This window comes from Macrobrachium rosenbergii, chromosome 43, assembly GCF_040412425.1.
Source record: "Macrobrachium rosenbergii isolate ZJJX-2024 chromosome 43, ASM4041242v1, whole genome shotgun sequence".
Lineage (NCBI taxonomy): Eukaryota > Metazoa > Arthropoda > Malacostraca > Decapoda > Palaemonidae > Macrobrachium > Macrobrachium rosenbergii.
Window position 1 is genome coordinate 1,442,921 of NC_089783.1, and position 124,917 is coordinate 1,567,837.

The 124,917-nt window shown below is 35.5% G+C and overlaps 1 protein-coding gene across 1 annotated transcript; it reads right to left on the reverse strand.

Annotated features, from left to right (window-relative positions):
- Positions 1–34,833: 34,833 nt before the first annotated feature.
- LOC136828471 (uncharacterized) lies at positions 34,834–111,913 on the reverse strand. The gene is made up of 7 exons (XM_067086531.1): positions 111,385–111,913; positions 57,676–57,941; positions 53,312–53,517; positions 49,681–49,813; positions 44,478–44,614; positions 37,739–37,969; positions 34,834–35,447 (listed from the first exon to the last, which is right to left on the reverse strand). The coding sequence occupies exons 2-7, from the start codon at positions 57,929–57,931 to the stop codon at positions 35,406–35,408; spliced, it is 1,005 nt and encodes a 334-aa protein (XP_066942632.1). The 5' UTR covers positions 57,932–57,941; positions 111,385–111,913; the 3' UTR covers positions 34,834–35,405.
- Between the last annotated feature and the right edge of the window lie 13,004 nt (positions 111,914–124,917).

Sequence of the window (124,917 nt, forward strand, 5' to 3'; positions counted from 1 at the left end):
ACACACACACACACACACACACACACACACACATATATATATATATATATATATATATATATATATATATATATATATATATATATATATATATATATGTATATGGTTGGCTTTTCCATATAAGAGGCATGGCACAATAATGTATAAAATTTGTATCACATTTGCATTGCATTATGCATACAATAAGAATTAACGCCGATCTGATACAACAAAGGAGCTTAGGAAAAATATTGATAAACTTAAATTTTAAAAAAAAAGGTGCTGAGACAATAACCGAATAAGACTATTCAGATTACACACAGCTTAGATGTTTCACTTGATTTGGATTTTCTGCATAACTTTATTCGATGGGGATATATAGATTTTTTTTTTTGGTGTACTTGCGTACCAAAAAAAAAAAAAAAAAGTAATGGCCCATTAGCGTACTCCTACGTAATTTTGTTAGTTTTAAAGGGAAATCCATTTGACGGGAATCACTAGCTTTTTTTAAGAATTGTAAGTAAAGATTTTATTTTTATCTTAATTTCGGGCATGTGTCCATGATTGAAATATAAAGGTACTTACTAAGAATATACCTTTTTCTCTGTTCATTGTTCCAAAATGAATATAATTTTCTCTCTCTCTCTCTCTCTCTCTCTCTCTCTCTCTCTCTCTCTCTCTCTCTCTCTCTCTCTCTTATTTGATATTGTAGTGTCCGATGTATTTTCTCATTATTCTTGATTTTTTCTGTTAACACCTTTTTACTCTGCTCATATCGCCCCGTATCTTCTCGGCAAACCTCAGCAAAAAACTTGGAGAGAAAACTACAAATATATACGTTCCGTCATCTCTAAAAGTCTGAGAAATTTCATTTTCTATTCTCTAAATAAAACATCTCGGAAACGCTTTTGGGAGATCCCTAGTGGAGAATCCCGACGACAACAAAGACCTTATGTTTTCTATGACATCAAATGCTTTTACCTTTTATCGAGTCAGAGTATGTTTCAGACTTTGAAAAGGATTCTTTCTACAGATTTGTACCTTTCTGTTGGATCTATTTTGGGTCAGCGTCAGTGATTAGTTAAGGCCACGAAAAAGAAAAAAATATTTAGAAGAAGAGGAAGACAATGAGGAGAAGGAAAAGGAGGAAAGACCAGGAAAGGGCTTAGACAAAGGACACGTATGAGCAGGAGAAAAAACATCATTGGAAAGTTTAAAATTTTTCTTATTCGGTGCATTCAAATGTTTAATTGAGCTTCCAGGCAATTGAGGAAATGGAGGGAATGTGCTGTAAGGCTTTACAAATCGGACCACAGTATAATTCTGTTTTGACAACTAAATCGTTACAACTAGACCTATGTGCATTATAAATAAAAATCCTCGCAGATATTTTTATTTTGGTTCCGCGATCTTTTGGGTTAATGCATGCCATTTTCACTTTTCCTTTTTTCGTATTTAATTTTTAACAATAAGAGGAGACAAATTATTTTAACCCCTTTCCAACGTCTCTTGTTTGATAATAATCACCCTCCATTTTCACTTATTTTTTCCTTCCATCTTCATCCTTTTCTGTCACCTCTTTGGCCCGCCATCCCCAAGGGATTCTTTAAAATTATTAAACTAGACGCAGGCCTTAAACATATTTTATAGACTCATGTTTTGTCTATTTTCAACCTTCGAGGATCTAGCAATTCGAAAGCTACCATCTATATGCATTGTATCATCACCAAAACTAACTGATTCATTAGGATAAAACTTTTAGAGTTTTGTGTTATATTTCTATTTTTTTTTATTCTCTCCCTTTCTTCTTCCTCTGTTTACTTCTTGTTTTGCTACGCCAGGTATCTTTTCCTTTACCCAACACACACCCCGCCTTCTCTTTCTCTTCTATTTTAATTTTCCAGCCTCTGTTTCACTTCTGATTTCATCTTTTTCTCTTCTACTTCCGATAACTCCTCATTAGCACCCTTCTCTTTGTTACCTGTTCTCTTCTCTTCCACTTCTACATTTCCTTTAACTGACCACATGAAGATAAGACCGCACATTAGAGCTCTCCCCTTGTGGGTTCCTCTCCTCGATGCTGTTGTTGCCTCAAGGGGGAGATAGATTCGTGATCTGTGTGCCTGGGTCCACAATGGCATCATTACGACATTGTAATAAGATTATAACGGCAAAAGCTTTCTGGATATAATAATCATTTTAACACCACAGCTTAAGAAAGAAAACCTTTACCGGGCAGGGCTCAAATTTTTATAGTAACTGTTTTTATCCTTTTAAAGTAAACTCCATGTCTACCCTCTTTCATAAGACTTTTAACATAACGTCTCATTGGAATCTTTTTCATATTCTAATAACCTACCTCCATCAATATTTCACTGACAATTGCTTTCGTCGAAACTTTTTATAAACACCTACAAATTCTTAAACAATACCTTCCATCCTAGAATTATAATACCAACAGTACTAAAATTACGATTATATGCAAGTATCCCATTTATTCATGAACAAAATTTCTACAGTGAATGGAAGCTGTTATTAGAGAAATTTTTACCTGCAATTGAATTAAAGCCAATACCCTGCAACCCAGTGAGTATTAGATCTCTATTTAACATAAGGAGACACTCGATCCAGGAGTCGTATATCTATTTAATTGCCCTAGATGTATATAATCATGGGAAGTACGTCGGCTCCACACGGAGGTTACTCCAAGTGAGACTGGACTCTCATCGAGGCGTTCGCTATAGAACAGGTGTCAAATTAACTAATACTGAATTTTCATGTATACGTGAACATACAAAGAAATGTAAATCTAACATAGATTACAAAAATTTTAAAATTATCAGGCCAAACTTACTCGGTCTGTGCCCTCAGCACCTTATGGCAATCACTCCTTCCTATCCTTTGTACTTGTCATTCATAATAACTGTACAGTTTTTTTAACTGTTAATGTTTATTCCGAGTTTGTTATTTTAACGTTTTTCTTCACTTTTTATAGCTTCAAAATGGGACTTTTACTTCTTGAAATGTTGCAGCAATAATAAAGTACTTAGAAAAGGAATTAAGGACTGATCCTTCACCTTACACCTACGGATATATATATATATGAATATAAGAAGGCCATAAAACACTATTTAAACGTTGAAAACCACGTTTAAATAGTGTTTTATGGGCCTTCTTATATTCATATTACACTGTAGTATTACAGGAAAAGACATTCATATATATATATATATATATATATATATATATATATATATATATATATATATATATATATATATATATATATATATATATATATATATGTGTGTGTGTGTGTGTGTGTGTGTGTGTGTGTGTGTGTGTGTGTTTGGGAAAATTTAGTAGCAAATGAAATCGGAAAACTTATGGGTTTATATTTAAAGGAATAAAATTGCATTTTATGGATGAATGAAATTAGATAATCATCTACAAACAACCGTGAAATTCCTACTTGGTAATTCCGGTGTTCATACAAACCTGGGAAACCAAGTTAATAGACGACCTGACAACAGATAGATGGAAACCAGATAAAACTCATCATCTTTCTTGAGGGTAATAAATGGAAAAACTTGAAAGGTCATTAACATCCTATGACATGTAGTCTGCTCTCTTTCCTCCTGAAAATCAGTCATAATCCTTGACAATAAGTTGCTTTTTGACACAAGAAGTCTAGTTAAAACTTAGATGCTTTGGACTGTTAAGATTATGATTGTATTCTATTTTATGAAATGATTATTCATAAATTTATGCTCATTCATATATATATATATATATATATATATATATATATATATATATATATATATAAACACTTCATATAAATTCTAAAGGTCAACAAGTTAATTTATATTTTTATTTGATAAACTGTACATTTCTTTTGCTTTTATAAAAAAAAAAATGATGCCCTTACAAATGTCTAAATATTTTGTATGGTACTCAATCACAACACATTTTATTTCATCAAAAACATAGAAAGGGGAAGAGGGAAGGGGATGGGGAGGTGGAGGAAGGGGATGGGAAGGAGGAGGGAGGGGAGGGAGGGGAGGGGGGAGGGGGGAGGGAGGTAAAGGAGGGGAGGGGGAGAAGGGTGAAGGGGATGGGGAAGGCGAATGGGAAGGGGAGGGAAAGGGAAAGGGGGAAGGGAATGGGAAAGGGAAAGAGGGGAGGGGAGGGACACACACACACAACACACAGAGAAAGGCAGCCCGGGGGATTAATATTAGCGATACTTAATCACAGAAGAGTAATCCTCGAATTTGCAGTTCTCTCAGCGTTGGAAAAGAATTCGCATGTGACGAGCACTGGATGGGAGAATATATTATGCTAAGGATATAGTAAAGTATTGATGACAGGAACCAAAGACAGTAACAGAAAAGAGATAAAGATGGGTATAAAGCTACTTGAAATCAGGGAAAAGGAATTTCGGGCATGATGAATATTAATATGAAAGTTACGAAGGTCGATATATTATACGGGATAAGAAAGTTGCTCAAAAATAGACTGTCAGGAGGAACCTTAGCTAAAATTATATGAAGGCTGTACAAAAAAAAAAAAAAAATTCCGCTGCAGTAAGTAAAGTTATATAAAACAATGAACACAAAAATAAAGCAAAAGAACATTTCGTATCTAAATACCTTTAGCATGGAAATGCTGAGGGACTGTAAATCGTAAAACAATTAACCAGTGCACCTGAAATTAGCATATGTTTTTTTCAGATAGCAGAAATAGGAAATTGTATTGTTTCTCTTTAACTGACCGTAATGGAAAAATAAATTGTCCGTGTCCTGTACCTGTGGGATTCTTTCGAAAAGATCAAAGCGCGCTGAAGCCATTGGTGATGAGAGGAGAGAGAGAGAGAGAGGGAGAGAGAGAGAGGCAACTGTGAGTAGCAAGAGGATTAAAGGTTGGAAGGATGTTCGGAACACACACACACACACACACACACCCACACTGTCACTGATGGTAAATCCTTATTCCTCTCTGCCTTTGTTTCTTTCTTTTTCTTCTTGACATCGTCTTCTTCATCTTCTTTCATTTTTTTTTTTTTGCTTTCTCTCCTGATAAATAATTTCGAAAGTCATCATCAAGATCGACAAGTCAGCTTCCCGGAAATCGTCGTTTTTTCTTTTTCTTTTGTGACTTCTTTGACTTCATTTTCTTCGTCCTCCTTTTTCATTCACTCCCGCTCGCACTCCTCTTGCCTCTGGATTAAAATCTCGGCTGGAAAGTGACCGAGATTCTTTGTGTCAGAGTCTTAAATAATTCACGTTGCCCGGACAGTTGGTTGCTTGTTTGCAATTTATATAGACGGTCCAGTCTCTTGTTTTCTCGGATATTTTTTGTTTTTCATTATTATTGGTACTCTCACAAAAATGCGGAACGCGAACAGGTAACAGAACCGAAAGAAAAAAAGTTCAACAAAAAAAGCATCACCGAAAATATAAAAAAATATTGAGAAAATGTAGAAAAAACGAGATGGCATTTCAATCACGAAGTAAAAATAAAATTGAAAATGGTATTGATAACTAGAACAGCATTTTATAGCTTAAAAATTTCATTTGAAAGGAGAGATTAAAGATAAGAATGTGAATGAAAGAAATAGGGGAAAATGACAAAACATTTCGACAGCCTGTACAAAATAAAAGTTAAGGCATAAGAAGGGGTAAACAAAGATTGCCTTACAAGCTGTTCGTTAAAGAAAACTGAAATTCACTAAAGCCTTTTTTTATTATCCATCTTTCCCCTGTGGGAGGACATGGGAAAGCCTTTTCACTCCCCAGAAGTAAAACAAAAAAGAAAGAAAAGGAAATAAATACACGTTTACCCTGGAAATTCTTTCAGACGGTTCAAAGTGACCTGGATCCCTTAGTGAAGGGAGGCATAGAAGCAATTGTTTGTCGTGTAAAACGACACTTTGACACCGATGTTTCCACAGATTACACAAAGTATAGAACGCTCTTTGGGATATATATATATATATATATATATATATATATATATATATATATATATATATATATGTATGTATATATATATATATATATATATATATATATATATATATATATATATATATATATATATATATATGTGTATATATATATATATATATATATATATATATATATATATATATATATGTATATATATATATATATATATATATATATATATATATATATATATATATATATATATATATATATATATATATATATATATATGTATATATATATATATATATATATATATATATATATATATATATATGTAATGTATATATATACACACACACACATATATATATATATATATATATATATATATATATATATATATATATATATATATATATAAAGATCTCGCATCTCGAGATCGACAGGTTCTTAAAAAAATAAGCAATTAGGCTGTAATGACTGACGAGAGGTGACAAACAAAGGAGGAAGGAGCAGAACAAATACAAAAAAGGTGACCTTAAACTTAATTTATTTACAGTTAGTTATATACATAATATACAGTGAGTCAGGTCCAAACTATAAAATCCATATTTATACAAAAATGAGACTGCAGCAAAATAAAATCCAAGTAATTAAACCTCAAATCAATAAACGCTTGAGCGGCAAAATTAATGAATACACAGGCAGCATAATAAATCAAAAACAACAATAAATACACAAGTATCATAATATGAAATACAAAAGCAGTATAATAAATAATACGTAAGCAGCATGCTACTAGTTACATTACAGCCAGAGTGACATAAACATCCACAGACGAGGCTGCAACACAGGAACACTGCAGTACAACAAAGACAGAGCCGAAACGACAACCATCTCGTCCTCGCACAGTGCTGACGTCCTCCTCCAGTACCGACGACCATGACAGAGCCGACACGGCAACCATCTCGTCCTCCAAAAAACGTACTGACGTCCTCCTCCAGTACCGACGACCATGACAGAGCCGACACGGCAACCATCTCGTCCTCAAGAAACTCTCCGCTGCTCAGCTGCCAGGAACCTGACTCGCAGGTACGGATACCTGCTGCTGCTGCTACCCCAGCTGGATCGCTGCTGCCCTCAACCTGACTCGTTGCTGCTACGAGCCTGACTGATGCTGTCAAGCACTCCATGACAGATGTCAACTCACCAGCACGGAAAAAAAACACAAATAAAGGTGGCAACAACCCACTAAGGGAACAATCGGCAAACGATTGTTCTTAGCACACACACGCACACACACACACGCATGTACGTGTGTGTGTGTGTGTGTATCTGTAGGAAATCGACCATTTATTAAAAATCTGTCTCCTTGCATAGCGCCCTGCCTGTACATCTGTCTACCTGCCTTGCAAAATGGTAAAATCCATTTAAAAATGTCTATGGTAGCCATTTAGAACAGAAAAGGTTGGTGAATATATTTATTTGTGTGTTACAGGAGTGACAAAATGGAAAAGTTAATTACGCCGTGCTAAAGAAAGTAAATATATTTAAGAGAAAAGTTATACTTCTTCTTTTAACGTGCTTTTTTCCAATTTGTATGGGGTAAGCACAATGCCTTCTTTTGAAGGACTTTGGTTTGGCTTTGGGGTAGACCGTAGTCTCGATCGGCTGCCCTGCCTGTCATCGCTTAGAACCCGGTAGCATATGTACATGTATTGTACCAGTCACCAGCTCCTTTTCTCCCAGCAGCGAGAAGGTGTTGCATGGTTAGGCCGACAGTCGAGACGTGTTATGTTTTTAGGAGATGTTGGAGTGGCTTTGTTTGTGTGTATTAGTCTGTAAAACAAAAGCAAACCTATCCGTTGATTACATACGTAATCCCAGGGTGTCCACACGGATAGCAAAGTGTCCGCCTCTCTGACCAGTCGGCTGCGGATCTGAACCCACGCCACAGACCTCTATGAAGTCCTAAGCTGCTGCTCTAACCGACTTGGCCATCGAGGCTCTTAAGAGAAAAGTTATAGAAAATGCAAAATACTTCAAAGGTCCGTGTATGGAGGTTAGAATATAATACGTTTTATGTAATATGTTTTAGGCGTCTAGCTGCGAAGTAAAAAGCTTACTGTTGCAAATATAAACATGGTCTTTCTTGATTTTACATTTTTCACTATATCATTTACACGATCCTTCATATGCTGCTGGTGAGGAAAAGAATAACTTCCCCAGCTAAGGTGACGTCACTGAAAGAGTGGACTAAAATAGAGACTTAAATAGAACGAAATATTGTTTTAGACTAGCGATTTATTTCGTAAAGGAGAATTGATATCCTGAATTACAAATTTGTTTGGACTATGAAGGGCTGACTAACATTTTTCCAAATGAGGATAAATCCTTGATTCCTTCAGAGCATGTGTAATAACATGCATGTCCTTGCATGTGCATAACCTGCAGATTATAACCATCAAGAACTGTTCCTTGGCAGCAGGGATAGAATAATGGCGTATTTTTGATGGCCTGGGTTACACTTACATATTTATAGGCATACCACATTTCCCTTTACGATGACTGGATAAGGGAAAAGCTAGAGTAAACTTGTGCAAGGCTCATCGTGTTGCTTATCAATAATCGTCATACACCAGCAATTATATATGCTGCATACATTCAAAAGAAAAGGTGTGATTTGTCCGACTGCAAATATACAAAAATATTACCTGATTCCATGGCCACCTTTAATCGTCGCACCTTCAACTTGCAACAGTCACGACTCCGATGAATGTGTTATGGAGGTGGGTAAGGGTAAATCTCATCATTTTTACCCGAATTCACGCCCATGCATTCCCCATAGTCATCGCCCTTTATTTTTGCAAATGAAATATTACTCCCTGTCTCTCATCAAATGGCCCATTTGGATTTTAAGTATATACCTGTAAAAATATACTGTATGTATATTTTTTTAAGTAAAAGATAGTCATTCATACCCTTATGATAATTATAATACGTTATCAACTTACTTCTTTAATGATAAAATTATGCATAAATCTCTTAGATATGCATAACAAAAATTGGTGTTTCAGTAGCATTTATTTGATAAAGAATGAGCTCTATTTTTTTTTTTATATATTCTTCTCATCAGCATATGTACAGAGGACGAAGAAATATTTACAGCTGGTATTGTTGTTATTGTATTACCTATTCCTTTCCGATGCTCGCACAGACGACCATCTACATACAATATGAATCACAAAGACAAAAACCACATTGACATTATACAAAGAGCGAGTTTTTTTTTTTACTCATTGTTCTACAGTTTGCCTTGTACGACACACATACACATACACACACACACACACACACACACACACACACTACATTTTACTTACATGTCTAATTGCTCCCAAACATGTGTGTTTGTGCGTTTGTACGCGTACGAATGTATGTTTTGAGCCGATTTTTTTCATTATGACCGTTTTCCTTAGAAGGAATTTCTAATTACGTCCATATATAGTTTCCTAAAATAGTGCACACAAATAAAATGGCATTTGCTTAAACTTTAGGTAGATGTTTCTCAAAAGTTAGATGTGAGTCAAAAGTTACGCCTAGAATTGGTAAAGCTTCAGACTCATTCAACAATGTCCCAACCACCTGAAGGGGAGGATGAGGTGGAAAATCTGTACGTGATCTACTAATCAAGAGTGTTTTCGTTTTACTGGACTTCATCCTATACCCCACCGACTACATCATTCACTAACCCAATCCATGTCCTGATTGAGACTAAGGGCAGTTTTGTTTCTCATAAATGGAGACTTCACTATACTCACTATTTTTGTTGTGGGGGTTGTGGGGGGGGCAAAGACGGTATGTGAGCGAAGGAGCCTAAGCAGCTGTTTTTTTTTTTTTTTTTTTGTGAGCTATTTTATGTGCTTTATGAAACCACACGAGCAAGGTATTTCAGCAAAAATTATAGACTCCCACTACTGTTTTAATCTCGTAATCACTGGTAGCTAGTAGACAGACAAGGATCAAGAAACGTAATATTTCCTGAGAAATTTCATATATTTATGATTGAACATTTAAAAAGAAAACATGACTTTTTTTACGTTTTAATGAAAATATACTTCATAAATCAAATTATTGTGCCATCGGCTGGCAATGCCGGCCATTCTTGAAAATTATGAAACAACTGCACCATTAGTGGAATGGAATTTATATTATGATTATGAAATAAAAAGAAACAATGTTGATAATTTGAGTACCATAATGAAAATAAAATAATATAAAAGTAATAATGTTGATAATTTGAGTACCAAAATCAAAATAGAATAATATAAGATTTTTGAATTACATCTCCATATAGAATTACACCAGTGGGAGCAAAACCATTCACTAGCTCTTCCAAATCAAATGACTTAACCATATGTTTTCCTGTGGTCATCAGCAACAAGTAAGATAGCCGGTCATCCCCAGTTGTTGTTCGCAGGTAGTTCTTTACATGTTTTAACACAGAAAATGCCACTCATTACTAGCAGTAGTGACTGGAATGGTAAACAAAATTTTAAGGATAGTTAACAATTCAGAGAAGGCAACTGATAAGGTTTTTAGAGCAGTGTACACATCGATTAGGTCCTCTTGTTTCTTTTGTTCTAAGAACGCCTTTGCAAGAGGACCGTATCAATGTGTGCACTGTAATGCTTAGCGAACAGAGAGAGTTTTTCCTCATCAAGGAACTGCTTTGATTGACACCTAAATGCAGAGAGAGACTGAAATAAACCTATGTTACTGCTGAACCTGCGGTCAAATTCGGCAGTGCACTTATCCATTACTGGCAAATACAAGTCTGTCTTCAAATGTTGTTTTAGACTGATGTTCTGAGAAGATACCAGTGGCCCTTGTTGCTTCCCAAGTGTACTGGTTCCGAGATACTCTTTCAGTCTGTTTGATGTTTGTTGTATTCTCTTGCTGCAAGCTAATCCCACAGTGGCACTTACCTCTGGTCCATCAGTTCCAAGTTTTCTAGCAAACTCTTATGCCTCATCATACAACTTCTCATATTCCCTGTCAGTTCTCATATTTTACCAGATTAGTTTTTGTTGTTGTGATTAGATCTACAGTCCTAACAATGGATATACCTTTCTCTTGAAGCTGCTCTGACAGACAATTTGTTTGCATGAAAAATTTTTCTGCAACAAACAGACAAACTATAAATCTCCAAGATTCCATTCTTGACTTTAGGCCAGATGCAAGCGTTGAAGCTTCATTGTTTGACTCAGATAGAGAATTTAGTACTGTCAGAGTAGCTGTATATCGAACACGAATTTTGTAAATACTCCTGTACCAATAGAACCATCTAGTTGCAACTGTTCTTGGGGCTTTTTTGGGGTAAGGGGGAAAGTTGAGGCTGGGGCACCTTGAGTCTTGAGGGCCAGTTGCCGCCCCACCCCAGCCTCCCTGCTCACAAAAAAAAAGTTAAGTATAGGGCTAACTTAGTTTTACCAGACCACTGAGCTGATTAACAGCTCTCCTAGGTCTGGCCCGAAGGATTAGACTTATTTTACGTGGCTAAGAACCAATTGGTTACTTAGCAACGGGAACTACAGCTTATTGTGGAATCCGAACCACATTATAGCGAGAAATTAATTTCTATCACCAGAAATAAATTTCTCTAACTCTTCATCAGGCGGCCAGGGGAATTAAACTCCGGCCCAGCGAGGTCCAGTCCGCAGCTCTACCGACTGACCCAACGAAGAGCAAGTGTTGCATCATCAGCATAATGAACAATCTTTTTTTCCAGGTTAACAACCATACCACCTGCATACACTGAAAACTGCAGTGGGCCAAAAACACTACCCTGTGGGACTCCAGACACAATAAGTCTTGGTTCGCTAAAGGCCCCATCAACAGCAACTCACTGCTGCCTACCTATAACGAAGTCTTGAAGTAAACCTAAAACATATCCACCCATTCCAAGATTCTGAAGTTTGTAAATAAGTGCCTTGTGACTTACTAAATCGGAAGCAGCACTAAAATCTATTTGAATTACTCCACACTCAAAACCCTTATCAAAGGTTCTCGTGCAAATGACATGTCAAATCCAAAAAAGCACATTGACTGCTAGGAAACAATCCTTTAGATTCCATATATTTATATAGTAGTTTAAAAATAAGTTTTTCTGCAACTTTGGAATGCACATAAAGAATGGAAATTGGCCTGTAGTTACTGCTGCCTGCAGATATACCATTCTTTGGAACAGGCACTCTTTTGCGCCCATCCGCAAAAGATGCAATGTCGACCTAAAAATTTATAAAATCTACTAATCTTGGGAGACAACACACTAAAAATCTTAAAAAAAAAAAAAAGGGAAGAGACCATCAGGATCTTCTCCACCACAGCTATCAAGATTATCCAGAATTTTCTTAACATCCCTAGAGCAAAAGACAAATTTTGTAATAGGCTCAGGATGACAAGTATCAGGGAGAGGACATCCTCAGCTGATTGCTTAGCTTCAAAATCTCGATGAAGCAGTTCAGCCTTTTCCTTAGGGCCAGTAACCAATCTACCATCATCTGTTAGTAGTGGTGGAATGGAAGATGGGCCTGATCCCAAGATAGATGATGAAAATTTGTCCACCGGAGATGAGGCCAAGTAATTCCTTTAAGTTTCCGCTTCAAGGAATTATTGTAATGTCTCTCAGCTATGTGATCAACAAAAATGGTGTCATTTTCATGTGAACGATTTCGTCTCCATGTGCTGAATTTGGTCTGTTTGTCATTGTAGGCTCGTCTACATGTAGCATCAAATCATGGCTGGTCATTTGTCCTGAACTTGACCTTTCTAGGGATATACCTTACTAAAATAGCCATCAGCATTTCATTTAGCTTCTTGAGATGTGGATCTGACATAGCATTTGAAATATTAAGTGTTCTTGACATGCTTCAATAATGCTATCCCAATTGGCTCTAGATTTCAGCCAGACCTTTTTTTCAGTGGTGGAATTACGAATATACTGGTTGACAGATATGTCCATGTTAATGGCTATATACACCAGAACTTGGACTTCACAATAGCTGGGACATCTGTGAATATGCGGTCTAATCTGTTAACAGAAATATGAGTGGGTTCCTCAATTAGCTGGACAAAATCGGAGGATACACAGAACTTAAGAGCAGACCAGATATGTTAATCTGTCGAATTTGAATTAAGCCACTCACTGTGTTTTGTATTGCAGTCTCCACAAGTAACGAACGAAGCTTTTGAATCCTGTGACTGGGCCATGTTAATCCGTTCCAAGAGACAGTCATAATTTAAATCGTCGATATTTAGATTGCAGTAAACAGCAAATACGTATACATTGTAGATCTAACTGAAATTTTCAAAGAAAAGAATTTCATGTCAACTACACTAAGTTTTTCTAACGATATATAGGTCGTCCGGCCTTAGTGTATACAGCCATACTTGCACATGCGGGATGTTACGGTGCTAAGTTAGTGCCATCAAACCCTGGAATTAAAATCTCAATCTTTGACTTGTTACTAATCACAGGTGTTTCAGATAAAAACATCAAATCGTAGTTACGGCACAACTCTGGAGATTAAAAAAAAATGACCATAAGCCCCAAACATTTGAGTAAAGTACTCTGCAATTTTTCTTACAGTAATGAGAAGCAGGCCCAGTGTTCAGCTTAATGTCTCCCCAAAGAATTAAAATTAATAACATAAAATTAGTAGTAAAACAAATAAATAGACTCATAACAGCATTCGACATAATAAAAATCAACAGAACAATAAACAACAATAATGCAATCAACAACAACAGCATTTACATTATTTACAAAAATTAAAAGTGTAAAGAAACCTATCCATATGTCATTGGAAAAACACTGGAAACAATTGGTCGATAAGGTGGAGCCAGCACACCTTATAAGGCATATAAGAAACCCATCAGATTTACCACAACAGCTGGGGGAGGACAGTCAAGACAGTCAAAACTCATATGAATGCTGCATACATTCTTTCTTTTTATACAGGTAATGAGTAAATAGTCATTAGATACATATTATTTATTTAGAAATATATTCATTAGTAATATTTCCTTTTCATAGGCTGATGATGGGGATGGAAAAATTCCAGGAGTCTTTGCTGATGATAAAAATGTTTCGGGTTTTAACACTTGTATTCTTATTCCTATATAGGATTAAATGTTCCAAATACAATTATTAGAATGAAAGCCAGGTATGTCATTTGACTGACTTGATTAACTGCAGAGCACCTTTTGTATGTGGTTATTACCACATATGCTTAATCGCTCCAAAGAACCAGTTCAACAATTTGTACACTTTACTTAAAACTAAGTTCTTATTATGATATTGTGTTTTAATATCCATTAAGACTAATACCTGTGAATCTTTTCCTATGAAAAGCAATAAACAAGCGCAAAACGGAATGATCATATCGTAAAAATTAAACAGAAACTGATTTCAGCTATCCATCTACCTAGCATTTTTTCGAATCAAAACTGGAAAAGCGCTCGGGAAAATAAAGATAAATAATACATTTCCATATTTTGTGGCCGTATTATCTTCATTCATAACCCTGAGTTAATGTCACTGTGATTTAAGGTTAGTTTTGTGTTGTGCATTATTTCTTCACTTAGGCACTTATTTTGTCTTTCTCTTCTTATCATATCAGACTTCTCATTTGAGAGGGTAAAGCTCCTAAAGTCTTTATGAGGAGGGAGACAGACACAACAAAGCCTCTCCAGTTCTAATGTTCATTCTCTTTCTACACTGGAATGTCATACATGCAAGAATTTGACGTAGTCTTCCCATTGCGCAAAATTCCTTTCAAAGAATATATGAAAGACGATAAGTAAATACATCCCTATGCCCCATGTAAAAAACTTCAATTTTCATAAAAAAAAAAAAAATAGGTCTAAAGAAACCTGGAAGCTTTTGTAGTATTCTATACTAGTGACTCTGCACACAACAGAAGTATCATTTCAATGAAAGCATGAACCTTTCTAGCCACTAACAAGCCAAAAGGAACGTGTGGAAACATCTGCATGTGGCCATGTTAATTATTTCTAAAGTCAAAGAAAAATTTCTATAGAAAATGCATAAATTTATAACATCTGCGCAAAACATATTTACACAATCCTTTCCCAAGCATGGAGATATCTCATAAATGTTCATGTGCCTACTCTATCATTATTTATGATAGTAATGAATACATTAACATGCAAAACATTATATATATCTTTTATAAAAAAAAAATTAAATGTAATCCAAGTAGCAAATGAGCAACTTTCAAAACGATGGCCATGCTGAGGCAAGGCTCGTTGTCTTAAGATAGGAAAAAAGCATCCAAGGGTCGATGAATTGCTTAAATATACCAATGATATTATAACAAAAAATCCCTCCCTGATGCCGGTGTCATGGTTCCGGTTTATTATTTGAAAACAATACATAACATCATTTAGGTCACAGAAGCGTTTGATGTTCCATTAAAATATTCATGGACTAAGTTAAAAGGAAATCGAACATCAGAAAAAATAACAAGTGTAATGCATAAAGTTTATGTAGTAGATGAAATAAATTCAAAAGGCCAAAGTTAAATTCATATTAAAAAAAGATTTGTTATTGGGGTGGACAATAGTTCGTCGTTTTCCTGGTGCACCCCAAATATTTGTCCGCTTAGCGATATATTTATTTATAAATATAAAAATGGATGTACGTGTGTATGTGCATGCTCCAGCATAACTCTGAAAACGCATCGAGAAATTTCAACCAAACTTGTATACATATGACTTACTATCTGGAAAGGAATACTGTGGGGTAAGACATCACTGGCACCAAAGGGGTTAGGGTGTAAAGGGGGTGTCATGTTATTTTAACAGATCTTAGTGTGTAATCCATAGTTTTGAGATCGCTGACATGAATGATAACACTCGATGCCCTTTGAGTCCAAGTTCAGCCCCGTTAGGAATTGGGTGTGAGAATGGGTGACATATAAAATGTCAAAATGCTGGGCAACGTAACTGGGAAGGGAGAGAGTGAGAGTAGAGGGGGTGTTAGGGAGTAGAAAGAGGGAAAGCATGAGAGAGAGAGAGAGAGAGAGAGAGAGAGAGAGAGAGAGAGAGAGAGAGAGAGAGAGAGAGAGAGATAGTTTATCAGTTCTCATCCAAACGTTTTTCCGGGCAGCACCGGGTTGGTTAGCTATATATATGTATATATATATATATATATATATATATATATATATATATATATATATATATATATATATATACATACACACACACACACACACACACACACACATATATATATATATATATATATATATATATATATATATATATATATATATATATATATATATATAGGTGTGTGCGTGTGTGTGTTTATGGGTATAATCCTGGACGCAGCTGTAGAACAATGAGTTAAAAAAACTCGAGTTGTTGTATAACGTCAATGTGCTTCTTGTCTTTTGTGATTCATAGTGTGTGTGGATGGTCGTCAGTGCGCGCATCGGAAAGGAAGAGGTTCTACAATAACAACAGTGCCAGCAGTAAATGTTTCTATGTCCTCTGGAAATATATTACATTATTTATGTCTACTGTATATGTTGATGAGGAGAATACAAAAAAAAAAAAATAGAGGTCATTCTTTATGAAATGAATGCGACTGAAACAGCAATTTTTGTTATGCGCAACTAAGAGATTTATGCATAATTTTATCATTAAAGAAGTACCTTGATAATGTATTATGATTATCAGAAGGGTATGAATGACAATCTTTTACTAAAAATATACATACTGTGTATTCTCAAAAGTACATACATAAAAATCAAATGGGCCGGAGAGTAATATTTCATTTGCAAAAATATTAGGGACACTGACTATGGGGAATGCAAGGAATGACTTCAGGTAACAATGATGAGATTTATCCTTACCAGCCTCCATAATATATTCATCAGAGGTGTGTCACTGTTGCAAGTTGAAGGTGCGACGATTGCTGTTACTTCAACATCATTTTGACTCTTGGTGGTTATGTTACAGCTCTTGAATGGATTTGAAGAATTCAACAACAGCTTGACTAGAATATACGAGTAGCTGGTTATTCACCAATCCTTGTCGATAGAGTTAATCTCAATATTAGGCATAGGCCGAACTGGATTCCTAACCAGGAATGGCGACACTGAATTTTTATGGCTATTCACAAATCCAGCCACCGTTGTTTCCCACACCTTGCACCTGTTGGACATAGAAAAGATTAATACTAGTCTTGAGAATGTAGGTTGATTTCAATATGCTTCCTCGTCCAGTGATTAAAAAAAATATTCTAAGGGTTACAGATAAGGACCTTAAATTTGGTAGTATAACGTTTGGTTATATATATATATATATATATATATATATATATATATATATATATATATATATATATATATATATATATACAGTATATATATATATATATGTTGACCTTCATCTCCGAATATTTGAGTGTAGTAATTTACAATTTTTCTTATTGTAATGATTAGCAGGCCCAGGGTTGAGCCCAATATCTCCCAAAAGAATTAAAATAGCAAGATAATATCAGTAACAAAACTAATAAATATACTCATGAAAACGGTAACATTACATAACTATCAACAGAAATATAAACAATAATAATACCATCAACAAGAACAGCATTTACATTATTTACAAAAATTCTATTGAAAGTATAAATAAACCTGACCATATGTCATTAAAAAAGCGCCGGAAGCAACTGGTCGACAAGGTTGGGCTGGCACACCCTGTAAAACAAATAAGAAACCTGCTAGAATTGCTACAATGACTGGGCAGTCCAGGATGAATTTAGAAATTATAAAAAGTTCAGAAGGAAAAGATTAGGTAAAGACGAAGGCACTTTCCTGATAATCCGCAAAGCGACTTTTGCTTTCACATCACCCTGAACTACAAACTTTTTTGTAAAAAACAGGAAAGTAAACAAAAAATAAGGAAAATGCCTGATTGTACCCTCAGACAAGACAACTCAAACCCTATGCCATGGAAGACAGCGGTACAAAGGCTATGGCACAGTCCAACGTTGGAGAACTAGGTTTGTTTTCAGAGTAAGCTATTCTTAGAAGGGTCTGCTGCCAAGGCTAAAGGGTCTCTTCTACCTGCTGGTTCCAGGGGGTAGAAAGGATCTCGGAGTGCCCTCTTATAAAAGTTGCCTGCCAAAGCTAATTACTTCTATCCTAACTCGTGTAGGTGGGGACTTCACACCTTGAAGAGAATGTGTCTAAGAAGAGCCAAACATTAGCCCACTACCCACGCTTTTAAGCCAAGAATCTGATTCACACAATGCTGACTTAATCTTAAACAAACAACGGCGTATCCTTTTACATAATTTTATATTACAATATTTTTTTTTTTATTTAATATTTCCTTCAGTTTTGATAAAGTTCAGTATAATCAATGGATTAGTGGACTATATAATTTAGGGCATAGCCCAAGCGTTTGGACTTTGAGTCACGAGTACATTCAGCACTACAATGTAGTTATGATTAAATGAAATATATACATAATAAATGATGTAAATGGAATAATCAAAATTACTGAAAACTAGAAAAAATTAGTAACTCGAAATCCATAAAAAAATCAATAAATAGATAAAACCCGGAAAACATAGACTCACCGATAACCACTCAACAACCCTACAACAAACATGAGTGTCAGTTTCAAGTAAGTGAATCAAGCGTATAGAAACACTAAAACTTACACAGAATCAAACAAATAAAATAATGAAGGGGGCGTAGCATGCTATACCAAGCACTATGGATTTATTATAGGACTGATCATGCATTATGGAAGTTAAGGTTAGAACACTTGCGTTATGTTACGTTCATTTAGCAGGACTAAGCAGGTGCCTACACGTGAACCGGAACTTTTGAGCAGACAATAAGAAGCATCAGAAACTCCAGAGCAACAATGGTTTTCACAGAGAGTGTTGCTGTAAGAATTGGTGCAGATTTCAAGTTAAAGGAAACGTGAATTGCGTCATGGACCTGTATTACACAATTAATGTTCTCATTTGATGCCCATTCCCTGATTGTACTCTACTTAGAGACATGAATCATTGAAAATTTGAGAGAGAGAGAGAGAGAGAGAGAGAGAGAGAGAGAGAGAGAGAGAGAGAGGAGAGAGAGAGAATGTAGGGTAGGTGCTTGAGTGTGTGAAAAAGTGTAAGAATTCCATATACCTCTACTGTTACTACTACTGCTGCTACCAACATCTGAGTCTTCATTCATAAAGTATATGGGCGGGGGGTCTAGTAAAGTGCATCCTGCTATAGTATCAATGAGTGTTAGGGCCCTCAATAATGACATTTTACTAGCCTCTATCTAAGGAACTGCTAGATTTAGCTGAGTTTCCCTTTAGATTTCTTTGATTTGCTCTGATATGTGCCTTGATTATCCACATTAGACATCACTGCATGTTTTTTGCCAATTAAGGTATGGCTCCAATAGCTACGAGTATTTCCAAAATACAATCCATGTCCGATGCTTTGGTAAGATTTTATCGACGAAAATCAATCAGACACAGCCTTGAAATGCACAGTAGTTGAATTAAACATGCCAAGACCTTCATGCCAACGAACATTAACAGAAGGGTTGTCGGGACTGCCAATCTATTATATAGCTTTTAAAGCAGGTGAATTAAATGTGGTTTGTTATTTCACGTAGTCTGTAGTAAGTTCAGAAATCTGAATTTATTAAATAACTTCTTATTCAATCATCCCTTGTGTCGAATTATTGGTAATTTTTTCTTTACATGAAGTACTTATTTCCAATTGAAGTTGAATTGAAATATCCCATAGACTCATCATTTTAGATTATGAGGAAAAGATGGGAAAAATATTAATCTAACTAGTTTCCTCACCCATCTTTGAAAATGCAGTTGTCCACTCGCTCTGATTTTCTTAGGTGGCCAATAGATGGCGTCAACGACTTGCTTATAGTCAAAAAGCCTCTAAATTGTTCTTTATTTGGAAAAAGGGCCGCATGGTGACCACGTGGCCGCCTTAGAGTATACGGAGAATTGAAGACATAATTAAAGAACGATTTCATTAATTGATCTTTATGTTAAAAAATCACGATACAATAAATGAAAAATTCCCATTGATAGTTTTTTTTAATATAGAAGAATGAAAATGAACTCAAAATAAAAGGAAATATTTAGCCTTTGAACACACGAGTTATCGTGTGTTCAAAGGCTAAATATTTCCTTTTATTTTGAGTTCATTTTCATTCTATTCTTCTATATTAAAAAAAAAAAACTATCAATGGGGATTTTCCATTGATAGTATCGTGATTTTGTAACATAATGATCAATTAATGAAATCGTTCTTTAATTATGTCTTCAATTCTCCGCATACTCTAAGGCGGCCTCTTGGTCACCATGCGATCCTTTCTCCAAAGAAAGAACTCCCTATAATCGCACTATCATTACGGTTTAATTTCATACATATCAAACTGAATGAAGACAATAAACAATGACTATATTTGTACCCATTTCATTAACCTAAAAAATAAGTATATGGACATGACATGCAATAATTTTATTTCATACGTTCTCAGAGGGTTACCATAATGAATAATATATGAACGTCAAAATAACAAGGTCAAAAGGTACTATAATAATGGGATATTCGTAACTTAATATTCGTGAGTATAAAAAAAAATCACATATTTCAAACTTACCAATCAGTTATTATGTTGGAGACAGGCTGGTTTACATTCTAAGGACAGAATCTGCGTTCGACAGCAATATATACAGCCAGAATTCTCCCATCTATCAATAAATTAATATTACATACATACATACATACATGCATACATACATACATACATACATACATACATACATACATACATACATACATACATACATACATACATACACACAACTCGTAGAGCCAATAAAACTTTTAAATACCTCCATACTGTAAAATTTGCAAGAGAGTCACTAAAACAAAAATCCGAACCAACCCTCAAATACTGACGTAACCCAAATCCCAAAGACACTTATTTGGGGAATATCAAAACACTGATTATTAAACATAATCCGTAACCCTGCCAGTTAGTTATTCATCAGTTATTCATCCTTCAACAGTTTTCATTGCACCAATCAGTGGAAACGAGAGGAAGACAAACCTCCTCAAGTTTGGGACCGAGAATTTCGTCGGAATTTGTGAATGGACGTTGGGTGTCAACGAGAGATTTTGTAAAGAGATCTGGCGCAGATGACATTGATAGAAGGAAAGGCTGATAGTTAAAATATATGTATTAATAATAATAATAATGCTAAGAGATTCACAATTTCGTGAAAACAATCTGTGTAATAAAAATCCACAATTATATAGTAAAATATATTACTATGTAAAATAAACAAAGACTTTCGAACAATTGAACGGCATTCCTCATCAGTGCTAACGTTAAAAAGTAAAATTTGAGGCCATTTTCTTACAAATAGTTAAAAAAAAAAAAATGGGGCGGGGCGAGAAGATAACAGTGCTGGTTCGGGTGTTGTCATGCTATTGCAGCGCAGGCAGGCTCAACACACACACACACACACACACATATACACACACACACACACACACACACACACACATATATATATATATATATATATATATATATATATATATATATATATATATATATATATATATATATATATATATACAGTATATATATATATATATAAAGATAAAATCCATGAAGGAAACGGAAACACTGGAGTGCTGCGAGGCCTTTCGACACTATGTCCTTTACTTAGCAGACTGAAGAAATATAAAAGTATGTTTACAAAGAAAGCTCATATAATTGACAGATGGGGATTATAAAGGAAACATACATACCTGGAATCCAGCACAATTGAAGAATTAGTAGAACTGCCAAAACAGGATTAAATACTTAAGAGGTTTTTACAAAGGATTAGGATCAACTGTTCAGGAGCAGGGACAGGACAATTAAAAGATTATAGAGGTTCGTGACTGACCACCTAAAAATTTTTAGTACAACACAATAATTCTCTTTTTTTTTGTAAACAACAATAACTTTTTGCAAGATGAGCATTTTTACAAATAGAAAATTATATTAAACATACGCATGTATAGAAAATATATATCAAGTAGCTAACTAGCAATTAAGTCAGTGATTTTATGTTTTTAGGTCATACTTGAACATTTTTCTAATACAGGGATACAAATAATACATGCCAGGGCTAAGATTAAAATTACAACTGGAAGTAAGCTGGATAATAACGGACTCCAATAGATTTCTTGAAGAGAAATCTTTCGATCTAACAATCACTGAACTTTCAGTCCAATTTATCCTGTGAGAGTTTTCACTTAAATGAATGAATATAGCATTGGATGCTTTTCCAGTTTGACTGAATACTTATGTTGCTTAATACGTACATCTAAATCTTTGCTAGATTGGCCAATATAAAATGAGGGCAATCCAAACATGGAATTTTATATACTACGTTGTTGTTTTCTCTAGGGCTATTTTTTTATTAACATTCTTTTTAGTGTGTTATTAAGAAAAACGACGTTTACATTAAAAAGGTTTAACAATGATTTTATGTTTTCAAAACCACTAAAATAAGGCAAGCTAAGAATGTTCTTAGGGGTTTCTTTCTTCATGTTACTTTCAATATAAAACTTTTTGTGGGCTTTGTTATAACAAATATCTAGTATATGTGAAGGATAACATAAATCTTTCCTATTTTTCTTATGTATTCAATTTCTTTATCCAAATACTGAGGACTGACAATGCGCAAGGCTCGTAAAAACATAGAAGAAAAACATTAATATTTTGATGTTGAGGTGATGGCCTGAATAAAAATGGACATAAGTTAAGTTGTTGGTTGGTTTCCTATAAATAATGAATTTACATTGAAATGGTTCTCTATGTATTAAAACATCTAAGAAAGGGAGGCAATTGTCTTTTTATAAGTCTATCGTAAACTTAATGGACGGTAGCTGGTTATTCAAATTACAGAGTAAATCATTTACATCAATACCAGCAGGCAAAACATACCTAAACTACTTTAAAGGAGTATAAATGATATTATGTATATATCGTTTTTCAAAGAATTCCATGTACAAGTTTGAGAGGAGTGCGGATAAAGGGTTGCCCATTGCCATACCAAATATTTGTTGGTAAAATGCACCATTGAATATAAACTTACAATCACAAATGCACAACCTAGTGAGAGAAATGATATGACTTACAGGTAGAGGTAATTCGTGATGGATTAATTTATTACTAAGATACTCTAAAATAGAATCTATAGGGACTTTAGTAAAAAGAGAACAAACATCAAAACTAACGAGATCTATCAATTGGGACAAAAGTGATTTTGTTTAATTTATCAACTCAATCTAGACTATTATATACGTGAGAATCTGAGATAGTTCCAAGTAACGGAGACAAGAGTTTGGTAATATATTTCGAAAGTTTATATGATATTGAGCCAACAGTACTGATAATAGGCCGCATAGGATTGCTTTCTGTGTGTGTTTTTACTAATCCGTACGGATTAGTAAAAACACACAAAGAAAACAATCCTATGCGGCCTATTATCAGTACTGTTGGCTCAATATCATATAAACTTTCGAAATATATTACCAAACTCTTGTCTCCGTTACTTGGAACTATCTCAGATTCTCACTTATATAATAGTCTAGATTTAGTTGATAAATTAAACAAAATCACTTTTTGCCCCACTGATAGATTCGTTAGTTTTGATGTTTGTTCTCTTTTTACTAAAGTCCCTGTAGATTCTATTTTAGAGAATCTTATTAATGAATTAATCCATCACGAATTACCTCTACCTGTAAGTCATATCATTTCTCTCACTAGGTTGTGCATTTGTGATTGTAAGTTTATATTCAATGGTGCATTTTACCAACAAATATTTGGTATGGCAATGGGCAACCCTTTATCCGCACTCCTCTCAAACTTGTACATGGAATTCATTGAAAAACGATATATGCCTAATATCATTTATACTCCTTTAATGTGGTATAGGTATGTTGGCGATATTTTAGCTGTTTTGCCTGCTGTTATTGATGTAAATGATTTACTCTGTAATTTGAATAACCAGGTATCATCCATTAAGTTTACGTTAGAATTAGAAAAATACAATTGCCTCCCTTTATTAGATGTTTTAATATACAGAGAACCATTTCAATGTAAATTCAGTATTTTTAGGAAACCAACCAACAACTTAACTTATGTCCATTTTTATTCAGGCCATCACCTCAACATCAAAATATCAAATTTTTCTTCTATGTTTTTACGAGCCTTGCGCATTGTCAGTCCCCAGTATTTGGATAAAGAAATTGAATACATAAGAAAAATAGGGAAAGATTTATGTTATCCTTCACATATACTAGATATTTGTTATAACAAAGCCCACAAAAAGTTTTATAGTGAAAGTAACATGAAGAAAGAAACCCCTAAGAACATTCTTAGCTTGCCTTATTTTAGTGGTTTTGAAAACATAAAATCATTGTTAAAACCTTTTTAATGTAAACCTCGTTTTTTCTTATAATAACACACTCAAAAAGAATGTTAATAAAAAATAGCCTAAAAGAAAACAACAACATAATATATAAAATTCCATGTTTGATTGCCCCTGTTTTTATATTGGCCAATCTAGCAAAGATTTAGATGTTTTGTATTAAGCAACATAAGTATTCAGTCAAAACTGGACAAGCATCAATGCTATATTCATTCATTTAAGTGAAAACTCTCACAGGATAAATTGGACTGAAAGTTCAGTTTCCAGATCGAAAGATTTCTTCCTGTTTTTTGAAGACAGTGTTTGTAGCTCTTTCTCCTTTTTACTAAGTGCATTTTGTTGTTTAGATATTACGTTTAATTGTGTTGAATTATTGAACTATTTGCTATATGTTTAATGATTCTAGTGAAGTGTTTTGTTGAAGCAATTTTGTTCACGTATAAGTGTTAAATAATTAGTGTTAATTTGTATGATTAGTAATTAATGATTATAATAAGAGATTGCTGAGTTTCGTTCCACCCGACCATGGTTTCGCACAGATTGGATTTTATTTTGGTGGAATATTATTTTTTTATGCTTCCTACTGAGTGTTAGCTAAGGCCATCTATAAGCTAAAGTATTTACCATTGAATACGAGGACATTCAGCTTAGGCATGTCATATATATATATATATATATATATATATATATATATATATATATATATATATATATATATATATATATATATATATATATATGTATTTATGTATATATATATATATATATATATATATATATATATATATATATATATATATATATAATATGTAAAACCATTCTACAAATATGATATGTGTCTCTGTGAAATTTTTTATGTTTTGCTTGCAGATTCGTTGTTTGTTGTGAGATATGATAATATGATCTTAAAATGTCTTTTCTTACAGATAAATTATGTATCATGTGATTCTAAAATATGCTTTGAGGTGACTCTGTGATAATCATTCGTGTTTGTAACACACTGTGTTCGTGGAAGTTAAAGTAAGTGCTGTAGAGAAAAAGAGATATTTTTGAACCATTATCAGATCACTACATCCTGTATTGACACAGGTGTTTGGGGTGATGGAAGAAAGGCAAGGACCACTTGGCTTGTCTTTGACAAGTTGACAGGCCTCGGCCAGAATGTTTTACTATATGTTCATCATGTGTGTCTGTTCCACAGTTATTAGCTTTGTCTATCTCTGTTATGTTTTCATAATCTAAGTAGAAAGAATCAGGAACTGAGAGAGGTGAAGTTGACATGTTGACAGCTGACCCAAGATTTGGCCCAATATACTTCTTTCTGTTTGCTCAGGTGTTTTGAGTGAGCGGAAGATGTCCATCATAGAGATAAGGCGCTTGAAGCTCCAGTCCTGTATGTATACCATACATGTGTACCTGTATGTATAATGTATGCATACTTTATGTATTATGTTTAGCCTTTTTTTATAAAAGTGAAGATAATCTTTTGAAAGATTGATATAATCTTTAAACATATTTTGTCTTAGTGAAAGTGCTGTTGGCATATTTCCATTTTTGCATATTTCATTCTTATATGTCTGTGTTATCATATTACTCTAATTTTATAATTAGTGTTTTCCAAAGTTTTGTGTTGGTGATTAATTAGCATTTTGTCAGTGCATACTTATTATTGAGATTTAGGGGAATACCCGTATTGACTCCCATTTATTAATGTTTTGGTGAACACTTGTGTTGAGTTTAATTAATCAGGTATATATCTAAAATTTGAGTGAGTATTAATGGTTTGAATTTTACTTAACCAAATTGATTTCTTGATAAATTAAAGTTTTGTGAATTAATCTTGATTAAGAAATACTTCAATCTTACACTGTTGTCAAGCAATAGTAAATATTTTTGAGATTGTGAACTCTGCATATAACTTTTGAACTTAGGAGAAAATTCGTCTGTTTAAAGTTTTAAAAGCACAGTGTTTCATTTTGACCACCGGTGATTAAAGAAATTAATGAATGTGTCCAAGGTAAGTGATATATCTGTCTAGTTCTCCTTTATCAAAGTGAAATGGAACCAGGGAAACAATTATAGTGTTAGTTGAAGTGATGCCCATTTTCCACTAGTCTGTTCATAGCTTATTAGTTGTTACCTCATCCATAACTTGATAAAGTTAGATTGATTTTTCCAAGTGATAAGCAAGTTTTACGGGATCACTGTACCTTTAGAGTATTCAGTCTTAATGTTTTTTTTATGAGGTTTCAAGTGTCTGGCTGAAGTGAGGTAACTTTTTGGCCTTATTATTTGTGTAATAACCAGGTACTTGATCACTTCATGACAAAATATAAATTATAAAAGTTTAAGTTAGACATTCATCTCAGTTTTGATTAATAAGATTACTCTCATCTCATTTCAGTGTTTTTCATCTCTGCAGAAAGCTGGCTTCTTGTTCAGTTTTAGGTAGATTCTATTACAGCCATTGACCTGTTGAAATTGAAGGGAAAATCCCGGCTCCTTCTTATAAATGGAAAGTCCAGCTATTTATTAGTGCTTTAGCGGATTTAGCACAAACCATTCAGTCTTTCTATAAAGTGGAAATCTATTATATTAATTTCCTTGGTTGCCTTTCTGTGTATGTGCCCCTCCCCTCCCCTTCCACTCACCCTTCTCCCTCCCTTTCCCCTCCCCTCCCCCCCTCCCCTCATCATGCCCTCCTCCTTCCCCCTTGACTTCCTCCTCCCCTTCCCCTCCACCTTCCCCTTACCCTCCACCGTCCATTACCCCATTACCCGCACCCCCTTCCCTCCCCTCCCCTTCCTTTCCCCTCACCTTTATTCCCCCTTCACTCCCCTCCCCTCTCCTTCCCCACCCCCTCCCATCCCCTCCCCTCCTTTCACCTTACCCTTCACTTCCCCCTCCCATCTCCTCCTTCCCCTTCCACCCACTCCCCTCTCCCTCCCATGCCCCTCCCCTGCCCTCCTTTACTTATCCCCATCCCTTCCCTCTCCTCCCCTTCCCATCTCTCTTCCCCCTCCCCTTCCCCTCCCTCCCTTCTTCCTTTCCCATCCCTGTCCAGAAATTTTCAACATTAAGTGACCAAACAATATATAATAAAGGATTTTTGGCTGAGCTTTGTTATTTTCGGTTCTAAATGGACTTAGTGGGTAATTCTGGAACAACAGCGGGCACTGCTGGTGATGGTCTGGAACCACCAATGGCATCAGCATTGGTTCAAAACCCATCAACAGCTGCTCCTGCACCTACACCTAGATATGGTCAGTTGTTTATATATAACGGTGCTGGTGCTGCCTGTAGACTTTTGCTGACTATTATTAGTAGGGTTAGTTTAGCTGTGGGTATGGGTATAAGATATGGGCATGGGTATAGAATGCATATGGGTATGGGTAAAGTATGCGTATGGTATGGGCATGGGTATGGGAATGGATAGGAGTATGGGTATAGGTATGGGTATGGTAAGGATATGAGGATGGCTATTAGTATGGGTATGTGTATGATACAGTATGGGTATCAGTATGGGTATGGGTGCAGGTATGAGTATGGAACAGATATGGGTATGTGTATGGTACAGATATGGGCATGGGCACGGGTACGGTTATGGGTATTGGTATGATACTGATATGGGTAAGGGCATGGTATGGATATGGGAACTAGCAAATGAGAGCGATAGTTAGCATCTGCTTGTTAATGTTAATAGACCGTGAGTTCTTTTTAATATATATATATATATATATATATATATATATATATATATATATATACATATATATGTATATATATACATATATGTATATATATATATATATATATATATATATATATATATATTACTTCGTCAAATAGGTAAACAAAGAATAAATTGTAAATTATGTAAACCTTGACTCAAGCAACCATTATATATTGCAGAATAATTCCTCATTCTTTTTACGTAATGATTTATACGACAGGAATGATGAAATGAATACGTAAAGGTTTCCATTCCTTTTCTTTTGAATGCTTCCGTTAGAGTAAAGGAAAGAAGCATTATTTCCTGTAACATTTTTTTTATATATCCTACGTGTGACCTCAATAAGGGAAGACTTTTCTCCTTCCTGAGGATACACTGCGCATAGACCCTCATTCTTTAAAATCGAACTAGACACCTGCAGCAGAATCTTCCTCCTTCACAATGATTACGTTTATTTGGCTGATCCGATTATCTCTGTTTTGGGAGGGACGAGGGAGTTTTGTTATCTCCTGCAGAAACACGAGAGAGAGAGAGAGAGAGAGAGAGAGAGAAGAGAGAGAGAGAGAGAGAGAGAGAGAGAGAGAGTAAATTATCATAACGCTATGCAACAGAATATTGTCGAATAGAATGAAATGATGCTCATGGCAGGAAGTTGGAGAAAGGTAACGCATCCTTAGGTATTTGCAATGAAACAAAACAACATAAAATGCATATATATATATATATATATATATATATATATATATATATATATATATATATATATATATATATATATATATATATATATATATATATATATATATATATATATATATATATATATATATATATATATCTGTGTGTGTGCGCGTGTGTGTGTGTGTGCAATAATAATGAAAATGATTCAGTATCTTCAAGAAGGAAGCTTGAATGAGACTGATGAGTTATGAACAAGCCATTCGCCGGCGTTACGAAACGTCACTTATTTTCCCTCAAAGAAGCAAAATATACTGCGCAATAATATTGAGCAATGGAAATGCAGTCAGTTTCAATGGAAACTTCGATGGAAATATCTTTTGTAAAAAGCAATATTTGAAAATCGTGAAGTGATAAGAAAATAATTTCAACAAACACATATTTGGAATTTAATACGTAACACTTACGTTACCCTTGAGTTCCCTTTTCGGTAAGAGCTTTAGAAGGCTATCAAGAAGTTCTGTTTTTCTTAAAATATAATCTAATAATGTCATCGATAACAATGACACGCGATCTTTCAGAGGAGAAGACAAGTATGTATGGAAACTACATTTCATCAATTGCTCCAAGAGTTAAAACAGTCCAATTTACGTTAAGCCCATACCAGCGATTCAATTTCTTTTCCAAGATGGAAATTCTCTGGACAATTTAGTCGTATGGTGCTTCTTATGATGATTCCTCTTGAGAGATATCGTCTTTCTCAACACACACACACACACACACACACACACACACATATATATATATATATATATATATATATATATATATATATATATATATATATATATATTTTTTTTTTTTTTTTTTTTTTTTTTTACTGGAAACTTCAATTACTCTTATACGAGACTACTGTTAAACTTAGCCTTCACCCTTGATGAAACCCAGACTTTCAATCTGAAATCGCCCTAACATGAAGGACTCTGAGGAGGAGAAGTGGAAATGAAGAAACAAAGTCGATGAAAACTATCAAACAGGATCAGAGCACACAAAGCTCTTTCTTTTCCAGAGCTCTGAAAAAATGATTGTCTATTGCAATTAGAAACTAATTCCAAATATTTACTGTAGCAACAACTGAATAGATTGTGTTTATGTTAGCCATTTGGCAATTTTTTTATGGTAATGAATAAATATATGAATGAGAAAACAGTTAGCTTTTCCTTATCCGTGAAAATATGACGTACGGCAAGAAGAAGTCTTGCCTCGTCGTCCGTCCTCCAATTGCTCTTCATCGCACCAAAGCCAGGCTGCATCAGGGATAGTCTTGAGCTCTTTCTGAAAGTTTGTTAAACATTCAGCTTTTAGAAATGCCCAAACATCAGGGCCTATTCACCCTCTGACTCTTCTCGCTTTTAGGATTCGTTGTAACTCATTGCCCTTTGATCTAAACAGCTTCATTCATTCTTTTATTCAGGATTTTGGATCATCATTAATGGTCCCTGTCCATTTCTCTCATGTTTTAATGATTTCTTTAAGACCAATAAGATTAGGTTCATGCTCAAAGGTGGAGACAGCGTTACTTCTTCACAGTTTTCTTTTGGGGGCAGTGGGGATGCGAGAGAAAGCACATTTCGCTGAGACTTAACATCATGACTGTAGGATTGGGAAATACTGTTGTCAAAAGTTTACTGAAGTAGAAAACTAGAAAGAAAGATTATAACAATGATAATAACAGGGATATACTAATGATGATAGAAGTTTTGGAGGCAAGCATATATGATATCACTATGGAGAAAGGAAAGGAAGGGTAAGAAAAACTTGTTAGAAAAGGAAAGAGACGATGGTAGGAAATAAGATGTAGTTGATATTGATGCCGAAGGTCTAATTTTACTGATGATAATGAGGCTATTTCAAAAAACAAGATCACTTATTATCCTATTAAAGTAAAACTTCAGCGATTTCCTGTTTCGTTCAAGGCTGTTTCAAGAGAACGAGAAAGAAAGAATTGTTGAGAAAAGGAAAACGGCAGTCTGAAATTAGACAATCAATACACGTAATACTGATTTTCTAAGACTACTCGTCAAAAAGAGAACCAGCTGTTCATTCTATATTTTTAAATGTACAATTCTCGTCGACAACATTATTTGTTTAATGTCGCTGCTTGCACTGTCTTACTCGGAGGATTTTCCTCTTTCGTGCGCATTTTTGCAAGGTAAACAAACCCACATCCACTAAAATCTCAGATTTAATTGAGAATCTTACCCCAACGAAAGCCCAAACATTAGATTTTGGACATAATGTCATTGACGGCATAGATTTAGAAACACATGCTAAGGTCATTCACATTTGGCAGAGGATTAATTTCTTTACCAAAGAGTTAAAAATGCATTCATTTTGAGTTTGATGTATGGCGCTGAGGAATACTGATACTGTTATTTGTGTTAAAGTATTTGCAATTCATTTCCCTCTTTTTCATTCTTTTCGCATCTAGGCATCAAATTCTGCGGAAGCATGCTTTTGCAAATTAATGGCCTGTAAGGCTTGTTCCATATGCATGTTTACATACTTTGATAACTGAGCCATTCGCCTAGCAATTTTAATTCTTGAGAGAGGATGAATTGATAAGTTTCATTATAATAGTTTACGAACCGCATTCATCAACTAAAAAATTCTGAAGAGACTGTCAGGCTAGATACATGTCAGGGTCAGTTATTTCAAGTTATAAATTAGATACTATTTTTATGACCAGTGTTTCATTTCAAATTTTTATACTTACTCATTTGGCGGTGGAATTATAAAACGGTAATCCTTCAGAGAGCATATTCACTTCACAATTGGATTTCTTTCTCTTTTTTGTATATAGTCGCCACATGTCTTCAGTCAAAAGTCTCAGTAGGTGCATGTTAGGACAACGCTGAAATGAAGTCTTTGTATCACGTGACTGTATTTTAGAGCATACTGTTTTGGTTGAGGAATTTGCAACCCTTCTTCCGAGAGTTAGAAATGACATTGCCCTGAAAGCAATAATATATGCAATCACGATTCAATGAAGTGTGTGAAGAGAATCTATGAAGAAATTGTTGGCTGTGTATCGAGATATCAGAGCGACACGCAGTGAAGCAAATGACCTAATTACCGAGGAAATAAGAGGAGAAAAATAAATGTGATACCATTACAGTTTTAGAATATTGGAGAAACTTCTTTGTGGCAGATGAGATGATTCTGATTAAGAAATCTTCCTTCAAAGGAAGTCGGAAAGACTGAATGTGGTATTAAGTCATTGAGATGAGGAGCAAGATAATTAGGACTGGCTCTCTCTCTCTCTCTCTCTCTCTGTGGGTTGTCAATTGATACTTCGCCACCATCTGTTTGTGTTCGACAATAAATAGCAGATTCTGTCCCTTACTTGTCGTTTGAAATATCTACAGATGCTATCAGAATATAGAGTATAGTGACCCAGCAAACAAATGTTGGAAACAAACAAATCTTTCCTGGAGACATTGGATGCCTCATTAACAAAGTTTACGTGCACGTCTAACTAAGGAAGCTCATTTTCATTCAGATTTATCTATCTGTATTCGCGTGTGCATTCGTATATAATTACAGTGATTATGAAAACGGAAGATTCGTGAAATCAATAGATTTCAGGATTTCTTTTAGCAAAGAGTAGTACTTTCACTCCATTACCACTTTTTCATTGCCAAAGGAATGAGCAACTCGCCCCTTGCGTAACCCAGAACACAGAAATATTAAAAAAAACAGTTAATAGTATTGGGGTTATCCGGCGTGACGGCTGGATGAGAGAGAAAAAAAACTGGAGGGCTTCACAATAGCATTCAGGAAAGTGGATTGATTAACGGTTAAAAAACTCTGGCACTTGTTTAATATTCCAAGGCATGGCATCAGTGAGATAAGGAACAAATGCTAAATTGAGCAGACAGGAAGAATTTTGGTTCTTAGCGTGGCAGCGTGTTGGTCCTTGAGCTCCCACCTCCTTACAACCTAATAAAACTGTAAAAAAAAAAAAAAAAAAAAAAAAAAAAAACTATGAATAGCCTTCGTATGGAATATCTCTTAATGGGAAATGGAATTTGTAGGAAAACACTTTCAGAACTAGTCTAGTTGTTCTTTTTTTGGAGGGATTCACAAAACTCCATTAAAAAGACTTATAAATAATAATTAAACTGGTTAGGAAATCAAAACGCAAAACTTCAATTTGAGATTACACGAAAAATAAATATGATGCTTTGTGATAAATATGCTTGACACTAAAAACAGTAATGACTCTTCATAATATTAGGCAATGGTAGCAAAAGATGGGTTCATGATGCCCATGTAACAAAAGTGGACCTACCCTTTACATTCTTCCAGGTTAATAATGGATCATCTTGCCGTCTGAATTTGCCTGACAACAAACATTCTCAGGATCTCAGAATCCTGCAGCCAGGCTATTTTATACTTTAAACAAATGTAATTCAGAATTGTGTCCAAGTCGCAATTCATTCAATTAAACAATAAAAGGACATTGGATTAAGAATTTAATAAAACAACAGAAAATAAGACATATGCTTTATAACGAGCATGTGTTTGGAACATTATACAAGCACGGATTTCTCATGCTTTATCACCAAGTCACATCCGAATGATTTACAAAAAACCTTTAAACATTCTCACCTTATAAATATATATATGTTACAACAAATTTATCATGAAGGTCTTATCATGTGTATAGGCTGCAATGTGTGCATGGTACACAAATGAGTGGTGTATTATGCGGGGTCTGTACAACGGTAATTGCCACTATATATGTAAACATCAAGTTTGTGTTTTTTCTATTATAGGCTATACAGTACAGGATAGGCGTTAAACCACAGTGCCTAAAAAAGTGAGGCTAGGCTCCAACGCTCTTCTTAAATAACTTGAATTATAATCGAAAATATTGGTAATATAAACAGTGCGATATATATATATATATATATATATATATATATATATATATATATATATATATATATATATGTACATATATATATATATATATATATATATATATATACACACACACACATATATATATATATATATATATATATATATATATATATATATATATATATATATATATATATATATATATATATATATATATATATATATATATATATATATATATATATATATATATATATATATATATATATATATATATACACACACACACATATATATATATATATATATATATATATATATATATATATATATATATATATATATATATATATATATATATATATATATATATATATTTATATATATATATATATATATATATATATATATATGTATATATATTCTTTCATTTCACTCGATATTTATGTTTACTCCAGTAGAAGAAAGGATGTTTTTTACTTAATCTCGAATTATTTCCACCCAGTTTCATTTCTTACTATACTTTTTTTGCATATGGTGATGCTCTCACGTACCAGTAAGACACTTCGTTTTTTCTATTTTTCTTTATGAGACTTCGCTTTTTGCAAATGCCTATTTATCTGCTTGCCTCAGAATAAAAGGTGCCTCTCCTCATCTGTTCAGTTGTAATGTCTGTACGTATGAATACTTTGCAAATGAATGACTGAATGTGTGAACGCATAGAACCTCTCTTACTTTAATATATTTGTGGAATAATGTGTATGTAAATTCATTGAAAAGCTTCTCGTAAGTATGTATGTATGTATGTATGTATGTATAACATACTTGCAAACACGTCGCATATTACAATTACAAAAGGTTCATTAATGCCATTACAGTTTTCCTCGAATGTATTTTTTTGCTTAAACAGAAGGAAAGGAAATATGTTTAATTTCTTTATGTTTAATTGTCTTCATATTAGTTTAATTTTTTTTTTTTTTTGCAAATTAGGTTGACGAAAAGGGTGAATTAAGTGCCGATGATTTCATGAAAATAGGGACATCATAAAATCAATCCGATTTAAGAATTCCAAATGTATTTTCGTGTATGACTTACATCTCGTTGGATATGAATGAGATGTGTTTGGTATTTAACAATTGAAAGCGCAAGGTGTATCTCTCTCTCTCTCTCTCTCTCTCTCTCTCTCTCTCTCTCTCTCTCTCTTTATCATTAATATTTATTAATGTATCAGAGTTCTGATTTTTTTTCTGGAGACTCTTGGCAATTCAGCACTTCTTCCGTTTCCTTTCTCTTTTGAAAATAAAACTGAAGCCACTCGATATGCTTCATTAGAAAATCAACATTTAGAAAAATCGCCATGAATTCAAGTATAACTACAGCTGTTTGCTTGTCTTCATACTTTATCTTTCTTTACATTTCCTTTTCTTTCCATTAACCATTGGAAGAGGGGAAGCACCATCAAAAGTGTTCCTCTCCTTATTCATTTTCAGTAGCGATTCATCACAACCGATTCTGAAGCAGAAGAAGCATCGCCAAGGTCATCGTGGTTGGGACGATGTCTGAAGTCCAGCAAGCGACACCTTCAGGGGGAAGAATTTAAAGATTTTAAAGAAAATTTTCAACAGCGTTCAACATTTAATAACTATCGTCTTTAAACAAATACTTTTATGGGTAAGCACAACACAAACAGTGAACTTCGCATTTTTATGAAAATAAGGCCTTAAGAAACATAATATCACCGTTTTGTTAACGCATTTTCCTGTTAGTTTTTATATTAAATTTGCCTTTTTGCTTACAGTTCACTTTTGCCTGCTGTAATAAACTTACTGCCCATCTTTCAACGTGATGTTAAAATATGAAATCGTTAAAATATACAAGGTAAGTAACATCCTCATTCCGAACAAGGCAAAACTTCTTTGACGATTTTGTTAAAAATTGAGTGACAGTCCACGCCCCTTCTGTCGACTTGGTTAGTAAAGCCTGACACTGATTGCAAGTGTACATGAAATTATCATACTAACTCCCTCCCTCTTGTATGAAAGTCAGCTTTTCAGTTTACCTTTCAAGCCCTGTCTAACGTAGCCCAGTTCAGTCGAATCATATTGGAAATTTTGTTGTTAGCACAAAGAATTACTATTTAACTGATTAGATTCCTTTACATGCGCACAAGCCTCATGCTGCAAATCACACTGGTATTCACAGACCCTTTAATATAAACCTCCATATATGGCATTTTCTTCGCATACTATTCAACTATAACTGTTAACCAAAGATTGCGTGCACGAATAGAAGCAACAGCAAAGTCATGCATAAAGATTTAAATCCATTGTTAATTATATTTTGTAGTGTGGTTTATTTCTTTATCAGCTAGTTATAAAAAGTTTAGAAATGCAGTGAGCAACAGGGGCAGGAAGTAATGATATTTTTGGGATAGGGACCTTTGGAATCTCTCTCGACCCCCCGATAAACGGCAGCCAAATTAGAATCAACTATTGTTTTGCAAAGTCCTTTCATGTTTTTTTCCTATTACATTAAAATCATTTATCAATTTGATCGTGATCAAATGAAACAACAAAACATTATTTGCGAGGGAAAATCCTGAAATAAAGAGTCGTCATTTCGTGTGATAAATTTTCGAGACTATCAACCTCTCTCTCTCTCTCTCTCTCTCTCTCTCTCCCTCTCTCTCTCATGAAAAGAATATTAGACTCACACTTAAATGACCTAGGATTAATATCAAGTACAGTGCAGGTTAAATCCCCTCAGGTTCTGAGGTTGAAGTTCTGCAGGTCAGTAGTTCCTGTTTTTTGCACCTCGTGTTAAACTAAAATGTTTCTGCGTTTACCATATGGTGAAGTAAGTAAAATATGTTCCAATCAACACTGGCATATTAAATTCAAAATATAATTTTCATTATATATAGGTATATGAAGAATTAAAGGACTGAAAAAATACTTTATTCTAGAAAGTCTTCATAAACTTAATATATATGCGATAATTGGCTCAATACTGAAGTGATTTTTAGATAGACACGTTAAATAATAACCTAGACTGAATAGTTAAGAATAGTAAATGATACATTATGATAACTGCAGCAAACAAAGTAACTACTTGTCATGATTAGGCTGAGGTCATTTGACCTGAGTTTTACAAGAACTTGCTCATTTTCACTGTAATATTGGTGAAATATTTTACATAGTAACCATTGATGAACTACATAGTAACCATTGATGAACTACAAAATTAACGATAGATCAAAGACACACAATCATTATATATATATATATATATATATATATATATATATATATATATATATATATATATATATATATATATGTGTGTGTGTGTGTGTGTGTGTGTGTATGTACATATATATATATATATATATATATATATATATATATATATATATATATATATATATATATATATATATATATATATATATATATATAATCACATGAAGAAGGGCAAATGTTATTATGAAAATTGTGCTCACCTGAATTAAATCATGTACTGCTATTCTGCTAATTATGCTTTCCGATAAGACTATTGTCCTCAGTGACTGGTAAGTTATCGTGTCAGTTGTGATACAAATAAATTTTTAAAGAACACAGGAGGCGAACCTGTAAACAGAAAGGAGGAAGCTGCTGATGCTCAGCAACACCCATCAAGTACGACAACACATCAGAGATATGTGTCATGGGATATCAAAGATACAAAAAAGGAAAGTATATGAAAATCAGTATCCACTCCTGCGTTGTTTCCAAAGCGTATTTCCTCTTAAAGTTTCCTCGATGCTATAACCTAATAAAGGAAATGAAAAGAAGAACGTGCATCAGAAGAGAGAACGAAGCGTCCACATCACCTGCATTGAAGAAGGAGAACAGGCTGGAGATCCCGAAGTCCACCTCCACGGTGACGAAGTTGGCCTTCTCCAGGGACTGCACGTGAGCGTGGCACCCCAGGCGGAGGCTGGAAGAGAATCGCCCTCTACGGGAAGGATCAGCATACTGGTGGAGGTGTAGGATCCCTTCGGGAAATAGGAATGACCCTCGTCCTTGGACACGCCCATATTCCGCACGCGACCTGGCTCTGCCTAAGGGAGAGGAATGAATCGTTGGCTGGTATGACTGATGACATCTTGAAAGAGATGAGTTCGTCCAGTATCGTAATACTGTCGCTTCCAGCGTTACATTTCTTTATTAACATGTGATACAGATTTCAGATTAAACTGATGCATAAATCTGTGTGTATTATCTTCATATATGTTTAATCATATAAATTTTTTATGCACACATGCAGTTATGTCTTTATGTACATACTGGAAATATATCTTGCAGGTTATTAACAACTGTGCCTTGAACTATTAGTGTGAAGCTACGTTAAACCGCAAAGAAAAAACCCGCAGAGGAAAGCATAAGGTAAGTTGAGATTAACCGGGTCTTGAGTTACTAAGGATATTCTCTCTCGGAGTTTTGGCTCGAAAAATGAATAGCTCTCTCGTCCTACCATCAAAAGAGCCTTCGCTTCCATTTTGATGATTTTCGATCAATCAGGCGTTATTGCTATGTTATAAGGGCCATTCATATACTTTGATGGATGGAGACCCTTTGTCCCTTTAGTTTTCTGTAAAAGAAAATGATTGAGATGGCTTTGTTTGTCCGTCCGCGCTTTTTCTGTCCTCACTTTTACTGAGGCTAGAGGGCTGCAAATTGGTATGCTGATCATCCAACGCTCAAGCCTCAGTAGTTTTTTTTTACTTTATTTAAGGTTAAAATTAGCCATGATCGTGCGTCTGGCAAGGCTATAGGACCGGCCACCACCGGGCCGCGGCTCGTATAGCATTATACCGAGACCGCCAAAAAATAGATCTGTTTTCGGTGGCCTTGATTATACGCTGTAGCGGCTGTACAGAAAACTTGATTGCACCGAAGAAACTTCTGCGCATTTTTTAATTGTTTGTTCTTGAGTTTAGAATGATGATGATCCAACTTAATCAGTAATTTCTTTTAATCTGTGATGGCTAATATTGCTTTAGGCATGTACCGTTACAATTGGCGGTCTTCAAAATGATTCTAACTCCGACCATTTAGCGTCATATGTCAGATTCAAAACAAACATATTTTCTTCTCTAGTTTCGATGAAATTATGATAGCTGGAGGTCTGTGTTCTTTTGATTCTTTGTCTGAGCCCTCTGTGAATTAGGTCTGAGGGGTCTCAGTCTGGAGGATGGCGAATTTCCCCTAATCAAGATTAACCAGTTACCCCTCCAGAACTCTTTAATTATCTTTGGATGGATAAAATGGCCTAAAGTTAAAACGGATAATTAGCGCTAAGAGAAGCAAAGCAAAACAAGATATAATCAACAAATAAGCTAAAATTATATATATATATATATATATATATATATATATATATATATATATATATATATATATATGTGTGTGTGTGTGTGTGTGTGTGTGTGTGTGTGTGTGTGTGTGTGTTTTGTGAGACTATACCCAACAGTTTCGTCCTTCAATGGATATCTTCTTGGAGAGTTTATTAAGGAAAGAGAAAAAGTTTATAATGTATATATGTAGCGAAGAAAGGCCTAAAATCTTAAACATATGAAATACCGTTACCAGAAACTAGCAGTTTAAAAAAAAAAAAAAAAACAACAGTATAACAATACAATACCATAAGAACAGTAGTTGAACAAATGAAAATTACCTAAATTTCAAATGATGCAATATGTCCGTTTGAAACAGCATAACACTAAGTACATATTAACAAAAGTATGCTACATGATAGTTAATGGATAACATTATTCAATTTGTACTGTCGTCTCATGATGTAAATTAAAAGGATCTAATTTATATAAACCAGGCGATGAATTAAAATTTTACCTTTGCTGTGAACAATGCAAGCTGTCTCTCTTAAATTTCTTTCAATAAAACCTGTGCTCTTAAATAAAATCTTCTACCCGAGCCAGTCAATTGGTAGTTTACGCATACTATTGTGAACACAATAAACATTACTTGTATTATTTGTTCTTATATTATATTTATGAATTAAAATGCGTTTTTCGAGTTCCTTCCAAGATTGTCCTCTATAAAAATTACCGCACTTGCATGGTATCCTATAAATGACTCCTTCATTGCTTTCCGAACTATTGCGAATCAGGCTTTTTCCAATGGTGGTAGGATATGAAAAAGTTGCACTAAAACCAAGTAACTTTAGAGGGTAGACTATAGACTCTAATGTGGGATGGTATGGGAAAGATATAAAATTCAGTTTTCTGTTTTTCTCCTCACATGAGTAAAATGCTTTTCTAGTTAACGTTAGACTGTAGTCAATATCTTTTAATTCAAAGTCATTTTTAATACCAACTTGGTATATAAATTCTAATTCCTCATTGATAAATTTTGGACTGCAAATATTAAGTGCTCTAAGAAACACTGATCTTAATGCTGAGTTTTACGTCTGTTTTGTGGGAGGAGTAACTATTAACTATAAGATTGTTATTTGTAGGTTTTCTATGTATTTTAAAATTATAGCTAGAACTTACAACTGACTCCACAACTGTAACATCCAAAAATGAAATAATACCATTGTCATCTTTGTCAACCGTAAAAGTTATGGAGGAGCTAAATTATTGAGATCTCTTAAGATTTTCTGAATGTCAATATAAGATTTCAGTACAGCAAATACATCGTCAACATATCTCGCCAAGAAAATAATATCTGCCATAACTTTTGTTAATATGTACTTAGTGTTATGCTGTTTCAAACGGACATATTGCCTCATTGGATATTTTGGTAATTTTCATTTGTTCAACTACTTTACTATTCTTATTTAATTGTATTGTTTTACTATTATATGTTTTTTTTTTAACTGCTAGTTTCTGGTAACGGTATTTCATATGTTTAAGGTTTTAGGCCTTTCTTGGCTCCATACATTGTAAACTTTTTCTCTGCCCTTGATAAACGCTCCAAGAAGAGGTCCGCTGGAGGACGAAACTGTTGGGCATATCCTCACAAAAACACCTTTCGTTTTCCTATGTGGAATACATCTGAATGGCATGTCTTGGTGTCTAAATAGATTACCTGTACTATATATAAAGCAAATGAGAAATAGATACCACTTTAAAGAAGCAGATCAGCCTCTTTTCAGATAGCGAGCCCACCAACATTATAGTTTAACCTAAGGCTGGCCCGAAGGATTTGATTTATTTTACGTGGCTAAGAACCAGTTGGTTACCTAGCAACGGGACTTACAGCTTATTGTGGAACTGCTACTCCCAACAGAGATTGGGTGTCACTGTAGGGTTTGGTGATGTGGAAAGAATGGAGGCTGAGAGATTGACCATTCAATTGGCCGTTAAATTTTACCTTCGTCCAGTCTTTCTATTCGAATTAAAAACAAATCCTTCAAGCGGCCCTATGAGGAGCTGGAAATTGGATTTAATGGTCTAGTTAAACTATCTATAATAATAAAATCCAAGAGGATCTGACCTTGTTCGTTCTCCCTGGGCGACAGTAGGGAGACATGACACAACCACCCATCCCTACAAACTAGTTTGTCACCCGGGTGGGGGCGGGGTAGGTAGGGAATGGAGGCATCTACCCTCCTCCTGCAAACCTGTTTGTCCGGGGAGTGGTAGGTAGAGGATTGGGAGGGTAGGAGAGACAGCAGCCCTGGGTCCCAGCGCGCGTAGCGCGTGGCAACAAGCTCGTGTTGTAATAATAATGATAACAACAATCTGTAATAGGACGATTTAATAATCTGTTACTGCAACCGAATGAAGTTTCTGATGCTCGCCGAAGGAAGTGATAGGCTCTAACAGAAGGAACTCAGTCACCAAAGAAGGCAAACCAAGATAGTTCCCTTTTGACAAACAAGCTAATGGAAAACACCCAGCCAGAACTCTCACAACGATGTAACAGCCTTCGTCAGCAAAAACTGTTAACTTTCGTGTCGAAATAACGAAGAAATAAAAGTTTCCAGATGCTGGTGTGACCTCCTAGAAACCCATATTCTTGCGAAAAATGTAACCAAAAAGCGTTGAATAAAAGTATTATGCAGCATTAATTACATCAGACTTTCACAGGACCTTAAAATATTTAGCTTCATCTCGTTTTACCGTCACTTCAGCTTTCATTTACCTGCTTAGTCCCAAAGTTAGCGTTGGAGATACTTTTCTTCTTTTAAAGAAAAGTGGGTGCCATGGAGACAGAATCGTTAGGAGGATTTCCTGTCACCAATATTTCCTAATGTTTTTGCTCTTACAAGATAAGGGATTTTTCCACCTGTGTCATTTCCCACGAATATGTGAAAAGTACAGGCTGTAACCGAGATCTGCGCGTCTGCAGCTAAATCTATGTATTTGTTTCACTTCATGTTTATAGGCAGTAGGAAAAAGAAAGAAAGCATTGCAGATATATATGCTCCAGTCACAGAATAATCGACAATACCTATGATCTTCTAGTAAACAGTGCGTTGTTTGTCTTTAAAATTTTTTCATTTTCTTCAAAGCATTACTTTATTGTGTACTGTGCTTACGGATATGATAGTCCCTTGGTGTATGCATGTTAGATTATCATTCTTTTGTGCCCGAATATCACTTCAACTACTCCCAAAGTTCATAGTAAGTCTGGGAACGGCCATGGAAACTATATGCCAGTGGCGTCTAACAACTACTCTCACTGGTCAGACTGAATAAACAACTTCTATTTATATATGCCACATACAGTAGTTTCACGAGCGGTTGGGTAGTTTCCAAGAAAAGTGTTTGATTGACGACTGCCTACTTGTTTCTTTGGTGAAAGGGCAAATCTATAGAACCTGACTGGTAAATGAGGTAACAAACCGAATTTCATGTTGCAGAAATTTGAAATTTATGTAAACTAGGTTTAGTTTTCTGTAAAAGAAAGCTATTGAGATGGCTACTTATCTGTCCGTCCACACTTTTTCTGTCCGCCCTCAGATCTTAAAAACTATTGACGTTAGAGGGCTTCAATTTATTATGTTGATCATCCACCCTCCAGTCATCAAACATACAAAATTGCAGGCCTCTAACCTGCGCATTTTTTACTTATTTATTATTCATCTCCCTTCAGTGATGTGAAAAAATACATGTGAGCAGAGTTTTCGAAACTAAAAAGCACCAATATCTAAGACATTCATAATCAGTAACTACTACACAATATTCTTTCAATATTCAATTAATACTGAAATCATTCTGAGAACCTGGCAGAAACCATGCTTCGCCTAAAGTCATAACCCAGTTTCTGCAAAAAAAAAAAAAATCCTTACTCTATTCCCGATTTTTATTTTATTTTGATTTTGATTTATTTATTTATTTCTCTTGTCTGTTTCACTGTCCTGTCAAACAGTCAAACAGTCACGCATATTGGTGCTGCAAAGTGTTAAAGCTTTCCTGACCGAGATACAGCAGACTCTCAAGAGTTTTCACGTATCCTTGTAATATCTCACTGAGACTGTTCATCAGCATTACGGATTCGTAAGTAACCAGAAATAATTCTTGTAGAGAACATAGCAATTTATGTAGGTGAGCTACGTATGCAATAAACTGATGCATTTCTTCAATAAACAGTATGTGAAATCTAAAGGAAACATGTACTACTCTTCTAGTCTCTTCGTTAACTTATGGGTGGAGTTGACTGTATACTGTACATTATGAAAGAACAGCCGAGCTCGCATTTCAGATAAACTATACTCTTCCCATGAAAGATCTTGGATACGAAATTCATCACGTAGAATAATAATCATCACAGATTTCGATACAATTATATCATAGGAATATAGCCTCTTGTGTAGCAGTTACAAATAAGTTATACTATAGAACGGAGGACCCACCGATATAGATTCTATATCGACAGGTACTCCGGTCTATAGTATAACTTATATTTGTAACTGTTGCAGAAGAGGCTATATTCCTATAACAAAATTGTATCGACATCTATTAATCCCATCGAATGACTAAGACCCTGAGTGTCAATAACTCTTCTTCAGAAGGCAGCCTTTCTATATGCTTTCGATTTAATCACTTGCAAATGAATTTAGTCAATGTTTCCTTGCTGTGTTTTTTGTTGCTCTGTGTATTTCAAAAGCCATTGTTGCCGCGTTTGCGCTGAAAGTATTAGTTTATTAAATTTCTAATCTGATTGTGAACTTATTCGATAACTCCTTATTCTCCTGCAATTCAGAGCGCTAAAACGCTTCAACTGATGGTGTTCACGTAATTAAAAAAAAAAACTGGCACCAATTTACGATCATTGCAAGCGCTTGCATCTCTCCCTACATGTTTAGTTGTTTAAATTAAAACACCGGCATGCGTAAAAGATTTATAGGTCTTGATGACTTAGGAAAATAGATTAACAGCCAAATAGACAGCCCGATTTACCCAAAGAAAAATAAACAGTAGAGATTACAACAATCAATAACAAAATCATGCTTAGAAAAGGCAGGTTCTTTATCATCAAACAATAACAATAAAGTATCCAATTATTTCTGCTATATAAATTAATGATGTTTACATGCCAGAATCACTTACACATATAGTCTAAAAATAAAAATGACGCAAACAAAGAGTGACTCACAGGAATGTGATCGCCGTTGACAGAGAAAGAAATCGTCGAAGCTGGCCAAGAGTGCCGCGCCGTGCACGTCGCCTCCAGGGCTTCTCCTACTCGGTACGAACTTCTCGTAACTCGGATTTCAGGCTTATCCGGGAGTCCTTTGCGATAATGGAGCAATTCGGATAATTTATAAGAATACACACACACACACACACACACACACACACACATATATATATATATATATATATATATATATATATATATATATATATATATATATATATATATATATATATATATATATATATATATATATATATATATATATATATATATATATATATTTAGTGTAGGTAGTGTGATTGTTTAAGGTAGGAACAAGCTTCTTGATACAGTGACTCAGCTATTGTTAAAAGATTAAGTGAGATGGCTCTGGAGAGAATTTTAGATTGTTTATATTTGTTATCTTGTTTACACTTTTGGTATGTTCCCATACATTAGAAAATTCCAGATGAGTCAAACTGACGCCTGTTCTGTAATGGATAAATGCTTACAATAAATGGGATAAATAATTCATCACGTCTCCTTGTTTTATATATATATATATATATATATATATATATATATATATATATATATATATATATATATATATATATATATATAATTATATATATATATATATATATATATATATCGGGTGTTTATCCGGTGTATGGTAGTAGAAATTAGCGCCCCCCCACAGAACAAATGGAAAGTTATGAAGATTTTCTGCTATAGCCTATCTCCAAGTACATTATTTTAAGTTTCTATTAAGCTATTTTTCATTTTACATTTCTTGTATTTTCAGACTGAGTGACAGAGTTAGATACAGCCATGGCTAACGACTCGGAGGAAATCAGATGGATTGACCGAATCCGGGCTATAACCTTCAGAGAGGTCAGGGATGCTGGCGCATCCTTCATTTCACGTTCCTGGATTGCTAAATATGTTGAAAGAGATGAATCCTTTGTTAAAAGAAACTGGAAGAAAAGTTCATATGACTGTCATTGCGATAAAAGTGAGAATCTTGGAAGGCCTGAAGTCCTTTCTCAGGAGTCAAAAGACATCATAGCTGAGGTAGTGGATAGACCAAGAAAGTCTTTACGAAAATTGGTATTGAACTAGAAACAAAAGGAGAAAGAAGAGAGGTTATAGTGCTGTATATCACGAGTTGAAAAATCTGGTATTAAGCCATTTCATGTTATCAGCAAGCCCAACATCACTCAGCAACAGAGAGAAGACCTGCATGGTTTTGCGGTTCGTTTCTTAAAGATTGGGATGAAGCTGACTTTCCAAGGATCAGATCAATTCTTCATTTACACAGCCAGAAGCCAAATCATAAAAATGACATCATTTGGGCTGCAAAGTTGGATGATATCAGCGATGACGTGCGATATCGCCAAATGTGAAATTTTCTGAATGTTTGGGAATTTTTCTCTGTTTCACAGCCAAACAGTTAATGTGGATATTCAAAGAAAAAGGACAGTCATGGAATGGCGAATACTTCAGAGAAACTGTGCTTACTGGTGGAGTATTTCCTTTCCTCAAAGATCTTGAAAATGTGTTATCTGTTGAAGAAGTCACATTTTTGCATGATAAGGCACCAAATTTCAAGGCTCTTCAGACACAGGAGCTGCTTCGAAACAGTGGTATTGATTTCTTCTCATCAAGTGAATTTCCAGGTAGCTCCTCTGACCTTAATGTATGTGAAAACATTAGTAGTATCTTAAAGGATTGTGTTGAAGCGTGCACAGTGAACTACGATGGTATTCCAAGCCTTGACGACCTGCGAAGAGAGGTAACCAATGTGCTCAGGGAAATGGAGTTTGAGTTTCAGCTTTTTTGCGATTTGCTTAAATCATACCCTCAACAATGCAGGCTGTGGTACAGGCAGATGGAGGCCACACAAAATATTAAATACTCAGAGAGAAACTTAAATAAATGCCTGTTCTGAATTACTTTTGTTTTGACCAAATCAATTTTAGTTTATGCTGTAGAGAGAGGGCTGTAATTTGAAACACCCTGTATATATATATATATATATATATATATATATATATATATATATATATATGTGTGTGTGTGTGTGTGTGTGTGTGTGTGTGTGTGTAATACCATACAGTAGTTCACATATACACATTTTTATCCCCTGTATGGGAATACAATATGATAACACCTGAAAAGAAAGTTGCTGTATAAAAATACATTAATGGTTCTAAAACCATGCGAAACTGTTTGTAAACATATGTGGGCTACCTGCCTACTGAAATGTGCTATTTACTAGAGAGAGAAAAAGGAGGGGTTGCATTTTTTCAAAGTGTATTTGTGCAGTGCATTTTTTTTTAAATATTGGGGAAAAAGTAGATAATTGTCTTTTGCATAAAATTGAAAGTTTAAAGTTTGATGGTTGTTGCATAATGAGTTTTTACAGTTATGTGGTATTGACAAGGTTAGGTGAGGAAGGATATGGAGTTGCCCTTGAACACCCTAGAATTTTTTGCTCGCCATCGTCCGGATGTTGCCATTGTCCGACGTGGCCTTGGCTCTGTTAATCAGGATAATTGAAGGATTACTGCTCAACGAACAATATCTGGCTGAATAACCTTGAAGGTTAGACTATCATCTGCAATAAGATTAACCCTTTCACTGTGCTGGACTGATCTCCTCAGTCATCAAAAGATCACATCCATGATGTGGGACTGATCGCCTCAGTCATCTTTCTTTTGGTTCTATTTAGGCAGCTCGTAATAGACAACACATTTCCCTCGTCATTTTAAGGAGCTTTATTCTATATTCTAGCAACAAATGGCAACATCTAATTTCCCATTTAAAGGATAATCTCAGAACAGGGGCTAGACCTTCAGTAACCATCAGAGGGAGGAATTTTCTCTCTGTGATGAAGTAATACGGAGGCTTTTATTGGGAAATGACAGTGATAGTAGTACACCTGAACTATCAAATAGTTCTGATAGCGACAGTGGTGCATAAGGTGATGTTTATTATACCGTATTTATAGACAAACCTACCTTTGTTAGCTCTGTTATCGGGAAGTTTGTCGTAAAAAAGATGACCCATAATTGAAAATTAGAAGATGATGTCATTGAGACGGAAAATGATGTAAAGAAAATCTTAGGTAGAAATCCTGAAGGAAATTATCTATACAGACCCTCAGTCACCATAGGGCAAAATATAAAAGGGTATGATAATCATGGTATGACACCAGCTAAAAGCCTGAGTAGAAACACAGGTAACTCTTCTCAAGGGAAATCTCCAGCAGTCACATGTTATAATTGCCATAAGAAGTGATTGCCGTGGACTAGCGTACTGCTCCTATCATAAAAGGACAGCACATAGTGTTTGAGATTATAGAAATAGGCCTAGGCATAGATCTCAGCTACAAGGTAGAGGTAGAGATCGCAGATAATCTCCCATGTGAAGTCCAACCAAGAAACTTCCTTAATATTAGGGCGAGATTAAGACTTTAACCTGGAGAAAGCACATGGATAGAATGTAGAGTAAATCCAGTTTTCAAAGTGAAGGAAATTCTTACACTTCAGGAAATGTCACAAGTGCATGAAGTACATTACTCCTCAAGTTTACATGAAGTTAGTCAGAGCAAGATAGCTTTAGAAATAACAAACAATCAGGGAGGCAAGATTATGATAAAACAGGTAGCAGAAATAGGTCTAGCTGAAGTCTACTCCATTCCTATTCAAATTTTAGAGAAGGAAACCATGGCATTGATTAATAATGCGAATGAAAACTCAGCTCATGAATTAGAGGTGAGAACAGTTAAAATCTGGAGTCACTCATGGATTGACTGAGTGAGTATAAGGATATAGTTGCCATAGAATAGCTGGAGACAATCTTGGAAATACAGATGAGACAACTCATAGAATAGAATAGATAGATATTCCAAAATATGCCAACACAATCTACATACCTGCACATTCCCCGAAGGAGATTATTGAAAGAAAAGTTAAGAAGTAAAAAATGCGCCGATGTTTTTTCAGCGCAATCGAGTTTTCTGTAAAGCGTATAATCAAGGCCATCGAAAATTGATCTATCTTTCTGTGGTCTCGGTATAATGCTGTATGAGCAGCGGCCCATGAAACTTTAACCACGGCCCGGTGGTGGCATATCCTGTATCGTTGCCGAATGCACGGCTATGGCTAACTGTAACCTTAAATTTTTAAAAAAACTACTGAGGCTAGAGGGCTGCAATTTGGTATGTTTGATGATTGGAGGGGGGGTGATCAACATACCAATTTACAGCCCTCTAGCCTCAATAGTTTTTAAGATCTGAGGGTGGACAGAAAAAGGTTAGGACAGAATAAGTGCGAACGGACAGACAAAGCCGGCATAATGGTTTTCTTTTACGGAAAACTAAAAATGGAAAAAGAAGGAATAATAAAGTGACCTTTGTGTGATTAATGGATAAGATTCTGCTGGATTACTAGGTCAAGGTGTACATCGTTATATGGATCATCTGATAATAGTTACAGACACAATCGAGGAACATAAAACTGGCCAGAGAAGTTATATATATATATATATATATATATATATATATATATATATATATATATATATATATATATATATATATATATATATATATATATATAATACATATATATATATATATATATATATATATATATATATATATATATATATATATATATATATATATATCAGTACATTCCAAGTTGCAAACGTCCTTTAATATCCAATTGCTCTACCTCAGGTTAATGCGTCCCTGTAGTCCTGAGTTCCTGTCCTTCGTTGGTTCGAGCCCAAGGGACGGCTGTACTTATTATCAACAAAAAATTCCCCTTAGGTAACATATATATGAAAATATATTATTTCCGAGGTAGAGCGAATTGGATATTAAAGGACGTTTGCAGCTAAATGCTTGTATATGAATCACGGTGATGTGATAAAAACTTCATATATATATATATATATATATATATATATATATATATATATATATATATATATATATATATATATATATATATATATATATATATATAAAATATATATATATATATATATATATATATATGTGTGTGTGTGTGTGTGTGGTGTGTCTGTGTGTGTGTGTCGTATGATATACAGAGAGAGAGAGAGAGACCGTGGGCTAGCCATGAATTTCATGCGGTATACTTACTGACGACTGAGAGGTTTTGCGTTGTCGAGTCCGTTTCGAAGAAAACCTCTCCCATAACTTCGCATCTGTATTGGCCCTCGGCTGCTGCTGTGATTTCTCTTACGGTGACTTTTCTCGTGTCTGAGTGGTCCAGCTTTTTTAAGAAGAAAAGATATATATATATATATATATATATATATATATATATATATATATATATATATATATATATATATATATATATATATATATATATATATTATATATATATATATATTATATATATATATATATATATATATATATATATATATATATATATATATATATATATATATATATATAATCTAGCCACTGGGGGCAAGCCAGCACTTGGTGCCGGTCCCAAGCCGGGTAAATAGAGAGGGTTAGTGACAGGAAGGGCATCCGACTGTAAAAACCCAATGCCAGAACCATGGTTAGTCTAATCCAGATTCAGAGAGAATGCCAGGGCGTACCCCGGTTAGCAGAGCGCAGGGGCCTCGCCTGACCCCTCCGATAACAGGGCAATGGCCACCGCAGTGTGGGCGATTGTGGTTAAAGAAGCAAGTCCATATGATTAGAATTGGGACACTAAATGTGGGTAGTATGACAGGAAAGAGTAGAGAGGTGGCGGAGATGATGAATACGAGGAGAGTTGACATTTTGTGTGTGCAAGAAACAAGATGGAGAGGGAACAAGGCAAAGGAAATAGGAGGAGGATGTAAGCTCCTGTACAGTGGAGCAGACGAGAATGGTAGAAGTGGAGTAGGCATCATTGTAAACAGTGAACTGAAGGAAAAAGTGGTAGAAGTCAAAAGAAGTGGTAGTCGGATAATGAAGGTCAAGTTAATGTTATCAGAAGAAGTCTTAAATGTGATAAGTGCTTATGCCCCACAAGCTGGATGTGATGAGGAAGAGAAGTTAATGTTTTGGCGGGAGTTGGATGAAGTATTAACATCAATCTCAGAGGAAGAGAGAGTTGTATTGGGTGGAGACTTGAATGGACATATAGGTACAGATAGAAGAGTGATTTCAAGAATCCATGGAGGACTAGGAATGGGGGAGAGGAACGAAGAAGGCGAAGGCATCATAGACTTCGCAGTGGCATTTGATATGGCACTAATTAATACATTCTTTATGAAGAAAGATTATGTGACATATAGAAGTGGTGGAAGAGAGAGTCAAATTGATTTTCTGCTCTGTAGGAGACAACACCTTAAGGAAGTAAAGGATTGTAAAGTGATATATGGAGAGAATGTTGGCCAACAACATAAGCTGGTGGTTAGGACCTTTCAATTCGAAAAGGGACAAAGGGAAAGAGGAAAAGTAACCCTAAGATCAAATGGTGGGAGCTAGAAAAGGCAGAAAATGTGGAGTTGAGATCTAGGTTTAAGGAGAATGTTCTGAGAGAAATAAAGTTGGAAGATGATGTAAATGATTGGTGGGAGTTTAACAGCAATGTGATCCTAAGGTATGGGGAGGAAATTTTAGGCAAAACATCTGGCAAAGGTCCCCCAAAAGATAAAGAAAGCTGGTGGTGGAATAAAGACACACAAGACAAGATCAAGAAAAAGAAAGAATCCCAAAAGAACTATGATAAACACAAAACAGAAGAAAATGAGCAAATATCAAAAGAAGCAAAGAAAGTTGCAAAACAACAAGTTGCCAGAGCCAAGGCTGCTGCTTTTAATGATTTGTATGAGAATGTTGACACACGGAGGGCCAAAGAAACATCCACAGGATAGCCAAAGCTAGAGACAAAGCAACTAAAGACCTCACACACATTAAGCAAATTAAAGATGGAAATGGTAAGGTTCTAATAAAAGAGGAGGAAATTAAAAGTAGATGGAGAGAGTATTTTGAAAACCTTCTAAATGAAGAAAATCCCAGGAATATCATTGAGGATGGAGTAGCAAATGAAAGAGAAGTTCCCAGGATTAGTCGGAGAGAAGTGAGGCGGGCACTAAGTAAAATGAAGAAAGGTAAAGCAGTGGGACCAGATGGAATACCAGTCGAGGTATGGAGGTGCTTAGGAGAGGAGGGAATTGACATCTTGTGGGACTTGTTCAATAAGATCTACCAGCAGGAGAAGATACCTGACGCCTGGAGAAATAGCCTGCTAGTCCCCATTTACAAAGAAAAGGGGACATCCAAGATTGTGCCAACTATCGGGGCATAAAGCTGATGGCACATACCATGAAAATCTATGAAAGAATAATAGAGGCAAGGCTAAGGGCTGAAACATCTATAAGTGACGAACAGTTTGGGTTCATGCCAGGAAAAGGGACAACAGATGCCATCTTTGTATTGCGACAAGTAATGGAAAAATATAGAGAAAAAGGAAAGGAACTACATCTTGTATTTATAGATCTTGAGAAAGCATATGATCGAGTGCCTAGGCAAGAAGTGTGGAGGTGCATGAGGGAAAAAGGTGTCTCAGAAAAATATGTGAGGATTGTAAATGATATGTATAGAGAAGCAACAACACAGGTAAGAAGCTCAGTGGGAACAACAGACAAGTTTGAGGTGAAAGTGGACTCACCAAGGTTCTGCCATGAGTCCCTTTATTTTTGATATGGTAATGGATGTGATAGTGTCTGGAGTGAAAGATCAGGTGCCTTGGAGTGTACTCTTTGCAGATGACATAGTGCTAGTGACCACCAGTAAGGAAGAAGCAGACAGGAAATTGGAGTTGTGGAGAAGTGCATTGGAGGACAGAGGCCTAAAGATAAGCAGAGCAAAAACGGAATATATGTGGATGAATGGAGGAGACCAAGAGGGAAGCATCAACTTAGAGCAGGCAGAAGTAAAAAGAGCTACATCCTTTAAGTACCTTGGGTCGTGTGTCACTGATTGTGGAGGGATGGAGGAGGGAAGTGAATCACAGAATACAATCAGCTTGGTGCAATTGGAGGAAAACATCAGGTGTGTTATGTGACAAAAGATTTAATGTAAAGATGAAGGGAAAAATGTACAAGAGCATTGTCAGACCTGCGTTGATGTATAGTTGTGAAACATGGCCTATGAAGAAAGCACAAGAGAGAAAGATGGAAGTGGCAGAAATGAGAATGCTGCGTTGGATGTGGGAGGACAAGAAGAGACAGGATAAGGAATGACTTCATAAGAGGGACGGTGAAAGTTACAGAAATATCAAAGAAGCTGCAACAGAGACGATTACAATGGTTTGGACATGTTATGAGAAGAGAGGAGGATTCTGTATGTAAAAGAACCATGAATATGGAAGTGCCTGGAACAAGGAGGAGAGGTAGACCAAGAATGAGATGGAGAGACACAATTAACAGGGACATGCAGGAGAAGAACATGAGTGAGGTAATGCTGCATGATCGCAGAAGATGGAGAAGTCTAATAATAAACAGCGACCCCATATAAAGATGGGAAAAGCTGAAGATAAAGAAGAAGAAGAAGATATATATATATATATATATATATATATATATATATATATATATATATATATATATATATATATATATATATATATATATATATGGGTGTAAGTATACAATAAATCTATGCTACCTATGATACAGTGTCAGATGGTAAACTTTTTATAATCTAGAGATATGAAAAGGTATAGCTTTTCTTCTCATTACAATTCAGTCCAACTTACCTCAACATCAACATTTGTATGATTATGGTCTATTTTTTCTGGATTATTTTTCTTGATGAAACTGTAGAACTGCTCCCCGTTTAAATACCATCGTATGGAATAGAAACGATCTTGTTCGGTGTCGTACACACATTCAAGCGTCGCTGGCCGTTCGACGACACCCGGATGTGGTACAATTATCCTCTGGACTTTGATGCCAAACGCTCCTGTCACAAGTGTAAGTAAGCTGTCAATTAATAATTTTGAATTTTCACCTCCTCTTATCGGTAGTTTCTAAGTTGTGCACATGGAACGTGGATACTTAGCGTCTCACCTTGTGAATACCAGTACACTTAAACTGACAATAAGTATAATGAACTTTGTACGAACGCTCTCGTAATAATTAAGATTAATTATAGGTATGATTTAAAACATCAAGGAAATAATTTTAAAAAGAATACTAAACCCCATTATAAACAGTCGAACTCTGTCCTTTTTTATCATGTGAAATGACTGTTAGAAATTAGATATATTGGCAATTTACAAAGAATATTTTTTTTTCAAAAGCAAGAAATAAGGTTACATATATCACATTTTCGCATTATCTGTTAATACATTAATTTTCATAAAAACCCGGCAGAATATCGTTGCTAACATAAGACTTTTAAAGCAAATCTCATAGCAACTTACACTCCAGAATGTCCTTTACAGACAAATATATCCGTGTTTTACTGTGTCAATAGCGTGTTTGCATAACTGAAAGTGGGTTGCAATGTAACCACATAGTTCGTCAGTTTACCTTTAAGCCTGATGGGAAAATAATGAAGATTTATGTCCAACTGTATTGCTTTGGTTCCGCTCGAATGGTTGCCATCTTCCATTACTACTTATTTCCTGGCGTCAGAAATCTTTTGGCAATTTCATCCCATCATATAGTTAGATATAAGGTAAAATAGAATATAATTGCAATAATTTCCAGGCACTTAGGTTTTATGTAAATATACATGTAAATACTTTATAAATTCGTATTCTATTTTATTTTTAATAAACTCAGTCTTCGCGCAATTATAGTCAACAAATTTACAAACGTTTCACAGTCTTTCGCGTTTGCTCATAAAATTGGCTGTAATGCGACAACTAGTAACTAATTTGTAGTAATCTCCTAATAATTCATACTTTCTTATAAACATAAATGTAATATATCAGTATTTCCCATTAGTTTTACTGCCATGTAACGTCTTTAATGTCATACTGAGAACTACATGTATATAACTTTGTCTGGACATAAATAAATAATTCTAGTTACACAAAATATATATTCAAAAGTATCCATGACTTTCTATTTGAGTTTACAGAATAATAATAATAATAATAATAATAATAATAATAATAATAATAATAATAATAATAATAATCTTTAATCAAACTCAGGGAATATACCCAGTAGAGTCAATACAATAAACTCAATGTAGATACACCGAATCAAATGATAAAAATGATAATCGGCAGTATCTAGTCAGTTGCTGAAGCAGTAGTAAAGATAGTATTCATGATAATGGTAATGACTTAATAATATTGAGAATAATAGTAAAAATATAAAAAAATTATAGCAAATAAAAAATGAGTGCATACAGTTAATTTCCAGTTAGGGACCTTGGGTGGTTACAGAAGTCAGGTCCAGAATGCTAAATACGAAAAGTGAAAAAGCAAATCCCAATAATAATAAATAATAATAATAATAATAATAATAATAATAATAATAATAATAATAATAATATTATTATTATTATTATTATTATTATTATTATTATTATTATTATTATTATTATTATTATGCAATAAAGACAAAAACAGCAACACTAATAATAGCAGATTCTGCAGATACCACTCAATAATTGCAAAAATAGATAATAAGTATACCCAGCAACTCAGGCCACCCCTGTGTGAAGGAAAAAACCTCATTCATGAAACAGACGCCTCATTATCCCATCTTTCCCACATTATTTAGACCTTCTTCTGGCCTCACACCTTAGGATGCTTTGTATTAGCGAATTGCTGCTGTTTCTCAGTCGGGTGATCAGACTGGACATTGTTCGCCTAACAATGATTTTTAAATTATCCAGGCGGTTTTCTATGAACATCTGCGTGGCGGAGCGACAGCGAGGAGTGTTTGTTTATGAGGCGTCTCTGGATGTCATTGCGAACAGCAGTGATAGGTCTCATGGTCTCTCGGGTATAGTTCATAAAGGGAACACCCATATATACCGTTGCAGTACGAGCAGAAGAGCAGCAGTTTCGTGTCTCGGTGATAAAAGGCAAACCTCCTTGCAATCATGTTGCCAGTTCCACATAGTTTGCGACGACTCTGTTCTATGTCTGCCGCATCTTTTAGGTCGTCCGTGATGACAAGGCCCAAATACGGAAATTCATGCACGAGTTCCAGACGATGATATCCGAGGAGAATTTGTGGTTCTGCAATATGCTTAAGCGATCTCGGGAGCAGCGACATACACTGGGTCTTGGTTTCGTTGTATAGGATATCAAATTCCTCTGCATATTGGCGGCAGGTGTCGATGAGTCGCTGGAGACCTTGCACTGATGGGGAGATCAGAACCATATCGTCGGTATAACACAGGTTGTTTATTGTTGTTTCGTTGACAGTGCATCCGATTGGGAGTGAGTTCAGTTTGACATTCATGGCATCTGTGTACTTATTAAACAGATATGGGGAAAGAATGCCCCCTTGCCGGAGCCCGTTTAGGGAACCGAAGTTGTACGACAGTACTTCATCCCATTTGACAAAGAATTGTTGTGTGGAGAGCCAGCAATATAAAATGCCAATTAAATATGGAGATCTGCCTCTTTTGTGCAGCTTCGGGAAGAGCTTCTGGTAGTTTACTCTATCAAATGCTTTTCTCACATCTACAAGACACAGGAAAACAGGAGAGGCTGACGATAGGTAGCAGTTCAGCAATTCTTTCAGGATGTACTGTATATGCAGGTGTTGGTTGGGTGGTTTGCTTTAAAGCCGAATTGGTTGTCAGTAGTGTGTATAAAGGAGAGAAGTCTCACTAGAAGAACAGACTCAAGTATTTTTTACTCAATTGCAGCGATTGAAATCAGGCGATAATTGTCAGGGTCATCTGCATCTTTTACCTCGTTTCTGATTAATGGTATTAAGTGAACTAAGAGTATGAGTCTGGGAGAAACTGGTGGATCATGCTTGCATTGAATAGGGCAGCTAGCAGAATGTAAATTGTCGGGTGGCAGAATTTGAAAGCGCCTGCAGGAAAACCATCGAAGCCGGGCGATTTACTATCAGGTAAGCTGTTTATGGCATCACTGATGTTACCTGGCGTAATACGATCAGTGGAATGAAATTAAATGTTATCAGTAGGGAGGCTATCTACTTCCCTTCGGAGTCTTGATCGTTTACGCAATTTAGCATAGCACTGAAGTGATAGGCCCGCATTCTTACGATAGCCTCGTCGCCAACGGCTTCTCCTACTCTCTTTGATAGCTTCTTAGTTTTGGGAATTAGGGACTAAATGTCAATTCCAAAGACGAGGGTAATCGCTAGATTCTAATTTTCTTGATATTGCATCTGCTCTTAGTTGCTTTTCATTTGTTCTGCAGTGCTTAACAGTAAGTCTGAACTGCGCTCTCGCCTGTCTCAATAGCAATGCAGTGTCCCTCTCTTGGGCTACCATTTTGCCTCCACATTAAAAACCATTCTCGTGAATGTCATTCTAGCCAGGTATGTTACGGGAGTTGCCTTAATGAAATCTAAAGGTATCCCTGCCTGAGGCAAGCAGGACAGATATTTGATTCGGATAGAATTCTTTCAGCTGTCTCCTGTGGTGGGCATTTCTAAATTTCGGGTTAATGCAAAGTATAGCGTCTGCCGGTTGAATTTGCAGGTCACAGTTGATTCATGAAGGTGTGGAGACGTGATGCAGTCGGTCTCGCCATGAGGTTGTAATTGCTTCCCTTCCATTTTTTACATAGGTATAGGAAGAGGAGGGAGGGGGGAGGAGTTTTACAACTATGATCAGCAGCAGAATCGTGAATAATGCTATGCATCTCATCTAGGATCATGCTGTATTTATCAGAAGTATTGTTATTTTCTCAGGGCATATAAACATTAATTATTAGGCTCTTAGAGTCCCCTACTGTCACTTGAAGACCCAGCAGATCCTACCTCATTGCAATAATTTGTTATTATTTCTTATGCAGAACGAAATCGTTTCATAAACCCCGACCACCCACCTTGAAGTTTTAAGCCTCAGATTCTTGATATCTTACAGCACGATTCTGCGAGTCAGTATTTTGGTTTTGAGTGTAGGCTACCTCTGGCATTCTCACGCCTTACTTAAATCCCATACCTGATACAAGGTGCAGGAGAATGAGAAGGAAGTGGAGGAGGACTCTCGGTTGCAAGCTTGGACACGACGCCTTTGAAGTCCCAACACAGCGGTGGGGTGCGGTTAAACATTTGTGCGTGTAGCCCGGGAGGAATGATAATGCTTGAGAACTTTTAGGCGGCGATGAAGTAAACGCAGAAGACAGAAATGAGTTGGCTGCTAACACGAAGAAGCTGGATAAATCAAGAGGGCTCTCCTTCCCCCTTTTTATCGCCATCGTCTATATCCTGCAATGAAATGGAAAAATGCTGAAAGATCTGGAGGATATGATAATAAGATTAAGTCATATGTATTTTACTGTCTTCCTCGATCAACACAAGCATGCAACGCTTGCAACAGTATTTTTTTTATGTTGTGTATTAACTATTGGTTTGACAAAACGTAAGGAAGCAAAGATTTTGTCATTTTGTAAAATATTTATTTGTATATTACAAGTTCCTGTATAAATTCTCTTCATATTTTTGCTTTAATAACTGAAACATATTTATTATTATTATTATTATTATTATTATTATTATTATTATTATTATTATTATTATTATTATTATTATATAATAATAATAATAATAATAATAATAATAATAATAATAATAATAATAATAATAATAATAATTCACTTTTCAAAGTAAAATTCATGGTCTTCACCATGACAGCAGATATTCAAAATATGTCTTCAATATTGTTTTTGAAAATAATATTAATATCTGGGAATCAAAATCGGACTGCGTAAAATCAAAGAGATATCCTGTACCGCACGATGAGGCTGATACTGACTGAATGATAAACACTCGTGGAAAATAGCCAGGAAAACATTTCGTTTAAATGAAAAAGCAAACCAGGAACTGATATAAAAAAAAAAATTAAAGCATGGCTACGCTTTCTAATCGTTCTTTTTTTTAGCATCAAGGTTGTTTTGAGTAATTTAACTGTTAAACAAACAGTAATGCGAAATTCAACAATGCTTTTGATTGATTAAGAAAAAATCCTTATTTTGATGAATGCTGTTGTGAACAAGAAAGAAAGGACTAACGTCATAAAAAAAACAACTTTATAGCTTGGAAGATTTAGTCAGGTAGTAAATGCTTTAAGGATGAAGCCCATGTAATTTTAAATTTGATGCTTCGATAAAAAAGAGAAAGCTGATAAACACCAGTATAAAAAAGCACCGTCTACTGCTTTCAATCTGTCCAGTGTGAAAGCTTTTTCATTCTCTTAAGTTGTTTTTGTTAATGACCTGATTCTTTTTTTTTTTTTTTATTACCCTGTGACATATTAGCTTTCGACGGTTCCATTCATTGTTGAGCCACACTAATTTTTCATGTGATCCTCTTAAACTTGTAAAATGTGAAACTCTGTCTAACGCAGCAAAACAGCAACGGACGTTGTGTGGAGATATTTTCTTTTTCACAAAATTCATGAAAATAATATTTATCGGCGGTTATTTACATACTCTTCCAAACCACACACCCTCATTGTCACTGGCCGGAGATGCACGAGTCGCATCGAGTCCGACACCTTTTCACCTATATTTTCATGATATTCAAACAGAAAGAGTAATATAAATGATACCAATTCTGTCTTGAAAATCTGGCGTCTTTTCCTTGTCTATATCCCTCGTGGCGCAGTCATTAGGGATATGAGTTCTTTGTCGCCTTAGTGACTATTTCACTCACTCTTTGTAAGGAAAATAAAGATATTATAAATAAATACAATTCATTCTAGAAAATCTAGTCTCATTGACCTTAGCTCTCAACTGCGCGACCAATACTCAAGCGTACTAGCCAATAAGAGAGCATTGGGCTCTTTATGTCCAGTCTTTATTCTGTGAAATTCATGCTTTCTCCCGGACACTCATAGTTCTTAAAAAAAAAAAAAAAAAAAAATAACAATATTAATAAATGAATAACTAAAAAAAAGCTCAAACAATTACTATGTGAATAGTGAGACTTCTATAATCACCTCCTTCATAACCATTAGACTCGTTTATCTTTTACAAGCTAGTATGCAGCATCTATGAGCTTAAGCTTAGACAGACTCGGCAATGTTTTTATTGGTTTGTCATTCTTATAAGCTTTTTTTTTTTTATTACATAAGTAGTCATACCATTGAAGAGAGCAGAAGCACTGTTACTCATTTCAGTGAATAATTGTTTTTCCTTCATATGAATGTTTTTTTTTTTTCGTAAAACTTGAATTAAAACAGAAAGAAAATGTTTACAGTACGTCTCGTAAAAAAAAAATATATATCTTCAGATGTTTATGTATAAAACACGTTTTTCGTAATTTTTGGGGGTAGGGGTGGGTTTCTTTGAAATTAATATCATTCGGAAATTCTATTTCGGTATTTTACTCAAGGAACAATTCGGTATGTGACCATGAACCCAAGCCATTTGAAATTCACAAAGGATAATATTACGTATTTTATTACTTTTTACCAATTGTTCTTAACACTATCTGTTTGCTGCCAAACATACTGTATGTGAAGCGAGTGTGTTTCGTATCGGACTTACGACTTTTATTTGCTCATGATATTCGTCTATATTCTGATCTCGATCGTTCTGTTTATATATATATATATATATATATATATATATATATATATATATATATATATATATATATATATATATATATATATATATATATATATATATATATATATATATATATATATATATATATATATATATATATATATATATATATATATATATATATATATATATATATATATATATATATATATATATATATATATATATATATATATATATATATATATATATATATATATATATATATATATATATATATATATATATATATATATATATATGTGTGTGTGTATATATATATATATATATATATATATATATATATGAATATATATATATATATATATATATATATATATACATGAATACATATACAGAAGATTCAGGGGTAATGGACCCGCAGAGGTAATAGACCCGCAGGGGCAATAGACCTGACAAACATCTCAGGATGAAGAGGCAAACGATGGAAAATTAAAAAGACTATTAATACATAAAACGCCGCTTATAAACCCGAAAAAACTTTATATATTTATTTTGATTTGCAAGTATTAGAGATAAAAAAATAGAAGGCACTTGAAAGAAACACCCACTAAGGCAAGAACTACAAGGTGACTAAAAAGTCGGGGAAAATAAACATACGAAAGATACCCACAGCGAACGTGGAATCTAAACAACCAGGTAATTAGGCTATAAACAGCTGGGTGGGTGGACATAAATGATTTTAAAATGAATGGATCTTCCCGAAAGAAAGATGAGTTGCTAGTGTTGGCGTCTCTTAAAAAAAAAAAAAAAAAAAAAAAAATGATTTACTATGCTGGACACCCAATCTTCGTCCACCCAGCTGTTTATAGACTAATTACTTGCTTGTTTACATCTTTCGTATTTTCATTTTCTTACTGTCTGTTTAGTAACTTTTTAGCTCTTGACTTGGTGGGTGTTTCTTTAAAGTTCCGTCTATTTTTTAATCTCTTGTATTTGTCAATATAAATAAAATTAGTAACATTTTTCTGGTATATAAGAGGCGTTTTATGTATTTATAGTCCATTTACCAGCCTTGAAGTTGCAGCGTGTGGTGTGAAGCGTCGAGATAATATACTTTATTCCTGAGAGACATGCCATAGCCTCTTCATCCTGAGAGAGATATACAGTATATATGTATATGTATATATATATATATATATATATATATATATATATATATATATATATATATATATATATATATATATATATATATATATATATATATATATATATATATATATATATATATATATATATATATATATATATATATATATATATATATATATATATATATATATATATATATATATATATACATATATATATATATATATATATATATATATATATGTATGTATGTATATGTATGTGTATGTATATGTATATATATATATATATATATATATATATATATATATATATATATATATATATATATATATATATATATATATATATATACCGTATATAGCGTGCATCCTTTCTTTTTGCCACAGTCTGTAGAAAATTTTCCCAAATGCGGGAATAAGACATTCGACATTCCATTATTGCATGATGCGCATTCACTCTCGCTCACATCCTTTATTCGTATTATTATTTGTAGTGTGATATGATTTATTTTAATTGATAAAGACCCTGTCACCTCATTCAGACTTTCCTCACTGTCGTCAATCGGTGCTAAGGAATTTGTAATTCATTGTCAATTCTCCATTACCTATTCTTCTTCCGCACACTTTCATAATTACTTTGTTAATAGACACGAAATATGGAAACATAGCATATTCTCCTCAAATGTTCTTTTGCAAATGATATTCCAATTTTTTTTTTTTATTCGTAATATCACACAAAATTTCGTGTAATTTATCAAACTCCTAATCACTCAAAAATTGATTTAAAATTTTCTTTTAAATCACACTCCTTTTACCTTTCCTACTTTAAACAACTTTTCGCTATGCTCGGAGTGTGTCTTTAGTCATATATTTACTGCCTTGAGACATGCCGTACTTATGAATATACTTGCATATTTAATCATATAACTAGGCAAACAGAAAGAAATTTCATCATAGACACAACAGCTATACAATGATTCATCATTCCCGTCGGATTGTGCGGAGTCCGACAAGACATTTCGATAAGAAAACGTTATTCTTCTTCCTCTTGCAAGTATCTCGCTTCCATTCCTACACCAGCTCTTCTATTTAGTATTCATAAGGACAGGGCAATGGCGCCCTTTTACCAAGTGTCGTGTATGGCTCCACGAACTAATGGCTTTTACCTGGCATAGCGACGCTACTTGACACCGGTAATAAAACCCATGAAGCCCTTTCTTTTTTTTCGGGCCATGCTCCCCAACCATTAAGGCACCATTTATCAAAGATGACTTGTTCTTTTATTGAGTGTCTAGGGAAAGTAAAAGAAACGAATTAAATCATTTCTTTTCCAGAAATTAAATTTTATTTTGAGATAGCGATTGAAGATATTTTGTGATATTGGTTTCATGATACCAGTTCTGTACTCAAAAAGATAAAACATTTTAGAAAACATTTATAAATATAAATTTAGTTTTATTTGCTTTCTAGACCATTTCTTTCGTAGCAACAAGAGGAATTTCTCCTTTTCCTACTGATAATTTTTTACTTTTCTCTCATGGGAAATTTCTTACATTCAATATTCCTTCTCTTCAACGAAGACGTCTTATCGCGCTTCAATAGACTGAAAAGACAGGCCTCCTGAAGGGCGTCAGACGATGTCCTGATTGAGATCTCGCCCCAGAAGCTGAAGGGGATCGAAGAGGAGGTGGGGCCAGTAGGAGGAGGTCCTCCAAAAACCTCCCGTTGGCTCCAAAAAATGAAGAAGACCGAAGTCTGAAGTTCCCAGCGTGGGTGCGTCTCCTGAACTGTCACCACTGAGACCTTTTCAAAGGTCATGAAGCCTCCTCCATTACCAAGAGGTGATCGACTTTCCTTCAGCCAATTTCTTTTTCGTGCATCTCTGACCCACTTTCAATTTCAGGTGTCTTCTTCGTCTTTTCCGTCAGTTTTTTTTTTTTTTTTTTGCCATTAGTAAAGTTTATCCCTTATTACGTAAGGATTGAATGTAAGAGACCTCGAAATAAAGTATGGTGGACATACAAGCATTTTGGGAGGTTGGGGTAGACATATATGTATACGGAGTTCCATACATATTGCTGAAATAAAAAGCGTTTTCCGCTCTATTTGGCTTTGCATAATGGTGAATTCATTATGCAACATATTGAGAAAACTTCACATTTCATGGTAGTTATAACTTACTTGATTAAATGAACCAATCCACATTTTTGCTTTTCCTACTTAACATTTTTTTGTAATAACAGATATTACCCCAACTAATATTATTGTCAATAGCGATACACTCGATATCAAAGTGGATACGGAGTGGTAACAGGTTCTAATTTTAGTATATTCTTGAATTAATAACAGGTGAAATAAACTGCTTCAGGGATTCATGCTCGATGGAATTTGCTGCTTGGGAAAAAAGACGTCTCAAAACAGAATCTTGAACTCCCGAGCATTTTGGCCTAGAAGTCATTCCGTTCAAATAACTTTCCGTGAATTCTAGTGCAGTCATAGGCGTGCTGAGCTAGGATTTAAGGGACATTTATTCATGAAGTGGCATATTTTCTTTGACAACGGTAGTTTTTAATTTACTAAGTAAAAAAAAAATAATAAACACGGAGATCTACTTATCTAGTGGAAGGAATACACTGGCTCAAACCCGACTGGAAAAAGGAGGGATATCGATACGAAATTTTATTGTATATGATTGAGAGGTTCTTCAGTTACTATTGTGATATGATGGTAGGAATTGTCATTTCCAGAGGGGAAAAATTTCTATGAAATATTGAATTTTGGTTAGCTTAAAAAAGGTTAGCTTTCCATGAAATTTAAAGTTCTTTGGCAATAAAACTCGCCACTCAAGTTTGAGAAAGCACACCATTTACCTGTTATCATTCGGCAGCAATGTAGGGACAGTATTATACCCAAATAAGACAATTCCTGAGAACAATTCAGTTAGACATAACCCCTACTTTTTAATGTAACCAGAAAATATTGATTCATTGCTGGAGAAGAAAATAGGTAAACAGCAATAGTATAAAACAATTTTGTATACAATATAAAAATGCTTAAATCTAAAAGATTAGCAAGGAATTAGAAGTTGCATCAATATACGGTGAAGTCAAACGCTAAAGCATGATCTTTTTTTAGGGGCAGGGGACATGAAATATTATACTAATAAAAAAATGTAAATATTACATTAAAAAATATAATTGTGTGTCATATATACAGTGTATGCATGTGTGTGTGTGTGTATATATATATATAAAAAATAAATATATATATATATATATATATATATATATATATATATATATATATATATATATATATATATATATATATATATATATATATATATATATATATATATATATATATATATATATATCTGTCAGTCAGTATATTCCTAATTCCACCATTAGAAAAACGGTCTGGTTGAAATCTAGAGCCAACTGGGATCGCATTATTGAAGCATGTTAGACACTTAATATGTCAGATGCTGCATCAGATCCAGATCCAAAGGAGAAGGTAAATGAAATGCTGATGGCTATTTTAATACGGTACGTCCCTAGAGAGGTCATCAAATTCAGGACAAATGACCAACTATGGTTTGATGACGCATGCAAACGAGCTTATCATGACAAATAGACCAAATTCAATTCATCGAGACGAAATCATTCACATGAAAATTGCACTGTTTTTGTTGAGTCTGGCCTTGCTGTGAATAGAATTTATCACATAGCTGAGAGAAATCTCAATAGTTTCTTAAGTGAGAACCTTCAAAAAATTACCCAGCCTTATCTGTGGTGGACCAAATTGGCATCATCTATCTCAGGGTCAGGCTCATCTTCCATTCCTCCACTACTAACAGATGATGGGATATTGATTACTGGACCTACGGAAAAGACTGAACTACTTCATCTGGCTTTTGAAGCTAAACGATCAGCTAAGGATGTTTAGAAAGTTCTTGATAATCTTGGTACTTGGGGTGAAGAGGATCCTGATGGTCTGTTCCCTTTGGTTTTTTTTTTAAAAGGTTTGTAGTGTGTTTCTCCCAAGATTAATAGATTTTACATATTCTTATGTCTATGTAGTATCTTTTCGGATAAGCACAACCTTGGCAATACAGTGTTCCAAAGAATGGCATATTTACAGACTGCAGTAACTACTGACCAATTTCTATTCTCCTTGTGCTCTCCAAAGTTGCTGAAAAACTTATCTTTAGGCCACTATAGAAGTATGTGGAATATAAAGGATTGTTTGCTGATAGTCAATATGCATATAGGAAGCAGTTAGGTATCTGCAATGTTCTTTTAGAATTGACATGCCATTTGCAAGAGAATCTTGATGAGGGTTTTGAATGTAGATTAATTCAAATAGATTTTAGTGCTGATTTTGATTTAGTAAATCAAAAGGCACTTATTCATAAACTTCGGAATCTAAGAGTTGATGGATATGTTTAAGGTTTGCTTCAGTGTATCCTTACATGTAGGTAGCAGAGAGTTGCTGTTGACTGGATCTTTAGTGAACTGAGGACTTTTGTGTCTGGAATTCCACAGGGTAGTTTCTTGGTCCACTGTTATTTTTAGTGTATACAAGTGATATGGTTGTTGGCCTGGAAAACCAGACTGTTCAGTATGCCGATGAAGCAACAATTGTGGGTGTAGTAAAGTCTCCACTAATGAGAAATGAAGCTGCCCTTAGTCTCAATCGTGACATGGAGTGGATTTGTGATGTTGTTGTTGGTAGGGGTGTAAGGCTGAACTCTAGCAAAAGCTGAAACATTGTTGATTAGCAGATCTCGAACAGATCCCGTCTCCCCCCCCACCAGCCTCCACCGCCTTCAGGTGGATGGGACTCTGCTAAATGAGTCTGAAGCTTTAACTATTTTAGGTGTAGCTTTTGACTCGCATCTTACTTTTGAGACACATCTAATGAAATTGTCAGTAAATGCCACAAGAAAAAGTTAGGCATTGTACATAATGCCTCTTATATTTATATTATTGATAAAATGAATGTAACCTGTTTTGGGTCATAAAGGTTCGTGGTGGCAGGATTCTGTTTCCCGATGTTGGCAGTTATGACTTGGACCATTCACGGATGGTTGCTTGTTTGTTCATTTTTCACAAATTGTATTTTGACAGAGATCTTTCACATTCACAGTTGATCCCTGATCCCCTTTCCCTTCCGAGAGCAACCAGATTTGCTGAACAGCAACACCAATGTGTGCAGTAAATATGCCTCGCTGTCGAACTTCTCAGAGGTCCTTTGTTCCTCAACTCGCTGGACTGTGGATCAGTTTCTCTGGCTCTTTGGGCTTGTTCCAAGTGAATATGGTTAATTTTCTGAATAATATATATATATATATATATATATATATATATATATATATATATATATATCTTTCGTCAATCCTAAACTACATAAAAACATCAATTTGTCCGTCGCAACTGTTTTCTTAACAGGCTAATAAAGCTGAAGAAATACAATGACCCAGAAATTAAAGAAGACAAGGAAAAATCAATAAAGAAAGGAGCAAAAAACAATGGTCTCAAAAAGACGCACTGAGGTGATTGTAGATATATATATATATATATATATATATATATATATATATATATATATATATATATATATATATATATATATATATATATATATATATATATATATATATACACATATATATATGCGTTTTTGTGTGTGTGTGTGAGTATGAAGCAGCTCCTATGATTTCGTTAGCCTGATAGTAAGTCTCAAAAGGAAGACTGGCAAAGATAAATGATGCAAAGTATATAAAGTAATAAATATAGCAAGAGATAAAACTGTCTCGCCGTTTGCAGAACGCGATGGGAGGAGCCTCAGAGCCAGGAGATGTAGCAACACTAGCAATAAATTTCGAGGACTAAACCATTCCCACTGCAGCTATTGGCTGAGGAACTTGACAGAGATAACTGTGCTCTCATGATCTCTGCTGAACACTTCTCTGATGTTCTCTGACGTTCTTCATCTTTGTCTCCTATTTGTATCGTTGTGATTGTTGGCGCTTTAATTTTACTGTGGTCTCGGTGCATATTTGTAATTGTTTTTATATTATTGTAGCTGCTAATGTTAATATTTTATCATATCTATGATGTCGATGCCGTCCCTACAATAATTGTAACTCTGATAGATAAGCTTGCAAGATTGTACATTTATTTTGCTCGAATCGACCAAACTTGAAATAACAGCGAGTGTTGTTTTGTTCTCTCTGTCATAACACTTCTTTCTTGTCATTTGTTGAATGTATGAGATAAAAGAGAGGCAGAGATAAATTATGTAGATGTTGTAAGGGTTAGTCTGAACATGCTTGTGGAAGTGACTGTTTCAGCAAGGAAGACAATTCAGACTTTGAAGAATAGAAAGATGCCACTAGTTGATGACATTGCAAGTAAGACGTTACAGTTATTGGTGAGAGTGTAATTAAGTTGCTGACGTGTGTGCATGTGTGTAAGTTATTCTCGAGTTAAAATGAATGAGTGAGCAGAATAACGCTAATTTGCTTTAGAATTAAAGGGAAAGAAGGGACTGTAAAAATCAGAGGTATAGCATTACTTAGCACAATGGGAATATTTATTGTGGGATTGGATGGAGAAAGTAAGACAATTGGCAGCAAGACTGATATGGGAAGAGCAGCGTGAATTTACTCAAAGAAAGGGGTGCGTTGATGTTTTCAAGTCGTTTGGTGAGACATTTTTGAGTATGGGGAAACAGCCGTTTATGGCTTGCATGAACATAGAAAACGCTCAAGACAGAAATAGTGGAGAGGTGGTAACATTGAGGGTGATGAAGATATGTTGTATAGATAAAAATAAATTGGCAGAGGCAAATGTTGATTTTCTGAATGATTTTTTACGTTCATATTATACAGTGATTCTTAAACTGGGTGCCGTGACACCTTCGGTGCCACAGACAGTGCCTAGGGGTGCCGCAAGATTGTCATGAATTTTGTCTTGGCTAGACCATCTCAATGAACATTTGTAAAAAAAAATATGCAGAAGTCTTCATATAATTATTAGCAGTGTGTCTACTCTGAATATGCTTCTCTAATTCTTCTGATATGCTCTTTGTTTCTACAGTATATTTCTGCATGTACGGTGTACTGATTTTGATTTGAGTGTGGATAATGACCGTATTCATTAAATAAGAAGTTAATGCATGCGATATGGTGGGATGGTGAAGAAGGGGTGCCACGGTGATGATTACATTAGTTAGGGTGCCGTCACTGAAAAAAGATTGAGAACCACTGATTTGATAGATACAGGCGAAAACTATAAACATTTTCATAGTCGCACCCTGTCAAGTACATTCACTTGTCGCTCATCAGCATTTAATTATTATTAAAATAAAATACACATAATTAGTGGCCTCAATTTGGTTTCGGCTCTAACTGCCGAGACCAGAAGATAAGAGACTAAGTTCCGATTCGAGTCATCTTGTTCCAAGGCCAAGGAGACCTCTAACGGATATATACACTTGTGCACACACACACACATATATATATATATATATATATATATATATATATATATATATATATATATATATATATATATATATATATATATATATATATATATATATATATACATACATGTGTGTGTGTGACAACCTAAGGAACCTTGTCTTTGAAGATTCATATTTTTTTTTTTTTTCCTATCTGATGAGAGTATCTGAACACATGTTTAATGAACGTCCTGTCACCTATTAGGTCCGGTTAATCAATAAATATGTTCCTTTTTTTTCGTTCTTCATATTTAGAAAAGTATTTCATCCAGACGAAGATCTAAATAGCTCTATCCGATTACTGCTTTTTCCATGTGTTTCCATCTATATTTATAGAAGTAACTTCAGTAAATGCCAACAAACAGCTACTTGCTCTGCTTATCTATGTGTTTCAAAGTATAAAAAAACTGGAAAGAGACGGGAAAGAAAGACGAGAAATAAGTGCAAATGATAGGGGAAAATGAGAAAAGATTTCACTTGCGAACCGAAAGGGATTACCAGTTTTTACGCAGGAGAGCTGTGCTCGTAAATTTTACCTGGATGAAGCAGATCCCGGTGTGGGATTTCACAAGCAAGTCATGCCTCAAACAAATAAACAACAGCTGGAAAAAAGGTATCATTCTAACGTCAAGTACTATATACTCTAGCTCTATTTATAATAATGTTGGTCTCTGCACAAATTGTGGAAGTCTTAACTGAAGGTCATCAAAAAGGTTTATATACTGAATGACTTTGGTCATATATAATTAGATGTATCACTTCATCGACTGTCATTCACGTCGACTTATAATTAACCTGAAAGTTATCTTCGTTTTAAATCATATGACTTAAAGTGCAGCACTTCACTTAATCTAGTTATGGACTTCCCCAACACCCAACATTTTTTCTTCCTCATTCACCTCCCGACTCCTCTCCCCACCAAAACCCACTCCACACACACACACACACACACACACACACAAATGGCAATTATTTGAATTTCATGTCATATTCGGTCAATGCAGAAATGAAACAGCAACATTTTTATCGAATGAGCTAAAAGTAGAAGAATGACGGATGTGTGCTACGCAAATGGATAATGTCTAATGAATGTTATCTGACTGGAGAGCACAAAACTCTCCGAGTACAGTGTTTCTGAAAATGCAAACATGATGATGAATATACTTGTTCAGTTTTTATTTTCGACTCTTTAGTGCTCGTAACAAATTGTGCTTCTTAGTGAGAATATAAAAATCTAACATACTGTTCAGAAAAGTGAAGAGAATGTCCTCAGTTGACAAAGCTTTGGTTCATTTCTCAAGTTGTTGTTTTATGTGTAATTAATCTAATATTGCTTTGGATAGCTGTCGTTAACATGACGGGAAGTTTCTTTCTCTTCTGATAGAAAAGTAAATATGCAGTATGGACGAGCGTTTAGAGATGTATTTCATAATTCTTTTTAAGGTGATCCGTCAAACTTCATTACGTATTGAACAAGCATTTTGCAAACTGCGAAAACCACATAACAGACTCAAAAAATAATTTTCACTCATTCATAAATTAAAATAAACACTGCATGGGAGACTCACCAGCAGCACGATATACACACTCCATATTTGCACCGTTCACCTTCGTCCTGCAACATCTTCCTCTTCCGGGTATTGAAGCGTTTGCTTCCTTTTCGCTTTTCACATCATATTCTGTCCTCCCTGGATATTCCTCTCTTCCTTCTTACCATCTCAGTGTTGTGCACTCATTTCACCGGCCTGCCATCCTCCATTCTTTCCCCCACGACTGAATTTCTGAAATTGCTCCGTTCCATCCCACCAGTTTTTCTGATATTTTGACACGCCTTCTGTACATTTAGATATTATTATTTCACTTTCAATCTTCTCATGCCACATTTATTACTAAAAAAATCCCCATGAGAACTTCCGCCTCTTTCTTTCACTTGCAATCACCATCTAAGTTTCCATATTGGAGAGTTAGCTCAACAGCCCCTTCAGGTCTCTGTGTCTTGGTTTTGTAGACAGTCGGAGTTTTCTCCCGATCTTTTGCTCACATCATTTTATGTTCCTTGCTGCATCTACCCCGGTATTCACTCTTCACTCATCCTAACATCATCTGGAATAATTATTCCCACATACCTATTCAATTTACTGTTTCTATTTATATACCAACCATATAGACATGCACTGCCACATCTTCCTTTTTATCATTCACCTACGAAACCTTATTTTTCATTAACACCTACCTTCAACTTTTTCCTTCTGCAAACACTTTCAAACTCTGTCATTAGTCTGCAATTTTTCTTTACTAGCTCAATCTGTACAGTGCCGAACACAAACATCAGCCATTCCATACCCCATGAACAACCCATCTTATCACACAACTTTGTTTCTGCATTGGCTGTCCGTTCCCGCATGATGATGCTAAACAGACACAGAGACATTATTACTCACCCGAGTCACTGAAGAGTTTTCTTAACACAAAGTTGACCCACACACACTCTTTCCTGTCTAAAACCAGACTGATCTTCTCTCATCAGTGATTTGTTGTTTGTGCTATTTCTCAACCTAATTTCTACTGCATTCCTTCCCTAGCAATGCCTCCATAATTCTTATAGTCTTCTCTGTCGCTCTATTTGTCTTTCCATTTCCTATTCAGCCAATCAGTCTTACTCCCCATCATACTGCAACATCTCATCTGTAATGCTAGCAACTAGTAACCGTTGCCTTTCCATTTTTAACTTCTTAATCAACCTCATTGCATTCGAACAAAAATTTCCACAAGCAATCTCAAAATTAAAATGATCAGCTTGCCATAGACCCTGTATACAAAACTGAAATTTTACAAAAATCTTGTAGAAATGTTCCCTTATCATGGCACAAAATAAGTCTAAAAATCAATAACTTACCATGAAAGTGTGCGGAATGTGGGAAGTCTTTTCTTAAAATATCCAATCAGAAATCGTTCGTCTGGGTTCAGGTTCTATTCTAGGTACTGTCGACATGTTTCGACCAGCTCGTTGGTCATCCCCTGGACGTGGTTGCAGAAGATCTGAAGAAACGAGGTGCTCGGGTTGGTATTTATAGGGGGGTCTTGATCGGTGCTGAATTATGATTGGCTGCCCTGGGCATGTACCCTTGGGCGGAGCCTACTCATCCAAGTCGATGTTCGGTTATCGTCTTGCGTGCGAGCGGCGTTGTAGTGCTGGGGATGAAGAGAAGAATTTCGATCCTCGGAGGGTATATGCCCCGGGCAGCCCATCATTATTCAGCACCAATCAAGATCCCTCCTATAAATACCAACCCGAGCACCTCGTTTCTTTACGGGCTGCTCTAGGAGCAAGAGCCCGTGCTGGCACAAGGCCAGCTAAATCTAAAACAACCTCGTTTCTTCAGACCTTCTGCAACCACGTCCAGAGGATGATCAACGAGCTGGTCGAAACATGTCGACGGTACCTAGAATAGAACCTGAAACCAGACGAACGACTTCTGATTGGATATTTTAATAAAAGACTTCCCATATTCCGCACACTATCCTTTTCCAACATGAATATCGGCCAGTTACTGACTAACATCGCTGAGCCTGAAAAGCGAATCAAAAGGAAGATAGAAAAAACACTATATAAGATAAATTCGCATAATACAGCCATCCTTTTTAATAAGACCTGTTTAAAAGAGGGTCTACTCCCTTCATATAATAATAATAATAATAATAATAATAATAATAATAATAATAATTATACAGTAATAAGTCTAATAATAAATACTAAGCTAATAATACTAATAATAATAAATTATGAGACAGCTGGATTTGGCTCTGGAGCCTGTGGCCTATACTATTGGCTTTGTAACATACTATGGGTAAGGCGAAGGAGTCAAAATATTACAGATAGCAACAATTATATAGTTGCTATGGTCAAATCATTTGTAATGCGTCTTTTTCATATACCACAAAAAGGTGATATTTTGATCAAAAAGACCATAAAAAAGCTGTATCTTTTTTGTTGCAAAATGTTTCAGTGTGTTCCTCCACAGTCTTGGTAGTGTGGTATACTTTTGTCATTACTTTCTTATTGCCATTTTGGAAACCAAACACTTAGACTAAAATGTTGGCATGTTGATTTTATAGGCCTGTTTCAAAAGTTTCTGTGGGAGATATAATCGAGTTTAAGCTCTTGATTTAAGTACCAGGACACTTGAAACCCTATGAGGGTAAGTGGGGGCGAAAGAACAGGTTTTCATCCTCAGATTCTTTGTAGGAAATTGTAAGCCATTTAAACGGCTAACGTCAGGTTAGGAATGACACATGCCCACAACCACATTTTCTGATATATATCTGATACATTCATTAAGATAAATACGTTGCTATGGTGGCTAAAAAGTAAAATTCATTAATATATATGAGTCTTTTTTCGTGATTCATTTACCACAATTAATGTTTTTATAATGATCTAGCTGATATTTTGATCAAAAAATACAGCAAAAGATTGATACTATTAAAACATGCTTAGTGAACTGATATCTTTTTTGAGTGAGAAAAAAGTTGCAAAATGTTTAGGGTGTTGCAGCGATAGCGTCATTAGTGGTTACGTGAAGAAGTTAAAAGACTTGCCAGTTGTAGTGACTTGTGGAATAAAAATCACTAAAATCTGCCAGGCCCACATGAGTTGGTTTTGCTGCATACTGTCAACCTATTGCCATTTTGCAAAACCAAAACACTTAGACTAAAAATGGAGATTTTAATAGTGAATAGCATGTTGATGTTTTATAGCTGATGGCGTTTTTATCTGTTTCCACCAACGTCCATCTGTTTCTGTGTAAAAGATTGTAAATTTGAGATAATGAAAGTTGACGTTTATAGACCTCTTGATTTACAGGTAGGTATGTTGGACATAAGGAACCAAGATGTAAAAAACTTTTTGCTAAGAAACTACCATCGATGAAATGGTGAGAAGTTTCTGGGCGAGAAATAGTAGGTTTAAAACAGGTTTTCATCCTCAGATTCTTTGTAAGGGAAATTGTTTTATATGTTTTTAGCCGATTTATAACTGGATCCAAGATTAGCTGCCTGAGAGGAATGATTGGCATGCATGAAAGCTTACAACAAACATTTTCTGCCTTATAATAATATATATATATCTTCTTAAGAATTTTTGGTGTTAATGTATTTAGAATATACAACAATGAAAAATATATCAAGAACTCCCCAGACAATATATGTATATATATGACAATATATATATATATTTTGTACATTAGTGAGAACAATCATATATCATATAAATGTTATATGTGACATCATTGAATCTAGCTTCATAAAAAAAAGTTACAACCATGTGTGTGTGTGTGTGATCCTAGAATTGTTTAAACCGGCAGTAGAGACCCGTTGGATTATCATATTTTTTTATTGTGATGAAAAATAGCAGCATTAAAAGGGGGAAATGGGGATCAACAATGTCCCTGAGGGAGGGGGCCACTCCTACCTCGACACCGGCCTGAGGGGGAAGTGGGAGGTTCTTGAAAGGATTTGGAAGTGGAAAAGGGAAGGGGAAAGGGGAGGGAAGGTGGGTGGGAGAGGAGGATGGAGGGGGGGAAATGGGGGGAAGGGAGGGGAAAGGGAGGAAGTGGAGGGGGAGGAAGGGGAGGGGAGGGAAATGGGGAGAGGAGGAGGAGGGGAGGAAGGGAGGGATGGGGAGGGAAGGGGAGGGAAGTAGGAGGAGGAGGGGAGGGGGGGAAAGGGAGGGAGGGAATAGGAGGAGGGAGGAGGAGGGGAAGAGGGGAGGAAGGGGGGGAGGGAGGAATAGGAGGAGGAAGGGAGGGGGAAGTCGAGAGGAGGAGGGAGGAGGGGAATAGGAGAGGAAGGGGAGAGGGATGGACGCCCCAGAAGCCTCCAGGATTCCCAGGTTGCATTCAGACACAAACAAACAGTCTTAGTATCATATAGATAAAATTATTAGTCCATTATAAAAAAAAATTAAATAAAAAGTAAGAGGGTCATTCTATTGTTCATTTACATAAAGGATAGAAAAAAAACCCATCTTTCAAAACTGATTAAGATGAAAGGCCTGGAAACGTTCAAATCTGTTTTAATTAAAAGCATGGAGAAGTTTTCTAAATTTTTTAAAACCAAATGGAAAGATGAATGTATATATAACCCAGCCGTTTTAATATTAACATCATGTAATTTGTGGCCATTTGATTAAAAAAGATTGTTGAAAGTGATTTATCAATTCCTGTAGAGAATATTTTTTTTTTTTAAATTGGCTGGGAGATACCTCATTTCACAAACAGCTTACTATCCAAATTCATCGAAAGTAATCTTTGAACTTCCAAATGTATTATGAAAATGACTTACAGGTGTTTCCATGTGAAAAGTGATTTGCACTCAGAAATAGCGGAAAAGATTTTAATTCCAAAGCAAAATTTAAAAATGAATTATAGCTACTTTTGTCTGAAATCGACTTCTGCTTACAATTTACCGAAACGAAAAGTTCATTCGCAACAACAATTAACAATATAATGATTATTGCAGAACACAACTCCAACCAAACGGTGATTTATACTATGTTTTGAAAGAAAAGTAAATAAACAAAAATGAGAATATACAACAGATACAAAATCGTTGAGAGATGTTGCCACCCGAAGAAAGGTTTGAATAAATAGAAAAGTCATTGTTTCTGAAGACTTTCCCTTTCCTAAGACCCGTCAGTGTTCGGAATCCAAGGAACCTCTTCTGTGCGAATAGTCCAGGACGTTCACCAAAAGTAGAAAGTACTGTACCCGAGGGGTTTAATCCTCCAGTTCTTTCCTTCGGTTTTATATTGTTTTCATGTTTTTCCTATAATTTTCTTGTGATTGAAAAATTTTTATTTTCCTTTCTCTACTTATGTTTTCTATTTACACATTCTTTCTACATTCAACATATAATAATATACTTCCATGTTATGTATTCGTTTTATTCTCTGTTTTTTCCTTCTCTTTTCTTGTCTATTATCCATCATTCCATTATTTTTAGCTTTGTTTCGTTCTTTCAGCCACTATAACTTATTAGTCAATCCCCATCATCCAATATTATTTCTTCTATTTTCACCCTCTTCCATCTCCATCCAATTTTGGTTTTGGTCTTCATGTTTATTTCATTCTCTCCTCTGTTGATTTTCTGGACGCTGTTGTATCTTTGCATTTTTGTTATCCTCTTCTGTCATTGTTCAAACATTTCCATTTTCTACCCTCTTCCCCGACTTCTTCCTTGCCCCATTCTCTCTTTATTCATATCATTTACGTCTTTTTCCTTATTTTCTGCTCGTGTTCTCTCTGTTGACCTTCCCTAATCCCATTTAAAATTTGTTCCCACCCTTTTCTCTATATCTCTTACCACATTTTTATTGTTCATAAACCTCTCCCGACATGATTTTTTCACTGTATTCCATTCAACTAATATTCCACGATAATTTTTTCTACCAGCAGTTAATTTTCTCACTCTCACCTTCCTCCTTATTTTTTCGCATCTTTTGTTTCATATCTGCCGTTTTCCTTCCTGCTCTTTCTTTCTCTCTCTTTCTCTTTTGTTTCTTGGTTCTGTCTCTTTTGGGAGTTATTCGTCATATTTTCCTCCCCTTCATTATAATTTTTAATCTCTTATTCTCATTTACATACTCAGTTCACACTATACTGTAGGTTTCAATTTGCCAATAAAAACAGATACGTAATGCGTAAACTACAAATAAAAAATGAATAGATAAACAGTTAAGCTATATAAGTCATAAACAATCCGAGATTAAATAAACTGATAAATATATAAATGAAACCATAACCTTCGAAACAAAACTTGGAACGTAAACAAATTCCTTCAAAGAATGTCTCAAACAGTATGAAAAATCATTAGAAAACCTCTCAATAAATTCCCAAATATCCCGACCTTTCTTTCATTATTGCGTCTTCCAATAAGCGATAGTGTCATGCATATGAGGACAAATAAAAATCCAATTTTGGTTTTGCCATCGATGTATATGACACGAATGCAATATCAGTCGGTGCTGCATGAACCCTTAAGATATGAACATTCATAATTTTTACTAAAGAAAAAAATATGCAACTGGAATACTCCTGCGGACACAACAGATATACTGTACTGAGGAGGCAGAGCTAAGTGATAAAAGAGTGGAAGCTGCTATAGCTTTGAAAATGTCTGGAAGTGACTCTTGTGGACGTTAGGCGAGGATGTAAACAACTAGAGTTGATGGGATCAAGAGTGAAATACCGAGGTGCGGTAGTGAACGTGTAATCAAGTAATCAAGCAGAGAATGTACGACGTGTCTGGATGAGGAAAGCGCTCGGAAGATTTGGATGTGAGGAGAAACTGTTCTGCATAAGGGTAAGGATGACAGCTGAGGTTAAGAAATATTGTGCTATAATATAACATTACTTACTATAATAATGAAGTCGTACGGCAGCATTTTTAATTAATGGGAAAACAGGTGACTGATGGATTCACAGATATAGGCTGGTAGAAGAACCCCAATTTTTAGCGAAAGTGGGAAAAAAGTCCTACATAAGCTTTTCTGTTGTCAATGATGCAGAAACATGGCTACTATCACATGTCAAAAATCCCCTGTCATCCACTTTGGGGAAAAATTTTGGCAACAGTATACAAAATCATTTTTAGTCAAACGGCTGCTGACCGCGAGTATAGATATTTGAATTGTTGGACATATTTTTCGGGTGAATTACACAATAACTGTTAAGATCACAATGTTACCTCATTCAGTAAAGTTCCATAGCGTATAGTTTTCCTTATATATTTGTTTCTTTACTCACAGGTGAATAAGAAATTTCAAAACTAATGATTGGATATTCGCGAAATTGGTTGACTGATAACAAGTGTGCCAAAGGCGATGAGATTTATGTGAGGAGGTGATCTGAGGAATGCATGCCTCAACGAGATCTTGCCTAATCTTAAGTGAGTGGTTCACAATGTTATGGTATGATACTACTGAAACCTGGTAGATTAGCAGCACTGCCCCTTGAAAAATTTCATCAACTAAATTGTCAAATTCAGTTTCAGATATATACAATCACTCACATATATACATATATATATATATATATATATATATATATATATATATATATATATATATATATATATATATATATATATATATATATATATATATATATATATATATATATATATATATATATATATATATATATATATATATATATATATATATATATATATATATATATATATATATATATATATATATATATTATATATATATATATCTTTTCTTCCAGTTGGAGTAGACTGAAATATGAAAACATGACTGATGAACACACAGAAGATTTGCTGGAAACTGGGGTCATCAGAAAAGAGGACTGTGTAATATGCCTACAGTCTTTCACTGCTGCAAAATCGGCAATAGGAGTCTCAAAAATATCTTTCTGATGCTGCACAATCTGATCCAGTTCTTGTGCATGCAAGTTGCTGGAAAAAGTGCACAAATACTCACAGGATCGGTATGGCAAGATTAGAAGAGGATGTTCCATGCCAAAAACGACTTCATTCAATATTGAAAGTTAAAGGTTAATATGATTAGAAGAAAAAGTGTTTCCTATGTGGACTTGCAGCATGCCATGATGAGAAACACCCAGATAGAAACCCTGTTTATCGAGCAGAAACACCACCTTTTGTTAACAAAATTGCCGAACAATGTGCCAAGAGAAATGACACCTGGGAAAGCGAGGTTCACGCTAGAATTCAGTGTTGTATTGGCTTTGTGGCTGCAGAAACTGGGTACCACCACAATTGCTATTATCCGCTCATGCTTAACATCTCATCAGGGAAACCAGTAGGCCGACCAAATGATGATCTAATGTTAGGGGCGTTTAGTAGACTATGCACCTGGCTTGAAAGTGAATGTGATACACAACTTTACAGTCTTGATGAACTCCATGAGCAAATGTGTGAATTAGCAGATGGTGGTGAAGTATACTGTCCAAAACGACTAAAACAAAGACTCCAAGAGTACTATGCCGATCAAGTTTTCTTTGCAGAAATACAAGGAAGGAAGAATTTAGTTTTCTTTTTCAACATGGCAAACTTCATATTGTAGAAATAGTTGATTGTAGAATGGTAATTTCATTCGTGGGCAATAGTCGAATTGACTAGTTCGTTTGGTTCTTACTTTTTGTCCCCATTTTTGGTGTTCGTTTATGGACGGAGAGTAAACTGAATGATTGCCGTTTGTTAATATTAAATGTAAATTCTTAACTTTCCCCTTTTTGTATTCTAATTGAATTAATTAATTTAATGTTAAATGTATTGCTTATAAGGAAACAGTTTTGTTTTCCCGTCTTTATTTTTCAACGTTGTTCGAGAGTTTCGGACAAAGTGAAAGAAAACGGAGTTGTTGACAGTTTTGGTCCGACAAGGAGTCTTTAGTCTTGCGGTACCAGTCGGACAAAAGAACGGGTGTTCTATCGCTTAAAAAGTGAATTCAAGAATTTTAAAATTCGAAGAACATGTAAAGAAATTGATCTAGAAGACGGTGCAGGTAAGCTGAGAGATAAAGACTTCCCTAAAATTGATTTGAGTTAGATAATTCTAACGATATTAAGCAAAAAATGGTAATATGACAGGAAGGGAGACAGTGTAGAAGATGCCTACAGAATCATTCCTGCAGCTACCTTGCCAGATGGGGAGTACCCATCAGACTGTCATATCCCAGACATGGAAAAGGAGAAAGAATACATTCCACCAAGCTTAAGGACACTGCTGGTGAGTTTGATGCCATCAAGTCATATTAGACAAGTGAGCATTGGCCAAGCCATTCTACAGGCCATGAGACCAAAGACCATTTTGGCACCCATCATGTATGGCGTAGGTGTTGAGATGGATCTTGTGTCTGGATTAAAATGGTTCATTGATGAACTGTATCGGCTTGGTTTTTCAAATTCTTATGATGAGGTTATATTGTTTAAGCAGTCTGTGGTGCAAGATGAGGATTATAACACATTAATGCCTCCTCTGGACCAGACTTTCACACAATGGGCTAGTGATAGTGTAGACAATAACATATGTATGCTTACTGGTGCAGGAAAATTTCATGTCATGGGAATAATCGCCATTTATTCTAAATGTCAGGCTGCAAGTGCAACAAGACACATCACATATTACCATCTTTCTTCTATTCAAACCACTGGCAGTCTGCATGGCTGTTTAGTAAGGCATAGCTATCAACACCTAACTGGTCTGGGTTCATGCAGCATATCTTCAAGTCATAAGATGGACAGCCAATGAAGAAATCATTTGTGCTTATCCTGCCTATTATAGATCTCAGTCCTAGTGATGACACATGTATTTACTCAGCCTTTCTCTACATTGAAGGTAAGGCAAGTCAAATAAACTTACCATCAGCTTGTTTGACTTTTGATCAACTACTGTTGCTAAAAGCAATGGAAATTGTCACAGAAAAAGACACAGCTAAAATTGCTCTGCGATTAGGGGGATTTCATCTTCCGATGAGTGCTTGTGGAAGTGCATTCCACATGATGAAAGGATCAGGAATTGAAGAAGCTTTGGAGCAAACCTATGGTCAGAACAGTATCACACATGATGAGTGACAAGGCAATTGCTAGAGCCCTACATGGACCCTTTCTAATTGAGACAGCATTGGCAACAAAAGTACTTGCAACATTACTTCCTCAAGTTGTAAAAATTAACAAAAATACAGAGATGAACGAAGAATCTGAGATGCTTTCAGGGAATAACAGTGAGACCATGGAAGTAGATGAAGACTCTACTTTGCAGGACCATAAGCAGATAAAAACTCTTGAAAATATGTTCTGTGATGTGTTGGCCCAGAAACTTTCACCAGATTCATTGCTTTAATCTCCAGAGCTTGGCATGTATGCAAAACCATGGAGAGTTCTATGAATGAATTAAGTATGGGATCACAAACTGCAACTCTGGCTAAGATGCTTGGAGTACAGTACGTCAACATTATCTACTGTGAGAGACTTGGATTATGGAATGGTCATTATAATGCTTGACCAAATTACTGAACCTTATTGCTGCAACAGGACACATTCACTGTGCTATGAGTGCCCGTCTCTATGTTCAAGAAATGTGCAAGCTACCTACTAAACGTCCCTGGCTATAGTCAATGGTCACTGAGGAAGGGTATCACACTGTTCGCAGGAGTGAGCGACTCTTGGCAGGATTATGGATAGATTTGGTAATTGAACAAGTCCTGATAAGGTCTTTGAAAAGTCGAGGGTCCTTACCATGGAGAAGAGGTATGCCAGAAAGCATATGACAGCAGTGGGTGTATAGCATACATGCTTGTGCTGCAATTCATGATGCCATGACATCACTAACTGGAAAGCAGTATAGTACCAGTCTTCAACATGTGGAGTTTGGAGCAACAAGGTGGGAACAAGATATAAGAGATATGAACCAAGTTCTTGAATGGTTCCATTCCCATGACCCATTTGATAAACATTACCCCAACTCCGATCCCTATCCAGCAGTCTGGCAGTTAGTGAAGGTGATGGTATCAACTGTGATGAAACTAAGATTGTTGAATTTGAGATACATAGAGGCTTAGATGGTCAGTCCTATGGAGGTGCTAAAATTAAAAAGAGGCAAATGATTCAAACACTGGATGTCTTGAAGCCAGGAGTAAAGGTGGACAAAACCAGTGTTCAGATTGATCCTTCTGAAGAGTGCCGTGGACAATCATGTAATAACACTGCCACTACTGTAAGTTTAGATGATGAATATCATGATGGTTTCCTGGATCCTTAATAGCACTAAATAACAAATACTGGCTGGTTGGGTGCAGGGGTGGTAACTCCGCCAGTGAATACTGACTGCCTGTCCTAAGCAAGACCAGAGGAGGAAGGACACCCCTGTTAATAGCAGAGGAGTACTTGGAAGAGCACATAAGTCTTCCTACAATGGAGGAAGTAACTGCTCCATGTACCACCTCCTAAATTAAACCACACTATCGATGGCACCTTTCCTTTCAGCCCACTAATATTGTAATATTGGTTCAAAACTTTGAGATGGGCCTAACTTGGCAAAGGTATGTAGCCTGCCAATAATCTTCTAACATACACCACATCCTCTTTGGTACATATCTTACTGTTCCACCAGATTTCCCAACCCCTTAATTGTAGGATCAGAAATGATGAAAAATATTATGCCACTGTACAAAATTTTCCCCAAAGTGAAATTATGGGATTTTGAATATGTGATTCAGGACACATTTCAACATCAAATGGCACCAAGAAAGCTTATGTAAACATTTTTCCCACTTCCACCCTTCCACAAGCCTAATAAAGGAAAAAGTATGTGGAACAAGTGTTTGTCATGAAAAATTTATTTGAAAAATTTTAAAGCAAAAGGAAAAAACTGTTCGAGGCTTACATGGACATAGAAAAAGCTTAAGAAACAACCATAAACAGGTAATGTGAAGTGTTGTGGTTGTAAAGCACAAACAGTCTATTGCTTTTAGGATGGAACTATAGCGTGCATTAGAATTTGTAGGCGGGCGAGTGACCGCTCTGGAATAAGTAATGGAGCAGAGACAATGTTGTATTATGTCTTTGTCCCTGTTAGTATCTTTGTCTTTAAGTGACGACACAGTGTTTGCAAGCTGAGAAAGTACAGAGTTAAATGTGAAAAAGAATAGGAATATGATAATAAACGGTAACTGGCAACGATGGGGCGGTGAATGGAGGCAGCAGGTTCCTGCAAGTATTTGGGAGTTAATATACCAGATAATTCAGTACTGAGAGGACAAGTGTCAGTGAATACATGAAGTAATGACAATTTCGTGTTAATGCATATAAACGCTAATACATCTCTCTCTCTCTCTCTCTCTCTCTCTCTCTCTCTCTCTCTCTCTCTCTCTCTCTCTCTCTCTCTCTCTCTCTCTCTCCCTTTGGTGTGTGTATGTGTATGAATATTCGACTATATCTTCCTCTTTCTCATTTGCTCACACCAAAATGGAGTTTACACTATATACGTTGCCCCTTCAAATACCTCATTAGAGAGCTGCATATGTTTTTCTCTTGTTACAGGGAAACTTAAGTTTTTGCACGTATTGAAAATAAACGATTACAAAATGAAAATAAAGCTGCGGAGTTCTGTACAGAGAATCTCGAGAACTGGCCAAAGGCAACTCTAAAAAAAAAAAGGAGACAAAAGACATACAGAAAGCACAGCAACATTACTTCTTCCCGCAGTCATCGAACGCTAATACATTAAGCCCCAGTTAACGTGTAGTTTTATTGCCAATGAGTCAACGATATTGTTTGCAAAGAGGAGACCAGCCCAATATAAATTTTCCCAATGATGAAAAGAGCGGCCAGCAAAACTGGCGTCATATTTTCTACTAGCGTGCAATAACTGACAGGGATCGATGTAATTTGGCCTTAGATGCCGTTCGACGGGGCTCCCGAAGTTTCAGAGATCCCTCCGAATGCCTTATGAATAGAGATTCTTACTAAATGGTGAAGGTTGCTCAGTATTGGCTTTCAGTTACTAAACTGCTAGATTAAAGCTTGGACAATCAATGGGCATAGAGGTTTGCTAATAAAATGTGAATCCTATATAGAATATGAGTAAGTGATAACAGTCCGAGAGTTCAAAAAATAGTGTATGTTTAGCTACTAGGGAGTTGTAGTACAAGTATAGAAGTTTTAGAGGCAGAATAAAATTACAAAGTGCTAGTCCTGTTGGCCTTGGCATGCTAGTAAGATAATCTTACACAAAAAGCCGCCTAACATCAATCTAATGAGCAGCCTGTTGCAAAAACCGCGGGAAAAAAAATCAGAGGATAAAATTATTTCGTAGCAAAAGGACTGTGACTCCTAACAGCTTTTTTGGATTTTAGTGAAAAGGTTTTCCTGCCATGGCGCCATGACTTGCCCTTTATTAGGCTGACATTTCGACGGCTGTACTTGAAAATTCTGTGGAACCCTCGCGATTTTTCACGTAATAAAGGAAGCGGAAAGCAAGCTACAAGTTAACTCTGCCTCACGATTCGAGTCATTTTTGGCTTCAGATCTGAACACAACAAGTGTATATGAATAAAGAACAAGTGAGATGCGTTCCAGTAATCAACGGCGTAGAAATTCACTTAAATCTAACGAACATTTAAAAGGTTATTGAAGAGATGAAAAATAGGACACAACTGCTATTTCTTTAATTGTTGGAAGCCGAAAATTAAATCTAAGGAATTTTTTGCATACGCAAAGAACTCTTCAACTAAAATTGATAAAAATGGAGCAATCTAATACAAAGATGAATCTATATACAAATACTGAAAAGACTGGACTGTTCGAACATTCGAAAAATAAATATTATCTACGTTGAGCTCTCTGTTTCTCTCCTTTAAATTTCTGAGGTGATATGTGAACATACTGAATACATAAAGCGATAAAGACCGCAATATTTTGTGATCAAATAAATATACATTTTTTTAATCTCACTCTCAAAAGATTGTAGTGGCGAGATGAATCTTTTTTTGTAAGCTCCTTAATTCTGCATAACCAAACAAACTCAAATCCATCTTTTTTCATCGCACTTTTCTAAGCTTTTGCAAATTGGTTTTTAATTGATGTAACAGAATGCAAAGCATATTGTACAGTATATATTTGATCTCTAAGGCCCTTAGAATGCATTGCTTTTTACTTATATATATATATATATATATATATATATATATATATATATATATATATATATATATATATATATATATATATATATATATATATATATATATATATATAGAGAGAGAGAGAGAGAGAGAGAGAGAGAGAGAGAGAGAGAGAGAGAGAGAGAGAAATATTAATTCAATCTTGCGAGAATCGGCCTTACCCTCCAACTTTCCATAGGCCAGTTACTCAATACAAACTTGTAACTGAAGAAATACAACTTCACCCGTCCACATAAATATAAATAATAATAAATGCGCTCTACTATACGCTCTGATTGTATATGTATTTAGTCATACATGCAGTCATCAGAGCATGCAAACACTAATCTGCATGCATAAACACACTACATAGATACGAATTTTAATGTACCTTCAAGTCAGCATAACAATGAAAATATGCATACTCACCATCAACTACAGAAACAAAGGTATAAGCTAAAACACGGTTTCATATATACATTTTCATAGCTTACAAGCAAGGACGTAGGAACTTTTAAATCCATGTCATCGTCCTTATCCATGAAATAAAAAAAATAAATAAAATGAAAAAGCGAGGCAAGAAGACCAAAAGCACGAAACAAGCACTGAAATTTCTGTTAATCGTGATACAAAGAAATAAAATGGTGTAATAAACGAACACAATCCAACAGCAAACTCCAGTAAAATAAACGAGCAGACAACCACATACTGTACTGTAAAGCAGCCGATATAAACCGAAGCACTTGGAAAATCAACGGTTAGCGCATACACAGGGAGGTGCATTAAAAACGAAACGAAAGAGCTTGGTCAACAAGCTTCACTTCCTCCTCTTGGCCTGATGACATTCAAGAGTAAATATGAAAAATAAAAACTGAGTACCAGTCATGATTTGTTTGGCATAATCACAGAAAAATAAGAGAGTAAATATGTGAAACAAGTGTTTGTCATGAAAAATTTATTTGAAAAATTTTAAAGAAAATGGAAAAAACTGTACGAGGCTACCATGGACCTAGAAAAAGCTTCAGAAAGAATCATAAACAGGAAATGTGAAGTGTTGTAGTTGTAAAGTACAAACGATCTATTGCTTTTAAGATGGAACTATAGCGTGCGTTAGAATTTGTAGGCGAACGAATGACTGCTCTGGAATAAGTAATGGAGCAGAGACAATGGTGTATTATGTCTTTGTCCCTGTTAGTATCTTTATCTTTAAGTGACGACAGAGTGTTTGCAAGCCGAGAAAGTAAAGAGTTAAATGTGAGAAATAATAGGAATGTGATGATAAACGGTAACCGGCAACGATGGGGTGATGAATGGAGGCAGCAGGTTCCTGCAAGTATTTGGGAGTCATTACACCAGATAATTCTACTGAGAGGACAAGAGTCAGTGAATAAATGAAGCAATGACAATTTCATATTAATACATGTAAATGTGTTCGCATCTCTCTCTCTCTCTCTCTCTCTCTCTCTCTCTCTCTCTCTCTCTCTCTCTCTCTGGTTCTCCACATGAGTTTCATGTTCGATTTTTCTTAATAGATATATTTTCCTCTAAAGAATCGAAATTTTCAGCTGTAAGTAATAGTCATTTGTTGTACAGATATTTTGTGACTGCATTTGGCAAATATGTTTCATAACAAAATGCCTAAGTTACCTTTCAAGTTTTCCATCAGTATTTTAATCAGTTATACTCTTTTAACCTTCCAGTACGAAGTTACAATTAATAAAGACCTAATCGTTTTATTACTATTACGTTTGAAAAGTACGCAAGGAATAAAGAGGTAAGTAATTTTAAATGAAAACAGCACTTAGTTTATTATAAACGTTAGGACAATCATTTCATCATTTCCAATAAAAAAAAATTATAAATAATAAAACAGTTGCTTTCAAAACAGAGAGGAAAATAGCATTGTGAAAATTTACAAAAATGTTGTGACCAATAAAATTCAAGTGTTGCATGTCAAACAGACTGATAATTTATCCACAGCAGAAACCATTTCCGTTTATATATTTATATAAAATGCAGTGGCTTCCTCAGGATTCCTTGGAATCGATTAAGAAATGTTATTTCACAAGGATTTTTCCACACTTTATTTCATAGCATCATTACTGGGCAGCTTTTTAAAAGGTCATAAATTTACAACGCTGGAGTATAACTACGTGTATGTTTGTGTGTGCTGTCCGTAAATATAATTTACATACTTGATGCAAATTTGTAAAGAGGGCTGCAATATTTTTACTCGTGTATGCATTTTTACAATATCGTATGAAAAGTGTTTGCATTATATATATATATTATATATATATATATATATATATATATATATATATATATATATATATATAATTCTAGAGATATAGAGATATATTATATATATATATATATATATATATACATATATATATATATATATATATACATATATATATATATACATATATAACTATATATAGCCGATATATATAAAGGGAATATATATATATATATATATATATATATATATATATATAGCCTATATACGGCCGGTGTGTATATGTAGTATGTGTGTATATATATATATATATATACCTTAATCATATATATATATATATATATATATATATATATATATATATATAGGATATATATTTTATATATATATATATATATAAGTATGTATACACACACACACACACACAAAACACACACACACACACATATATATATATATATATATATATATATATATATATATATATATATATATATATATATATATATATATATATATATATATATATATATATATATATATATATATATATATTGTTTATATATAAATTATAATATACATTCCATATATATATATAATCAAACTTGGGTAACGACTATATAATCAACTAATTTATAATTTATAAATTAAAAGAAATATTTTTCACACTGATAACTAACTGAGGAAGGGTGTGAGAAACTCAGCCCCTACCTAACTTACTCTCCATACTCCCCCTTTTGGTACATCTTTTGACCTTTCCTAAGAACTGGTGACTGCTTGAAATACCTCCTTTCAGGTAAAAGGTGAATGGAGATGAAGCCTGCTGAAACTACTGGTGGAAAGTTGAGTCCCCCATAAGAACTGGCAAACATGGGTTGGCAGAAGTCACCAGAATCAGGAAGGGCTTGACAGGAAACGGAGTTTGACTCAACTGCGAACTCAGTGCCCCATAAGAACGACCAAATTTTAATCCCCAAGGGCTTAAATATGACAGATTCCAGAGCTGCTGTCTCAGAACCCTGCTTGGCGCCAGATCAAAAGCATATCCCCCTGCATGCTATCAACGTGGCACCCTCGCTGCAGCTCCCAATACTTTCAAGTGTGACCCATTAAACTCATCCCTCCATCCCTGACGCATGCTTTTGATGAGGTTCTCCACCGCTACGTTATAAGGAATGTCCTGATTCGTGGTTTTCTTCAAGCATTCAGGCAACTTAAACCTTATTGACTAAATTCATTTCCTTTTCTGAAGTTTGTTTTCTCACAAAGTCCTGAATCAATTAGCCCAAATGTGAAATGTTAACAAAATTAATGCAGCTCACACCAGAATCGAGATATCTTTGCAGCATTTATGCAGCCTCTCGACATCGAGATAATTTCCGTACATAGCTGTTTTCATTTTTCAAAATTGCAGACTGTGTCGTGAGCTGTGGAAACAACTGCTTTTTGCAGTAACATCCTCACTGCCCTCACATCATCGGGGCCCTTCCAAGAGGACCCTTCATTTATTCTTCAATACTTGAACAATGGTGAGTTACTTAATCCCGAAGCAGAATATTACTTTCCCTGCCTGTCATTCCCCAGTCTTCTGATTTATGTGTTTAATTGTAAATATATTACCTTTAAAGTAACCCTAAGTGTTTATCTGCAACTTATGTTTGTTGTAATACGGCTTTCAACTTCCAACTGTCTGCTCACTAGGTGTAATAGTATATTTCCCTGGAGTTCAGACAGATCCCCTGATTTGATCCATAAGCAAGGAATAAAGTAAACAGATCTGATTTGATCCATAAGCATAGGAATAATATATATATATATATATATATATATATAATATATATATATATATATATATATATATATATATATATATATATATATATATATATATATATATATATGTATATATATGTATATATATTTATACCGTTCTTATACTATATAAATACACACACACAGTAAAAACACACAGTCCTCTTTATATAATTTATATATATATATATATATATATATATTTATATACACACACACAAACACACAACAGTTATAAATAAATAAATAAATAAGTAAATAAATATATATATATATATATATATATATATATATATATATATATATATATATATATATATATATATATATATTTATTTATATATGGAGGTGGGTTGCCAGTCCAATATGCTGCGTAGTGGCTGACGAGTGATTTTATATGGACCAATCTTTGTGCCATTTCATGGCGGTCACCTATGCAAGTATTAACCCGACCTATTGACACCATCAACTTCATTCACTATGTTTAGGATGCATTTTGGACCGTATGTTTTCTTTTTTAATTTTTTATATCGTATTATACACTTGAATGTAGAAACAAAATTTTAACCGCGCACAGTCAAAGTATTTATCATAACTTCTTCATTGCGGTGCCTGATGGCACGTTCTCCCCTTTGCTATTTTGCACTGAAAAGTTTCTGCTTCTCTCTCTCTCTCTCTCTCTCTCTCTCTCTCTCTCTCTCTCTCTCTCTCTCTCTCTCTCTCTCTCTGTTTATGAAGTACTATCGTTTTTTGGCTAAAAATAAATTCTGCTCTAATTATTTTCAAAGACATTTAGAAAAGGATGTATATTAAACCAAAACAATATTAATGACAATTTACAGTTTTATTGGTCCCAGTTAGAAAATAACAGCTCATTAGGTAACAAAAATGAAAAGAAATCGATATTTATATCCATAAAATTAAAATGAGAGCTTTTGCTTTGAACGGTTGGTATGTAAACAACGAAAAATGGAAAAAAACATTCTTTAATGAAAGTAACTGAAAATTTTTTGGGAAATTAATTGCCACCCCAATACCTTGAAGAATAGGTCACGTCTAAAATATTTCGAAAAAAAAAATAGCTAAACTCAATTCTTGCCTACCATTCATGTTTCATCAAAATCTTAGGAAAATATTATGGTGACTTTTGAACTGACCGTGGACCTGAAAAACGGGTTGGTCAATAACAACAGCCCAGATATCTATCACAAAATTTCATCGGATTATAAGAAAATAAAAGTTTTGGTGTTTAGAGTGACCTGAGATTTTGAAAATAGGTCAAGATCAACATTAGGTTGGAAAATGAGCCGCCAGTCCCTAAAGTATCTATCTGCCAAGTCTCAGCAATTCAAACTTGATGTGACCATGAAAAATAAGTAAAGGCCAAAAGCATAAAATAAAAAGAATCCTCACCAACTTCTAAGGAACCGAATTACCATGTTTCATTAAGAAAATAAGATGACACGTGACTTTAAAAATATATCAATATAAAAAATATAATAAAAAAAATACAATTCACACAAGAACAAAACGTGATGACCGGAGGTCTCTAACTATTATGGTTTAAGAGGAAAATTCTTGGATTTTGGCCTTTAAATTTTCCTTCGACCTTGAAAAATAGGTCACGGAAGAAATAACTGGGAACAGTAATTATCAATGCCTAAAGTAACTACCGGAAAATTTTCTCCAAAGTCATAGAATGTAATAATAATAATAATAATAATAATAATAATAATAATAATAATAATAATAATAATAATAATAATAATAATAATAATAGATAAGTGGATAAGTGAATAAATAAAATGTTATGTAACAACAAAAACATTTTGAGCATGTAAGTTACTGCCAATGGTGCTCCATTTCTCTCCAACTGTATTTGAATTTAGCTGTATTTCTCTTCCCCCATCCTGCAAAGTTGATTTTTATGCCGTGCCATGATACTCAGTTCGGCGTCATTTTAAAATTAATGATTTCTAATTCATAGCACAAAATAAAAACAAAAAAAAACTTAACACAAAGTATTCCACAAACTCCCTTTCCAAAATAGTTTATTGATATTTACGCCAGCCTTTCCACAGCAAAGCATATTAATATATTTTTTCGTTACTTGTAGACTTTTAAGCCTTCAACTTACCAGACTTAGATTTATCCGATTTCTGTACACATCATGATGATTTTCGTAAAGATGATGCCTTTCAGAATAATTTCTTCGCCTAAACATCAAGTGTGAAATACAATTAAATTTAGGCTAGAAACATTGTGAATTTTTTAGCTTTAGGATAATATCTTGAAAATGCCCAGATGTTGACCACACTATAGGGTCGGTGTCACTTATCAGAAGGCTTAGACGCTCCAAGCACTTGAAAAGTTAACTGCTGTCTGCATACATAAAATCACATTAATTTATCCAGTGAATTGCTTTTACTTTCATTATTTTTTTACCCACATCTATTAGTATTCGAAGCAACGGACTCGAATATAATTTACATAGTATACGTATTGTACTTCATCTATTGTATGTATCATGCTATTAGAAAAGTTTTACCTTCATTTTGAAAACATACTTAAGCTAATAGTTATATTACGCAAAACAGGAACACAATGTAATCGAATATTAATAATAAATCCTACACAAAATGCCTTCCAAAATTTGGTATTAATATGGAAAAATAGAATGGATTTACCTTACTGTCTGCCACTGTGAGTTTTTTTTTTTTTTACCTTCTTGACAATGCACTATAGTCCGTAGAGCAAAAGAAAAAAAGTTACCGATGAGTACATTGGTAACTAAACCACGGATCACTAAAAAAAAAAAAAAAAAAAAAAAAGCATCGGTGCTTGGTCGTTAGTTGGATAGCTGATCATTAATGACGGTCTGATGCTCTCAACATGAGAGTTCCAGTAACGGTTACTAAAGATAGTGAGAGCTTAAGAATCTAAGATCCTGAGTTGGTCATCATTAGATCCAAAAATCAACCCGTTAGGGTATATATACATACATACACACATACACATTCACACATTCGTATATATATATATATATATATATATATATATATATATATATATATATATATATATATATATATATATATATATGGGTCTTCTTATTCATTATATCTTAAGTATTCTTCCTAAACTCTCTATTTCACATGATATTAAATTTCAAATAAACTGCAGGAGTACAGAATTTTATAAGGGGGACATGCTTGAACCATGACTGAAGGATAGTAAAATGTATTTGGTTGACATCATTACACCCTGTGGAAATTCCTCTACTCAGTTTCAATAGGAAAAGTTGTTGTTCTCTTCACATTCTCTCGAAAAATCTCCTTTTTGATCTTCTGCCTTTCACCCAGTTTTTTGTTTTCTTGTCTTTCTCATGGAACTTGGCAGTTTAGTCAGGAGAGCCTGAAAAATGAACTTCTACTGAAATTGCTGGAAAAGACAAGACGAGAAAAAAAGGAGAAATCCACGATATAGAATCGTAATAACTTAAGGAAAAGGGAGTGGATGAGTCTATCTCATTCCAGACTCACATCCCATAATAAGATCCCATTCCTTTCGCATATTTCTGCTGACGAGAAACAAGGTCTCTGGTGTCCGGAATCTGCTTTATGACGATTACATCTTTCTCGGAAATTACGAACCCAGATTAAAACGGAGCTGGAATTGATTGAATGCTTCGGTAAAAGCGGAGTTCTTGCAAACGAAGCGAAAGTAGACCAAGCGAAGCAAAATGAAACGAGACAATAATTCATGTTTTCCTCATCCTTAACTTGTGTCAGTAGCTTAATATCACATTTAGATGATTTTGAAGACGTAAAACAAAAGAAAAATTGAGATCTACAAAAAAAAAAAAAAAAAACTAATTTTAGGCATGCAATACAAATTCAACTAAAAAATTACGTTCATGTTAACTTAAGTCAGTTGTTAAATGTTAACCTTTACCATACATTTACAGTTACCGTAACTGCATTTAACCTACAGAAGGTTACCACAAGCATTCTTTTGTTATTAAAACAAATTAATAATTTAAAAACGTGCACCTTGGAAACTTAATGAAGGTTTTTAGATTAATATGAGAACTTATCGACTTCCTCAGTTTGACCTTATTTAATAACCGCAACCTTAGTCGGTTGGTTAATGCATATATATATATATATATATATATATATATATATATATATATATATATATATATATATATATATATATATATATATATATATATATATATATATATATATTTCTAGAAGTATTGCTACATACTTCTCTCACCCTGTTTTTCGTCTGGGAGACACACTCTGAGCCCAAGGAGACAAGTCCTCTGCTAATCCCTGTTTCCAGTTTAAATTCAACAATAGATTTGACATGGTCAAAAGAGCTCTTCCATTATCCTCCTCCTAGGCCTCGCTAAAAGGCCATTCTAACTTGACCTTAATGACCTCTGGCCTAAGATCTTCTGTTCCAGATCAACTCCTTGTCCCTGAAAGACAGAGAAGCAGAGCCTTAACGACTTCACATACTAGTCAAAGTGCCCGCACCTGACATGCCCCAGGTACTGAAAGCCAGTTGGTTGAGAAGAGCATAAAAATGCCGAGAGAGAGAGAGAGAGGGCAAGCAGTAGAGTCACAGGCTAAACCCCACAGAGGAAGCATGTCCTTAGTGGCTTTCCCCAGAACCCCTTTGTTTGGCCAAGAACCTCCTATCCAAGCCTATCTGAGTGTAACAAGGAAGCCCCATGTACAGAGGCTTTATTGCGGTTGATGCACAAAAGCTCCACTCAGCATGTAAAGGTAAAGTCCAGGTAGAAAGTTCTTTGGTCATTCCTTTTGTTCTTATTCTCATTTCTGTTTCTCTTTTCAATGTGCTAAGACCTACTGTTTCATTGTTGATATAAATCATCAGTGTTAAACAGTAATAATTTGCTTAATCATAAAGTGACATCTCACTCCTTGGGTCTTTGACAATCTCTCTTTGTATAATTAGATTGTGTTTTACTGCACCGAGTGTTAATGTGCCTTTTCTTCATGTTTACAGAAATGCTCTAAATACCACTGTATCTCCATCTGTTCCACTGTGTCCTCAGGCATCAATCAACCCAATCTAGCAAATTTAAATTTTTACTGCCCGATAGTTTGGCACTCCAGTTATTGAATTTTTTGCTGGTTGACTGATTTGAGTAATGATTACACAATTGTTGGCACTCCAGTTAATTAAGTTTGTGTTAGTTTGTACCATAAGTGCCAATTGCCAGTGGGAATTACTTTGTGTAATTTACTCTTCTGATTAATTGCAAATACATGCAATTAACTAAGACCTAGAATTTCTCTACTGAGTCCTATCTCAAAGTGAAATTTCTTTAAAATTACAATTTTGTTTGTTTGTTGTGGGTGTTAATCATCAGTCAGGAACCGTGACGCCAAGGTAAGAGTAATAGATCAATTAATATTCATAAGAATGGCGACCATAGCCAGCAAGTGATTGCAGCTTGCATCTTGTATTGCTTGTGCAACCTTCAGCAACTAGCATTTGCTAGTAGAATTTGCAACACAGGAATGAACCTGTAATGTAAAATCCCTTTTAATTCTATGGATATACAGTGGAAAGAGGTATACAGTGTAAGTATTCATTTTACCATTTGCTATTCGTACTTTGTGATTCAGGAATACTTAAAATTCAGAATTCCATACTGTATGCTTTTGAGGGCAGCGAGTCTCGACTGTGTGAGTCCTCAGACAGCGGAGGTAGTAGTATTGCCAGTTGGGCAGAAGTCAGGGACTCTTGCTACCGCATGTTAGCAAATTGCATGGCTTAACTAATTAGGAATTAGTTAGGAAGTGAGTTAGTGAAGTAATACATTAAGAGAAAAGTGCACAATTTCTCTCTATTCACAGTGAAATTTGCTAAATTTACATAGTTAGGACAGAGGTATCTGGCAACCTCCGCACCAACACAATTGTCTCTCACTTCAGCTGTGTTAAGAAGAATTCCTGGTAAAATAAAGTAAGAATTCATAATACCCAGTGTTAATTTAATTTTATGATATGCCTACATTATTCTATTGGAGAAAATGGAAAATATTCAAACATGCACTTCATCAACATTTAACACCATAACATCATTTTAACTTTTAGGTCCCATGTACACTATTTCTTTGCATAACTGTGGTATATTTTAACCCAGTGTCAATTCTGTGATGAAAACCACTATCTAAAATAGACGTCATCATTCCTTAAGGTTATGTCCCTCATGGGTGAGAATGAGACAACTTTTAATGTTAAGAATATTGCCAGTCTAAACAATTTATATGTGAACGGTGTTAATGTTAGTAACCCATTGTTTTATAACTTACTTGTATCTGTGAACTGTTTGTAACATTGTTTTTCAAATTGCTACTAGAAGTTTGCCTGCTCTCAAACTCTGCGATACTCTCACAAACCAATTTACACTTACCTCACATTTACCTACACTCATGCATTTAATCGTGCTCGATTCTCAGGAATGAGAGCCATAACCAGAACCGTTCTTTTGAACAAAAAACAAACCCATTTTTTTTATAAGTTACTGTTCTTTGGAGCAAACCAGAATCGTTCTCTTGAACAAATTACTATTGTTTGGTAAAACCAGAATCGTAATCTTGAACAAATTGCAAACCCATTCGTTTGAACAAATTACATTTCTTCAGAACCTCACTTCTGCACTTGGCAAATGAGCAATTGTCGTATTTATGTAACTTTTCGCTCGAATTCAAATCTGCACTCAGCATATAAGTGATTGTTGTGTGTATGTAACTTGTCGCTCATCTCGAAAGTTTTGCTTATTTAGCTCCAAGTCTGCTTCATATGTGACTTGGGCTGTGTTAGCACCAACCCGCTCCTGAAGTGCAACCCACCAACGTGCAAACATTGCATTACTGGCCCAATATTTGTAGGCCCTCGCCTGAATTACTGCCATTAGCATCTGACCCAGTGCCATCCCCAGTTCTCCGGAATGACCTTGCACTTAGTGCCAGTGCCACTTCACCAAGGGGGCACTCCCATTACTAGTAGTGCCACCTATTGGCCCACACCATTGCATAACCACACCCTGACAAAAGCAGAGTTCCATTTCCAGTCCGTGCAGTTGATTGTATGGTCTACTACTTATCTATCTAGTACCTTACGTGGAGCTTGAGGCTCACAACAGCCGCAGCAACATGTCTGTGTCTACCGAAGATTACAGGAACTTCCTAGATATTCGGAAGGGGATGAATCTCGGAGGGGGCGGGCACAACTGAACTCATGACTTCAAGACCAAGTAGCTGATGCAAAACAGGAGAGAGAAGCCAAGGAGGAGAGGAAGAGAGAAGAGAAGAAAGAAGATGCGGAGAAGCAACAACAGTTTGAACTAGCCCTTGGCCCAGGAGAAGAGAGCCCTCGCTGAATTGGAAAGACAAGAAAGGGAATGCCAGCACAACCATGTGTTGGCACTTGAAAAGCTTGCCAGGTGAGTGCTCGCTCAACATAGGACTGAATATCACACTCCGGCCACTCCACAGTCCACTCTCAATAGCATAAGCTCGCTAATTCCAAAGGGGAATGATGCCGAACCCGAGGCCTGGCTCGAACAAATGGAATGTGTCTTCACCAATTTCAAGCCTCTGCTGCAAAAATCTCCCTGATCCTTGGAAAACACATGAGCAGAAAAGGCCCAGTCGCTCTCCGCTCCCTAATCAATGATGCTCAGGGGGGACCTCGAAGAGGTCAGGAAGGCCATAATTAAGGCCTATGAAATGACACCTGAACGTTGGAGACAACGCCAGTCAAAGGAAGCATGTCAAAGTTGGACAGATTGGGCCTATCACAAGACTCGAGCTGCCAAGCATTGGCTGGAAGCCCTTAACATAACAACGTTTGAGGAACTCTTAGAGTATATACAACTAGAAAACTTCTTCTATTATGCTCTAAGTTCCTTAGCCACTTACCTATGTGAGAAACGTCCCAAGACCTGCGATGAGTGCTGCTGCTTAGTGGATGACTGGGACCATTATCATTCTCATGCCAGTTCCCTGCATCGAAAGATCAAGTCACACCTCATTGTAAGTGCAACCAAGGAATGGGCCCTTTTCTAAAATTCCTGTTTGCACTCATTACAAAAAGAAGGGGCACTTAGAATCCCAGTGCTACTTTAAGGGAGAGCCACTGCAATGCCTCCCCCTGATCAATCCAAGAAACAACTTCAACCTTCCTTAGCTCCTCAAAAGGACTTTAGCAAGATTTATTGCTCTGCCTGTAAGATTTATGGGCACTCATTCCTCTGGAAGAATTGCCCTAGCAAAACCGCTACACCTGCCATTGCAGTGGCTGTTACCAATCATCAATCTCTAGGCCCTCCAGCTGGGGGGCCCAATAATTGTGGCACCTCCTCAAGGTAACTACCCTGCATGCCAGGTCGAGACATTTAAAGACACTGGCGGGCAAACCCCCCTGATAAGGGAAGACAAAGTCCCCCATGAGGCTAAAATAGAAAAACAAACTCGTCACCATCGAGAGTAATTATCGGGTAAAATTGATTCTCCCAACAGTTTGTTTGACAGTCACGAGGCCCCACTGAAGAAAGGTCTACACACTTGCAGTAGCCAGTTACCTCCCTGGAGGCTATGACCTCTTCCTGGGACAGGATTCTATGTCTCCAACTAACTCAAAACAACCCAAGGTAGTTGCATTTTGGTAGCCTTTATCTGCCATGCGACTAACCATTTGGCAGTTATAATTCCCCTTTGGTAATATTTCCAAGGTAGAGTGAATATGGATATTAAATGACATTTGTAGCTTAATGTATGTGAATATAAAAAAATGTCAAGCTAATGTGATATAAATTCATAAATAGCTATGTGTTTCATGCATACCGATCAGCTGTTATTGTTGGGTTGGGTGATGCCGAAGCTAAGTACAAATACGGAATATGCAAAGCAGAGTAATTTTCAACTAATACCTCTCTTACCCTGTGGTAAGAAAGCTCTCCACTAAAGTCTGAGGTAGTTTAGGCCAGTGGTTCGAATCTTCGAGTGACTAACCCCACATAAATTATAATGCCAGTTTGTTATTATTTAGAAGGTAGAGTGAACGGGACATCAAACAACATATGTTGTTTAATGTGTGTGAATATAAAAAAGTCTCGTTGATGTAATATAAATAAAAAAAAAATAACTGTGTTTTAGACATATCAATCGGCTGTCTTGATTGGGGGTGGGTTGAAGCTGACACAAAGTACAAATACCTACATTTGACGGGCATGTGTACAGTAAATGCAATTTCAACTTGTACCTCTCGTGGCAGCCTAATTGTGAAACAACCCGTCTCTGAAGTCTGAGGTAGTTGCTGTTGGTGGTTCGAATCAACCAGGTGACCAACCAGTTATTAGTTATAATTGCCCCTTTGGCATTTTTTCCGAGATAGAGCGGAATTACATTCTGGCATTTGTTAAAAACGCAAGTGAAACAGAAGTGTTTCCATTTGCATATGACTAAAATATTAGTTATCTTATGGAGGTTTTACTCACCTCTATTTTCCATTTTTTATATTTTTTTCTTGCTAATCTTATTTCTTATTTCCTTTTAATTTTTTTCCGTTTATTTCCCTTCTAAATACTTGATTTTGTTACTATTTTCGCTGATTCTTTTGCCATTTTTTAATTCCTACTTGCTTAATCTTTCCATTTTCCTCTTCTAATCATTTCTTTTTGCATCTCTATTTCTCAGTTTTCGTCTTCATTCTTTTCCTCGTATATATATGTCTCTTTAATACTTATTTCCGTCTTTTTATTTTTCATTTTTAGTTCTTAGGCAGCATCTAATTTTCTTCCTTAATCATTTCTTTACTCAGATTTCTCCTTTAATCTTTCTTAGAAATATTTTCTCAACAATATTTTTTCTCATTTTCCTACTTGACCGTTTTTGGACTTAATTTTTAGTTCTCTCTGTCCTCACTTTTTTTCTGTCAACAATTTTTCTGTCCGCCCTCAGATCTTAAAAACTACTGAGGTTAGAGGGCTGCAAAGTGGTATGTTAATCAGTCACCCTCCAATCATCAAACATACCAAATCGCAGCCCTTTAGCCTCATTAGTTTTTATTTTATTTAAGGTTAAAGTTAGCCATAATCGTGCTTCTGGCAACGAAATATGATAGGCTACCACTGAACAGTGGTTAAAGTTTCATGGGCCGCGGTTCATACAGCACTATACCGAGACCATCGAAAGACAGATCTATTTTCGGTGGTCTTGATTATACACTGTAACGGCAGTACAGAAAACTCCATTGCGCCGAAGAAACTTCGGCGCTTTTTTTACTTGCTACTCTCTACATCACTGCCCTCTCTCGCAATTCTAAAATGTCTTACTTGCGGAGATCACGATATTCACTACTTCCTAAAAGATTATAATGCATTCCTTTGAAACTTTGGAGAGAAACTTAGTTTCGCCGAGGAATTTCCCTCGGTCTAGAAGTACAGCAGGTTCTAAGGAATTCAGATGCGTCTTTATTGGTGGTATGATTAGTCTTTTTTCCTCCTCCGTACTTAATTTGCTTAATATGTAATTAAAAATTACGTTCTCGCTCTTGTTTTTAATTTAGATACGTTGCATGGCGGCCATTTAAATAACCAAGGGAAGAGTTACAGGTTTTCAGGGAGCCAACAGAAAAAGAGATTGTGCGAGCGAGAGGGTGAGAAAGATGGATGGAACTGGGGCCTGCTTTGTAAATTTAGGACCATTTTCTAATGTTAACGTAATTTTTAACATTTATTTTCTTGTATTATCTGAGGTTTGAGAATCTCTTCTCTCCGTGAGTAGGACAAAGACTAAGAGTTAAGCTTAGGGTTAACGTCCCTTCTCAACAACAACAGGCGATATATAAAAAAAAAAACTTTTCCGGTGCCATAAGAGTCTACTGGGAGCAGAACTTGCAAACAATGAGGCCCAAAAGCAAGCAGAAAGGAAAAAGCGTTTTTCATTATCCATTTTTACTTGAGCCTTCATAATTACAGTGTCATATATTTCTTTGATGATAGGTTATTACAAATCTTTTGAACCTTTTCCATAACTCCTTGAACAAACAATCTTACGGAAAGAAACTCATGCAAGAGGGAAGCCACCATACTTCACCTCGTTGTTCCCCTTGCGACAACAGCCATGAATTAAGTATCAGAAAATGGGATTTTGCCCCAATCCATCAGACTAAGTATTTTCATTTACCTCCTTAATACTTGTCATCCTGAACCTATTCTTTCAAAATTTGCATTTTGCTCTAGGGATGCTAAGAACATTCTTGACAATCTTGATGGCTTGGGTGGAGAAGACCCTGATGGATTCTTCCCCCCCCCCCTTTTTTTTAAGGTTTCTAGTGTGTTGTCTCCCAAGATTAGTAGATTCTATGGACTTTTATTCGACGTAGTATTTGTGGATGAGCACAAACTTTTAATGAAGTGCCTGTTACAAAGATTGGCATGTCTGTAGACTGCGGCAACTACCCGCCAATTTCAATTCTCCCTGTGCCCTCCAAAGTTGCAGAAAAACTTATTTTAAACCACTATATAAGAATGTGGAATCTAAAAGATTGTTAGTTGGCAGTCAATATGCCTATAGGAAGCAGTTAGGTACGGGCAATGCTCTTTTGGATTTGACATGCCGTTTGGAAGAGAACCTTGATATGGTTTTTGAGTGTAAGGTAATTCCATAGATTTTAGTACTGATTTCAACTTAGTAAATCATCAAGGCAATTTAGTTATAAACTTCAGAATCTTGGAGTGGGTCAATATGATTTAGATTTAATTCAAGATTTCCTTATAGATAGGAGTTGCTGTTAATGGTTAATGGTCATTGTCCTGGAAAACAAGTTTGTTCAGTTTGCCAATGATGCAAAACTTGTTGGCGTAGTAAACTCCACTTATGAGAAATGAGGCTACCCTCAGTCTCAATTGGGAGATGGACCAGATTAGTGGACGGTGTAGTCGGCAGGGTATGAGGCTGAACTCCAGTAAAACAAAAACACAGTTGATTAGCATATCTTGTACAGACTTTCCACCCCATCCTCCCCTTCAGATGGATGGAACTCTGTTGAATGAGGCTGGAGCCTTAACTATTCTAGGTGTGACTTTTGACTCACATCTTACTTTTTAGAAACATCTAATGAAAGGGTTAGCAAATGTTGCACGGAAGTTAGGCTGTGGACGTAAGGCATCATATATTTGCAACACTGATGAAATCAGTGAAACGTACTTTAGGCAATTTGTTCTTCTTTTGCTAGAATACAGTTCTCCAGTGTGGATGTCTGCTTCTGCCAGAGATTTATCTCCTTTAGATAGATTAGTTCGCGGTGGTAGGTTTCTGCACCCTGACATCAGCAGTTATGACTTGGACCATGGACGAATGATCTTTTGTTTGTCGGTTTTTCATAAGTTGTGCTTTAATAGAGATCTTTCATGTTCACAGTTGATCACTTATCCTCATTTCCTGCCGAGAGCAACCAGATTTGCTGAACAGCAGCAACGATATGCAGTAAATGCGACTCTTTCGAACTTCTCAGTCGCAAAGGTCCTTTATTCCTCTGCCCACATCCTCTGGAACAGTCTCCCTGAGGATGTTAGGTAATTGGAACTTCTAGCAAAGGTGAAGTGCCTTACTACCTTAAAACAATTCTTGTAACATTTTAGAATTTTCTTGAATTCTTATCTATCTATTTATTAACCCATTTTCTTGAATTTTTTTAACTATTTATTAATCTATTATTTTTTCTTCTCTAATAACCGATCTCGTCTTTCTGTATTTCCTATTATCTTCTGTTAATTCTTTAAATGAACACCATATTTGATGGAAGCTTGAATTTCAAGTCGGTGGTCCCCATAATTTCAGTCAACATTTATTCTCTCTCTCTCTCTCTCTCTCTCTCTCTCTCTCTCTCTCTCTCTCTCTCTCTCTCTCTCTCTCTCTCTCAGTTATTCTCTTTATCCAAAAACGCTCAATACTTTGTAAGATTTGACAGCACAATACCCAGAATACGCTTGGATATGCATTAACCAAACTAGCAAATGCATGGCTATTTGCTAATGCTCATTAGTTAGAATGTGAGAAATTTTATAACTCGTTCATATTCTTACATTTATGCTATTAATGTTTATAAAAACAAATGCCATTCGAAGCGTAAATTTCAAATGAATTAAAAGTGTAACGGAATTTTTCCACTGTAAGAAGATAAAATTTCATATATGCTTTTACCATTTCATATGCTTACAAAATTTTCCATTGAAGAAATTGGTTGTTTTTACATCATTATGGATTTTTATACACTTAGAGTTACCTAAGGAAAATCCACTAGAACTTGGTTTGGCAGGAGAATGTATTTACTCTTATTTTGCGCTAAGTTTGATATACTATAATTTTTGAAGCACAATTGCTTTCGGAGCTGAAATTTTCGGAAAATATATATCTATAATTGGATGGTTTTAGTGTTACTCTTTTTTTTGGTGATCAAATAGTCGGAGTTTATTGGTCTTAGTGATGATTCCTAGGAGTACTATTTTTTCGGTAGTCTGTTTTAAGCTGAAGTGTTTGAAGATTTTAAGCTTTTGATGGTATCTAATTCCGGAGTTATTGTTTGGAAGGAATTAATTTTCCAAATAGGGTTGTTATATTTTCAAAATTTCTGTTATGTAAATCACTTGTATGGTTTGTATGAAGATATATTTAATACTGGAAAGGTCTAGGTTTCTAGGTTTGAACGGTCCATGTTTCATGAATAATATAACATGAGGGACATTCGTTTAATTAATTAAATAAATGCATAACTTAAGTTACCGTACTTGGATGAGTTAATATCCAGTAGTACTTCAGCCCCTTATTTAAAATCAAAACGACTCCTAGAGCCTCAAAATTCCCCTCGACACATATTACAATTATCCCAATCCCTTCTACTTTTGCATCGTTCAGATCTGTTTCTCCTTTATCCTTTCCAATAAAACCACAAATATTAACTCTGTAACAAGTAGAACAAACATTTCCTTTTGACAGCATTTTTGCATCTACGATCCACTTGCTCATTAATCGTTTGCTCTGCATCACACTGCATAGAGAACGACGTTCTTGTTCTTGAAGTATTTGCACAAGTTCATCTTTGTCTTTCCCTTATTTACCCTCTTTTTCTCTTACTTATCCACCATCGTGTTTACTTGTTTATTATGTTTTCTCTCCCTTTTCTTTTCTTCAATAACTTCATCTCACCACTTACTACTCGTCCAATCTTCCGTATCCCCAAACTCTCCCTGTCAAGTCTATGGACAGTTCGTTGAATTTTACATACTCCTCATATATGCCTTCCACTTCAGTGTCTTTAACATTTGCCCATTTTAATCATCTTTTATATGCAGTTTCCATTCCCCCTTTAGCACTCCCAATTATCTTCAATCGATTTAAAGTGATATTTCTCCTCAATTGTCATCAACTAAACTTCTATATGCTTTGACTCCTGCATTTTCCTAATAACAATCAGATGTATCATTGGCCATTCTTCTTCTCTCCACTAAATCCATCAACTTAATTGTTTTCAACCCCGTAATAATACATAATCTGACAAGCTCTTTTCTTCACCATTTACCTTTCCTAATTATACTTTTAATTACTCTTCTTTGGGAAACATGTATTTCCAAAACTCAAGGCACCTTCAAGCACATTTACATGAAACTTTCTCTATTGTCATTTTCTCCAAGAACTCCTTTTCTACCAACTGAGCGGTCTCTTTACCTGTCATCTGCTTTTTCATTTTTATTAGTGTGAACGTGTGTGAATAGATCATCGCTTCTTTGTATCGTTGCACTAGCATCATTACTTTCAATTAACTTTATTTATCACTTTAATCATTATCACAAAGAACCCCACTGGTGAGTGTCATGCACACGCACAAATTTAACGGAATGGTTCTCCCATTATTGCAAAGTTGCAAAAAGAGGTGACAAAGACAACGAATGACAGAGCACAAAAGATCAGTACGTTACGCTTCGGAGAGTTCGGCGATTTTCCTACATATCAGAAATACAGGACATATCATAAACTGGAGTGGGGCGGAGCTGGTTTTCAAAAGTAGCTGTCCGTACAAAAGAAAGATGCTGGAATCTGCTATCATCAATCAAACCAACAATATGAACTTGTCAGGAGGACATTGGAAATCGGACGACATCGACGCTTTAATCCTCAGACCGCTAGTGAAGAAGGTGTTCCAGGGCACAAGACCACCAGAATCGACGCCAAACGGGAGTTAATGGCCGAAAACCCACTAGGGAACCGTTTACTCTCCTCCTTCTTAGGAAACGGTCACCTGCATACCATCGGAGACTTAATGCCACACCTATATGCTTTTGTATATATACCCTTGTAACATTTCATCTGTCCATATTTTCCAGTGAACAGGGGCGCAGAAGCTAGTGCCCGAAATATATGGTTGCAACGTTCAAATAGTGTTTTATGGGACTTCTTATCTTCATATTATACTGTAGTATTACAGTAAAAGACATTTATATATATATATATATATATATATATATATATATATATATATATATATATATATATATATATATATATATATATATATATATAGTCAGTGTTTGAACCATCCTCTTTGTACTTTATTAAATCTTTTTTATTTAAGTCCTTTAAGAAACTGAATTGCTTCAGAGGAAAGAATATGACAATCTATTATGAATGACCAAGTTATATCCATATAGGAAATGGCATGCCAGACTCAAAATAATGACAGATTTGCGATGGTTGAACTGAAACATGTGACAAAAAGTGTCTGCAGTAAATATATTATAAATGCACACTACGATTAAGTTATTCAATAAAAAGCAAGTAAAGATAGAGGGCGCAGAGGAAAAGAGCAGAGATCTTTTCCATTGAGAATATCTTTGGAGAAGTAATATGAATCAACACGTGGTAAACGGCGCGGATATATTGTATGTAAATTCCTTGTGAACGGAAGCGCGTAGTGGATGAAAGATCAATGCTCAGGTGATTGTCAATCAGTGAGGGGAATAAGTATAAAGCATGGCAATTGAACGAGAGAGAGAGAGAGAGAGAGAGAGAGAGAGAGAGAGAGAGAGAGAGAGAGAGAGAGAGAGAGAGAGAGAAACGAAGTCGTGTTGAGTGAACATCCAATCCACCATGAGCGCATTTGACAATGTGATGGAAATGACACTGAAAAATTATTAGTTAACCAACAGTAGAGCAGACAAATGGGAAATGGATTTGGTGAATGAGTGCAAACGGCTTTAAAGCTACGCGATGATGAGCGAATCATGCAAATCTGCTAAACTACTCAGAGAGTTTTGAGATCTGTATACAATGAGCTAAGTAATATCCTGCATTTACAAAGGATATTTTGATATCAAAGATATGATTTGATGGTTCAACAGGTCAACAAATTTATATGCAAAAGACTTCATCAAATAAAAGAGATTTGTCTACTGAAGCTGGTATTTTTATGACACGCATTGTTCCTTTGAAATTATAGATTAATTGTCCTGAAAAAAATTCCAATATTATAGTTTGGAAAAATCCTGCTACATCTTCCACTTTTTATTGTTGACTTTCAAAATTTTCCTTTGTAAATTTAACTATTGATATTTTGAGAGCTGAGAATGATTTTATTGATTCCGCTAGAAATGTCTAGAACCTAGGTAGTTGGTAGTTGGTAGTTGGTAATGTATTTCATGAACTCTTTGTTACTATGGTTGACGGCAAAGTTTCAACCTCTTTATCTATTTCGCAGCAGCATTCCAGTGCTGTAGCATTTGTGGACCAAGTCCCAAATGTATGAATGGCATCAACCAGTTTATGAAAAGAAAGATCTCTGAAGATTACCTCAAGTATGGCCTTTCGACCTTACATGCATGGATCAGATATATGAAATACCTGCTACATATAGCGTATCGAACTCCTGTCAAGAAATGGCAAGTAAGGTCCCAAGAAGAAAAAGATCTTGAGCAGAACCAAAAGGCAACAGTTAAATGGCAGCTGAAAAATGAAGTTCGTCTTGTTGTCGATATGCCTAATCCAGGAGGCTCTGGAACCTCAAATGATGGTAATACTCCACCGATGTTTATTTTTCAAAATGCGGAGGATTCCTCCAGAATTACAGATATAGATGAAGCTTTAATTGAACTACTTCATAGAATCCTTGCTGTCCTGTCTTCTGGGAAGGAAACTGAACCAAACAAATTTAAGAAGCATTCACTAGAAATGGCAGAGCAATAGAGAAAGCGTTTAATTGGCATTATTTGCCTCAGTCACTGCACAAGATATTAATTCATGCACCTGATGTTATTCAACAGTTCAGCATACCTATTGGATCACTTTCATAGAAGGCCCAAGAAGCCCGAAATAGAGAATTTAGAAGATACCGTGGGGGGTTCAGCTATAAATCATCAAGAACAGAAACCAATAAAGATATAACGATAATATTATTGCGTTCCTCAGACTCTTACGTAAGTCCCTTGAGAAACAGAACAGAGAGGAAGATAAGAAATCTTCCCGATGATGCTTCAGTGCTTGACGATGATGTAAACAGTGATTTAGGTGATAATGACTATGAGCACAGCTAACATTCATTATGTAAGTACAGTAAAGTTGTAAGTATAGGCCTATATACGCTTCATTTAATTTTCAGTCGTTAAAAGTGAAAAATTTATTTTATGTCAGATAAGATTGTGTATCATTTCCAGCTGTTTTATACAAAATAGTGGAATAAAGAAACTCTTAAAATACTATAAAGTGCCCATAGCGCATACCTCCACCAATACGTTAGGAAAATAATTTGAAAAAGTTAATTTTGTAAAATAAAAGTTTGTGAGCCTTTTTATTACCTAGATACTCGATAAGGTGCAATAACTGCTCTATAAATCATGACATTTGATCCTACTTCACTGGAATATTCTAGATATCGAATATAGCTAAAATGGTTTAACTTTTATGGTAGCAGGGGCTTATCCCCCCACCTCACCCACCACAAAGGAGGCCACATAAGAGAAATAATCTTATAAAATATTTCCCTGTCCATTTTGTACCACTCTTAAAAATTTCATCAAAATCCACCCATAACCTTTTGCATAATGCCACTAATCAACTTAACAGGCAGATGGAAAGACAGACAGACAGACAGACAGACAGACATACTGTATAAAGGCAAAACAAAACCACCTTGGCGGAGGTAATTTTAACAATATAACAACTTTTTCTTAAATAAAACGACTGGAATTAAGTGAGGAATTATTTTTGTCCCAAAAATAGCTATTTGTTCCACTGAGGTGGCCTAAAAAAGACATTCTCTGAAAAAAATTTACATTATTAGCCAGTAGATCTTTGTTAGCCTTATGAGTTAAACTATACCAAATTTAATAACACTAAGAGTGAATTTAAAAGTTAATTTTACCTTCATATGTAATAATGATAACCATACTGTCAAAAAAAAGCATCGATCCCCTAGTAAAAATGGCAATATTGCAAGATCAGTATCTTTTATATTTTCTGAGGAAGTGATTTAGCATTAGGCTGGCTTCTATTGAAGTTATATAAACTATGTTTCCTCAGATATCATCTTCGATAATTGACCATTGAGCTGCTTAATAAGAGAAATCAGTATCCTATCCACAAGAGCTAAGATTTTTTATTATGACGTTTCATACAAAGGCAACCACTTCTCTATAATTGCAACGCACCTACTAAAGGAATACAAAACAGAAAAACAGTAGGAGAGGAACACTTTCCATCCGACTAAAGAGGAAAGGTAAGAGCAATTCAGCAGAATTTCCTACGATCCCTTTTGGCACTTCAAACATCCCGACTGCTTTTAGCGAGGACGCCTTTGAAACCTCGCAATAAAAATGAGTTCATTAGACACCTGACATGGTAGAGAACGCATTTTTGTACCCTGGGACATCGCCAAATATGAGACGGTGGAGGTCGCAAATTATGTCGTCGATCTGAACTTAATTGGAGAATCTGGTAGTCTTAAGATTTTCCATTTTCGATAACTTGGTTATTCTCTCTCTCTCTCTCTCTCTCTCTCTCTCTCTCTCTCTCTCTCTCTCTCTCTCTCTCTCTCTCTCTCTCATAAAAGATAATATTTGTTGGCATGGGCTTTTATCTCCGTTTAATTTCTGCTTAATTTTCTAAATCTAATACATGTTATCATCGTTTTTTTTTTATTCTGAAAGGATGGGGTCGTAGGAAAAGTTTCAGCAGGCATGCCCATAAAAAAGAGCAAGCCAAGAAGTAAATATTCCATAAAAAAACACACACACGTAAATGAATATACTGTACATAGCTAAAATACGCAAGAGGAATAATACTGAAAAGACAAGAGGATTAGGTGATTTCCCTTTTCTAGCTGGATATTCAAAGCATTCCTTTTCTTATCCCTAAGTATCTTGTCGTTACCTTCTGGCAAGGCTATATTCTGCAACAATAGTAAAACTGATCGCATGATGTTAACCTTTCTATCGCTACTTTATGGTTTTAAGAACAAGAGCCACCTCATTTTTGACATACTCATGAAGCTTGCTAAGTATAGTTCTTTGAAAAATTGACAGTACGAATAAAAAAAACACACTCCTTTTTCAGGAAAGTATCGCCACAGTAAAAAATGTGACTATATCTGTCGTGAGTGTTTAAAGGAACCCCAAGGTACACTTCGTTGTCACTCGACTTTCTTTCTTCTTGATACTTAGGTGTGCCTTCTCGTCTGTACTTTAATTTCATTTGTCCATTCTAAATAACAATTTGTAGTTTTTTTAAATTCATTTGTGCCTGGGTCCTTTTAATGTTTACAAATTTATTTGACTTTTTAGCCTTGAAAATGGGACAATTGAGGTCCAGAAACGTCGGCGATTGTAATAAGGGTATCTTATTTTGACATGTCTAACCTTCCACTTCTGATGTTTTATCTGTTTGTCAATATGCAGTCCTTTTTTTTTTTCTAGGATTGTCATCCTTAAAAACTTGCACGCCAGCAACTCCTGAATTCATACAATAATTTATAACTCAAACACCTCTATTTTGACCAAACTCAAGCTTTTGGTAATGTGATTTTTAGTTTTCTGAAAGGAAAACTATTTTGCCGGCTTTGTCAGTCCATCGGCGCTTTTTCTGTCTGCCCCTAGACATTAAAAACTACTGAGGCTAGAGGGCTGCAAATTGGTATGTTGTTCATCCACCCTCCAATCATCAAACATACCAAATTGCAGCCCTCTAGCCTCAGTAGTTTTTATTTTATTTAATGTTAAAGTTAGCCATAATGCTCCTGACAACGATATAGGATAGGCCACCACAACCCTGTAGTTAAAGTTTCATGGGCCGCCGCTCATACAGCATTATACCGAAACCACCGAAAGATGGACCTATTTTCGGTGGCCTTGTTTATAGCAAAATCCATGGCCCTTTGCAGCTAAGTCCCGCCCACTACACACCAGTGATTGGCTAGCTCTCGAAAGGGGAATGGCATCACACCAATGATTGCCAGTACGGATTTGACTCCTTTCGGTCATGATGAGCTCCGTCCATGAATGATGACACCATACATTTGAGTTTCCGCAACTGTGAAGTATGCAACTGATATCTCTGATAAAAGATACATTAAGTTATATAATATCATATGAAGATCTTGGTGCAGTCTGTCTGAGCATCTTTTTTTTTTTTATATTTAGATGATGAGCAGTCTAAATACACAAGCATCTTGCTTTTTCTTTTTCTTTTTAAATTGGTGTTGACCTGCATAAGCAATTCCACATAGACCACATTAACTGAAATAAAGAATAGACTTATGCAGCCAGTTCCGATATTAGGGTGTAGGTCCCACGTGGACCCCACCCACCATCGTCTCACCTGGCTCACTAATCTCCTCACAACAACACCGCGTGCAAAACGCGAGGAGACAAGAAACACAGCATGTATACATCACACATCCTGTATACACATATTATCTTCTTTCATATTATGGTCAGATCAAATGTATTATTGTCACCGTACGCATTGCAATGTCAGCATTTCAGTCATATGTACCATAGCTTCAGTCATACCTTGTATATCAATTTATATGTATATATTCAAATTTACACTCTTTCACACATAATTTAATCAGTTCAGTTAAAGTGCTTTTAAAAAATGGGATATCCAGCTGTGTGTTCTCTAATAATTCCGATAAAAACTCCATCAGATCATCAATTGGCTACCTTTGTGAATAGCGATACTACATCAAAACTCATAAGCCTGGATTCACTATTAATCTCTACACTATTTAGTTTATTTATCAGGTCCACATTACTCTTGATGTTGGCATTTGAGATAGTACCTACCAATGGGTTGAGAATATCCTCTAGGTACTTCACTAGATTGTAAGATGCGAAACCAACTGAACTGATAATTGGCCTGGCAGGAAAGTTTGTTTTGTGGGTTTTTATTGTACCATACACGGTAGCGACGGAGAGGTCACACACAACTTCTTTATAAGGCTTTCGTTAACTTTTAACAGGTTTTTCACTTTCCTATTGAAATCACTGTTCACATTGTCTAACGGGTTCTTATTTAATTTTTTATAAGTACTATCATCACCCAAAAGACTATCCATTTTTTTTATATAGTCACTTTTATCTAAAATTACAAGAGCGCCTGATTTATCTGCTTTTGTCATGTGTATATTTTTTTCTTTTTTCAGGCGCTCTTGTAATTTTAAATAAAAGTGAATATACAGAAAAAATGGATAGTCTTTTGGGTGATGAGAGTACATATAAAGAATTAAATAAGAACCCATTAGACAATGTGGTCAGTGGTTTCAATAGGAAAGTCAAAAACCTGTTAAAAGGTAACGAAAGCCTTATAAAGAAGTTTTTTTTTTTTTATGTTCTACCAATTGCCTTGATCATTTTACTTTTCAAATTCCATCGTATAACCACAGTGTTTCGTGACCGTGGATATGTTTACATGTGCTATTCCTAGTATTTCATGAAATATGTGCACTTTATCATGCCATCAGTGTTTAGATTTAATTTAAAAAAAGGATTTGCATCTGAATAGTCCGTGTGTTTTATATGTTTGCCTGTAATGAAGTCAGTTTTTGTTTCTGATAGATTTATTCAGTGCGTGGGAAAACTGAAAAGTTTATGTACAGTAATAAGCTTCTAAGTCTGGACAATAATGTGCCTGCGCTGTGCTCTTCTTAAACGGCAATGGCCAAGGGTTTTAAAAATCAGTGTTTAATACCTTCATAAAATGTGATTTTGTTCTATGAAATTTGAGTTTCTGTTCTTTGACATAAGTGTCTGTGTTGAAGAAATAGTTTGTTGTGTTGATGAATTCGTTGGAAATATTAGAAGAAACCAATGACTGTTTCGGAAATTGATGTCTGTGTTTGATGAATTCTGTTGAGCTTGATAATTATAAAGTTGATGGATGCTGAAATCGTTGTGCGCGTGTGAAGAAACGTGAGCCTGGGTTTAGTGAATTCCTTGTCTATGATGAAAATGGTTCCATAACTTATGTTTTGTGTTTCTCAGAGAGAGAGAGAGAGAGAGAGAGAGAGAGAGAGAGAGAGAGAGAGAGAGAGAGAGAGAGAGAGAGATTTTTCTTCATCTGAAAAGTGCATCAAACTATTCTTACCTTAATTGCTTGAGTAGGATTCAGGACATTCGTTTCACAAAGGTATCGCGAAATATTGACGCATTTAAGTCGTCACGTGTTCTCCCTTTTCGGGGCTGCGAACCCGAACTTTTCACTCTCACATTTTTGACTCTCCTTTTCTTGCAAGTCATGTACCTCAGCTACACAGAGAAGATAGTGTAACTATGAAACAGCGTTACTGAACAATTAATGACAAAACAAATTTTTGTGCAACTGTCGCTTCTTATTGGATTAAAGGACTGTTGCCTTAATCAGTACATCTCTCTTTATTTGGAACAATTCTTCCATCAATTAGTGTCGCTGTAATAAATATTAAAAGCAAAATTCACATCACGATGAATGTAAAAAAAGAATATCATAAGTTAAAATGTATGGAAATTTATCATTCCCTGACAACGCCAAGGATTACGGGATCAAACAGTTTCTACAGTATGGCGATGCTGGCCGAGAAAGCGAGCCAGGGGAACAATGGCGGGAGGCGTTTTCCGGTCACCGTCCGCGACCAACCTTCATCACACACTGGCTCACTAGACCGGCACCGAATACTTGGCAGTCTTTCCCCTTGGATTTGAGTTAGTTGCCAGTTGTTAATTTTGCTCTTCGCGCTCATATTCTACTCCTCTTAAATGAGTATACATTTTTTTCCTCACTACGCAAGTGATGGGGCAAAAGCGTACATGTTACTAGATGTCAATGTTAGATTCCTTAACTGGTGGACTGTGAAATAGATCTAGATTTGTTTGAGTTAACAAAGAAAGCACGTGCTGCGCCAAACACGGTGAGCAGATCTTCCGTCACCTGTTGATATTCCCCATGATGCCCAAGTGCCAGAGGTCGTTCGCTGTGGACGGTTCACACAGATCGCTCGCTGTGGACGATTCACAGAGAACGCTCGCTGTGGACGGTTCAACACGTTGCAGCTGTGCATAAGGACAGTGATTCGTACGCACAGTTGCAGCGTGCTCAACAGCCCACATCATCTAACGATCTCTGAAGAATTACTTACTTTCCCTAAAAGTATCTTGATGCTTTTCTTTCAACTATAAACAAATTTTGTCCTACTATATTTGCTTGAAAATTAACCCGCCTGTTCATTATACAGAAAAAACAAAGTCGAATCTGAACTAAAGTCTTTTTCTTAAGGGATGCTCCCATGACATTATAAACCGGCTTAGTCATCAACAACAGCCATAATCTTTTCCTGAACATTCATCGTCGATTTTACTGCTCCGTAAGAGTTTGTAGAGTTCGGTAAGATTTCACTAGCATATTCGTTATAATTTTTCTCTGTAAAAAAGGAAATTATAAGAAAAGGGTAAGCGTATAATTATGCCACTTCTTCACCCTGTTTTTCTCAATTTTTGTATTTGGATTGAAGAACATAATCTTTGCAGCAAATTATAATTTTTCAGGGCATTGATAGGGATCAGCTCTCTAAATCATTGCCGCATACCGGAACTTGGAAGAAGAGCTGCGGAGAAGAAGCACAAAAAACAAAACTACAAAGGATACTGTCATAAAATGATAATGAAGTGACCATAACAACCTAATTTATTACTTTATTAATACTACGTTTGGTGGCTGAACTGCTGGGCAGTTGCTGGTCTTCCTTGGTGCGCGGAGTGGACGGTGGGAGCCTTCACATCAGAGTCAGTCATTGGGCACTGAGCACTGAAAACCCTGAGGATTTTGTAGGGATAGAAGTGCCGTGGAGTACGGGATGGAGTGCAGAGACTCCACTTGTAAGTCTAGTCTTTACTGCTTATGTATTGTTCAGGTGTGCACACACACATTAGCCACTATATTCCTAATCCTGTACCTGTAATAAATAGTTTCTTGAAACATATCTCACGCTTTCTTTAGTGAAAAACTTATCACATTAAATCATCAGTGTATTAAATAGTGGCTACTGTGTGTGCACACCTGAAAAATACATAACGCTCCATCATTACAAGACTGTCGTAACTCCAAAATCTTGAGTTTTCAGGAGAAGCGTTTTAAAGTTTCAAAGTCCTATAACTGCACCGAGATTTTGATTTAGACTTAAAATCTTCCCAGCGCCATCTCTCAGCCAAAAATGTACTTAGACTTACGACTTTATTACCAAAAGACGCAGAATTAAATGGGCAATCTTATGAGCTATGTAACTCAAAACTTCAATTTTTTGAGTTACGACAGTCTTGTAATGATGGAGCGATAAGCAGTAGAGATTGGACTTAAAAGTGGAGTCTCTCCACTCCACCCCGTACTCCACGGCACTTCCTATCCCTACAAAGTCCTCAGGGTTTTCAGTGCTCAAGTGACTCCCTGATGTAAGGATCCCACCGTCCACTCCGCACAGCACGGAAGACCAACAACTGCCCAATAGTTCAACCAGCAAACGTAGTATTAATTAACGTAATAAATTAGGTTGTTATGGTCACTTCATTATCATTTTATGACACTGTTCTTTGCACTTTTGTCTTTTTGTTTCTTTTCCGCAGCTCTTCCTCCAAGTTCCGATATACGGCAATGATTTAGAGAGCTGATACATATAAATGCCCTGAAAAATTAGTAATGCCACAAATTTGCTGCAAAGATTGTGTTCTTCAATCCAAATGCAAAAATTGAGAAAAACAGGGTTAAGAAGTGGCATATACTTATGCTCTTACCCTTTTCTTATAATTTCCTTTTTTACAGAGAAAAATTATAACGAATATACTAGTGAAATATTACCGAACTCTACAAACCCTTCTGAAGCACTAAATTCGACGATGTATATTCAGGAAAAGCTTATAGTTATTGATAATTAAGCAGGTTTATAATGCTAGAATCTGCAGAGTTTGAATTAGAGGTTTTCACCTTATGCCAAGTACCATCGCCTTCTAGTGTCACTATGTGTTGGTGATTGTCTGTTTTAGACTCACGCTACCCGACTACCTTCGAGAGCTTCGATAATTATACGAGTGGTCAAGAGAATGCATGTATATGTTCATTTATTACTGAAGGTCTTGTCTTAATGTTATGTTGTACTTTGATTAATTTTAGCTATCGCAGGATTAGGTATTTACATAATATTTTTTGTAATGAATTGTTAATGTATTTTCGCGTTTCCTTAACCCAATTTTACCGTGCATTGATTTATGTATAAACCTGTGTACACAAGGAACGGTCCTACATCACTGAGAGGTTCACGAGTATTTTGATGCTCGATAATCACTGTCTCACAAATAGGTTCGTTTTGTTTTCTTTCACTAAGTATTATTTTTGGGATTTATGATTTAGTTAACAAAATTTACAAACAAATCCCTCAACAACTACTACTACTACTAGAGAGAGAGAGAGAGAGAGAGAGAGAGAGAGAGAGAGAGAGAGAGAGAGAGAGAGAGAGAGAGGCAATTTCCTCTGATCCCAGACAGAGAATAATACTATATGATCAGGTAGGGGAAAAGACCGGTAAACATTGTTAATTAAAACACGAACACACTTAAGACCTACATAATCCCTCTCCTCTTGTCAAATTAGCCTAGGAATCTGATGAATAACCTGTAGTCTCCTTTAATGAAATGAAAAATATACATAAACACCAAAACGATAATCTCCTTCACAGAGAGCTGCAGAGTTTAATGCTTTCATAAATATTATAATTCATACAAACGGATATGATCAAAATGATATCACCAAATACCATTGAAAGCTAGAAAGCCTCATTAAAACGACAGTCCCGGGTAATTTCCATTGCAGAGAACAATCGCTGCAGCCAAAACAGGAAGAAGGGCTAGCGAATGCAAAGGAATTAATCTATAGGTAATTAAAAAAATAATATTTCGATACTAAGTGAATTAGATGTCAAGAGGTATTTGTGGTCGTATAGGCTACTTATCATAAATAGTCGTGTTTACAAGCTAGCATCTAGACTAGTGTGGTAGAAATATGCTGATCTCCAACCTAAGTAGGCTATAGCTTATGAATTCCGCATGAACAAATACAGCACAGTCTAATTCAGCTTATATCTCCCTTGATGGCTAAATGAGTAAGTTACTGTTGTCTCTGTACCAGACTCAAAAGGCATAAGCTCGATTCCTAGCAAAGGCAGATGGACTTATCGTACATGATCTCCTGGCCGTGTAAGTAATTCCAAGGTAAGGAGTATTTGCGGTCTAATATTTGAGAGTGCTAAAATGTCAAATGTGAATTAATGCCAAGTTATCACAGACAGCCACGTGTTACAAACTCACAACACAACCCTGCTATCGCGATGGAGAGGAATTGATTTTGATTTTAAGTTCAAAACCTGAGCTAACCAGGAATGTGTATGTACACGAGAAATCAGCTTCCATCTCTCACCGTTGATGAACAAACAAGTTAATCTTGTCTCTGCATCAATTACAGTAGGCATAGGTTCGATTCCTGCTCAGCCTAGATGTTCCTTGGAAAGACCTTAAGCTCTTTCCATGGATAAGTAAATTCGGAATAAAGTGGTATTTGTGTTCTAATATTTGATAATATAAAAAATAAACGTAATTTAGCAACAAAATTATCATAAATCGCCAAGATTTTACAAACTTGGCACCCAGCTGTAATGATGGAGATGAGATGATTTCGATTATAAGAAATGTGTTCCAATGAGACAGCAACATGTGCAGTAGAGGGAAGTCAGAATCAACTTACGGCTGAATTAATAAGTTACTGGCTTGTAATAATATTGCTAATAGATAATAGTTATAATAATTCCTGCATTAAATTCGAACCAGCATAGGTTAGAATTCTTGCAAGGCAGATTCACTCATCAAATATGGTGCCTTTTGCTTTAAGTTATTCCCTGGGTAAAGTGAATTCTTAATTAAGGGGTATATGCCGTCTAACATTTGAGAACCTAAAAAAGCCAAGTGTACATTAATGGCAATGCTTTCACACACACACATGTATATATATATATATATATATATATATATATATATATATATATATATATATATATATATATATATATATATATATATATATATATATATAACTTCTCAGGCTGCTACCTTGATATTCAATTTAATATTCTAATTCAAACTAAGAACCAATGGTTCAGTCAGCATCCAGACATTTTGATTTGCATACGTGAATCTGGAAAGTTGCCAGCTAGCCATATCTAACCCACACTCACACACACACACACACACACACACACCTATCGCCTGTCTTTTTGCTTTGTAGTTCCAAGGTCTTGGAATTTTTGACAGGCTCTGTCTGGCAACTCAAAGCCCCACTGAAATTGGAGCGGGCATCTGACCCAGATAGACCTGGTATCATTCTTACTCTGAGCTGGGCTTCCCTCTCATAAGGACGTGCTGTTCTGTGCCTATACTCTCAGCCAGTCTGAGACAAGAAAGACGCATCAAGCATAAACTATCAACTACAGGGAGCAGAGGAACTCAAGAGAGGACGGCAATCTTCCGATAACCTGTAGCACGGAGTCTGAATCTATGCTTTTAGTTCAAAGCGCTAGAAATTATTACGCCAGGTAAGAGTTTGTCAGAACCCATCGGCTTCCATCCCTCAGCCCTTTGTTCTTCTCCCGCATGCCTTCTGAAAGATCACCCTCCAACATTCCCTTGAGCTTGTAATTTCCTTTCAACTTTCCCCATCGGAACTGGCTAATCTCTGGAGTAACGTAAGTAATGCTTTGAGAGAAATTTTGTGATTTAGTTTAGTGTTACATCCCAGCCACCATCTTTAAGGGCTTTGTGCATAACTAACTTTATCCAAGAATATCAGTCTCACCCCTAGTCTATCAGTCACTTAGTGCTGCCTAAAGCCTTTATCATGCTGTGCATGACCCTATCGCTATTAATTCCTGCAATTTTCCATTTGCAGATGTGTGTTTTTTTTCTAGCTGTTCTCCATCACGCTGTTCCAACCTTGTGCAAGTGACTCAAACTCTCTGAGAAGGGCCTATGAACCAGTTCTCGGCCTATATAGCTGTAAATTTATCCCCTTGATTGTTTTGATTGGTGTTAGTGTAAATGAATAAAGTTAACTGTTCCCTGAGTCTGTTTTACACCTCAGTCGAGTAATTTAGTTTTACCCTCTACCTTTGTTTTTTGTATGAATATTGATGGGGGCCACAAGGCCCTCTATTAATTGATTTCTGGTAAGGTAAACTTATCATATATATAATATACATAATATATATATATATATATATATATATATATATATATATATATATATATATATATACAATAAAAACAATCTTAGGTATTCTGTCTCTCTCTCTCTCTCTCTCTCTCTCTCTCTCTCTCTCTCTCTCTCTCTCTCTCTCTCAACTAAGTTGAACTTTCCTCTCAGGTCCACGGAGTGCCAGTTTCCCTTTAACAGTTAATCTTCGAGATTTATTGGATATTAGGAAAAGAACAGCATGAAAATACCATTTTTGGCATAAATGTTTAGGAAAAAGCATATAACTGATGGCAGGTTGCCTCGAGAGCAAAAACAGAGGAACCAAGCCAGCTAGAAATCAGCTTCAAAGATGAACTGTTTAATTTTATTTTTTTCGACCTGGAACATGTAAGACCCGAATACAAAATATGGCTGGGTTACATACATACGTATGAGCATTACCTGTAGTCTCCTTGGTCTCCAAACACTCCTCCAACACAACGAAGATGATCTTAGTAAAATGGTAATGAAGCTGGTGACATATGAGTTCAAAAATGAGGCAGCAAGCACTTAGTGCCAGGCCGGATGAGTAATGAGAATGAAACAATAACTCTAAGCTGCAGTTGTCTCCTTTCCGTTATTGCCGTCTGCTCTGTGAAAACAGGGACACGATCCTGAAGCAGCAATAAACATAATTGCTTTTGACTTTGACTGATTGATTTCATCTTTCAGGATTCTGGCGCCTAACACTCCTCAGTGGTTTGGTTTTTTTTTTTTTTAATGCTCTGTCATGATAAGAACCTAAGATTCTTAAAATATTCTGAATTTTTCACTCACACCAGAGAGAGAGAGAGAGAGAGAGAGAGAGAGTTTTGTTTCTCATTTGTACTGCGCATTTCAGAGGGCAAAGCATTTATCCTCTGGCTATATTATAATAGTATGTTTGTAACAAGACTTGCAGTAAACAATATGACAAAACATTTAATTGTTAATACACATTTAAAAATTTATTTTTCTTATATTTTCTCTCCCCTTTGGATTTGTTATTAGTGTTATTGCTGACGTGTCGATTTTGCTTTCGACATCTTCAACTATATTAATTTCCTTGGCTGCCTTTCTGTGAGTGTGTGTATGTGCCATCCCTTCTCCCTTCCCCCTCCCCTTTCCCCTTTACCCTTCTCCTTCTCCCTCCCCTCCCCTTACCCTCCCTCCCCTCCCTTCCCCATCCGCCCCCTCCCCATTCCCCCCCCCCTTCCCCATCCTCCCCTCCCCCCTCCCATCCCTCCCTTCCCCTCCCCATCTTCCCTCCTCTCCCTCCCCTCCCCCTCCCTCCCCCCTCCCATCCCCTCTCCTTCCTTCCTCCCTCCACTCCCCCCCTCCTCCTCCCCTCCGTCCACCCTCCCCCTTCCCCTCCTCTCCCTTCCTCCTCCCCCTTCCCTTCCCCTCCCCTCCTCCTTTCCCATCCCTCTTCCCCTCCCTCCTCCTCCTTCCATTACCCTCCTCCCTTTTCCATGTTTTATGATGAAATAAAAGGTGTTGAGATGAGCACCATTAACAAAAGGTTTATAGATTTGTAAGGATATCATTTTATTTTTTAAAGGTAATGAACAGGTTTTTCAAATCAAAATATAACTTGCTTGACCTTTAGAATTTATGAATTATTTAATTATTTATTTAATTAACCTCATGTGGTAACTATGAACCACCTGCATTATAAGGATCACAGTAAATACTACTCCTGTTATACAACTGGCGTCTATAAGATTTAGAAGACGTTATAATCCAATGGGGTTTTTCAAGGTGGAAAAATGATTTTGAAGCCGTCTTCAGCCTTTAGAATTTATCGGATTATTTAAAGAATTTAATTAACCTCATTTGGTAATTTAATCTTATTGTCATTATATCACAATAAATTTTGCCTGCTAACATTTTGCACAATAAAATGTTAGCAGGCAAAATTCATTGTATGATATGGTGACGAATAAGATTAAATAGGAAACTGGACCATTCTGGATTTCTTCCCTGAAGGGAAGCGGATCCGACAGGAATCCGTTTAGGAGCTGAAGACGGCTTCACAGGATCCTGCAGTCTTTAAGAATTTAAGAAGACTTTATAATCCAATGGGAGTTTCTCCAGAAATGCTTCAGGAACTAAAGACTGCTTCGAAGGATCCTGGAGTTGTGAAGATGTCTTCTTTCAATAATAATGTCTTTCAATAATAATATTTTAATAACTGTCCAGAAACTTTCAACATTAAATGACCCAACGGTTTATAATGAAGGAGTTTTGGCTGAGCTTTGTTATTTTTGTTTCAAAGTAGACTCAGTGGGTAGTTCTAGAACAACAGCAGGTGATGGTCCGGAACCGCCAATGGCACTAGCATTCATTCCTGCACCTACAACAAGATATGGTCAGTTGTTTGTGTATGACTGGGAGGTAAACAGGGCTGGTGCTGCCCATAGACTTTTGCTGACTATTATTTGTAGGGTTAATTTAGCATGGGTATGGGAATGGTATGGTATGGATATGGATATGGAATGGATATGCTATGGGTATAGGTATGGGTATGGTAAGGATATGGGTATGAGTATTGGTACAGGTACAGGTATAGGTATAGGAATGGGTATGGTACAGATATTGGTATGGGTATGGTAAAGACATGGTATGAGCATGGGTATGTGTATGGGTATCAGTATGGGTATGGTATGGGTACGGGTATAGGTATAGGTATGCTATGGATATGGGTATGTGTACAGATATGGGTATGAGTATGGCACAGATATGGGTTTGGATATGGTATGGGCATGGTACAGGTATTGGTATAGGTATGGGTATGGTATGGATTTGGGTATAGGAATTGGTGTGGAACAGATATGGATATGGGTATGAGTATGGAACAGATATGGGTATGGGTGTGGGTATGGTACGGATATGGGAACTAGCAAATACGAGAGACAGAGAGCATCTGCTAGTCGTGTTATTAATTTGAAAATGAGTAAATTGCACAGAATGCCAAATCATATTTTGTTCACTAAATAACGTGACTATAACATATGGTAAGATGAATTATGATCATTAATGTTACCGTTCTATCCTGTTTCCTGAGGCAAAACAAAGTTTCTAAAATATCAAAGTGAAGTTCACGCGTGAATCAGACGAATGCCATGTCACTGGTTGTTCTGGAAATAGTTTGTTGTTTCCTCTCCTTTGTTGCTTAATGATTGGAGTGAATCAATTAATTTGTGCTTTGGTCTCTTGCAAATCTTCGGCTCAGATAGATTTCTAAACCTTTTAAGACGTTTTTAACATAAATTATTATAAATGCGTTATTTTTAAAGCGAAATAGAAACTTCAAATCAGTATCATCATAAGGTTTGGTTTCATAAGCCTTTTTGCCAACATAGGAATTTCACCATTTCAGCACATACTGTCTGTTAGCATTGTTCAATATAGTCCTCTTCAGTATCATATTTATATTAGATATGTTTTCTCTCTCGGTAATATTTATATCTGAAAATTATTTATCAATATCCTTTGTTGAATAATATTGAATGCAATAAACTCTACTGCATCAGCGAAACATAACTTGTGTAAAGTTTGTGGGTGTGTGTGTGTGTGTGTATGTGTGTGTGTGTGTGTGTGTGTGTGTAACAACTAGGAAAACCAGTATAGTCAAAAGAGCCTAGGAAACATCTATACTTACTCTAACTGGAATGTATCATATTTATTTGGAATATTGGACACCACCTGGGATAACTATATAATATATACATATATATATATATATATATATATATATATATATATATATATATATATATATATATATATATATATATATATATATATATATATATATATATATATATATATATATATATATATATATATATATATATATATATATATATATATATATATATATATATATATATATATATATATATATATATATATATATATATATATGTGTGTGTGTGTGTGTGTGTGTGTGTGTGTGTGTGTGTGTATAACAATTGGTTCCAAAGAGTAAATAACAATCGAAGCATTAACTCCTTCAATTCATCCATCTCTTTATCTTGCCATATGATGATCGCAGTGGTGTCAAAGGAGGTTTTAATGCATTAAGTATTAAATAAAGACGTTTCTTCTTTCTCCGCGTGTCGCAGCTGGCTATAGAGAGAAACTGGGATAGACAGGGAGATAAAATCAACCGGCGTGAGGTCTATTAATCCGTCAAAATAAATACCATTATTACTCTCTCTCTCTCTCTCTCTCTCTCTCTCTCTCTCTCTCTCTCTCTCTCTCTCTCTCAAATTAACTAGTATCAGCCAATTGTTTTTTCTTAGAATGAGGGCTTATCTCTTCCTGAGCCAATGTTCTGGGATTAGCGTTGACGGAAGGTATTTTTAGAGTATACAAAAAATTAATGTTTTCCTGCAAATTTACAGAACTATTTTTATAGGATACAAAAAAGGAAAAAAAAATTTACTCCTCTAATTTAGAGAACTTTTGCATCCTTGGGAACAATAAGAAATGCTAAATAGATAAAAAAGGAATCAATTTGAGCTTTATCTTGTGACCATTGTAACAAAGCTAGGACATTTTTTGAAGCACCTGGAACGACTAAACCTGTTTTAAATGCAGAGAAATCCAGTAAATTCATCGTAGAAATTTTATTAAATTTTGTCACTCTTCTCTGGTGGTGGTAGAGGCGGCATCTGTCAGATGATCATTGCATTAGATCTGTAATTTTCTGCGTTTGTTTCATGAATACAAGAAGCATTTAGATGTCTTTCTCGAAAGGCTTATCTTTCGCTGCCCGGGAAAACTCTGAATGACAGTCTGGTGTAGGGGAGGGAAAAGGGAAAGAGAAGGGTAGGGGGGAAGGGAAGAGGGAAGAGGGAAGGGGGAGGGGAGGGAGAAGGGAGAGGGGACGGGCTTGTGTTGATGGTCCGACTGACAGTTCTACTTTTTTTTTATGCGAAAGTTCACCGTTCGAACAGACCTGGAGTGCACTGACAGGCATTACTTGCTGTCTGTCCCTTTTATCCAGATATTTTTATCCAGATATTACTGTGATGACTGTCCCTTTTATCCAGATATTACTGTGCTGTCTGCCCATTTTATCCAGGTATTACTGTGATGATTGTCCCTTCACGTTACCTCTTTGGTAATTCTGTCATAATCTTAACTGTTATCCAGGTATTAGTATGTTGTCTGTCCCTATTATCCAGGTATTAAAGTTTAATCTCAAACTTCTCATAAAACTGTTTACTAGTAAACAATAACTCAATTCACAAACACCCTTTGTTCATCCCTTATCAATCCCTCTGTCATCTTTCTTAATTTCTTTATCTGAATCTTACCATACAACTTCCCTGATATACTAAATAATATGATCCCCATAATTCTCATCAGTCTCCTCTTTCACCTTTATCGTCATACAAAGGCACAATTCCTATCATGATAAGATTTTATATGTCCTACCCATCCATATAATGTACTGTAAATTGTATCAGAGTTTTCATATTTTCTTTTGTGGTCTTGTTGCCAAGTATGATTTCACGATTAAATGATTTGAGGCATGAAAATCTTGAAAAGCTATTTTAAATGTTTCGAAAACGAAAACTAATATTATATTATTTTAGCATATTTAGCTAGAAATCTTTCCTTACGTATTCGAGTCTAATCATTTGATCCTGTCATGTCATTTAAAAATTGCATCAGCAGATGACTTGTAATTCATAACTAACAAGTAAAGTTTTTTTTACTAAAAGTATTGAATTTCGTTTCATCACCAATTACATATAAGGCAATTTGCCTAACAACAGAGAGTCAGAGATAGTAAATAAGAAAACATAAACAGTATCATTTATTCTTTTCCTTTTATGTATAAACTGCAACATATTTATAGTTGACCTAAATGTAGAAAAGATAAACATGACCTGAAAAAGGTATGTATGTGTATGTCATTTATTTAACAAACACTTACGTTTTATCATTCACAGCCGGTTAATTACTTCATGTAAATTGGCCTATTCATATGCAGATTTAGGTAAACACTCATTGCTCTTTTCAATACAAATTTTTCAAAATAGTGAAAAACAGCAAATTTGAGGACAATATTGCTGGGCGTTCTCACATGTTCTCTCACTTCTGTTATTTATAAATTTGACTTTTTTTTATTTCCATGACATTGAAGGGTATTTATCGCATGTTATCTGGAATATTTTCTTTTAGTAAGAGGAATTTATATTTCTGTTTCTGGGATTGGATATTTCTCTTTCTATCAACAGAAAGCCCACCTCTCATCTTTTAATGGTCCTTTAGAGATGCTGGGACTTTCCTCTAATCAGAATGGAGCCATACAGAAACAGTATTGCAAAGAAGCTGATAAATGTTATGCTTTTTAGCAGTGTTAAAAATACATCAAGGATGGGGTCCTAGATGAACCTATTTTATATGATTGATATCTCTCCCAAAGAAACAATGATACAGCTTTATATATGAGTAACCTCAGTTTTGCTTCATCATCCTCCAAGTTGGATCTTTTACAGGTGCACAGGAAAGAGCATCAGAGTAGCACGATCCTTACCGTTACACAATTTTGCGGTAAAAACAAGAGGAGAGGTCTTTTCCTTCAGGTGCTGAAGTCTAGGATTCTCCACAGCATCAAGATTGTAATCATTCATCATTGGTATAAGAGGCTTATGATCTAAGGCCAGATCAAAATGCAACAGGCCCCCATTTATCCCCATGCTGCTGCAACAAAGCATATCAAAGTCCTCTTAGACATAAGGCATCTGTTTGAAGTACAGTGGAAAATTTTGGGCCTAAATGAGACAGCACTGGAGGAGAGGATCGAGCCCTCTTCAGTATTTCAAAAGCATTCTGATGATCTTTTGTCCAAAGGAAAGTATCCTTGCACTTAAGAAGACTATGAAGATTATCAGCTGCTGATGCAACAATAAAAGAAAACTCTGCTATCTGATTCACAGGTCGAAGAAAAGATCTCAGATCATCATTGTTTTATAACCTCTTTCTTTCTGAAAACATCTTCTTAGGGTAATAATTGGGGTAGGATTCTCAGTGACTTCATGTTGTACCATGACAAAAGAGCATCTTCTAATTCCTCAAGGATGAGAACCTATATTTTCACCAGTGCATCATTCAGCATAAGTCAGATGACTTTGGTCTAAGCTGCTGTAGCTGATTTGGCCCTATATCTGTGATTTTTGCACCACTGTTGGGAGTAATGTTTAGATTAACTAGTTGTTTACGCCCCTTAAAAAAAAGATGAAGACTATTCGTTTTTGCATTTCATGCTCCTTGGCATGAATATCACTAAGTTTAAGCTGGTGTATCCCTTTACGACAA

Bases quoted from the DNA above. Each gene is read 5' to 3' on its own strand.
- LOC136828471 (XM_067086531.1), bottom strand. From the start codon at position 57,931: ATGGCGATAAAAAGGGGGAAGGAGAGCCCTCTTGATTTATCCAGCTTC. The intron at 53,518-57,675 runs GTATGGGATTTA...CACTTGTGACAG, and splicing joins TCTCCTGCACCTTGTATCAG to GAGCGTTTGGCATCAAAGTC. The intron at 44,615-49,680 runs GTAAGTATACCG...ATTATCGCAAAG, and splicing joins GCAAAACCTCTCAGTCGTCA to GACTCCCGGATAAGCCTGAA.